This window comes from Manacus candei, unplaced genomic scaffold (assembly GCF_025592945.1).
Source record: "Manacus candei isolate 608988 ecotype Guabito, Panama unplaced genomic scaffold, ASM2559294v1 h1tg000028l, whole genome shotgun sequence".
Taxonomy (NCBI): Eukaryota; Metazoa; Chordata; class Aves; order Passeriformes; family Pipridae; genus Manacus; species Manacus candei.
In genome coordinates, this window is record NW_026138076.1 from 19,497,847 (window position 1) to 19,620,426 (window position 122,580).

Consider the following 122,580-nt stretch of genomic DNA (forward strand, 5'->3'; position numbering starts at 1 on the left):
AAAGCATATTAAGTAATCCTTCCATTTGCATGTGCACTTTGGTTTCTTGGTATGAACACTTTGGAGTACCTGCTTTGTGTAAACTGTATGTTAATAAAGTGAGATATTCTATAAAATTGACCTATCTTACCTTTTGCTGAGTGCAAATATACAAAGTTTTGCAAGTATCCCCATTTCAGAGACAAAAAAAAAAAGTTATCTACTGTTATGATCCACATGAGGATCACCTTCTAGTAACCTTAAGGTATTTTTGACTTGCAGGCCAGTCCTGGTGAACGTCTCAAGCTTCTAAATACAAGTGATTTACCTTCAAATATACCTAAATTTTGGTTGGATTGGAGAAATAGTACCCATACAGCCTGCTGGTTAGAAGGAGAATTAGAGACTGACATTAGAATATTTTGGTGAAAACTTTATTTCAACATACTAATGTTTTCTATTTATAAAGAATCGACTTTGATTAATCTCCAGTACTACCGAAAGTAAATTATACAGTTCAGCTTTGTGTGCATAGGGTGTCCACATACCAGCTATCATGTTTTGAAAGATTAACAATATTTTATGTTGTTGTTATCCATGTATATGAGGCATATATAAGGGAACATCATTAATATTTGAGAGAGATTTATGTCATGAAGAAGCTCTGTGGATTTTTTTTTAAAACATATGGTCAAATAAGTCTCACCTTTCACTTTACTGTAACTGACAGAAGGATCAAGAGATACCATAAAGATCTTCTAAAGACTGGACAAAGCCATTTGTTAGGCTTTGTATATTAAACAGGTAGGTCTACCAGTAGTGCTATGGTAAAACTAAAAAGATGGTAATTAAAAGAATAGTGAATCAAAACACTTAGGACACTATTAGGGAGTATTTTATCAAGGTTTTTGATTAAAAATGAAGTTTGCTTCTATGTTTCTAACCTCATTGGAGTCAACAGTGTATGCTTGAGTGCTCTGTTGAACTGGAACCTTTTATAAATCAAAGTGGGTTGTTTGAATTCACTCAGAAGAGAGCATTTTAATATTCAACACTACCCAAAGAAAATTTTCAAAAGCTTGAAAACAACAGTCTTATTTAGCAGAACAAAATGATATAATGGCAAAGTTGCTACTTAAAGCACAAGCATATATTTTTCCCAAAAGGATTTTGAGAAGCTTGAACACTGCATATATAAAGTATAGCCTGCATTTATAATTAATAGAACTGTTCCTATTAGAAACCTGGACAGTTTGTGATGGTAGTTTTAACCAATAGCACCATAAGAAAAATGCACTTGCCTCAGTGCAAATACATGAAACGTTAGATCAATTAATTGTTGGAGTACATAATGCACAAGAATAAACAGTGCTTGAAAATGCAGCCTCACTACAAACTTATTTTGAGGGGAAAGATGGGAATCAACTGTTCTGAATATACGAAGGAAGTACTCTACACTGATTCTGTAGAGCACCTGCATTGACAGACTGCCCTTGAGTAAACAGAGGATTTTTTAGTTTGTTTGTTATTATGTTTTCTGTTAAGCGTTTAGACAAGTTCCTTTCACGATCATTGTTGCCACCCAGGACTACAGGGAGAACAAGAAAAAAAGTAACCTTTTTGCAAAGTGGGCCTAGAAACTTGAAGCATCCCTGCTTTATTGTAGTTACTTCTAATTTAAAAAGTTCGGGTACAGAGGAAATAAGTTAGTGATATTCTAGTTCGTTCTTCAGCTGTACACTTGATATGTATTAACAAAGAAATCCCAACTGGTTCTAAATTGTTTGGCAGGTATTATTATTCAGCAATACCTGCTGGAACAATAAGAGCTAAAAAAAAGAATAAGGATATTGTGGAAATGGAAAATGTAAGTTAAGAACTGAGGTGAAGCTACATGTGGGATATTTTTGAAATAAAATCTAAAGAAATAGAAAAGAAGAGGCAATATACCTGAAGGTGGAATATCTGATTGCTCTCAAAATTTCTAATTAAATACCCTATTTCTAATTCACACCCTATCCTTGGATATAAGGAATGCATAAAATCCCCATTTCTAGTTTCCTTCCTACATCTTCTCTACTAAATGACCTTTTAATTTCCTTTTCTGTTTTTTTCTATTCTGTGTTAAAAGTTGATCTATATTGCACTCTCTGTCTTTCCATCTTCCTTTTTCTCTGATGAGGTTATTATCCTTCCCTCAAATTTTAGTTTCTTTTACTTTGCTTCATGTACCTTATCTTGCTGAACCTTCGCCTTTTTCCACATCTGCTTCCTTCTTCGGTACTTTAGTTTTATATGGCTTTTTAATAGTTTTAATGAGACTCCAGCATGAGAAAATCATGTGGGCTGCACAACTAATGGAGCTGCACAAGTAGTGGGGCTGCTATCTAACACAAATTAGTGGTTACTGGAAAAAACAAGCCAGCAGATTACACTGAGGCAGTTGAGGAGAGGGGAATATGCTCAGCCAGATTTCTCCTTCCATTGGCTCTTCTTGACATGATATGGGTGCTTGAAGGCCACTTTTTACAGATTCACACAAAGCATCCTTACTTTACAATCTCATACATATTTTCCTCTTCTATCCCTCTCCAGGTGTAGCCCTTCCTCACAATTTTTTCATTTTCTTTCATGCACAAACCATATGGATTCCCACAAGAATTTCTCAAACAATATTTCTCAAATCAAATCCTTTTCTAAGGAAAGCAGCTTCTGATTTGCATGGAATATTATTTGGTTAGAGCTGATAACACCAAGGTTACGGTTTGATCCCCATATGGACCATTCACTTAAGAGTTGGACTTGATGCTCCCTGTGGGTCCCTTCCAACTCAGAATATTCCATGATTCTGGACTCACTTTCCTACTGGCACCCATACTTGTAACGTTATTCTCCGTTCTTCCCTCTTCTCATAAGTAACTTTCTGGTTTCCCTCTTACTAGGTTCCTTCCCTTGTTCCTTCCCACAATCCCATCCACTCTCCTCCCCAACTAAGCTTTCAAACTCTTTGGATTTCCCTCCTAGTCCACCTTATGGCACTAGATCATCTTTCTTCTCTGAAAAACTCAAATAGAACAGGATATACTTTTCCTGTGTCAATCAGCACTGTACTTTCAAAGTACTGAAATACAGAGATGGGTTTCCCTCACTCATCCATTTCCGAAGAAAAAGCACACCATCAGCCCTACAGGCAAAGCAGAAGCACCCCTCTTTCACCAATCTTTTCCGACACCTGAGGTCCAGTGAGTTCATCCTGGCCCTTTGATAGTCTCTGCCCTGTGTAGGCATCGACCCGGCCGCCCTTCTTCCCGCGGGAGGGAAGGCGCTCAGGCAGGGACCCTTCTGAGCACAGAGCAGCTGAGCTTTCCCCTGCGCCTCCGCCCGGGGCACCCCTCCAGGGCGCCCCCTCGCCGCAGCGCCGTGCCCGGTCCCTCCCCGCTGCCTCCGCGGCGGCCGCGCTCTCGGGGGGGCGGCCGCAGCATCCCCCGCCCTGCCTCCCGCCCGCCCCGCCGCCGCCGGGCCGCGGCGCGCCCCGTGCCCGGGATGCGTCCGGCGGCGGAGTGCCGGCTGCTGGCAGGAGCCGGGGGCAGGTGGGTGGGCACGGGGGCTCCCGCCGCCGCCGCGGCTCGGCGCCGCCGCCGCGGCTGGGATTAGGCTCCCGCTCGGCTGCGATGCGGAGCGGCGGGGCGGGAGCGGCGGGGCCCAGCGGGAGGGCGCGGGGGGCCGCCGGGCACTAGGCGGGCGGTGGGCGCGGAGCCGCCGGAGCTCTCCAGGGTGCTGGGGATCTGCCCGCCCGCCTTCCCGCGGGAGCCGCGCGGCCGCCCTCGCCCATCGAGCAGCGCCGCCGAGCCCCCGCGATGCCTCGGACAGCACCGCTCCCGGGGTCCGCCGCGCCTGCGAGCAGCATGGCCCGGATTAGGTACCTCCGCGCGGCTGTCTCGGGCTTTTATCTGTGGGAAGCTGCGCTACTTCTCAGGTGAGTTGTTTTATTTGGGGAAGTAAAGGTGTCCACCCTTCCCGATTTTCGGGCAGCTGAAATGCCTGGGACTGGCGCGGAAAGACGCCGCGGTCACCGCCTTTCCTCACCACGAACGCCCGGCTCCCTTCGGCAGCCAGGCTGTGGGCACGGAAACTCGAAGCATGGGGTCCATGCTTCGCAAATGCCTTTGCAAGATTGAGCTGCCTCGACTTTTGGATTTTGCAAGCAGGAGGCTATGTATTTCCTTCACCTGCTCGCAGTTAGAGTTTGCCGATATGATCTGTGAATTTTATCAGTTTTTAACAGTAATTGTAACATCAATGGTACTGAAAATTCTCCATGTGCAAAGTGTCTATATGTAAAAGTTACAGAAGATAATCTGAGTTGAGAATATATAGAACTTCCTTATTACTCTCAGTTTTTTTCAGTAAAAGGAAAATCACAGATTGATCGGTGATCAAGTCAGGTTGGGGAAGTCTTATATAGAAACAGAAAAACACTAGCTGAGTGAAGAGAGGGTATGGTCTACAAAACTTCCGTTGAGAGGGAAAGCTTTTGCTGTGCTCCTAGCAGTCTAAGATTTGTATTATGAAAGATGGCAACATATCCATAAATTATGACCTCAGGAGAAGACTGAGGTTCATACGGTTTTTTCTACTTTCCACCCAGCACACTCTTTCTAGGTAATGTTATTATATTAATTCAAGCATTCTTTAAATGCATGGATCTGGGAGTCTAGTGATAGCAGGCTAAAATAAATTTGAGTCTCAGTGAGGGAAAACTTGTAAAGAAAAATCACACATGTAAAGAAACAGACTTTAATGTCATCATGTATTCACTGCTAATGCAGTTACCCATTCTTGTTATCAACAAATATTCTAGCTCTGTATCACAATAAACAAACTGTGGCATATAACATGCCAGACTATTTTAAGAATCCCGCTGTTACTTAATAAAGATTAAATAAACTTAAATTCTAAGAGAGAGTTTGGGGATACATATAAGGGATTTATAACCACAAAGTTAACAGTGTAGTGCCCCACAATGATGGCACACTTCACAAGTGATCAGAGGCTTATAACAAATCTTTCCTTTTTGAGGTTAAGTTAATGACCTGCTTTGTATCAACATATGCAACATAGACAGTTTATAACGTGGTTTTATTGTAATTGTGCCAAAAGGAAGAGATTTTAAGAAACTAGGTCACAATGAACATGCTTGCTGTACACAAGGACTATGTAGACTGAGAAAGAGTTAAGAAAGCTGCTCTGAATCTATGTATATGTTTCATATCAATCTCTATACAGAGACTGCTGGTGCCTTTAGGTCCAGCAATAATACAGGAGAAACCTGAGTCAGTTCAAGATACAGACTAGTCTTCCCTATGCTTTAATATGGAAAAAAAGTGGGGGGAAAAAGTTTAAATATTAAAAGCTGTAAAATTCTCAAGTTTCCTGGAGCCATTAATTCTAGTTCTTTTCCTGCTGGTAGAATGCTGTTTCCCCTCTCTGTGAGTCACCCAGAGTCCAGCCTTAGCACCTGTATAATACTTGATGAGAAGATGGGTGTGCTGTGAATTTCTAGAAACAGTCAAAACTTAAGTTTTTACTTGCTCAGACATTTTGGAAAAAATAATGTTATCTTCTCTGAAATCATACAACATCGAAACTTTTCTGCTCTTCATTAAGAATCAGAAGGTTGTGTGAGAAGACTGGATGAACCTAAGGGAAAAAGCTTTCAATACTTGTCCAACAGCCCTGAGGCTATTTAAAATTACCGTTTAGATTATATGCCTATGAAGATAGATGTTTAGTTTTATTTTTAGTGCAGTTAAAATAAAACTAAAAAAGGATTTTTTTTGGTATAAAGTTACAGGCTTGCTACTTTAATGAGCAAAGTCTTAAGATCAGCATGCTTCACAAGAGGAAACTGCACGTAATTTATTTTTTTAAAAAATAAATAATTTCTCATCCCACATCAAAAGACTCTTCAAATTACAATGAATGAAACAAGATGTATATTGCTCATTGTAGGGTCTAATTATTAATTTGATTTCTGAAAGACATTGTAGAAAGAATAAAACATTAGAAGAACAACAAAGCTGGTGAAAGGTCTAGAGAGTAAGTCATATGAGGAGGGCTGATGGAGCTGGGGTTGTGTAGCCTGAAGAAAAGGAAGCTCAGGGAAGACTTTATTGCCCTCCACAGCTACCTGAAAGGAGGCTGTAGCAAGGTGGGGGTCAGCCTCTTCTCCCAGGCAACCAGTGACAGGACAAGAGGAAATGGCCTCAAGCTGTACCAGGGAAGGGTCAGGTTGGACATCAGGAAGGATTTCTTAACCGAAAGTGTTGGAAGCATTGGAATAGGCTGCTCGGAGCGGTGGTAGAGTCACCATACCTGTAAGTGTTCAAGAAACAATTAAAAATGGCATTTAGTGCTATGGTCTAGTTGACATGGTAGTGTTCAGTCAAAGGTTAGATTCAGTGACCTTGAGGTCTTTTCCAACTTTAATGATTCAGTGATTATTAATAGTCTTTTATAATATTGTACATTTGTACTACTATGTCATAGGTGAATAACACAGTTATTGATAATAGATTAATAGATTTTAAAAGTGAAAAACAGTGGTGAAAGCACACAGCAGTCTGGTTTATGCAATGTATTTTAAGACAGGATGAAAAGCTATGGTCAGACCCAAAATAAAAAAAAATGTTGCTTATTAAGGACTGCCAGTCCAAACCCCAGTGTGATACTAAGAGAGTGGAGATGTAAAAAAGAGGGTAAAACCTAGGGAAAATAATTTAATGTATCCTAAAAATAGCTTTAATTCACTACCAAAGAAGGAAAACCACTTCTGAGATATAGTTTGAAATTATAATAATATCTAAGACTGAGTATTCTTCTGAGTTTTCACTAAAGTAATAGTATTAACAAAAAATCCTCTGGATTTACCTGGATTCCAAGAGGTCATAATGAAAGCAAGATCATATTTGTAGAGTCAACACAAATATCATATTTGTGAGTCAAACAGTTTTATAACAGGACACGAACTTGCATGGGCACCAGCACTGGGTCTCTTAGATCTACCCTGTCAGGGACTTGCCAGGGACTTGTTTTCTCTTTAAAGGACGTAGTACATCTATTTTATATGTAGACCTGTGTATAGGGAAAGCACAGGGTGAAAAGGTAGGTGGCACTGTGGAAATGCAAAATAGATTCTCCCTATGTCATCTTTCTTTAGTTATTCGTATTAATATAGATCAAGAATCACACTACAATTAGGTTATTTCCTTTTGCTTTGCTCTTTTTAATATTCCACTGGCCTTACATTGGAGAAACAGTATCACAGACATAACTAATTGCTCTTTGAAACCAGATTCTTGTGGAAAAAACCTCCATGCAACCTAACTCTGGGGCATATCTGAATTTACAGTTAACTGATTTTGAAATTGTTCCTGCATTTCATTGTAAATTGATTTCAGGTGAATAGCTTTAAGAAGCAGAAGTTCTCATCCTTTAAGTCAGCATTAGTGCCTTCAAATAACAAAAGAGAAAAAAAAATCAGCTAAAAGCTATTAAATCTGACATAGCATCACAAACATCTTTGAAAATAAAGATTTTCAGGTGTTCTAATGAGTCTTCAGTTGATTATTAATATGCTAAATATTATACCTATAATACTACTCAAGAAATAAAAGTGTCTGTTAAAATCAGGACAGGAATAAAAGTGTGTGAAAGAAAATCTATTAATTCAAGATGAGAGCACTGAGGTACAGTACTTTTCATTGTCAGTTCAGACTCAATTTTAAATATGGTTTCTGTGAAATAAATCAGTTGACAGACTCCAGGTCCTGATGAAATAGATTTAACATGTCTCAGAGAGTAGCAAGGGAAGGGTAGGTGAGCTAGGAGTGGAGACTCACAGCAAGTCAGGAAGGAGCAGGATCCTACCAAAAAAGTTTGCAGTTGCACAGCACCTGTGCAGGAGAAGAACAGTTCAAACAGCAGTTCAGATTGATTGGCAAAGTTGGTAGTTAAGAGGTAGGTCCAAGGTCAAAGCCAAAGAGTTAGGTCAGCAGACCAGGCTCAGGATCAAAATTATGAAGGTACAAGTCTGAGTGAAAGTACACTCGGACACTAGCTCATGCAGAGACCAAGAGCATCTCCCCAGCTCTCTGGACGGTGAAAAAAAAAAAAAAAGTGAAAACCAAACATGGAAAAAAGGAACAGATCCTGAGAGAAGAGAGGTGAACCTTGCTGAGGATTCTACAATTCAGACAATACACACAGCTCTGTTTCAAAGCTGCACTGCTGCACTCCTAGAGTTCACACTGAGCCCAGGTAGTCAAACCCCTGTGATGGAGGATACTTATAAAACGTTAGGAGGAGACCATCAGGGTTCCCTTGCATATACTCATATACAGGCATTGTACTTTCCAAGACTGAGACAAAAATGAAGTGGGGGTCCTGTGACCAAGAATATGTAATTCTAATTCTCTTGTATTTCAACTGTTCCAGTGAAAACACTGAAATCCCTTTGTATCAATTAGGAGTTTCGTCATGAGTACAAATTTGATCAGAACTTTCACTATCCGTTCCTTATTTCTATAAAAATTAAGTTAGTTTTCTAAGTGACTACCATGTTTATAATTTTGAGAAAGAATAATATGTATATTTTTTGGTTTTTAATACTATAAACTGGAAGAAAATCAAATAATAAAGAAATTTCAGTTAAAACCATGAGTCTTTCAATTCTTACAGTGCTAATGATGTTTTCTTACTTTTCAACCTCTCCTAATTCATTCCTAGCCAATTGATGCTAACAACAACTGAAAGCAAGTAATATTATGAGATAAGTGCTGTGCTTCTGTATGATGATAAATGTAATAGCTCCTCTATCAGATTAGTCTTGTCCAGGCATCCTAGGAGTCATGACAATCAAAGAGAATGAAAATTTTTACAAGATTAGAGCTTCTCATTTTAACAGATTCAGAATACAAGCTTCAAATGACCTTACTGAGTATTATGTAATAATACCTATAGGGAATTATTCCCTGCAAATCAGCTTTTCTCAAGTACTGAATGATGAAGAGCCCTTGTGTGTGTTGCTTCTTGTCCTCTTTGCTGTTTTTCCTACTGATCTTCATGATGTTTATTGAAAGAATCAGTAAAGGGAGATAGGAAACAGAAGGTATCACTTTCACTACTATGTAGGCATCATGAATAGATGAAGGCACCTTTTTAGGGATATCAACCACCAGCAGAAAGGAATTATCTCAGAGAGCAGGAAAAGACACAGCTAAAAACTATGTTTAACAGGAATGTAGGACCAAAACAGAAGAATAAGAAGAGCATCAGAGAGCAGAACAGCCTGCACAGTAAAGTCAAGAGAAAAGAAAGTGAGAATCTGTAAGACTACTTTTTTCCTAGCACAATCCACTATTTTTTATGGCTTCCAAAGCAATATGATCCCTTCTGACTGATTTCTTCAAACCTGTGTCATGGAAATGCTAGAGCAGGGAGGATAAAAAGAAAGAAAGAGGAAAAAGGAAAAAAAAATAGACAGTATGTGCTTATAAAAGTATAAAAGGACGCATTTCATTATTACTTTTCCAGTCAGATGTCTAATTAATTGCTCCAACACATGTTGTTGAATACAACAGCAAACAGGGTAATGATATTGATCTACACTGAATTGAACTTTCTACATAATGAACAGAATCACAGATTCAATTAGATTGGAAAAGATCTCTGAGGTCGTCAAATCCAACCTGTGACTGAACTCCACTGTGTCAACTAGACCATGGCACTAAGTTTCACATCCAGTCTTAAATACATCCGGGAACAGTGACTTCACATTCCACAATTTTTTATTTAATTTTTCTTTACCACATACCACTCTGTTATGTCTCTGAACTTACCACTGATATACAAAATGCATGGGGACAGCAAGGAGGGTCGAGGGTATTTCCAGGTAGGAACTTCCCTAAGGAAAATCAGTCCTCTTCAATAATGTTATTACTGAAGTTTCTTTTCGATGACATGAAACATTAGCAAAATGCAGTTTCTGAGAGAAACAGTTTGAGACCACAGAAAAGGTAGAAAATTTCAAGAAGGTTCTGGCCTGACGAAGTCATGTGGTCACTTATGGGGCTGTTGAAATAGTGGAGCTGCACAAGTGGTGGGGCTACAGATTAATACAAATCAATGGTTATGGGAAACGGCAAGCCAGCTAATTACCCTGAGACTCTTTTAGAGAAACAATAGAGTAGAACACAGGAGTACTAAATTGCCTCAAACTTTGAGGTTTATTGCTATTAAACTCCATGTGATTTTTACAGTTAAAACTAACTTAGGAAGGGTATCATAAACAAAATCAGTAACAGCTATGGCATTTAAAAAGGTAAACCTATTTTTTTCCTCTTCCTAATTAAAATTCAAGCTGTGGTTACAACTACATCACTTACTGTTTTAATATTTTACTCCTTATTGCATTCCTTCTTTGATATAAAATAGATATATAAATACGATTAATCTAAAAAAAGGTACTGGATTGTGCTGCCCATCACACCATTGCCCAAGCCTTCATATACTCTCTACAGTTTGCATAAAACTCCACTATGTCTAGAGTCTGTCTCCAATTCCTTTTAAAATGCATTATTAACACATTCTCCCTTTCTGAATTTTGAAAGGTAAAATATAAATCTAATGTAATCCTAAATAGCATCTCTGAGGATCCACAAGTGCCAGAATATGTAATTTCACAGATGAATTCCTAGAAAATTGGCTGTTTACAATTTTCTATGATTTTTACCAACAATTAACTTTAACTAATTTTAATTTCACTCAGCAGAAATGCCTAGTTAATACAGATATGCCAGCATGGTTTATCAAAAGGTTGATTGTTATTTGGGTTTTTTTTAAACTGTTATGACTTTACATCTTGGTGGGTGACTGCAGAGCTTAGAGACTATTTTGTGAAAAGTTGGTTTATACTGTTCTGGGATACAGTGGGACTCAATTATTAAAAAGATCCTGAGTTTTTGTCCTGATAAGATTTTTAATTTCAAAAAGTTTTCAAAACTTCACTGTCCTCTATTATATTCAGTAATGTACAGTACAGTCCATGCTCTGGGCATGTGTAGGCTAAGATATATCCATCAGCAAGGACCAACTTCCATTTCTGTGAGCAACATATCTGCCGACTAGGAGTGTTCTACTAGATAAATAAAATAAAAAGCACAAAGTTGTAAGTTGCTGGCAAAAATAAAAGCTTTGAAATCTATCGTGACTAAAGCACTGACTTCACACAGCTAAATTAGGGGTAACTCCAGTATTCTATGATAAGTGTTAATTCTGTGCCTAAGCATCTATATAGCATTTCTATGAAGGGATGTCCGTCCGTGCAATGTTTTCCCTGATGCTGTCAGGTCAGATTCATTACCTCTGATTCAACAGTATTAGAACCAAATTGAAAGTGGGCAGATTTCAGTGTCATATCTGGACTACATCCCATAAAAGCATAGTGAGATTTTTAATTACTTTATACTGTTAGAAAAAATCCTTTATGGAAAGTTTTAGGTTTTGTTTTTGTTTTGTTTCTTTAAAAAAAATTATCAGCATTTGCTTAAACTCTTAATTTGCAAGAGTTAAAGTAAAAATAAAATATCTTCTAGATTTCATCAGTTTTTGCACACCAAAGATTGATAGTCAATCATTTTGAATGTATTGCAAATTTTTACTACAGAAAATGAATATGAAGTGCCCCCACTTAAGACAGTAGTCTATGATTACAGAAAGTACAGTACAGTGAAGAACTGGAATTAAAAATGCACTTTGCAAGTTTCTCCATATACATGTTAAAATTTTACCAATTTTATCTCCAAAACTTATCCCAAAATCTCACTGTGCAAATGAACTCTCAGAATATCTCTATCTCTTTACCTGTTTTTTTTACTGCCTCTACACATATTTTTGGATCTTGGATCGCTCAACTTTTCATCTGTAATCAAAATGTGAACATAAAGGCATTTGTTCAGATTCTCTAAATAATAGTTAACAGAATGCCCTTTTTCATCCTTTTTGTCAGGGATAATTTCTTCAGGAGATGTATTGAACATAATAAAGGTTGCAGCACTGTTTGGGGGGTGGTGGGGGTTGCAATTGCCTTCATGATCATCCAGGAAAGGGGAGGGGATGCTCTACCTGGACTCCATGAAGTCCCTTGCTCAGCTGGTGTAGGATTTACAGGGGCAATAGGGGATCAGTGCAGGTCATGATCTTTCCTTCACTCAGCTTATTTTCAGTTCTCTACACAAAGCTTAGAAGACTGAGATGATAATTAAGAGGGTACTGGCATAATGAAGACTAGAACAGCAACGACTAAATATGTATCTGAGGGGATGTATCTGAGGGGATGTTTAAATATCACTTTCTGTACATGAAAGAGAATGCATGTAGTGGACCAGGATAATTTTGGTAGAAGCAGGAAAGGCTAGCAGCACTGTTTTTTTAACCTTCACACTATTTTCTCTGACTTATTCCGTAAGGAATATGCTTCAGTGCATGCATTAGGAACACTGGGTTCTGTCATCATGTGGCATGAATTCTGTCACTCTCATCATCACCCTGAAGCTCAACTCTGTTGTTTGTGAAAGAAAGTCTTATACTTATTTATTATAGTGTTGATCCTGGATAGAATTAATAAAAAGGAAAAATTATTTAATCCACGTATCTTACATAAATTAACACAGCTGATTGAACATTACCATTCCTGTCTCACAAAAAATTCCAAAGCTCTGTAAAGATTTTCTTGCTTTTTCAATGCATAAAAAGAAGTTTAAGTTGCAGAAAGCAGGAAAAATCTCTGCTAATTCTGTAGGGATGTTCAGAGTTTTAAAAAATTAGAATCCAAAACCCCAACTTCAGTTCCCATTGACATTTGAGAACAGATTGTGGCAGACAAAATAAGAAGGACACCGAACAATATTCCACCCAAGCCTTCCAACATTTCACAAAACGACATTGAAACAGATACATTTCTGTAGAACTGTGTTTCAAGAAAACAGTATTTTTTCAAATGGAAAAAATGTATCTGAAGTGAAACTTCTAAATTAATAGTAATAACATGGACATAAACTATAATTAGCTGGCTAATCAAAATAAACAATTTCATGAGAAGTGTTTTGGAAAAAAACCTTATAGAGTGACTTTTCAGGCTATATTCAACTTTCCTCTAACTGAACTTATATCTTGTCAAACTTATTTTGGAGAAAAAGTCTAATCTTCTAAAGAGTCATCTGACATGCTCACTCAAGATACAGGACTGATACAAGCAGAGTTTCCCTAAGACAAACAGAATAGTGTTTAATTGAATTGTTCTTGTCTCACAAACCTGAGGTTTTAATTCAAAATCAATTTTGTATCTACCTTTAGTAAACCTCAAACATTTCATTCTATTGTAAGATTTTCTGTGAAGATTTTTATGAATAGTAAAAATTGAGAAGCATTGGAAGGAAACAATTTTCAGTTTTGGTTATGGTTTACAACTCATAAAAGTGGATTTTTAAAGCAAAACTAGACAAAAGAGGAATGGGACACTTATTCTAATTGGTCATAAATTATGATAACAAGAAATATCCCTTTTCTACAGACGTACACTTTAGTGGACACACTGTTCCTGTTTATGTTGAGTGAGAATACAGCAACCTAGTAGATGCAAAGCTGATGGGGCAATGCCACAATATTAAAAAAATCCATTAGAACTAGAAAACACAGTAATATGCAGCTTTACAATTTAAAGAATATTTTGAGATGTATTCAAAATACAGAAGCAGCTGTAACCTGTAGAAATCTGTTCACAGAATTCACAGTTTGCTCCTAGACTTAGGAAAAATTTGCCTAGAGAAACAATAGTTTGCAGGTTTTAGCCAGTCAAAAATCTCATTTGTATCAGTTCACCTTTCATTCTGGTGTTGCCTCATTGTCATCAGTTGAATTACAATTTACTATGGTGGTGAAAGATACCAGTCAGTACCTTCACAAGTTCATTTGGCTAGAGGAATCATTCATTAATCATGAAAATAAATGTAATTGTTCAATTCTGACAGCTTTTATAGAAGGATATCTGCTGTAATAAAATATAATAGTCAGAAATTGTTTTACTTGGTCATTTTGCAATCTATCCATTACTCCAATAACTTTTCTCTATTATTCAGTTAATACACAAATTATTCTTTATAGTGAGATAGTAATGCTCAGACTTCTATAAATAAGTGGCTCACAGTTTCTATTTTCAAAAATATTGCCTTATTTTAGCCAAGTATTATCTAACTGAAAAAAAAAAAAAAGGAAAAAAAAAGTTAATTGAATGTGGGGAAAATCTCACTATCTTTAATTGAAAGTTAAGGTTGTCAAAACCTAAACCGATTTAGTAGTTCTTTGGGAAAGCAAGTGACTTATCAGAATCTGAATATTTGAGATATTCTCTGCTCCTGTTTGAGTCAGCTTCCCCCCCAAAAAAGTAGGTTGAATAAATTATGAAATAACAAGAAGCTAAGACCTGAGTTTAGAGCATTTATAAAAATAGTCTATACAACAGGTAAAAAAAGACTATTAAGTAGGGGCTTCTGGGAAAACAATGAATGAATATTCAGAATAGAGTCATAATTCGTAAAATATATTAATTCACATGCTGCATGGCTGAAATTGGCAAAAATAAACTTGTCTTAAACAAGAAAGCAAAACTACAGACAACCTCTAGTTTCTTGAAACCATATCTTAATTATCATAGAAAGCTTTACCCATAGGATTATGAAGGATGCTGACAAATTAATTTTCTTCCTTTACCCTAAGAGATTTTTTTTTCCTAAAAAAGGAAGTAGTAAAGTTTTGTGCTTATATATATGTGCCAAGTCACAAGCAAAACCAAATGTATATGAACTTAACCTTATCTGCCCTCTGACATGTAGAATGGTGATCATTACAAAATGACTTAATCAGAAGACTTAAAACCCAATTATTTTCTATTTTTCTCTCTGTTAAGAAAAGCCAAAACATTACAAAGCGATGCAAAGCTTTTTGAAACTATAGCACACAGTTTATGTACTTTATGTAAACACGTCTTTGCATAAAGTAAACACATTTACTTCAACAAACTAATTTACTTTCATGATCAACATAACTGGAGGCAGACTGTAGAGCTGGAGGAATTCTCAGCTGTATTAATAAAAGAAAAAAATTTGACACTATAAAGATATTAGAAACATCCTAAAATAATGTTCGTAACCATCACCTAGGCTACAAAGATCACTAAAATTTAATGTTAATTTTGTGGCTGAAATAGAAAAATTAATTTTATTCAAACCTGAAAGAAAATATTTTTTAGTCATTGCATTGAAATGCAATCCCTTATATATTTCATGTATCTTTCATTTATAACCACTAAAATAATAAAGAATGGATAATTAGTGAACTTAAAATAGAAATTTGTTGTTTGTTGCATATAAAAAAATATTACTTTGGTTGAAAAATGTGTCCTGATATAACTCGACTTATCTCTGTAGCATTATACCAAAAAATTAATCTGACCATTTGCACTTAGTCAAAATAAGAGGATAAAAGGACAACTAGAAAAATCTAAAACTGTGAAAAATCAGCAGAAAATCTAAATCATTACACAAAATATTTAAAATTCTCTTGAGGATTTTGCTTAGAAAATACTCCTTTAAAATCTTGGTCATACAATGCTTCTGCTCCTCTTAGTTGAAATGACAGTCTTTTCTCTAGCAAGCATGAGTTAAGAGTTCTGTGGTTTTTATGATCTGATTATTATTATTATAATTGTTATTATTATCTAAAACATTGCAGGATATGAAAATCTGCATTTTCATTGCATTAGGAACTTTCAACTTCATGACCTCCAACAAATAAAAGAGATTTCATCTTTAATTAGCAAGAAACATATTATTGTCAGTTTTATCAGAAATAAAGGAAAAGCATTTTAAGTATCAGTCTTTTTAACACATCACATACTTAATTCTTTCTCCTTCATTTACTATCTTTGGTTTTATTACATGCCACCCTCTTCCACTATTCTTTCCCCATAGGAAACATTTTTTTTTTTTGTCCCTCAGTAATTTATTCACCAATAAAGCATAATTCAAGCAGACTTATTTTCATGCTGGAATACAATAGAGTTGGAAGGAAATAATCTCCATATATGAACCTTAAAGAAAGTAATGGTCACAACACAGATAATGTAAAGAGCTTGAGTCTTCCAGTGGATAATTCAGAGAAGAAGAGGATTTTTTGGTTTTGTTTTGTTTCTTAAAAGAAACTCTCTCTCGGTGAGCTAGAATGGGACAGCAGTGACAGCTGATTCTATGTCACTTTCAGTACTTGATCCATGCAGATTGGATCCTCTGACACAGATCCTGGCTTTCCAGAATGGCCCTGAATTCTTATGAATAAATGTTGCTAGTGGATGGCCTCCAAAAAGACAAGTCTATTCATCTTTTTTTTCCTACGAAGAATTTTTACTTTCAATAAAGAGATTGGTTTAAAATATAATGAAATTTTTAAAAATATTTGCTATAAAAATATTTATCCGTCCTTCTGAACTCCCATTCCACAATATTTACCTCGTCTTCAAGGCTTTCAAAATTTAAAATTGTTTATTGCAATAAAAGAGAGAATTGTATTTCTTTTCTCACAAAACTATCTCAGGTAGCCAGTTTAAACACATTACACCTCAAAAGAACCACTGAATCTGTTAGGTTGGAAAAGACCCCTGCGATCATTGAGTGCAACCTATGACCCAACACCACCTTGTCAACTAGATCATGGCACTAATTGCCACATTGAGTCTTTCCTTAAACACCTCCAGGGGCGGTGAACCACCACCTCCACCACGTCCCTGGGTATCCCATTCCAATGCTCAATCACTCTTTCTGTGAAGAACTTAATGTCTAACCTAAACCTCCCCTGGTGCATCTTAAGACTGTGTCCTCTTGTTCTATTGCTAATTTCCTGGGAGAAGAGACGGCCCCCCACTTGGCTACAACCTCCTCTCAGGTAGTTGTAGAGAACAATAAAGTCTCCCCTGAGCCTCCTCCTCTCCAGGCTAAACAACCGCAGCTCCCTCAGCCGCTCCTCACAGAACTTGCATTCCAGACCCTTCCCCAGTCTTGTTGCCCTACTTTGGACACACTCCAGCACTTCAACATCCTAAATTGAGGGACTCAGAACCGAACACAGTACTCAAGGTGTGGTCTCACCATTGCCGTAGAGGAAGAATCACTTCCCTGGACCTGTTGGCCACACTATTGTGGATATAGGCCAGGATGCCATTGGCCTTCTTGGCCACCTGGGCACACTGCTGGCTCATGTTCAGCTTCCTGTCAATCAGTACCTCCAGGTCCCTTTCTGCCTGGCTGCTCTCCAGCCACTCTGTCCCCAGCCTGTAGCACTGCAGGGGGTTGTTGTGGCCAAAGTGCAGGACCCAGCATTTGGTCTTGTCGAACCTCTGGGGATAAAGCTAAGGTTGTTCCAAATTTTTACAGTTTCTCATTAAAGTGCATGTGTTCAGTTAAACAGCATGACACAGATGTTTTATTATCCACAGAAATAGAACAAATTAGTATTGCTTTACACTGATGTATTATATTTTTTTGGTGTAAAATTGAAGGCAGTTTTTGTCTTTCTAAAAAAAGCAGGATTTATTTTTGTAAAAACAAGGTAAACATGTTACTTTGGATGGGCTTGAGGACTTCAGTAAATATTCTTGTTAGTGTTTTTTGGTTTTGATTTTCAGCTGTCACACGCTGGAACATTCTTCTGTCAAAAAAGTATTTTTGTCAGGTTTATGTACAGCTCATGAATAATGTGTGCAAATTCTACTTACTATAAATTCTGATTTTGTTGGCCCTTTACTTATTTTAATTAGTAGATCAGATAATAAGAGACATTCCCTTTACAAAATAAACTTCCTATGCTTTTGACCTCATCAAACTTACTGTTTGCTTTTCCCATTAATTTTACCAAATATATTTCATGAAGATCTATATTGCTCAGAAGAGGATTTAAAGACTTTCATCATTCCACAAAATCTTATTGCTACAATTTTCAAAATGCAAGGCACTGTCAGATAATCCATCACTACCAATTTGAGGATCATTTCCTTTTAGCAGACCTTGTTAATGACATGGTTACACTGAATAATTTTTGGTTTTCAAATTGATGAATTCTATCACCATTACTTACAGTTGCAGAATCAAGGGGAGTAGTCATGAGATTAATTCACCTAACTGTTATTGGTGAATTAATGAATAAGTACCAGTAGACTAATTTACTGAAATGCTTTTGTGTAGTGCTGTTTGAGAGATGCAACTAAGTGCATATTGGCTGCAGTTTTTCCTTTCCTTATGAGGGTCTAATTAGTTTCTTTGAGCTTCTTTTTGAACCATTTTAATATAAAGCGCATTACAAACATTCAAACATCAGCTGGAGAGAATGAACCAAAACACAACATCCAATTGCTCCAGGGGTTTGGCCACACTTGCTGTCTGAGAGAATAAGTTAAGTAATGGAATGAAAGAGCTACTGGACCATCACAATGCATATAGCAGCACTGTAGTATGCATTTTAAGATGAAATGCAAACCTTCAACCTCTCTGGATTGTTTTTAAGACAAAAGAAGTAATTTATGATCAGACGAGAAAAATCAGCAAGCAAAATATGACAGTAACTTGGTGTTAATGTAAGATCATTTAAGATAAAATATGCAGTTTATCTATGGAAGGAAAAAAATTAACTTACCATATAATTCAAAGATAATTTGTGTCAATTATATTCAAAAGTAAGTCAGTGAGACTCTGGAAACTACTCTCAGAATAATTGGGATAAATTAGCACATTGTCCTAACTTGGACTTGTAAACTTCTTTCTGGGAACTTTACAGTAGAAGGTAAAATTACAGCACACCATATCCTTGCTTTATCTCTGTCACCTACATGTAGCTGCAACAAGAAGACTCAGCAAATGGTGTAAGATGTAATTTCTTCCTTCACTTTCTATGCTATTCTTATTTAACCCTTCTGAAGTGACACAAACCTTCTTATACAAATGCTGACAATAGTCCATTATTTCTTTTTTTCCGTATTTGCAAACAAATAGATATATTTTTTAAGGCTGAAACCACATACTGAAAGCAATTTTTAAGAACCCACCTTGAAGGTGTTGAAAAGAGAGAAATCAGTGAAAACCAGAACTTTCTGCAGTACATAAATGATGCAAAAGTCTCAAAACAGTAGGATTGAAATTGCCTTTGAAAATATATGTTTTTAAATCTTATATAAAGCACTTTCATAAATAAAGTTCCTTTCCTTTATTTGTGCTTTGGTAAAAATGTGCAGAAGTTTAGTATAGATAGAAAAGAGACAACCTCTGAGTAGAACAGAGTGATTCTCAAAAAAAAAAGAAAAAAAACACGGGAAAGCAATCTGATTTTTACAGCTTTAGATGTTTTAGAGAAAGAAACATTTGTGAAGACTGTAAAATTCCCTGCAAAGAGTTTTTCTTAATTATTTCATTTTGGAGGAAGGGAGGAAAGAAGTTTTCTCTTACAAAGGTGCCTACTTTAAAAAGACATTTCAGGAGCTCAGATTCATGACCCATGACCCATCTTGGTAGCTAAATTGCCAGTTGCTAGATGAGATCTCCCATTGAAATTCTGTAGATGTTGATGCTATGGCTGCTGTGTTAACTACATTTTTTTTCAGACTTCTGTAGTAGCAATTATTTTAAAAACACAAGAATCAATTATGATGTAAACATATTCTCAGCCGAGGATTAAAGAACTGAGTTCCATTACCTGCAATCACAGTCATCCATGTCACAGAATCCTAAGACCTAACTCCTTGAAACACCCAGGGCTTTTCTATCTCAGCTCAAAATTCTGAACTATTCCTGAACTGTTTCAGTGGTTGAAAGCCTTTCAATTTTGATCTAAATATATCCCTGAACACTTCAAATCCATCATCTTTCATGCCGACATTATAATTTAGCTTAAAATTCTTTATTCTTTGCAGGTCCATGTCATAGATAGAACATTAGCTCACTTTTTCCTAGTTGTCAGCCTCTGAGTTTTTAAGTTGCGTGTAGTTTATGGGCAGTTCAAGTGCAGTTTCCATACTGTGCTGATGCTCATACAACTGCTTTGTAAGTCAAATACCCAGTTGTGAAAGGAATTGAGTAAAACGAGCCAACATTATGACACGTAACTTGCAACCCTTATTACAGGTTACAGTACAGGCTACTGCAAGCCTGCAACCCAGTCCCCGCATAGAAGGACCCTGAGAAGACACCATTTTATACTTGGAACTATGCCCATTGCTCCCCTACCCTAAGCTCCTCAAATCCATCAAGTGTCTTTTGACAGTCTGAAGATTTCTACATGAGATTTGTATGTTTACTCTGAATTTAGCCTGCTTTTCTATATATTATAGTTCATTCCTTTTCACCAAGCTAGCCTTATATACAACACAATACCTTATATTTTGCTAAGCTGTTTCTTCCAGAAAACTGTATTGTCTTGGCTGGTACAGGTTGATCTTTATTGTTAAAGTGTGTATACAAATTCCCATTTGAATTTGTCTGTCTCTCATTGATTTTTCTTCTGCCTTTCTTCTTTAGATAAGTGTCCAGCATTTTCTGCTCTTTGAGGTATTTATACACTTCAATCATGCTATTTTTTTCAATCTTCTTTTTTGATAAACTTTTGATAAAAGCAGATTAAGCTCTGAAAGTCTCTTACTTGAAGTAAATTTCCCTAACTTTCAGGTCATGGCTTAGTGGCTTTGTTCAGTACCTTTCTTAATGCTTTAATGTCCTTTTTAAACTTGGATATGGAATTTGATGCAACGTCCCAGAACTGGTCTCATTAATATCATATAAAATAATAAGTGACCTTCATGCTTCTACTCACTCTTTCAATCTTTCCACACCACTGGATTACACAGTAGTGCAGTGAGAACTTTACCATCACAGTGCTGAGCTGCTCGACATGAATTCTGAATCCTTTTTCAGACACAACTCTTTCCTCCAACTCTGCCCAGACTCCCAGTTCATATATCTCTTAATATACTTTCTCAGATTGTTTTAAATTGTTCTACTTAAATGACCTGAACTTAAGAAATAGGTTATTTTCTTGACATCATCCGTATTTATACCTCTGTCAATTCTTTTTGTATTTCTTAGTTTTAAACCATCAATGATTTTGAATTTCCTTTCCAGATCATAGAGGGCAGCACTGAACAACATTCTTACCTTTTTGTTTGGAATTTAGGATGTGGGTGCTGATCTCTAGAAGCTGCATCTTGTCTGGGCTGGGCTGCTTCTTACTCTTTAACATGTATATCCCACTGTTAAAGGCTTCAGCTTGACGTAGCATAATATTTGAGTTTCTGACTCAAATATGACTTTTGATAGGTTATGCAGTGTCACAGACTGGTGATTTGGCATGTCTTCCTATCTCAGCCATGAAATTCCAACTTGACAGTCTTTCAGGTATTGATGCAAAGCTTATCTACCCTCAGATTTTAGGTGAACAATGAATAGACCAAAGACAGGAGTAATTATAGTCCTTGTTATTCTATTTATCTATTCATGATAGAATAGGTTTTGTGTAATACCTTATTTGAAACAGAAATTTTTACCCTAATTTTGATGGTGTAAATTCATCTGGTCACAAATAATTTTTGAATTCATCTTTTGACATTTTCAATTTTTTTCCAGATTCCTATCTACTACTGCAGCTAACAAATTTCTTTTTAATAGATTGGGAAGGCTTAATTTACATTGTAAAGATGTTCAGGATACATTCAGAAAAGAGAAATCAAGCACTGTTCAAAGTCTGAAATCGAACAATTTAAATTGTTTAAATCCTTATAACTGTAACATTTACCAGTAGCTTACAGACACAACACAGAATCACTACCAGGGAGAGCATTCTTGTTGGTAACTTTCCTCATAAATTATGAACAGACCAGAAGAGTGTGAGGTTATAATCTCTCTCTAATAAAAGACTTCAGCAATGGGAAGCCTCTACATGTGAAAAAAAATGTACAGCTTTCTTTTTCCATAGTGTAAAGTAGCATAATGTCTTTATGCTAATCACAAGTCCATCGTACCTTACTTTTGAATACACTTACTGATATTAAAATTCTTGTTGATACTAAATTCTTATTATTATGCCTGTTAGAAAATACATGTACAAACTGTGACAGGTCAGAAATAAATTCCCTCTGGAGGCACACAAAGCTATCCTAGACTTATGCAATAATTGTATGTAGAGGACGAAGCTCTGTGCATTAACACTAAAAAGAGCTAAATTCCTAGTTCATGAAAGGAGTGTAATCTTCTCTAACCCTTTAGCCAGAGGCCTAGTATTCAGAGGCAGTGTGCAATAAAACTGAAGAACCCTTACCATGCAGATTAAATTTTTATGTTAAGCTCTAAACAGAAAACCCCTTCCTAAAATCCACTACCTTACTCAGGTTTTACTGTATTACCAAGTCTTGCTCCTCCTTAACTAGACAATTATTACACAAGTCATCTCAAGCAGATGAAAGTTTTATTTATCCAATAGTATTGCAATACGTGTTTTTTATTAAAGTTACATTGAAAGGGCAGAATTCTACAGCATTTACTCATAACACATCAAGATGAGTAAAAGGGAAAACATTCCTTGAAGAAATATTTTGTTATAAATTACAGATGATTTCTGAGATAAAACTTACTTATACAAAATGCATTAATTGTACTGAATGTATCGTTTTCAGAAGCATGCAATAAAATTATTCAAGATATTTTGAGACTTATACCTGACTAATCAAGGCAAATCTTAATGATGATGCTATCATACAAAAAGGTAAACATCGCCTTGAGAAAATCCGTAATCACAGCAATTATTATTTTTCCTATTCAAAATTAGTTATCTTAATTTCAAAGTACTCTATTTCATGTCAAAGCAACAACTACAGGTACAGCAAGGAAAGATTTAGAAAAAGTTCAGTGAAGCATGAAAAGGACAAACAAAAAATTCTTTATTCAGAGAAAGTGGTTGATATTGAAGCTAACAATGTGTTCATATTTGGTGTGTGTTCAAATTTGTAACAGTTAAGACCTAATATGAAATAATTTTTATTTAAGATATTAAATCCAAATTCCACACTTGATTAAAATTTTAGCAGACCTTTTAAATGGAATTTCCATAAAAGTGTAACTTTTTACTTTGTGAGTAACAGAGTCTTGAGAAGAAAAAAAATTACATTCACAGTCTGCCCTGCACATGGTATCTACATACATACATACCTGTATTGAATTTTTCCATTTTGAAACTCCACCCATTGTTAACAATCGAAGTTTAGTGTAGGTTTTTTATGAGTTAGAAAATTCCTAAGTGTTTTAAGTTATTCCCTGTGTTTACTTCTAAGCAAAGGCATATCTAAGCACTTCTAAAAGAGTGAATTGGCATAGAGACAATGTAGTGAAAGTAAAAGAGATTCAAATCCTTCTGAAACAGATTTTTTTACTAGAATTCAGCACAAACAGTCAAATTTCCTCATCTTTTTTGAGATTCCAAAAGCCACAAATGGTTTTAGTTGCATTGTGAATCTCGGTGTTACTCAAAATTTTATTTATGTATATATTTACTGACTGTATTGTTTTTCCAATGTGTTGGACAGCAGTCAAGTGAGAGTTTCATGGTAATAAAGACTTTTTCTTTGGGTCCACATGGCTGATCACAATGCCAATACTCTTCTGCAGAGCACACTTTACAGTGTCAGTGGGAGTTTTGCATGCATATGAAGACATGGCTATAGGAGATGACATTTGTCATGTGGCCCTAAAATAGTTCCTTCAGTAAGATGTTGGGGTTTTTTTCCCACTGTAGCAGTCACTTTTGTTTTAACAGAAAACAAAACTCTAAGACAATGTAAAGAATACCATCTGCCAAGAGACTGTTTGATATATTTTATTATGTTTAAATATCAAAATAAAACAAAAACTGATGATACTAGTACTATTCTGTTCGAAATACTTACTTTTTTTTTCCTGATCTAGGCTTCTATTACACCACACCTGCTTAAACAGACCAGTCCTAGAATAGACTCCGAAAGATGACATTACTTAACTCTGTGATAATGGATTGATAGCTGTTGACTGAAAGTGTTACTCATCTACAGAAGTTCTTAGGAAGAATTAACAGCAAGCTATAACTATTCAGCTTAGCAAAATAAAATTTTGCTGTTTTGCTGTTCATATAAAATGAACTATGATTGACTACACAAAATTAAAGTTTCCCTAACAAAATTTCTAACAAATGTTTTGTTTGTTTGTTTGTTTTTTCTTACTGTTAGTTTGGTAGCCACAAAGGAAACGGACAGTGCAAGATCTCGTAGCATGCCAATGTCACCATCGGATTTCCTGGATAAGCTAATGGGTAGGATGTCAGGCTACGATGCAAGGATCAGACCAAATTTCAAAGGTAATTTCAAAACTAAGCTTTCAGGGTTTTTTTTATTACTCACACAAATGCAATTTCTGGAACAAATATGAAAACAAAAAAGTACATTCACTGAAAAAAATTAAAAGGTGCCTTCTTTTGCCTTTCTTTTGTATATATGACAGTTCATTTTAGTAATAATACACTCTATCCCTGTCACTTTCATAGCTGCCCAATTACAGGCCCTTTGTAAATTTAGCTTATCATTAGATTTGAATTGTCTAATATGGTTTGTTGATTTCTTTTCTTTCCTGAAATGCTTGCTAATGGATTCAGATTGCCGCCTTGGACTACCATAGCCTGAAACAGTCCAGAAAGAAAGTTCTGTGAAATATAAGCCAAATCTTCATATCTACCTGGTTCTAACTAAAAGGAAAAGTGTATTAAGGACTTGACCATCAGAGTCAAACTCAAGAGAGCTTATCTTAGTTATCAATTCTATCACCAAATTAGATTCTTTACTCCTCAGCCCCACTTGTGCTTTGAAATGCCAAAGACACCATCTTCCCTCTTGTTCTTTTCCCAGTTCTCAGTTCTCCACTGAAACTGCAAGTTCTCAATACGTGCAGTTGTCTCTTGGCATTCGAACAAGACAAAGGAGATTCAAAGAAGACTGAAAGTCCAAAGTTTGCAAATGAAATCATTACATCTTCCAAGGGTCTTAGCATAAATCATATTATCCAGACTCAGGCAGGCTAAAGTAGAATATTTAATGAGGGAGTACGCAAACTATATTTTTATATGAATATACAAAGTTTTTTATGGACAAACACTACCCATTCTAGCTTTCACAGTCTGGAAAGTTGTTTTTTGAAAACAAGGAGTTCCAATAATATAGTGGAACCATATTTAACTCTGAATCTTTAAACAAACTATCAGTCTTTAAATTATCCAGAATATAAATAGTGTTTTGAAAGAATAAAGTTATTGTAATTAAAAACTATGTTATTCTTACTTTGCCTTAGCTGCTTCCTCCTATGCCTATCTTCCTGAGTCCAAGAGATTCTCTTAGTTCTAACATTTCACTACAAAGCAGGTCATGTTTACTACAAAAATTTTCCTTCACGCTGACAGTCCTTTCTCCTGTAATTCATCTGTCACTGCCTTTCCATCTTCATTCTTATTCAGCAACAAATGTTATAATTTTTGACATCTCTAAGTCCCAGAAACTTAAGTTATTTTGACTCTAAAGCCACTGCTATATGGTGGTTTTGCCACAATTCGCCCAGTCTGATTCACAAGGACCATGCAAGCGATCTGCCAAATTACTTCCTCGTCAATAAACCATAAACATTTGGTCCTGTATATATAAACTTATTACCCAGGATTTCCTGCAGCTGGAAATGCCTTGGGTTTTTTAAGTTAATGATCTGATATTTCTCAGAAAATTATAAACATGCACTGAAATTTCAAACACATCTCTAGTTGATTTGGGAATTGGATTGTGTAGTTTGACCTGGACAGCATGCAGTGACAATCTTCTGATGAGGCTGCAGTGAAGAACATAGGCAGATGGTTTAGAGATTAGCAAATTCAATGAAGTAGTTCTTGAAAGTATAATTCAAAGGACTTAGAGCCTTGTTTTGTAACTATTGCAATTTAAAGAGACAAAACCTAATTTGACATTGTACTTTTTCAAAAAGTGCACATTCTAAATCTTCTAGACAGCTATGTGGTTTGAATAAATCTGCCCAGAATGATTCAGATCTACCACTAAGAATAAGTATCTCCTTAAGTGACTTTGCTGCTTTCTGGTTAGTTGTACTACTGCTAGAACAAGTGCAGGGTTTGAGTTTATAATCTAGAAACAGTTTTAAAGAAAGAGGATGAGTACTAATAAGAGAATTCAAACAATCATTTTAAATAATCTTTACTTCCACTAAAATTCCTATGTACACAAGGTTTTTAGCTACCAATTTTAGTAATAATGAATCTTAGTCAAGAACACATAATTATATATTTTGTCTGAATGCTCTGCTTTTGCATAAGAAATTCTGCATATAAGTGCTTGTTCCACAAAAATAATAGAGATGACTTAGTATTTATTCAGCTATGGAATAAAACAGAATATTAAGAACTCTTGTAAAATCTTTGTTCCAGTTCTAACCTTTTTTTTCCCCTTACACCAAACCTATAGAAAGGTGCTTCTCTTAGTTTCTACACTGCAGACTATAACCATTCCTGCAAATATGGGAAATACTTCATTGTCTTTCAAAATTTGAACACAAATATGTAACCTGTGTGTAGAAAATGTCATGGCGTCAAGATGTTTGGAGTTAAATTGACACAGGAGTATAGAATATTTTTAAATCTATACAGGCCAAATTGTACTATTGAAATATTGGGGCTTTACAGAGGAAAATGTAAAGTGCCCTCGTATTGACAAACATTATTCAGCAGTAATTAACCAGGAGTTAATTGAAAAAAAAAGTAATTTAGTTACATATGTTCTTCTGATCACTTCTGTAAGCTGTTTGTACTTTTGGCCTTTTTGTTATTTTCTGTCAATAAAATCTTTGTGTTTTGGAATATTGGAAAGTATCATTTTTTGCTTACTTTTAATTGGGTGGCTATTTTACTGATTTTATTGCCATGTGACATACTGAGAAATGGAGAAGTATTAATTCCTTTTCATCTTTACAGATTTTTATACTTACATATTACTCCCTACCATATACCTTTTCCAGTGTGAAGGGTCCTGTTCTTCTTAAGCTGGCTTTGTGTGGTAGCTTGTCATAGAATTTTTGATCCTTTTGACTTTTTGATGTCTTTCTTCCTAATATATCCTTATGAGGCAGACAAAGAAGAAAATTTGAAGTAATCAAGATGGAAGTTCATGATCTATTTGTATGGTAGACCATTTTTAATGTAATTCTTTGCATTATCCTATCTTTATTGAATATAAAGCATACTAAGAGAGAACCATCCATAACTAATGTAGCCTCTCTTTACTGTATGGAAGCCATTAACTTGGAGCCCATCAGCAGGAATGAATAGTAAGGATCAACTGGTATTTGACTGACAATGAATTTCATCAAACATTTTATAACTTAATAGTTCAGTATTTTGTGATTTTTCTGCACATCCTTGCAGTCAGCTTTATATACAACCATGCTAAACAATCTTATATCACAAGCAATATCGTATTGCTATATCTTCTTACTCATCAATATTGAACTACAGAGGTTCAGTGCAGATGCTCATCGGCAATCACCTTGAACTTTGAAAAATGGCTCTTTATTCCTAATATTAAAAAAATTTAAAGAAAAAAGCCTATGAGAGAACTGCCTTTCATTTCATCAAAACTAATATTCTTAAAAACTTCTGACAAAATATTACGTTGAAAAGTTTCAAAGCTTCAAATAAACTCTTTAAAGTATTTATTATAATTAAAATTAATATTTGTTTAAATTAATGAGATTGATTTTGTCCACATCCTCAACAGCTCCTTCAGAGGGCTTTGGCAGATCTGAGATATGCTATTTCAGCAAAAAATAATCATAGAATAATCACAGAATCACAGAACATGCTGAGTTGGAAGGGACTCATCAGGGTCATGGACTCTAACTCCTGGCCCTGCACAGGATGTCCCAAGAATCACACCATCTGCCTGAGAGCATCATCCAAGCACTTCTTGGAATCAGACAGGCTTGGTGGTGTGATAACAATAATATACAACAAAGATATATAATAATATTAATTTATATCTCTTGTTTATAGATAGTATTAATCTATATATCTTAATCATAAAAGTTCTTATTTCTATCTGTTTGGCAGGTACAGAGGTAAGGTTTACAGGTATAAAGTTCGTTGTCAATGTAATCCACCATCATACCTGAAGTTTTGTTTCTTTTAATTCAAGATATACTTGCTGGACATGGTACACATTTCCACTGATTACAAAATTGACACAGGTGATAGCTGACTCACAGTGGTTCGTATTTCCACAATTTTGCAAAGATTTTTATCATGTCTGGATTTATGTCACCTCACCCTGACAGTTTGTTCCTGTTCACTTAGTCTGGAATATCTTCTACAGTTCTCATACAAATTTTCCATCAGAATGCCTCTAGTATTTGACACAGCTGGCAATCGGAGACAAATGCTGCTACAAAGACTTCATTTACTTTGCTGCTCTGACCTTCTGCACTTTCATGGATACTTTTATACCTTAATCATCATCTCTCACCTTCCAGATCTTGGCAGGATTCTATTTTTAATGCCTTGTAGATAGCTATCATTGTTCGCTTTTCCGTCTCTAGTGAGTTTCACTCTATTTCTTTTCTCCCTCTCTTTAATCTATTTCAACTTGTCTGAGTTCCTGTGTTTGAATATGACTTTCAGCTTTTACAGCTTCCATTTGGGCTTCTTTTTGACCATATTTTGAGAAGTTCATTTTCACTCACAGCATACTATCTTTAAATTATTTCTAAACCATTTGCAAGCTACTTTTAGTTTCTATTTTTGTGCTCCTTTTAACTAGATATTAACTATTTTATTGCAATGCTGCTTTTGAAATTAAGCTTCAGTGCTGTAATTATTTAGGACTTTTTGTTAATAAAAGCAACTATGTTGATACAGCCAATTTATATTTAAAGCATAGTACTATTTTAAACAAAATAGTATCACATCAAATTTGAAATGATGGCAAGTAGTACAACATGGAAGTGTTTGAAAGGAAAGCTGCCTTGCAAACAAATTAACTAACATTAGCAGGAAGTACAATTTTCTCCCTGACAGTTTTTCATGACACTGTTCATTTTCCCTGCTTTTTCTTTTTTCCTTGATCCTTTCCAGGGGTTGTGCATGTAAAGCTTCTACTGAGTTCTAAGAGGTACTGTATATATTGAACAACTCTAAATAATTAACCAACTTTGGAAGTGACTGCAAGTGCTACCTCCTTACCTGAGAATTCTGTTCCATAGGTGTAGTCTTGTATTTTACAAAGACTGAAGTACATGTAGAAATGTTTTGTTGCAATTGCTATACAGCACTTCAAAACATTTATTACCTTGAGGAAAGAAAGGTGGATGTTTCAAGGTGTGTCATGTTGGCAGAATTTTCAATGGACATTCTGATATTTCAAGTATTTAATATCAAGTTCATTGGTCATGTTAGATTTTGCTAGTTGCAAACCACCAGTAGAGGCAGAATAGTTTCTTACTTCAGTGACCCTAAAAAAGAAATATTACATCAAAGTTTGTAAGACCAGTCCTCAAATTCCAGATACAGATCTTTCATTGTTAGTGACTGCTTACAACTACAAAAAGAATCCAGGTTTTCCAATGCTGAACTGGATTATTGATTTAAGAATATTGAGTTGCAGGAAGGTAACAAAGACATCCTGTGATGAAAAAACCTTGTTTCTGTTCTATGCAGACTGAAATTTATAAGAAATAATGAAGAAATCAGCATGCTCTCCCACAGTGATATTTTTTAAAGAGACTTTAAAAAAATAATTTAAACTCTTTTCCACGAAGAGGCGATTCATTGTTCAGTTATCATAATGACTGCTCTGCCACTACCGATACTTCAAAATGCAAGATAAGACAGAACAACAGTTGACTGAAGACCCATGGTAGCAGAGAATTGAGTTTAAATGAACTTTTAACCATTGTGTGATTTTAAGAGAAAGGGGAATAGAATATAAATAATTTTCCTGTAAGCAGTAGAGATAAGAGCAGCATTAATGCATTTCTTTTCCCAATGATGACAAGTAACATTAAAGATACCAGCTGCCTTGACTGAAGAAAGTCACTTTTCCCCCTGAATTGTTGTGAGAAGTGATAAGTGATGTGCATTCTCACTGAAACACACATAAAAATATTTTTACTATATATTTCAAATTGGATGTTGCCTTTTTTTTTTTTTTTTTTTTGCATAGAACCATCTGTGCAAGTTTATACTGAATTTTCTCTCCGTCTTTTTCTTTAATTTCTAAAACTGGCCAGTCAAGTAGTGTACCTTTGAGAAAAATTGAAAGGAAAATTATTAGAAACCATTCAATTCAATTGTGTATTAAGTAAGTTGGGAATGTTGCATTATTTCCTCCTAAGTCAGCAAACATTGTTTCATAATGGTTTATATTTTACAGTCACTCAATAAGCAAAAATTCTGGAACAAGGACTGATGTTTTTTCTCTTTTGCAGGTCCTCCAGTTAATGTCACATGCAACATATTTATAAACAGTTTTGGGTCCATTGCAGAGACAACCATGGTAAGATATTTTAACTTAATCAATGTTTAAAATTTGACTTAAAGATGTTCCAGAAGCTCTAAAGCTAGCTAGGGCCTCTCTTCACACGGAATGAAACAAAGAAGGAAATCCACTTCTGAGAACAGAAAGTGAGAAAATCTAATTTGGCAATTGATTTTTTTCTAACAAAAAATTCATCTTTATACCATCACACAGAAGTAAAAGTAAAGCCAAGAGTTGGTGTTTTTCTTTAAACTTCTCTATGAGTTTTATTTTACAGTTGTAATGAAATAATTATTAGATTTCTATAATTTCTATAGTGTATCACTTTTCTAATCTCAAAAATGCCAATGCATTGTTGCTTTGTACATAATATTTTATAATTTCATTTAATACAGTGAATATGGAGATGTACATTTTATTTAAAAATCTTTCTTCCGTAGAGCTATTGCACAGAGATAATAGAATAAGTAAAACTTTGAATTGGTATATAAAATTTGGGTAAATATAAATGGATTGCATACCTTTGTACATACATTTATAATTTGTCTAGTAAAGAAAGGCATATGATAGAGTAAAAAAAGATTGGACAGTTTAAGAAAATAAGGAGAAAAAAATGTCAAAGTGTAAAGGTAGTAAAACTAGATATTGAACTGTGAACTGAAAAAAACCCTAGGATAATCTCATTTCACATGAGAAACATATGCTAATAACTTGGAGCACAGAATTAATCATTAAAATTTGGTTAGAGAGGACATATATACATTCTTTTTCTATACAATGGCTTCTTCACATTTTTTTTGATGAAAGGCAAAAATACCCCTTTGAAAACAGTTACATAGTAATTTGGGGACAGAGAGGGTTAAAATACAGGGAAATGACAGAACTGTGTAGGTTGTAAGATCTAAATATAGTAAATACTCTGAAATCCCTGTAGTTTCAGAGTTGTACTTGGAATGACCGAACAGAGACTAAAAGTAATTGATATAGTAAAAAAAACCTCCAAAAAACCCCCAAAAAACCCCTCCAAACAAACAAACAAAAAAACCTCACCCTAATGTAACCAAGGACCTCTAGTTAAGAAAACAATAGGACAAATCCATAAAGTGAAATATTTATGTCCCCTATCTCCAAGGTGATATTAACTACTGCCTGATCTTTACCCACCTTGGAACATAGTAGTAGAGGTTAGTGAGAGAGGTAGATGATTTTTTTCCAGTTAGAAAAATTACTTTAATTTGTATTTGGGGGCCTTTCCAGATTGCAAATCCTAAACAGATTGACGTGGCATCTAAAGAGATTTATTCAGGTTCAATCAGAGGATTAAGCAATACCCACATTATTAGAATAGTGTTCAACAGCTACTTTATGGTGCCTGGATGAGTGAATTTCATCCAAAACAGGAGACAGACCATGGGGTCAATAAAGTGCCGAGATCCAGCCACTACATCATTATTTAAAGGATATCTAGAAAATTGGAGTTGTTACCACTTAGAAAAATTGTCCTGAATTTGGGAAGAGAATGGTTGAGTTCACATCTGAAGTGTATTTTCTCTCCAAAACCAGAGAATTATAAACATTTCCTTTCAGTGCAACTTAGTAAGTTAGTTCAATAGATCTATTTTACAATGAAACTACCTTCTGTATTGTGTTGCCTTGAAAGTAAATTAAAACAGTCAAGATAGATAATGACCTGACCTGTAACAAATAGTTCCAGTTAGTACTTTATAGGAAATACCAAACCTGGTCAGAACCACAAGGCTTTTCATTCTCTTGATTATATGTATCGAAAAACTGGGCACTTAAGCACAACCTTGACCTTCATGACTCTTGTATTCTGTTTATAATGTATTCACTGATGCACTTCAAAACAGACTTCTGCTTATTGTCAGCAGCTTTTGACCTCCCAGAGACTCAGATCTTGCTTTGCAGAAGAACAAATGCTTTTGTCTAGATAGGACTTTTAATTGTATGTTTTATTAGCTTTACTTCTCCCCAACACTGAAGGTGAACTTTTAAAAAACATTAAAACCTATCTTAAAATATATCTTAAAATGACAATGAAAATCATTTTGCATTATTTTACAAACTGAATTTCTGCGTGGTTTAACAGAAGTTCAGTGTTCCACCAACTGGCACTATTTTATCAGTTTTATTTACTGTAGCCCTTAAAATTCAGGTACCTATGTCTCAATATCTGTTATAAATCTTTATGCATACGACTCATTAGAGCAATTTTTTAGACTCAAAAAGGGCTTTTATATTCTTGATAAATATTTCTTTTCCAAACTGTAAGCAGAACAGGTTAAGTAAGCAGCAGGTGCAAAATAAAACCTGGCCACTAAGTGATACCTTGCATTTAAAACAGCTAATAATGGGATATGCGTATAATCTCCTAGCTTTAAAGAAATATGAATACATCGAGGCATGACCTTCGCTGTCACTGTAATTGCCCTTGGCACTGTCAAGCTCTCTCCTTGCCTCTCCGGTGCCCTTGCTGATGACCAAAATCTTTGAGCTCCCTCTGCTGCCCCGGATGTGTATAACAGAGTAAACAGTCACAGAAAAACAAGGGGTTAAAAAAACCCGCAGCAGTTGCAAAGTAGCTCGGTGCCAACTTCACATTACCAGACTTAATAGCTCTCACTGAGGTCAAGGAGTCTGTCACTGCGCAGTAGGAACTGCACTGTGTGTCTCTCAGGCAAGCAGATTCTCTTAAAGTCATCCACACTTGGTCTAACAGCTCAGGAGAGACAGAGAATCCTAAAAAGTATCTTAGTTTGGCTTACAGCTTGTTAACTCGGTAAACTGGTTCTTTCTTTTCTTGTTTTTTTGGGGTTTAGGCTTTTTTTTTTTTACATTTCTTTTACTTTCTTTAGATATGGGTTACAGTTATTTCATGTTCTCTTTCTTTGTCTCAAAAGAGAGATCAGATGGTTCATAGCAGGGAAAAGACATACCACCTCTTGCTAGGAAGCTGTGATTCTACTTGTACCTACATAACTTAAAGTGATCATATCAGGAATTTAGTTTGTGTCATGTATGCTCTCAGGAGGCAGAAAAAAAGGTGAACCAAATAATTGAAAATCCTCTTAAACAAACTTCTGTCATTGGCACCATTTATGATCTAACCTCGCCAATCTTTCTGTGTTATTGAACTGAATGGTAGTATCAGTTCTGTGCATGTCTCAATGGTACTCAGCTTGTATTTGCATTGTACCTTCTAAAGCTAAAAGACTTCCTGATCACTAAGAGCAGTCTGGTATATATTGTTGGCAATTATCAACAACAACAAAACCAAGAACAGATTATTCAGTCTTACAGGGTAAGAGTAATATCAGTGCCAACATTTTCAGCTACAAATGCTCAGAGTCGAAATACTGAATACAAGAAACAAAGGCTACAGGACAGTTTGGCTATTGGGTGATAGTAGGCCATACCAAAAAGTCTGCTTTTATTTTAGTAGATATGACTGACAGATTTGCTCAAGGTTTTCTGAGTTTTAAAGGTCAGGTACAATACTGATCTTAATGTAGGTTTACAGCAATTTTTACTAAGTGTGTGTTAATATGCTTAGCATAATGCATATGCTAAAAGTGCATTGAAAGGGAAGCTCACTGAGAAACCTAATGGCAAATGACAAGGGTTCAGACAATTAACACATTAAAAACCATATGTCTCTTATTTGGTCTTGCCATGTTTTTGCTCATAGGTATTTCTTGGTTCAGTCTGAAAAGAACTGAATGTTGATAGGAAGCATGTGATAGATCTTTCTCTATTCCCACTGCTAATGATATTGTCTTGCATTTACAAATAAAATGTGCTTTTAAACCACATTAACCCATTTTTATGCAGTCGTAATTACTCTCAGGAGTCACAGGTCTCTAATTTCTTTAGCTTCATCTTTCTTTCAACTGAGAATTTCTGTTTATGTTCTATTGTACCTACTCTAGGTTCTGTCTCAATAGAGTGCTTGGAAGAAGTGTTCACTTGCATACATTACTAACCTTAATGCTGAAGAGTTTCACCAAATATTTTTCTTCAGAGTAATCACTTAGTTGATTGTCTCAAATACATTAAAATATATGCCTTTCTTTGGTGAAAATACGCTGAAAAAACCTGTATAGCAATGTGTCAATACTGACGTGGCAGGAAGAAATATATATGGTTTTTATCTCAGACGAGTGAAAGTGAGGCCTTGCTATAAAGGCCACTTTACAGTTTCAAAATTGAAAAAAAAAATCTTTTTTTCCCTCTATTTGTCAATTAACTCCCTTCTATCACAACACAGAAAACTTGATTTTTCTTGTACAAGTTTGGAAGACAGCTTTATTTTTCATAAACTTGCCTCTGCCACCCTGATCCTGGGTCAGAGTCAGGACTAGACAGAGGTTTTACAAATTCTAGTGGGTCTGCAGCTGTTCAGTCTGTTACATGTCCAGACTAATCCATGCAAATCCCTCTGCTGAATCTGCATTCTAAGCAGAGATATCATATCACCCTCCTGAGATACAGCATTTATTCCATATTATAAGGAAATTCTCTAGGATGCAATCAAAGTATGCTTGGAAAAGCACATTATGATATATACAACATATGAATTATCAAATAGTATAATTTTTCTTTTAATTTAAAAAATAATAATTCCTATACTGATTGGTTTTACAAGCAGCAATGGAAAACATTTTTTTGTACACTTCTACTCTGACACTTTTAGTCTAGGATAACTTTTTAGAAGGGAATCTTGGAATTCAGATAGTGTGTGGTGGAAGATACCAGGTAAAATGCTGACTGGTTGTACAACAGCACAACAGCATAATGAAGCAGAGAGAAACAAGAAAATGCTAGGCAAAGGTAGCACAACCATCTCCCATCCATCTCACCAAGTTATAGGGTGTGACATGGTACCAACTGCTTGGAATAGCTGATCAAGGGTGCACATTGCATATTACTAACACAAGTTGAGTCAGGTGCCTATTTAAAATGAGATCAATTTGAAGTTTTACATAAAAACATGACAGTCAGGTATCTGATTTGCTGATAAGCTGTGATAGTGCAGCTAATGGGTAGGTTGAGTGATGCTACAGATAGAAGAGGCTAGTACAGATGATACAACATATGATAATTATCAAGTACCAATAGCTGAATTTCCAAATCTAGGGAAATCTGTTTTCCTACTAACACTGAAAATTGTCCTTATGTAAGTCAGAAGTGAGGACAAAGAATATCACTGTGTTTATCCACTAGTCTCTGTGAATCTTATGAAAATGATTGTACTATTCTATACTTTTCCTAACCTCTTTCTATGTCATAAAATGACGATATTCCTGTATTCTTTCCTGGCATCTCTGAGTTTTTTCTCAGGAAATAACTCCAGCCTTTTAGGCTCTTTTGATTACTCTGAAAAAGTAAGAGAAATATCATTTTTTCTTTTGGATTCTTTTGATGGTTTATAAATGATTCAGAAAAAAAATAGACAATGTTTGGACTGAATAATTCCAGAATTAAATTACTGGTATTTGGGCAGCAAATGAGCTCTGCACTGAAGCAAAGAGTTTGGACTCTTATGTTTGATTTAGGCATGGACTAGCAAAAATGGCTGATTAAGCAGATTTTTAAAAATCATCAGATACTTTGCCTTCGCTGAAGTTGGTGGCTGTTGCAGAAACTGGCAGCAGAATTCTCTTTCTGGCCTCTCAAGACAGTGGTTTTTAAACTGTTTTCAGAAGTAACTCTCCAGTGAGTTATTAGGGACCATTAGTGTTCATTTCTTGGTTAATAGTGTGTTCATGTTGCTTCAAAAAAAGGTTCAGTTACAGGGATGGTTTGCACATATTTCCTTTGCTTGAAAACCAGTTTATTAAACATGGATATACCAAAAAAACCAGAAACATAAACTATGAATAGACACATCAGTAAAAAATGAACAAATAAACTTGCCTTGTTAAACATTAGGTTAATCTTTCCTGTTTATAGCAGTAAAACTCCAATAAACCAATTTAAGACTAAGGTTTATTTTTATAGCATCCTGAGGCCAAATTCTGCTGAAAGCTCTAGAGATATAGTCAAACTTACCTAATAACAGAGCGCATTTGCCTGAGGAAAAAAAAAAAGAAAAACAGCAGGGTTTTGTTTTCCAGACATTTCTAGATAACATTTCAACAATTTATGAAAAATTGAAACTTCTTTTATGAAAAGAAATTATATCATGCAGTCAAATCTCTAGACTAACTGTGAAGTTCCAATCAAGAATAAATGATACTGTAATGATGAAAAACTGCTAGAAAAATTTTTGTACATTTTCAATACCTTTAGATGAATGTCACAGAGGATCTCACTCAGTTTTTAGTGTGCATTTGCAGTATTAATGAAAATTTAAAAGTGAACCAAGAACTGAAAAGGACTATATTCTGTGCATGAACAATTCATAGATCTGAAAATATAATAACAAGTATCTACAGTAAAGCAGAATTTCAAAATGACAGTTTTCACTGAGTGCGATTGTATAACAAACAGTATAAAGGTGTGGTGCTTTTGTGAAAGCAGATGCCTTTAATGCAAAATGAAGTACTAAAATTCCTATTCCAATTGTTTTGATTTGTAATCTGGGTTCATGTGTGTGGTTGTGACCTATCATTTATTTCAAAGTTTTTTTGAAAGAAGATAAATCAGAATTTTTTTTAACCTCATTTGAAGAAAAAACTGAATCCAGGCCTACAGTCGCCTTAGTTCTCTAAGCCTGCAAGTAATAGTTCTGTTTCATCTAAAACAGGTAAATATTTACCAGAACAGGTAAATATGAGCTCCTCCAGACACACTAGGACTAACAATTTTGTTGTTCTCTCTGGTCCATTTTAACAAGCATTCTTAAAGATTTTACAATGCACTTTGCACAATACAGAAAGCTGAACAGCTCAATTTATAGACAAAGATTTTCATTTCCCCACAGACACTTACTGCAACTATTAGCAACAGAAGACCTGAAGTGACCTCCTACATCATCAGTGCAAGTTCTTGCTGCTGCAAGAGCAGCATCACCTGTTCTAGTGCTGCCTAAAACCTGAATGATTTCTTTACAACCTTACAAAAGATTCTTCCAGAATCTTTATCTTCTCATTCCAAGGGAGACTTAGCCTTTAGTCAAATTTACACAGAATCACAGAATCACAGAATCTGCTGAGTTGGAAGGCACCCACAAGGATCATTGAGTCCAACTCGTAGTCCTGCACAGGACAATCCCCATGTGCCCGAGAGCATCGTCCAAACATATCTGGAACTCTGTCAGGCTTGGTGCTGTGACCACTTCCCTGGGGAGCCTGTTTCACTGCCCAACCACCCTCTGAGTGAAGAATTTTTTTCTAACATCCAACCTAAACCTCCCCTGACACAACTTCAGGCCATTCCCTCAGGTCCTGTGACTGGTCACCACAGAGAACAGATCATTGTTTGTCCCTCTTCTTCAGCCAACTGATCTTCTAGCAAAGCTGGAGAACAGTTCACACCTCTTATTTCCACTTCCCTATGCTTGCTTATATTGATTCTTCTTTCTCTGACTGCTCTTTTTCACTTAAAGGGAAAAAACCATGACTTTTATAGCACCGCCCTATGAAAGCCCATGGCACTATTTCTATCCCTTCCAGTATTTTTTTACTTACTTTCACATTTTTATATTAGTCTTTTCAACCTGTTTGAAGAGCAGATATCAGGTAGGCTGTTCCTAAAAATCTATATCCTGATATAGCAATTACAGCATTATCCAGAAAAAGCTGTGGAGATAACTAATTTGCAAGCTGTATGCTACTCAGTCACTATTGTAGAAAATCTGAGGATATGTGAAAATAAGATTGTGGCATCACTGCATAGCTCTGTTCACATCATATCAGGTATACTGTTTATAAAGTTTCATATTTTGTTGTAATCATACAAGAATATTAACTCTCTTGAGGTTATAATTATGTAACTCATGTTGTTTCCTAAAATTATAAGAACACAGATACCAGTGTAAAGACATTATTAAAAAAAAAAATAAAATAAAAGGACTAGGCCAAAAGTAATATTTTTAAAAATATCTTTAGTGTAGCTGCCTCATGATGTGTATTTAAGAGATGGAAGTTAATGGCATCATGATATAGGTGGATTTTGTCCTTAACTCCCATTAACGCTAATAGGAGTTAAGTCCACAAATCCCCATCTATCACTATAAGACTATAGCCTGTCCTCAGTTTTGCATGAACCTTAAACTTACTAACACTCTTTACAGAAACAGAAGCTGTAGTCGACTTTAGAAAAACCATTTAAGGAACTTGAATTAAGAAAACAAAGGATTTTCAGATTGTCACCTTTGTTCCTAATTTCTGTTCTTTAGTCTAGTAAATATGTGCTGGAAAAGCTCCCCAGAAAAAGATTTTACATGAAGCATTAACCTTGAAATTCTTTCCTTGAATAAGTTTGAGTTATCATTAAAAATTTTGTTCTGCTCTCACGTCTTCATTTTATTTTGAATACTCAGTACTTCATGCACTCTGCATATGCATACTCCGGATGTGCATTTTTAATTACAGTAGCCAAAGCAATTGCTCAGCACGAAAGGGCTGTACACTTAGAATTTTCATACTTTTCATTGGGTCTGGCTGAGGTGGAGTTTATTTTCCCATAGCCCTCACAGTGCTGTGCTTTGCATTGATAGCCACAGAAGTGTTGATAACACAACATTTTTCTGGTTACTGCTGAGCAGCGCTGGCACAGCATCAGTACTGTCTCTCAACAGTCCTCTCCCCCACTCTCCCTTCCCATTGAGGGGCAGAACAGGGAGGGCAGGCAAGATCCTGGGAAGGGACACAAGTTGGCCAGCTGACCCATACATCAGCTTATAAAAAAAGGAGGAGGAAGTGGAGAGCATTTGTTATATACGTTTGCCTTCTGGAGCAGCCCCTACATGTACTGAAGCCCTACTTCACAGGAAACAGCCAAACACTACTTGCTAATGGGAAGTAGAGAATACACCTTGTTAATTTCCTCTTTGCTTATCTGTGTGCAAACTTCTATTTTTGCTTTAGTAAACTGCCTTATCTCAAAAGACTGTAGTGGGTTAACTCTTGTTGGATGCCAGGTACCTATCAAAGCTGTTTTATCTCTCCCCTCTACAACTGGACAGAGGAGAGAAGATACAATGAAGGGTTCATGAGTTGAGATAAGGACAGGCAGAGATCACTTACTGATCACCATCATGGGCAAAACAGATTTGAAGTGGGGATATTAATGAAATTAATTAACAGAATCAGAGCAGGATAATGAGAAGTAAAATAAATTTTAAAAACACCTTCCCCCCACCCCTCCCTCCTTCCCAAGTTCTACCTCCTCCCCCTCATCAGCACAGGGAGATGGGAAATAGGGATTATGGTCAGTTCATCACAGGTTGTTTCTGCCGCTGCTCAGAGAGAGAAGTCCTTCCCCTGCTCCCTGTGGGGTCCCTCCCACAGGAGACAGCTGGACACAAATTACTGAACGTGGATCATTTTTCCAAGAGATGCAGTCTTTCAGGCACAGGCTGCTCCAGTGTGGGTTCCCCACAGGGCCACAAGTCCTACCAGGAAAATCTGCTCCAGCATGAGCTCCTCTCTCCATGGGTCAGCAGGTCCCTGTCAGGACACTGCTCCAACAATGGCCTCCCAGAAGGTCACAGCCTCATTTGGGCATCCACCTGCTCCAGTGTGGGTCTCCTCCATGGGCTGCAGGTGGGTCTCTGCTCCCTCATGGTCCTCCATGGGCTGCAGGGGCACAGCTGCCTCACCATGGTCTGCACCACGGGAACCTCAACTCCAGCATCTGGAGCACCTCCTGCCCCTTCTTCTGCACTGACCTTCTGCAGAGTTGTTCACATGTTCCACTCTTCTCTGGCTGCAATTTCATCTGACCCCTAAGTTTTTCTTTTTCCTTCTTAAAAATGTTATCACAGAGGTGTTACTCTCATTCCTGATTGGCTCAGCCTTGGCCAGTGGAGGGTCTGTCCTGGAGCCAGCCAACATTGGCTCTGTAGGACATGGAGGAAGCTTCTAGCAGCTTCTCAGAGAAACCACCCGGTATCCCACTACCTAAATGTGCCACGCAAACCAATACATATTCCCAAAGTACAGAGATATATCCTAAATCATATATTAGAAAAAAAAGTTGAAAATGTTTTATAATACTTTAAAATTAAACAGTAAAATCATATATTTTATCAAAGGAGCTTCTAAGTATCCATTTTTTACAGTCTTTTTCCTTTTCCATAGAGAATACACAGCATGTTATCAATTATGGTCAACAGCAGCTGGTAGAACAAGAAGTATTATGAGACTTATGAATCAGGCTTTAATTTTGTTTAAAAGCTAATATGATCACAGAAAGTGTGGTCTGATATGCATTTTTAATGCCCCATCCGATGTCATTACTGCCAATATAACAATGGTGCCAGATTTCTTTCTTTTTTCTTTTTTCTTTTCCTAAATCCTTCTAGATTCTAATACCAATTTACACAAAAACAAACCTCAGCATCTCTCAGACGGTTTTGTTTCTTCAACTGCACTAAATAATCCTTATGACTTCAGAATCTCACTTATTACAAAACCCAAAAACAAAAATAAAGCAAAAAAAAACCCCAAGCAAAACAAAACAAAACAAAATAGCAACACAAAAAAAAACCCAATAATTTTCAAAAACACTTCCAGAAAATCTGAATTTATTCCCTTGTTTTAAAAAATATGAAGTCTTTATAAAAGCCTTTACATTGCCTGCTCATTCAGTCACTAGATTTCCTTTTCAGTTAACGGATTTCCATAATGTAAATGTATAGGAACATATGAAAGTTAATTTACTGGTATAATGGGATTAGTTAAAGAAGATTTCTAGTCTGCTTTCCATCTACAAACATTGTGAGCTACAATATGCGGGATCTCTCACAATCTTCTTTTAGTTCCTCTATCTTCTTTTAGAAGATTTAAATTGAATAAGGGTTTAACTACTTGACTTCTGGTAGGATTGAAAGGATGATTCCTTTCAAATTTGATGATTCTAATCTGTCATTATTAGTCATTATTAGTTCCCTTGATTGCAATATATTTTTCCATATTTTTGTGAATATTATGAAACTGGTTACTCTACAATTCCAGAAAACTGAATATATAAAATGCATGATTTTCATGTCTTGATAAAATGATATAATATATACTACAAACATGTGTAACAACAGTTTTCAAAGTATATATTTGTACTTTGGTTAATTATCTCATTAATTTTGGATAGTTTTACTTTTATTTTTAAATATTTATACTAGACCTTACAGGGTAACACGACTGTTTCCTAGCTTGGGAAAACATGGAGAAAATATTTCAGATTTGTGTCTGTGACTACTGTTCTGGTATTACTGTAATATTATGAACCACAGGACTTGAGATCTATCAAAATAAGGTTAGATTTGCTTTTCAACGAGTAACCTCTACTTCTACCCTCTTCATCATGGACCTAGTGGAAGTCCATCAGCTTGACATTTCTTCTTTATCCCTTGTTACTCATCTGGACTCATATGCACTGTTCGCAAAGTTATTTTCCTTATGAAAAGAACAGGTTAGCAAATGGATACTGAATGGAATTTGTATTTGTTAAAGTTTTATTTAGTTGTCCAAGTGCATTTAGTGTGGCCATAATAATCCCTTAGAGTCCCTGGGTTATCTAAGATGGTAGACATATCACAGAATTGCAGGAGACGTGCATCTTTTTGAACCAGCAGCCAAAAGGCAAAATATCTCAGGGCTTTTCAAGTCCCACTAGATGATGTCTTTGTCTAGAAAAACAAATTGTTCCCTTTCTCCTCGGTACTGCTACAGTTCAAATCCACATTAAATTTTATGTGTTGCCATGGTATCATTGTAAAACCTCTAAAACAACATTATTTTCCTAATAGACCTCTTGGTGCATTTTGTGCATATCAATAAATTTAAAGTCAACTCGTATCTGATCAAGTTTGTTTAAAGTACAGATGTATTCCTTCTCATAGCCCATTTTAGCAGTTTAAACTGAGGGAGTTAGCAGGCCCTGTTTCTGGACTTGAGCTAGTTTAGGTTTACCTTTTATTTTACCTTATTTACACTATTCTAGGCAATGTCATATTTGCCTACCAACACAAGGAAAGCAGGAGGCAAAATTAATATGGAATTTCCAAGTTTGTATTGGATCTAATTTGGTTGTATTTCCCTGAGCACACGAAACAGAGAATGATTTCAAATACATGTTTCAGTAAAGTTTTCTACTATTAGCCAATTCAGTCACTAACTGAAACCATTCATATTCTAAGTGCTAACATGTAAAAGGCATTAATAACAACATGGAATACATGGCAGAAAAAAATTATGGGAACAAATTAATGATCTCAGAAGAACTTAAATTTTCACTTACGAAGAAGTACCTTCTGCTGTTAGAGCAAAAACTTCTTCAGGAACATATCATTTTTTTCGAGAAAATAAACCAGACTCTTTTGTCAACTGAGAACATTGGCAAGGACCAATGAAGACAGAGGCTTAGTGCACGTTGTTTGTTCATGTAATTGTCATGTCCATTTTCATCTAATCCTTTATATTACTGCTTGAAAGTGCAAACATTTTTAAAGCTCCTGAGCTAAAGCTTAAAAAGCAATTATTCTGAACAAGTTGCAAAATGTGATTTTAGTGTAATGCATTAGGAGTTGGGAACACATAGCTGCCATTAAATATGGAAGTAGTATATTGAGTCTTTAATTAATAAATATTCTAAGACATGCAGTAGGAACTATGACAAACATTATTATACAGTATATCAGTACTATGTTTAATTAATATTTTTCAGAATAAATATCCTAGATATTAACTACTTTTGACTTTTGATGATTATTTGTGAGCAGAGAAACTAAAATCTGGTATTGCTACTGAAAAATAAACTCAGTAAAATAATTCAACACTAAAATTAACTAAATATGTTCATTTGCAATGTTTTCATCCAAAGACCTACAGAAAATAACTAGATATTATATTATATTGTCAAATTCAACTGATTTGGGATGTTTTGTAATAAAGACAAGTGAGTAAAAGAAGTAAAAATCAAGGAGTTCTCTCAGAAACTGCTAACTATATTCTTCTTTTAGCTATGGGTTGAATAACAACTTTTAGTAAGGCAAAGACTGAACCAGAGTAGTTGCAGAACAGTTGTCATCCTCCAAACCATTCAAAGTGATAGCAAATAAGCTATTACTCATCCCAGAAGAAAAGAAAATGAGCAACATTCATCTATCCCAGGCAGAATGCTAGCAGAAGCCATTTCACTTCAGAATCCAAGGTTATGAAAAGCAGGTGACACACCTGGGAAGAGTACTTGGTACAGTAGTGTATAAATTTATTTGCTGAACTTTGAATTTTGATTTCGTAAGGGAGTCTGAAAGATCTGATATTACAGGTAGCAATTCAGAAGTACTAGTTTTAGCCAGTTCTTTCTAAGTAAGTTCTAGTTCTGTTGACTTCAATATGTCTATTGCTGGACAGTTATCGGACTCAAACTCTGAATTAGGCAATATTGAAATAAAACTTTAACCAAACCATTCACAGGACACCCACTAGGATATCTAGTAGTTCAGAAATGTATGAAAAACCAAACCAAACCAAACTAAAACTCCCCAAAAATTGGGAAAAAAAATATTAAAAATATTAATGCACACCTTAAAATTTGCTCCTCAGAGTACCTGTTAATCCAAATCCATCAACAGTCTTTTCTGAATAGCTCAAATAATTTTCTAGGGCTTCCTGAGATCAGATGCAAGTTAGTCCTCACCCAAATCTCCAAACCATCTGGCCTGTCCTACTTAACGGAGGGAGTAGGAGCACCTATAATTTTCAAACTAGTCTAGGATTAAGAGCTTTTATCCAGGAACTGAACAGACCTTACTGCTCATCCTCAGCCTTCAAGGGATGAAATCTGGACGATCCTAATCACCAACAAAGTGCTTAGCCAACTAATTTGAGGCAGGGCTAGACAGGAAAGTTTTCCGTGTCTTCGCGTATGGAACTTAATACTTTCCCTAATACAGCAAAATTGCAGGAGTCGCAGGATTAGAAACAAAAATTGCAAGAGGAAGGTTTTCTCCCAAGGCCCATCGATGAAGACATTGCTTTCTGAGGGAGGAATCGTGGTTCTGGAAAATTCACAAAGTTGCTCTTACTGAGGGAGTGGTGCGGTACTGCAATTGCTCTCAGCCTCTCTATGAGTTCCTAATTCCAGAGTCAGAGCAATAAGGTCATACTTAGTTCTGGAAAGAGAGATTCTACCTATGGAAATATCCAACGACAAATCACCAGGAAGGATTCTCTGTGTCAGACAAATTCTTTATCATAATCAACAGTCTATCTACATTGCTTCTTGTAGTGAATGCCCTGCAGCTCTTCATACAGAAAAGCATGTTGTCAGGCACGTTTGGCATTAGTCAAACCTTTGTACTCTGACACAGATTTGATGTGCCAATTAAAGTTAAGTACTCAGCAATTGATTTAAATCACAGTTAATTTCTCTTTAGCTACTATGGTAAATCTTTGACAGATTAATGAGTTACAGTTAATGATGGAGCATGGAACTTGTTGTAATTGGTTTTCACTCACTAATTGAACTGCCATACAGCACATATGCGCTATTCTAGATGCAGTTCAGGCCCGTAATCATGGAATCATAGAACATTAAGGGGTTGGAATGGACCTTGAAGATCCCAAACCCCATGCCATGGGCAGGAACTCCTCCCATTAGACCAGGCCGTATCCAAACTGGCTTTGAACACTGCCAGGGTTTGGAGTATCCACAACCTCTCTGGGCCACCTGTTCCAGTGTCTCACCACCCTCACAGTAAAAAATTTCTTCCTAGTATCTAACCTAAATTTTCCCTCTCTCAATTTGTACCCATTACTCCTTGCCCTGTCACTACAGTTCCTGTTCAAGAGTCCCTCTCTGGCTTCCCTGTAGGCCTCCCTCAGACACTGGAAGGTTGCTGTAAGGTCTCCATACAACCTTCCCTTCTCCAGGTGGAACAGCCCCAATTTTCTCAGCCTGTCTCTGTAGCAGAGGTGCTCCAGTTCTCTTACCAACTTCATGGTCCTCTTCTGCACTTGCTCCAGCAATTCCATGTCCTTCTTATGCTGTACACAGTAACCCAGTGATAGTGCAAAATGTAATAAAAAATAAAGAGTCCCCTTATTTGCTATAATAAATCATACTAATGAAAATATCACCAGCTTATTAGCATGATAACCAAAAAGAGGAACCACCTCAGTTCAGCCTAAATTTATTGATAGTTAAGGAAGGATATTCTTGTCTCTAGATTTAAAATGTTTTCTCCCTCTAGTATTTACCTTTTGATATATTTACAAGTGGCAATGAAGTAATCAATTAAGTCATAATTCAAGTTCTTTACATTATCAGTTTAAAGAAATCCAACTTTTCCTGTCTACTCTGACAGAACTGACTATCCTGTCCACTCCTCTATCATCCTTTTCTGCACCTTCTTCTGCATATTCTTTGGAACAGGTACGACTAGAGATGGGGCTTCACCATAAATAATATCAGTAACAATTGAATTCCAACTATTAAACATGAGGAAATAAAAGTGAATCCTTCAGATTACATATATAGTTTTATTTTTCAAATGTTAGTGTGAATTTCAAGATTTTCCTACTTTGATTTTGCAATGGCATTGGCAACCTGCATGGAAAATTATTTGTTCATTTGAGTGGCTTACTTAAATTTAAATATTTGAGATTCTATACTAGAGACCTTTCATCAAAGGCATATTGAAATAATTAGCTGAATAATTTTTGGTCCAGTCTGAAATTTTCAGCTGTGTAAAGGAAAGTTGAGAAAACTGCACTAATTTTCCCAAAGTAATTAGTTACCTAAAGTGCAGCCACAGTGCTTACGACCAGTGTATAAATTTAAAATGGAAAGATGTTATTACCACAAAGTACTACCATGCCACAGGGCATCCTGTCTAATTATACCAATCAAGACAGCAGTAAAAAGCATGTCAAGTTACATGTTTTTCAGAGCCTGAGACAGTAACTTTAGAAAATCTCACCAGTAAAAATTAAAACAATTACTGTTCCGTAACACAGTAACTTTTCTTGTACAGCAGTGAGAATGAGCTTTCGTTACAAGAAAGAGCTATAGTTAACAGATTAAAAAAAAGTTCCCTACAAGAACAATATTGCTTATAGTGACTTACCTTTACTCTTAACAGTGTTCTTCAAAAGTCTGTAAGATTTCCTTGTTAAAATTTTACAGTGAGTTATAACAAATGAAGGAAGAATCATTTGACTATATTACGCAAAAGACAAGTGTAAACTTCACTTAGAAGGATATATTAGTCAAAATTAGTCAAAATAGTATTTGGAATGGCAACAGATAGGGTTCTCTGATTTATGCATGAAATTTTGATGACTGTTCAAATAACAGCATACAAAAATTATGAGAGCAGGTGATATTCAATGTTCAAATGAGAGGCATATTTTGGAATATTTGTCTCATATCTAGAAGGACACATTGTATATTAAAATGTGTTAAAGAAACAGAGTTAGGTAATTCATATCTTAGGGATTTGTGCAAATGTTTTCGTAAAGTTATATTCTGTATGTTGCCTAAAAAAAATCGGGAGAAAAGGACTCTCCAGGCAATATTAGATATGATAGAGAGCAACTCTTTTAATGAAGAGTACATGGAGTACAAAGGCACATGCCTACATACAGAATTCTTACACTTTTATGTCTTTTAGTAATTGTCATATCTAATGGAGACATTCAATCCTAAGATCTTTTTGCCCAGGTACCACCCTTAGAACTGCCCCACTGGAGCACCTCCAAGGGCCTTCAACCTTCTATCTTGTTTTGTCTACCTTATCTCTTGCTATTCCGGTCCAGGTGCACATCCCAATGGAATGTCCTTGCTAAAATCTATTGCCTTGAAAAGAAAGTCAAAAAATGGTTAAGCCAAAGATTCAGGAATGTGGCGCACAAACTGTGAGAAAGTAAGGGTCTAAAGTGAAGGAAAACCCCAGGAACATTAAAATCTACAAAAAGCTAAAAATCCTAAAAACTCTAAGGTATCAGTATGTTATGGTAATATGGCTGTATCTGTACAAGTATCATGAAGTAGAAATCAAAATATTCTCTAAGTGTGTCAGATTTCACTGTGTGCCGGAAATTGCTAGTCAAAATGTTAGTACTAGAGTCCCTAAGGGCCTCAGCCTCAGCATTGGCAGCAAAGAGCAGTTACCTCATCTCCAATTTTTATTTTATTGAGCCTTATGAAGCAGATGATCAGTATCCTGAGCCTCTATGAAAGTTCACCCTGTGGCTAAAGGGTTTTGAGGTATGGTGAAGCAAGTGCAGACCCATAAGCAGCCTTGTTCTGTAGAATCAGGGTACAGCAGCTGTTCAGACAATGGCAGCCTTAAGGTTACAAGCAAGGCTTTGGAAGTCACCACAACTTAAATGATTTCTCTCTCCCCTCAGGGAACATCCCTGTCACAGTTATTTGAATTACGAATCACCCTTTCAGGCAAATAGCACATCAGAATAGCAAGCCTCTTGTAGGATAAAAAGTCAATTCAGGCAGTTTGGTTCTGGTGTCTGTGTTTGCGTCAAACAACCCTACTTGTTTAAAGCAATTAAGCCTTGTGTTCATAATGTGCAATTATAAACTGAGATGATGAATGCTTGTCCTTCATAAAATAGCAGTCAAATATATCTCTTTCCTTTTGATAGATTAGAATTTTTTTTAGTGAATAATGAGAGCCAATTTAAGTCAGACTTTTAAAGGAACGATGAAAAATAGCTTCAATTGCTTCAATGAGAAATTTAACAAGGACTTTTTTCCTCTTAAGAGCTGGAAACAATTTAAACCAATAAACTTTATTCAAACTGACATATAGAACAACTTAATATAACCTTGAAAAGATTCCATCATTTTCTTCGTCCACTTTCCTTTTTCATTTCAACTTTCTGCTATGCATTTTTCACCTGTTTTCTTTTACACATATGATTACAACTAATCCCATTCATAAACTGTTCATATTCTACTGAGAAAAATAAAGTAAATAGACACACCTTAGGTTATACAAATTAAAATGTAGAGCTTGGGTTGGGCTGAAGTGCAGATAAAGTCCTGAGAGCTGCAGTGCTCCCACCTAGTACTCCAGGTTTAGAGCAAGTGTTTCCTTAGTACAAGGATTTCCCATGCTGAGAAAGGCAGGAGAGCCATCACTGCTCCCACATCCTGCTTCTTTCTGTCCTTTTGATTTTATACATGAATCTGGAAAGGCAACTTGTACTACGTGGTATTTGGGATATCATGCAAAGAAATAAGGGTATTTCAGTGGTTATCATGCCCTCTTTAGAAAAGACCAAAAATTCAGTTGTATGAACCCTGAAGCACAAGTTTGTCTAAGCATTTTGGTTTACTTTAGAAACAAACAAAAAACAGAAGCTTGTTTCTACGTCTCTAAAGTACAAATGCCTGGCCCTGTTTTCATCATGCCATGCTGCTAATTATGGAAAATACTAACAGCTTCTCATAAGAACTTAGTGTGTCTCTTGAGGCTGTCATTACCCATGATGAAAAAGAAAGGAAATGTCTTTCAATTCTTTCCTGAAGGAGGTTGGGGTGTATGTATTTAACAAATTAGTTAACTATTTTTATATTTTTAAAACAGCTGATTAGCAAATCCTACATTTCTTCCACATGGCATTTCATGTTGCATGCTTCCATTTGGTTAGAGAGCCTTTTTCCTGTCTGCTGAAAGCAGTAATTTGAATCAATTTCATTCTCCAGGTGTAGTTTTCCACCCAATTTCTTTGTCTTGTAAATTTATAAGATTATGTGAATATAAAATCCTCTACTGGGATTTTCTCTATAAAATGTGCAGTATTTTTTCATCATAAGCAACAAACACTTCATAAGCATGTTTTTGCATATTCAACTACCCTTATTCAAGATGAATAATTAAACTGACAAAACTAGCAGGATGCTGCATATATGGAAAACTGTTTCTCATGAGTAAATGTTGCATATTGAGGTTCCTGTTGTTGGCTTGCTTCTCACAACTGTATGGCTGCATGTTCCAAGTTTCCTAAGATCAATATTGATACAACACTGGCTTTCTACACCAGTGAGGTTTAAACTAGCTATTCTAACCTGTAATAACTAGTACCCTTAGTTATTGGCCAAACTGTATTGCTCAGCCCTGCACACTTCATTTCCCCTTCTGACTCAAAAAGTATTCTTATTAAAATTAATTTTCATTTCCATTTTTAACCATAAAGCAGTGATGTTTTTACTTCTGTTACATTCAGAAATGTCATGTAAGGTCTGACAATCAGTACCCTTTCCCTTCTGCCGCTAATATGTCTTTGTTTCTTTTTTATTTTTTCTTTTTTCTTTAATGCAGTTCAAATAATGAGGAAAATTATATTATGACCAATAAAAATATAGTTCCTATGTCCTTATGCTCAGTCTTAGTTTTAACTACAACATAATGAGATGCTAATATTCACTTTTATTTAAAAACAAATATTTTCATTTTTCAGAGTGGTAAAGTTTTAAGTGTGCAGCCATAAATACAACATCTCTGACAGAAAGTATATACAGCTCCAAAAGGAATTCCAGAAGTTTGAAGCACTCCACTTGTCTTCTCTATAAAAGCACCCTTGATTAAGACAGGATTGTCTGTGCCTCCACATGTAACTAGGCTAATTTTTCATAAGGACTTATATGATCTCCACCGTATTTGAACAGAGGAGGAACATGTGTCCTCCTCACACTGTTGTATGGCAAGTTACTGCTCATATAGTTTTCAATAGCAAACTGAGGTAGAGAAAGCCTAGTGGCTTCTAAAATATGTAAGGATTAGACAGAGAAAAAAGAAATTAATTTAACTTCTCTTACAGTGGGACAGGTTCTCACTGACAAAGAGAAGGAAGTGGGAATGCCCTTGCCAGGAGTTGGGCAGAAAAACATAACTCCATAAAACTCTTATGCTTATTTTGATTTCAAGACAAAGTTGTGGTAGGGGTAGAGTTATATGGAATTTTATGAACTGTACATGGAGGTTGGATTTCCTTATCTTGGGATTTTTCAATTGTCCTGAAATACATCGTTATTCTTATCCATTGTGTCCCCACTAATATAAATAGGTATCATTCTGGCACTCAGCTAAGTAATTCTGTTGTCATCCACAGATGGACAGGGGATTACATGGCTAAGAAATGAAATAAAAGCTGAATCTCTACGCTTGATAAAGCTCTGCTTGTTTTCTCTTTCATTCAGGATTACCGAGTGAACATCTTTCTCCGTCAGAATTGGAATGATCCACGCCTTGCATACAGTGAATATCCAGATGACTCTTTAGATTTAGATCCATCCATGCTGGATTCAATTTGGAAACCTGATTTGTTCTTTGCTAATGAAAAAGGTGCCAACTTTCATGAAGTTACAACAGATAATAAATTGTTGCGGATTTTTAAAAATGGAAATGTACTTTATTCCATCAGGTAAGTCTCTAATCAAATTACTTTCAGATAGAAGCTCAAAAGTATACTTAAGAATTACTAAAAGATATATTCAGTTGCTAGTCATGTGGAAGTATCATCCGTGAGTTTTGAACATAGAATTGTCAACATTACTGTTAATACTAAATCAAAAAATGATCCTTCATTAGGCATGCACATAGTAAAAGTAATAAGAAAAGTATCTTTCCCATTTTAAAGTACAAGTACTGAGCCTAGAGGAACTAGGATACTGCACAGAGCAAGCAGTCCTCTAGTATTATAATCTGTGTTGGCCTATGTATGAGTTTCACAGTCTGTAGCCTTCAATGTCACGACAATCAAACGTTATTTCTCTTTCGCCTTTTTGCATATTGCAGTTGACCTTCAACATGGAAACATGACCTGTTTGAGGAAGTATGACATTTAAAGATTAGTTACTTACTGCTGGAGTTGGAGAGAAAAGTGGAAAGCAAACTTTTGAAAAGGTTTAAGAAGCTATAAGCAGCAATCATAAGTATTAACAAAATCTAGTTATCATAGTTCATTTGTCTTCTATTCTTACCACTTTTATTGATACAGATACAGACATCAGTAGGCATTTTACCACTGTCTTCAAAAACTCAATCTAATGAGAAATATATTGGATATAAGTATACTAATGGCCCACTAGACATGGTATAGATTTGGTATTGAAGCAGTGCAAAATGTTACACTTTTCAAAATAAATATACTATTGTCCACTTAGTGTTTTACTTTGCACGTTTTTATGACACTTAATTAATGGGTAATCAGACTCTTTGAAGATATATCAGGAATAGTTTGTATACCAGAAAAAAAAGCAAACATTTGTGATTTGTATGGATGTATCAGTGGCAAGACAGCCTCTTTCCTCCCTCCCTCCAAGTGGGCAGCATCTTTTCAAGTTTACACAAGGAAAAAGGATTGGGTGAAAATTCTTATGGGCATTTCATATTCAAAAGGAGGTTCATCTGCCACTCTGGGAACATAGTGAGTCTTCAGTGTCACAACCTGTATTCTGTCACTAGAAACAGATGGAAAGAAAGTTAAAAGGGTTCTGTCTCTGGATTCAAGTAGAAAGTAGATCTAAATCAATTATCTCCAGACTGTTTAAGTCACTCCAAGAGGCACTGGCAGCTGTTCCACTCTAATCAAGTAGCTCCTCCCCCTTGCCCTACTCCTTTCAGATACATACAACACAGGGTATAGACCCCACCCCTCAACTGAGGCAAGTTTGGATTGCAACTTCAATAGAATTCAGACCAAGTTTGTGCCCAGGTGAAATGGGGGAAAAAAACTCCAAACATGAGAAATATTATAATATTAAATTACACAAGAAAACATTGAATGTGATGAAAGCAGATACCAGATGGTTCCTGTGTTTCTTATGAAGCCAGAAAGTTTATGTTGCCATGATTTAACTAAGGACTATTGCAATTTCTGAAACAAATTTAAAATCATACTATTGGTATGTAGTTTAATTGTTATGTGCATTTCAGTCAGTTAAGCTTTTGATAAGAGGAGGCATGCTAATAGCTAATGTGTTGATATTAAAAGAAAAAAAAAAGAAGTTTTCTAAATTTGCTTTTTTCTTTCTTTCCTTAATGTCTCCTCCCCTAATTGCATTTGAACAATTCAGACAAGAAAATAATGGAAGGTTACAGTGCCTATTTCAATGAATACTTAATACAAAATACTAAAATATTTACTGAAGCATAAAATACAGGTGCATCTTCTCTGAGATGACTTGCTGTGTTACCAGCCTACTAGTCTGATTTTGCATTAGGAGCTGTTTTTAATAGCATGGGAATAGAGCCTGGATCTGACTTCCCTCCTCAGTCTCTTACCCTACAGCTCTGTCACTTGCAGGCTAAACAGAAATTATAGAAAGAATGAATCGAGAAGATTTGGTCAGCAAAAAAAAATAAATACATAAAATAATATACAGCCATACTTGCCACCTACTGCCCACTTCCCTTTAGCCCCAATGACAAAAACAAGGGAATGGGTTTAAGAGAGGAGGATTAGAGCATTCCCATGCTAGAAAAGCCTTATATGTCAGGTCTTCAATTCAAGTTCCTCAGGTTTTTGTAGGACATTCTATCAACTGAACTGATTAATGACAGTACAGTAATGTCCACAAATGATGAATGGATACCTAAAAATGGCCAGTGAGGGAAAACACGCGCCTTTATCTCTTATGTTCTTCTTTCTCATTCCATTGAGAAGTATTACTCTGAAGATAAATTATTGTATTTATATAAAATGTAAAAATACCTCTTTTGCCCACAAGTTGTGAAGTATTTCACGGGAAGTATCAGGACTAACATAAAAGACAGCTGCAGTTCAAAATTACAGGCATATTTCAGTTTACCATCCAAATCATAAAATGCTATCTTAAACCTTTGTGTTGACATTTTAAGTACCTTATTTTAGGACAACACTACATTAATTACTTTGCCACCATAATTTGCAGCTGACATATGTCATGAAATTCTTGCAGATTTGGGTAAATTTTATGTCAAGGATTTGAAATACTGAAACAGTACAATAACTCTGCTGTAGTACAAAAAGGCACGCTGTTGCTGCATTCTTTTAGACTTCTCATAAAGTTAGGCAACGCTACTGAAAAACTTGTTTTTCTGAAAGTCTGCTATAATTTTTTTCCATATTATCATACTAAGCTAAGTGAGTTAAATGGGTTCAGCTAGTATGCATCCTTTTTGAGAGCTTTCTAATGAAAACGTGTTCTATTTCTATTTACTTCTAATTTATTCACGCATTCTTCCTGCGCAGTTTTATGGTATTTTGGTGGTATATTTTTAATGGGGTTTTGTGTTCTTTCAGGTTGACTTTAATACTGTCCTGTCCGATGGATCTCAAAAATTTTCCAATGGATGTGCAAACATGTATAATGCAGTTGGAAAGCTGTAAGTTTGTGTAATATATTATCCAATAAATACTTTTGCAGGGATTACAACTATGCAGGAGGTAGAAAAATCCCTTGTAGTGGTACAAAAATAAATTTCCAAAATGAATCTTCTATTTTACCAAAAGAATCTCTGAAATATACATGATTTTCAGAGGAAGAGATATTTTCATCCTTATTTGCACTGATAATCAATAGTTTTCTGTAAATCTGAAGTTATCACTAAACTTAAATACCCAACGACAGTTTACTTTCAAACAAAATTTCTGCATATAGAGTTTCACCATAAGTCTTCCCTGTGTTCACACGTGCAGGAGGAGAATAATATGGGAGAGCATAAAAGAAACATGAGAATGGAAACTGTAAAGCAGCTATGCCATTTCAAGGCACATACACACACTCACAAAAGGACAAATCAGCTCTTCTCTCTGATGTTATGATCTGAGCTAACAGAGGATCTATGAGGAGAAAGGCATAGATATGCATTAAATTTTCATCTTCCTTGTGATATGAGTATTTGGAAATTGCCATTTCCCTTAAAATGAGAGGACTTTGAAAGAGAGTTCTAGTGGAAAAATCCTCCCAGTGATGCAAAGAACAAAAATAAAGTAAAGCATTCCTTGAAGGATTCCAGTAATCTGAAATTTGTGAAAATTAGTGACGGGGCAAAACATACTAGGAAGTATCCATCTAAATTATCTAGATTTACAGTTTTAGTAACTGTAAATATTTCAAAATATTTTTAAAAAAATCTGCATATAGAATGAATATACTGGAATATTTGAAGCATATTATAGATGAGAAACACAACACACATAATATGATTAAAGTATTTCTTGGATTTTTTCTTCTTTTACGGGAGCAAAGTAGCATCTTAGGGGAGGGACAGGTAATTATCTATCAGCCAGTATGTCAGAACTGTTCAATGTATGAATAGTGATATGCTTTTATAAAAAATTGTAGGTTGAGTATAAAAGCCAGATCTGTCTTTTACTGTAATGGACAGATGGTAACATTATGAAGCAGGCTTTCAATATGAGGGCAATGGCTGAATCTGATAGCAGAAATTTTCTTGACAAAAATTGAGAGATTTGCAGCAAATGTCAAGGAATTTAGGAAAATATTATATATATCCAAAATTTAAGCAAAACTCTGTGGTCAACCCAGGCAGATGATCCTAGCAATAACCTATGTCGCTTGCATAATTAAAGTGACTAAATAAAAGGTTAATACGAGGGAGTTGTATCAGAATACATGCAGGTGGCAGGGATATTCATTATATATAATTATGCTTCAAAGAGGAAGTATCATAATGTTTGAACGAGCAGAAGGTATACTTTAAAAAATGTTTTAAAAAGTTATGAAATTTTTGCTGTAACAACTTCATAAAACTGAACTGCTTTTTACCTCTCTTTCAACCATTGTGAGGATAGGTCAGGCAACAACTGAGCATTCTTGATAAAACAGGCATCTGGTTTGCTTTATAAAAACCTTGCAGGAGCCCACAATTCCCTCAGACTGCACCATAGGGAACCAACACTTATTAGCTGAATAGCTCTGTAGATGTTCTACTGTCTTTTTCAGCAGAACATTTTTCACTGTAGTCTTGTTTTTAATCGTTCGATTCAGTGGGAGTAAATTCCCAGCTGCACATTGACATAGTTGAGAGAGGTAATGCTCACAAAAGAAGAGCTGAACAAAATACAAATGAGTGCTTCAAAGTCTTCTACTTACAGAGAAAGATCAAATTTGATTTCATAAGGAAGTTACAAGTAATAAAGCTTTCCCCATATTACCTTGTCTGATTCTGTTCTACCTGTAACTTCAGACAGCAAAAAACAAACTATGAAAAAAGAAAGTGACCTGAGGCAGAAAATTTTGCAGCATGTGGGAGCTCTGGCTATGTTTACATGTCTAATAGGGAATAACCAGATGGGTTTGCAAGAGCAAGGCAGGAGTTCCCCAAAATTATTTTGGGACAAATCCAAAGCAGATAGGTACAGTGACCTAAGTTCCAAGATCCTAGACCTTCAAGAGCAGGAATTCACCTGTCCATAGCCAGTTTCTCTGTACAGGAAGGACAGGAAAGGAAATAGACAAATTGGAAGTTTACAAAAAATATCTACGTGCTATGCAGGAGAGTAACTAGGTTAAAAAGAAAAAAAAAAGCTTATATAAGTGTGAACTCTACCCAATTTGCAATACTTTGAAAAGGCTGAGCAGAAACATTCCAATTCCAGACATATTTTCTGGTATTTCAAATTCCAGAGTCTCTGGCTAAGAAAAGGCATTCAGTTCTATTTAAAATTACAGAAGAAAAAAGGAGTTGGGTGCATTCGGCATTTTCCCATAAAATTCCTGAGGTATGAACTGACATAATCCTGAGAGCCTGAATCCATCCAAGCACCTCTAATTTCTAGGCCACAGCGTCATACTCTCTTGTGGCTGTCTAACTTGCATTTTATGGTGCACAATGAGACAATGTAAACAGAGGAATCAAAGCCATAACCCTAGTGGTTATTGCCCTGTCTGGGGAAGTGGAAGACATTTGTTTCAAAACTGAGAGCACAGTCCTCTCATATCCTGAGTAAATGATCTGACCATCAGTCTGTTGTTTAAAAATCAAAGTGTTTGCAGGAGCAAAACAGCAGTAGCCATGCTTCCAGATGTTTCTTTTTAAAGTTGTGATCATTGCTGTTTTTTCCACTAACTGCCAAGTTTGGTCGAACATTGTACAATTATGAATTTACAAGGCCCACTTATCTCACAGTTTCTTTAAAATGTATCTGATCTTGAAAACCTTGCTCCTGTATGTGTCATTAAGAAAATTAGACTAAATCACTCATCTTTTTCTTACTCATCTTACTTCCAGGTTACGAGGACTGACAGTTACCTAGAGAGATGATGCGTTTTGCCTCTGCTTTAAATAATTATTTCTTTTAGTACTAAATACTTTCCTTCAATATTGATACTGTTGCTCCAGCATAGGAGGGTCTAAGAGGAAAATTCATTTATAGCTTTTCTTCACAAATGATATTTTTAGTTTTACCTGGCTCTGTTTTTTCCAAGGTCAGCCTAAGTAGCTGTATTTGCCCCTAGTAAAAGTAATTCACTTATATCATGAAGAGACTGAAAAATATTTAAGTGGAAATGTCTTCTATTTTTAAAGGATTTATTTTAACAAATGGTTCCTCAGCAACTAGAATAAGCTGCTTTTGTATCTTAGGAAGAAAGTAAATGAAAATGCATATATGAAATAATCCCTTCTACATTTCTTTGCCTTACACTAGGGCAGCCTATAGGCATGCGAGATAATTTTAATTTCATTCTGCTTGAATAAGATACAAAGAAATGCCAGCTAGATACATATTTATTTCTGTGGCCTGTCTCCCAGGAAAGAAATGTTTTTCTTTCATGTGCTAGAGCTTGTTGCCTCTCTTTTTTAAGTTTCACTTTTATCTCACAGCATTTATTTATTCATATATTACAATTATAACTTTATGTGACATTTAATATTCCTGAATTCTCAAAAAATAATGAAAATAATAACTCAGCTACAAGAAAAGAAACATACTATGAAAAGCACCTGCTTACTGCATAATTTTAATTTGATGCTTATTATTAAATTAAACAATGGTCTTTTTATTTTCCCTTTTGATTTATGAAGGCTTTTTAGTCTTTCTAAGCAATAATATTCTTGTCTTTTGGATTGTTAAAAAAAATTAATTCCATACTACATGATGCTGAGTTGCACTATTTCTTTCCCACCAACCTCTTAATTGTTGATTGTACAAGTGGAAAGATGTGTAGGCAAGCTGCAGTGGTGCAAACTAATGTGTTACAGAAAATGATGTGCACATTGTTCATTTCCCACAACAGCACAAAGACACCATAAGATAAAAGAACTGGAGCATATTTCTTATCAGCCAGGAAACCTCAGGTCTCTACCTGAATGACAGAGATTATGGACAGACCAGGTCAGTGTCTGCCTCTGCCAGCAAATATAGAAACCATACCACTTCTCTCCTTTTCATTTCAGTAGCATAAAAATTGTCAACAACTCATCCTGTGTTTTCCACTCTGCAGATGGGTAACTCAACCTATTGTGCCTATCTGAAACAAGACCTGACATGCAACTACAAAGATCAAGATACTCGTAGTCTTCAGCTCCTGACCAACACAGGTTGAAAGGGCAGCAGTAATTGTACAACTGCTGTTGAATATACAGAAACTAATATAAAACTGACAGCTGAAAATCTGTACACTCCAGCAAGGAATATTAGCTTTGAGAGATGTGCTAGTGTGCTGAGCCTGAAATGTTATTCTTCTCTGAAATTCAGGCCAAGAGGGATAAACCTATAATTCCCAAGGAACGCCATCAGAATGACTTAGAGGGTAGTGCAAGATGCAGACCCTTTGCAAAGCAGTTCAGAAGTACATTGCATAGAATCCTGCTTTCCTGGAGCTCCAGCATAAATTTAGCCTTGAAATGAATCACAGCTGATTTTTGAAGCTAATATTTTTAGTGCATATGGTAGAATTTTTTCTAACCCCAAGCCAAAACCAGATTTGTTAGCTCTGTCATATCTTCCCCCCGCTATGTTGCCTGGAATTTAAGGCAAAATTCAAATATCTGTCATGTTCTTAGGAACAGTAATGTCTAAGCATCCTGTTCTGGAGGCAAACTGCTGTGATGCCTAACAGAAGAGGAGTGAAATAACCTTAGTCAACATGACTGTAGTCATTCATTGCATCAGCTGGATACCTAAAGAATGGCTTGGTTTGCTGACTAAATCCAGTCTTACTTTTGGGCCTGTACCTTACTTTTAAAAATTAAATAAATGAGAATGGAATTTAAATAAATCACTGGGATTAAAAATTAAAAAATAAATTCTGTAGCTGAACCAAACTCTCTTTTACAAAAACACTAGATATTTTGCTCAGTTGTTTAATGCCATTTATGTATTTGTTTCTTGAACATGAGGAAAAGAGTTGGGTCTTAATATACCTGTAGGGATTGTAAAATGACACAAGGGAAGCACAGCCTTCCTGTAATAAAACAGAAAATTTACAAGATATATCGGTATTCAGCTTTAGCCCAAGTTTGCTCAAAAATTTTATTCCCTGTGACTTGGAATGTCATGCTAAAGGTGATTAAAATGAATGAACTTAGCAAATAAGACTGTGTCAGCACATGTAAAAAAGGAATTATCTTGGAATTGGGAAGACAATGACACTTCAAAAGTGTGGAGTCTCTGAAGGTGCAGGTGAATTGTTTGCCTTGAATAGCAAACTTTGTTTTTCTGTAACGATGTAGTCCTTGGACAAGCAGGAGAAGAGATGTTAGACACTTCAATAATCATCGAGACAAACTTCTTGTATGGTCTCTGTCTTACCTATGAGATAATGGGCTTTTAATGCCTACCGCTGATATTGAATTAGCTAAGATAAAATCTTCCTACTCTTAGCATGCATGTATGCAACTGATCTAGCTTAGTTCCAATACATTCTGCAGAGTCATGTGGATAGATGTGGTTCAAATGGAACCCTATTTGTTCATTTTATTTGTTGTCCAGATATTAAAAATCCTGCAACAACCATCCCGGGCACAAGTCCTGAAAACCACGTTTTGTCGAGGCCTTAATTTTTCTACCTTTTCTCTCCATTAGTGTGACCACTCAGACTTTTACTTTTATTTTACCATGATTACCACCAACTCTGGCAGACCATTTTCTAAAGTAAAATTTTTGTAGGCCAAATCCAAGATGCCCAGTTGTTTCAGGCCCTCTTCCCTTCCAGATAATTCTAATTTCTACTTAATTTGCCAGTTCTTCATAGTCATCTCAGGCAGAGCTCTCAGTCTGCCAGTATATGCTTATCCAGCTAATTACCTGGAATTACTTCAGCCACTTAAAAATTACTTGTCCATTTAAGAGAGCTGTTTGCACAGAGGCTACAGTACCATGCACTCACACAGTTCTTGAGTGTTCCTGAGAAATACTCCCTCTGGCAACCTTCTCCTCCCTGGATGACATTTTAGTCACGTAATTACCAACTATTTACCACCTGTTTTTTGCACTTCAGATGTGCTAGACCTCAGACCTTCGGTCTGAAGAGTATTAATGTAATTTAACCAGTCCTGTACCTTCTGAACACCACTGTTCAACATAACAATGTTGTTTTTTCTGTCCTTTCTTTCTAGTCCTATGATTACACCACTTAGATTTTGTGTGATTAGTGATAACTTTTTAGAATTAAGTAAGAGCAAGTACCTGCACAGTAGCCAAACGAAAACAAAATACATTGAAAACTGCGCTCTTCAGCCACAGTAGCTGGTTTGTGTCCCACAAAACACAGTTTGGCAGTTCTATTTCCTTTCTCAACCTTCATGCATCTATACCCTGCAACCCAAACCCTAGCACACCGCATTTCAGTGACAGAAGTCTTTACTAACCCACCTGATTTAGTTTAGGTTGGCCTGGTCCTACAGACCATGCTAGATGAATATTGTTTTCAGCTATTTATGTAGAATAAAAGGTTCATTTTTTGCATCAGCAACTAAAAGTGATCAGCACCCTCATATACTACCTAGGCTAGTGACTGACTGTCCTTTTTTCAACGATAAGATGTAACCACTAGGACTTTCATAAACAACATTGTATTTCCCAGCCACTGATAATAACAGAGGAAAGAATGATGTAGTGGTTGGAAAAAAATAGAGATCATCAATTCATTTGGAACTATACCAAATAATGAAATATTTTCAGTTGTAAAATCAAGAATACCTCTCCTTGTTAACACTGATCACTAAAGAAGTTTTAGAGACAAATTTGTGTCATCAAATAGTACAGTAAGTTTGCATAATTTATATTTTCTAACTTCCCCAGGGGACTATTACAAGACTTCAGATTTCCATAATTCAGTGAACACATTTGATAGGGCCATGTATTTCCCATTTAAATTTAATTGATATCTAATTCAAGTTAATTTAACATACCTAGTGGAAACATTATACTATTTTAAATTTATTTGGTATAATGTAAACTCACATCTCTCGCATCTCCATTAAGTCCTTTATGTTATAAGACACATTTACGTTATAACTACGACCTTGACTCACAAAACTGAAGTTACAGTATTGAATGATAAAGCTATATTTTGGTATTTAAAATGTAAACATGACAAAAATTAATTACTACATCAGCATTTTGAATACACCGATATTTTTTAATTTTCATTATTTTTACTTGATGAATTAGTGGGCAGGCTGGGTAATCAAAATTAAAAGCATACATTAGAGATGAATGAATCTGATTTAGTGAAATACATTTTGATGCAGCAGTTGTTTCTTGCCAGTTCAATGAGTTTTATTCAGGGGGATATCACCTCTGGCCATAATCTACATGCTTCAAATGATAATCTGCTTTACACATGACTGCTTTTTGTTTGAATTCATGCAAAGTTTGATAAGATATATACTTCTGACTTTTCATCGTTTACGGCATTTAATAGTGAATTTTTAGACTGTGTTTCTGGAATATCATGCAATCAATAAGATAGAAAAATGTCTCCTTGCACAGTTGATGTATGATTTTATTACTTGAGTAATGTTTGATCTTAATTAAATACTTATTTAAAAGGATATGGTCTCACTTTAGCATATTCATCTATCCCCAACAAAATATCAAAGTAAACCAAAAGTCAGCCTGAGTCTCTGTGAATACCTTGTGTAAAGGTTCTTCTCAAAAGGAAAATCAAGAATCTAGAAGGCAGAAGTGCTGAAAGCATTTCAAAATTTGTAAACACTAATTCTTACCTTCTAGGTTCATTCAACATAGACAGATCAGAAAAGATGAAGTGTATTGAAGATTTCAGGTCAGCAGATCAGGTCACTGGGTATGACTGAATGGCATTTATAGGTGTATTCAAAGAGTAATGAAGTAATTGAATATAACAGGGGTAAGATTTATGCTCACATAACAATGTTATGTTCTTCACTGGAACTCAAAATGTCAGTATTTGTGGGCAAACAGTTACTCTTAGTAAGTTCTGAACAATACACTTTAAACAGTATTTGTCATTGAAAGGTTAAAAGATTTTTGGTTATAAGTAGGTTGTCTTCAGCAGCTCTTTAACGTCACACTGAAGCAGAAAGGAAATATTACAAAGAAGATGAAAGCTATATAAATTAGATGAAAAAATTGCTCCCTTTTCCTTTTGGTTCCTTCTGGTATTTGTGTACCCTTGTCATTCAACCTGTTACAACAACAGAAGCCGTATAGTTTTAGATTTCAGTCTTAAAATATCACGTTGTTCATATCTATTAGATTCTAAGAAAGTCTTAATGAAACCTGAATGAGAAAAGGAAACCTTTTTTTCTTCCAGTTGTAATAACCAGATAAAATTTTTTCAGAAAAAGAATTAGAATAAAATATCAGGGTTATCCTGGAGAGTTAATATATTCAGAGGAAGTAGGGATATTTTACCCAATGATATCCCATGCAAATATTCATCTGAGAGATGAAAATAGAAGGAAAAATACTTGTCCTTTGCAAAGTCTGGCCCTCGATTACTATGGTTTTTGCTGTTATATTTAATCTTATACACACATGCAGGAGGTATGGATAAGTGCAGGAATATTAAAACTGAATGCTTTTTAATATCATTATATGTCACAGACAGTTAGTATGAGAAGATTACAATGAATTGCTTTCCCATGTGTTGTTCCAGTTTCAGAGAAAAGCAATTTTTCAGTTTGACTACTACTGCTGCAAAAATTTGCATTTTTTGAAGAATTTTCACCTAACAATTCAAATTGACATAAATCCATAAAAACAGCTTTGACTATCCACCATTTCACCTGTAGTAAAAGGAGGAAGGGATCTGAGTGTGAAGGGCCTGTTTTATCCTTCACAGTTTGGGGAGGATAAGATGTTCCCAAACACCCAAGAGACCTGGAGGTTTAGCTAATTTAGATGCTTTGGTTTAATCCATTAATAGACCACCCAATTATTAAGATTTAAAAAGAGATTCATAAGAAAGCCTTTTTCTTTTTTTCTCTTGTTCAATATTGTATAGAATGGCAGATAATAATTCAGGATTAACAGGTACAAGCTGTATTACCTCCTTTTTATGAAATTTACTTAAAACATTATAGTTTGGTACATTCTTGCTTTTCAAAGTTTGCCACTGACTTACAGTTTATTTTTTTTTTATCCTTTTTTTTAGTTGGATACACAATGAATGATCTCATTTTTGAGTGGCAAGAAAAGGGAGCAGTTCAAGTAGCAGAAGGTCTCACTCTACCACAGTTTCTGTTGAAAGAAGAAAAGGATTTATGTTACTGCACCAAGCATTATAATACAGGTAGGAAAGCATATTAGTGATTACAATAGGAAAAACATTTAATATTTTTTGTTATAATAAATGTCACAGCTGGGATATTTTCTAAATGTTCTCACTGAACTTCAAAGAACATTAAAATGTACAGGTGCATTGTGCAGAATAACTTAAATAACTGGCAAACAAAACAAAACTACTTAAAACTGACAAAACTTGTATTTTAGTTACCTTAAGAAAATACATAGTTGAAATAATTCAGAAGCAGTTCAGTCAGGAGTTTTGTTTTTTCAGCAAGTGCCATGACCACATTTGCACTCTGGATCTGAAGCACTACTGAAATACAAAGGTCCATATGCTGCACACTAATCATAGCCTGGTTCAGTCAGGAAAAAGGGACACAGGGTTACCAAGCTAGATATTCCTGCCCTTGTTCATAAAGGGCCAACGTGAACAAGCTGAAATCATGCTTAGTGTGCAGTGCCCAAGTGTAAAAACTAGGCATAAGTATGCAGTGGCAGATTAGCGGGAATGGTTTCAAACTGAGAGTAGGTTTCAATCAGATATTAGGAATAAATCCTTTAACTGTTCCAGTGATGCGTCACTGGAACAGGTTGCCCACGGAAGTTGTAGATGCCCCAACCCTGGAAGTGTTCAAGGCCAGGGTGGCTGGAGATCTGAGTAACCTGTTCTGGTGGAAGGTGCCCTGCCCATGGCAAGGGTGTTGGATCTAGGTGATTTTTAAAGTCTCTTCCAACCCAAGCCATCCTGTGATTACGATTCTATGATTTATGATACTGAATTGAAGCCTTTGTAGAACTGAGATATTTAGTTCATTATCTCTGGGATTATTTGAAAAAGAAGGGAATTAACATTAATTATATAGTTATCTCATTTTTAATTGTAAAAAACTATTTCAATAACTGCACAATCTCAAGCATAATAATCCTCAAAAAACATGTAGCAATGGCTAATGATGCATAGCTTATATCTTGTCTCAAGAAAAAAAATCTAGAAATCTTTTATTCTAATCCATGTATCTTTTAAATTCTGCTCTCCAACATGAGTCTAGATTAAACGTATTTTAAAATTTAAGATTAGAATGATTCATTTGAATTCTGCTGGAATGTCAGGGGGAAAAAATTAACTAGGTGGTATCCATAAGGAATGTCTGGTTGTGATCAAAATTAAGGATGAGTGCTTTTCAACCCTGAGTTTTATCACAACTGTTGTGGTGACCTAAGAGAAAAAATGGTTCTCTAATGATTTCCATTTAGAGAAGAAAGATATTGATAAAGACATTTTGAAGTGTTCTCTAAAATAAATTTGAAATATTTAACATACATTTTTACTGTACAAATACTAATATCTGTATAATCCTTAAAAACATTCTAAAAATGGAGATATATATTCTATAGCAGGGTAATTTTTTCACTCAAACATCTCTTTGTTAATGATAATATAGAATTTCCTATTATTCCTTTTTTTGTTTCTACCATAATCCTTATGACAAATAAGAAAATTTTATTTTCATTATTTTCCACTGTCTCCTTTTGAGATATACAGGCAAGTTATCCCCCTCCTGCTTTTGTGCCATTTTAACATCTGCCTGTAATTGCACTTCTATACCCTGTCTAGTGATATTAACAAGTACGAATTCATGATATAGAATATTTTCCAAAGTTCATTTGCATACCATGATGCATAAAAAATCTCTAACTGAGGAATTAAGACATTTACATGGTGTGTAATTTGGTGCTGAATGGAAATCTGTATTAAAATTTCATAATTTCCAGTGATTTCCAAACACCTCATCAAAAACTGAGTTGTACCCTTACTCGTTTGTCTGAGAACTCACATTATAATCATCATGGTTTAAACCTTATCTTTTTGATTAAAACTTCATTGTTTCAATATTTTTGAGGCATTACATTTTTCTTCACAACCTATGTTTCAAGCCTTTTTAATTTGGTATGAATTTTCTTCTAAGGAAAAATAGGAGAACATGCTTCACCTAGGCATACTACACTAGGTTGTATGGGGTCAACTTAATTCTACTGCTTTTTCCCTGTGCCCCTAAACTGAGTTGAGAAGCAGGAGCAACAGATGTTATTAACATGAGGCATGTGAAGCCTCACGCTTCTCAAAATGTGGCTACAAGACAAGTGTGCTTATCTCTGTGCAATTCTGTCACACTGAGATGGGAGAAGGGGTTTACCGTGATAAGTCGAGAGGACTGTGTGGCCAATCAGCAGTCTGTTGTACTCTGTATTGCTTTGGCCAAACTGCATTTCTGTGGCCAAGCATGCTGTAAAGCATCAGTGCAACCCACAATCCTGAAAAGATGGATGAAGTTCGTGCCTCTCCTGAAAGAATAATTGGACAATTTGTCCACAAAAAGTCAAAGTATTTGCTAACATAGAAAACTTGGAACCCTGGATGCAACTAGACGATGGAGACTTTAAAAAATGTCAGCAAAAGAGAAGACAATTGCACAACTGTGGAACCTGCCTGTGATGGGCAAGGGAGAAAAATGTGATGCTGAGCAGCACCATCTGCAGACAAAAGGGTATGTCCTCACCAGAGTAAGCAGCAGAGTGGCCTGTTCTGAGTTACAGCAACAAAATTAGAGATACAGATCTAGAAGAACTTTGGCAGGACAAATCAGATAAAAAAAGATGGTCTTGCTCATGCAGGACTACATTAATTGTGATACTCTCCTCTTCAAGACAACAGTATTTTATCCAGAGTATTTTTTTTTAATTCAAGTCTTCAGTATAAAGTGGGTTTAATAAGATTCAAGAGGTTTGGTTTCTAGGAGTGTAAGAATGCATTTTATTTCTTTGTTACAACCAGTATTATTAACTACCATTTGTAGGCAAAAACCCATAAACATTATATTAAAAGACAACAACAGCTAAGAGTTTATTTTCACTATGTCACTTGGATATGTGACCAGTAATGTGCTTTTTTAAGACTCCTGCAATGAGCTTTTGCAGGCAGATACGCCTTTAGAACACCACACAAGAAACAAAAATTAAAAAAAATCAATTTTCAAAACTTGAAGTAAAGTCTATTTCTCTGGCCTATGACAGATTAGATAAACTGAATTCTTGAAATATTGATAAAGAGCTGCAGCTGGTATGCAGTAAGTGACCAAGAAGAGTTTTCAAATTAAATTTAGTTACAACACAGAATGGAAAATTCTTCTGAGACATCCTGTAAAACAGAAAAAAAATTCCCAAATTCTCCCTGTGAAAAAATTTAATATGAAGCTTCAGGACAACTTGTGGAAACTCATCAGTGCGTGTCTTGTCAGTGTTTCATGCCCAATTGAAAATGAATAACTGTAACCACAGATCAAAAAACAAACTATGTCTAAATATAGAGACATAACAGTTTCAGCAAAAGTACAGCAAAATGGCTCATCAAGTCTTGTGTTCTGAAGTGACGCAACAACATTTCCGATAATTTTCATGTTTTGCATCCACAGGCATATCCGCAGTGACACATTTGGGAAGTGAAGTAGAATCATAACAACCAGCAAAATCACATATGAACCATTTATGTTACAAGGATGGTCTTGCTTTACTGCATTCCTATGTGACATTCATTGCTCCCCTGGGCAATGAATTTTTATTTCACCTAATTTTTACTTCAATCACAGATAATTTTAATCATGGCTGCAGAAAGTCCAATATACAATAGCTTGAATTTGTGCATAATAGCGTTGGTTAACAGGCACAAACAGAAATACTCTGAGTCTTGGTTTTAATCCTGCTCCATGGATAATGCACAACACTTGCACTTGAATGATGTTGCTCAGAACTGTCTTAGGTCTATTAATGCTTTTTGGCTCAAAGGTTTGGATACAGTGGTCCTGGAAACAGTGGAACTATGGTTCCTACACTCACCACCAGAACTGATGGATTCCATGTGACCATTTCTGATAATTGCAGTCTTGATGAATGGCACATTTCCTTAATTTATCAAGCTGAAAAAAAAATTAGTTTCTCTTTTCCATATTTATTTTCAACTTTCTTTTATTGTAGTCATTATCAGTCTTACACCAATGTTAAATTTACCACCTGCCCAAGTATTTGGTTCCTGAAAAGCTGCATAAAGACACTTCCTTCCTGTCCAGGAATTTATGTAGTCAATGACAGGTCACAACATCAGTACTGATTTCTCCTAATATGCTACTAATATCCACAAACTTGATAGAGAAACTGAATGATAGTACATTCCTAGAGTTGTTTTGTGAATTTTGGCTTTAGATATATATATTTAGATATATAGACAACTTGTCTAGTTCTATATGCCAAACACTGGAAAATCATAATTTCTATTCAGGCTGTATGATGATACATACAACCTGTTTTATCTGTTTTATGACAAGGAAAAGGTGAGTACTTTTGTAAGCAGTTTTTATCAGCAAAATACATTCAAATTGCAATTTATATTAAATGCAAACTGCAAAGTTTTTGGAGACTGAACTAATCAAGTGTTTTTAATTACCCTGACTTCTTCCTAGAAAGGTATGAAAATAATTTTAGCTAAATTAACTTATATGTAGTCAATTTTAGAGGTACAATCTCTTGAAATAATGAGCTCTACATGCGCATAATTTATGAATTGTATTTTTTGTTTAAGAAGTTTTATCATTAAAAGACAAAAGGAGTGAAAGCATTTAACTGTATTTCAGTAATAAGTAAAGCAGAGCTCCTGTCAAATGATGGTGTCACATTCTGGGAGGAATAAAAAGGAAGTGTCAGATAAGGTAAAATCAAGTAGATTGCTTGCTGTGTGGTGATTCTGCTGTGTGGAGAGAAAGGGACGGTATTGTCTCATGGAAAAGACAGTTTACATATTTCATTCTCCTTCAAGCTCTCTGTGAAAATCATCTACCATTATGATTGCAGGGTGATACATAACATGCTGTTGCCAAGAAAGGTTAATTGCAAACTTATTTTAGCAGATGCAGAGAAAAAAGAAAGCACACAACAAAAGGCAAAAGGAAAGTGTTGGTGGTCTATGTTGTCCCTCTTAGGGCAATACAGTTTTGTTTCCTTCTGAGACTGTCTGTATTTTTGGCTAAAGTAACTTCAGTTAGAACAAAAAACTGTCCTTGGAAAATTTCTTTTCAACATTAGTAACTTTAAAAATAAAAAGTTTTTTCTTTGATGTTTGGGGGCTTTTTTTCCCCCAGTTCTTCTGAAGACACTTGGAGCCAACACCCACACTCTCACTAAAGACAGTAACAGCATTTGCCAGGGTGATTCCATCCTGTGTACTAGATAAAATATTAGGGTCTATGTATGCAGGAGACTTAATTGCATGATGAATGATTTTGTTTCAGGACCATTCTGATCAAAACTTCGTCTGTCTGGGGCTCTGACACACACATAAAAGACTAGCTTTCTACTACCTATCACACTGAAGTCTGTCAACCCAGGATGAGATGAATGTCAGAACCAGCATTAGGAAGGACTGGAAAAATATAGCAAAGGGGAAGTCTATGATGGCCTGCAGATAGATCATATTTGCTGTATATATTATATCTCATAAATTATTCTTAGTGTAGGTTGTCTTGCAATAGACATTTTTTTGAGTAAATATTTGTCCTTTTTTCCTTCATACAGAGGTGCAGAGAGTAGACAAGAATACTCAAAGCATTGCAATAGCAACTATTCAATAAGAACCTGTGAATCCAAGGTATTAAGCACTAGAAAACAGTCAAAGTCAAAAAGTGCAGTAGCCATGTTACATCATTCCATACAAAATCTGTTTCTTGAGTCCACCTCTTGTTTTATTTTAGAAGAAGACTCTTTTATTTTTGCTTTTAGAGGAAAGAACTGTCTTTACTTTTATTTCTATAGAGAAAAGTGTGTTAGCTGGCTTTTGCAATATGTTATCTTACCTACATGAAATGAGGAACTGTGGTTTTTACAAGTCTAAAACTTATAAACACTGCTGAGGTTTAGAATAGCATCTAGAAGTACTCTGTTTAATACAATTTTCAAGCTCATTTTGAACCTAAATGTTTAGTAGAGTAGAGGAATTGAGCTGCTTAATAAAAGGATTTCCAGAAGACAGACAAATGGGAGGAGCTATTGTATTAAGAGGTCTAAATCTAAGACAGCCATTTAGTTTGAGCATATCCTAGCTACTGAAGTAGTCTCAGTCTCCCTTTCTCCTTTCCTGCTGTCTCTCGGTACCTAATTTCATGTTAAACCTGTGTCTCTAACTGTTTATCAAGGGGGAAAATGAAGTGTTATAGGAGAGGACAATCTTCACAGTCAAATTGCTCCAGGACTCTCTTAGGAAATCTTCATAGCTAGCAATATTTTGGCTGCTAGGCTGGCTATTTGTTGGCCATCTGTCACTGTTAAAAGTAGAATTGTATAGTCTAAACCCATATTAACAGATGTGTTGGAATCAGACTATGATATATCTGCTTCCAAGATCCAAGGCACATACTCTGCAGCACTCCATGAAGATTTATTCAGATATGCTTAACTTAGTTCAATTTTTAGGTTTTGAATCATCTCTGTTCAGCCAGTATAAGATTCTAATTTTAAGTAAATAGATTCATGTAATTTCATCAAGCTATATAGTCTTTAAGCCATAGTCCTCTCTAAATCCATAAAATATTTCACAGTATATCAGTTAGCACTATCAATGACTTGCAAGGAGGGTCAGACTACCATTTACTAGTATCTAAAGCAGTATCAAGAACCTTCAGCAGATATCTCTCCATTCTGCATGAATTACCAGTTGAATGCATGCTTAGTTCTTTTCTTGTTTGTTTATATTTATTCACTTTGTATTTTACTACATTATTTATTTTAATTTCATAGTTATTTAATAAATATTATTAGTCCTTTTTTAATTATTTCTGAGGCACACTATTTCCTTGACTCAGTTTTCTAAAGTGATTCTCCCTTATGAAAACTTTCTATGTAGCTTCCAAAACAGCTACTCAACCTTCCTGGGAACTGTGAACATGATTATGACATTGTAGGGCTACAGTAAGAAAAGTTTTCCCCAAAAGGCATCCTAAGGGTTGCTGAAAAAGAACAAAGAATTTTTAAGCCCTTCCAACTATTGTCTTTGGAACAGTTTGAGACAGGTGAAACTGCAAAGGAGGACTCTTTAGGGCCTGAATTTACTACTTCTGCTTGATTTCTCTTTCACATCCCACACTACTGAAAGTACCTTTTAGTCACATGAGCATATTGCTGCCTGCATAGCCCATTGTTTAAACACCACCTGCCACGGTCAGAGGAGACTGTGCAGTGGAAAGATGTGCTAAAGTAGAAAATTTCTCTTCTTAGGTTACTCACAGTTGGCCACAGCAGCGACAACTAAAAAAACAGTATGTGATATAGGCAGTAACTGAGTGGAACTAAAATCATATAAACTGACTGCAGTATATATTTTTCCACTACCTATTAGTTTCAGCATGGACATTGCAGGAGAATCATGCCACCCCAGCAGCTCTAACATTGTTACCAAAGAATATGGGTAAGAGAGAAATATACACCATCACATGCATATACACCACTACATTCACTTCACATGCATAGATACAACATTCGTAAAGCCAGCACTTTTGGTGCCTTTAGCACACTTAAATCCCTGGTTAGGCTAGACTCACAAACACAAAGAATGTTACCTTGTTTCAGGAAAGAATGCTTATCCTTTAGGAAGCCCTCAATAGCTTTTCTTTCTTTTGCATGACAAAAATCTGTCCATTTTATGGATTGTGAGCACATCTAGATTTTACTCTAATCTGAAACTACCATCAGGTCATAATTTGTTGCTCAGCCTCAGCAAACCCACAATACCAGAAAGTATCCTATCCTTCTCCTAGGCAGTCTCTGTGACACCTACAGTGCATATCAAAATCAACTAGATCTTATCTTTTATGTACTGCAAATTAATTCTAGAGCAATGCTCTTAGATGCTTGTCTATCTCCTTTGCCGGCTGAGATGACTTCATGGGTATGTCTGTTCTGATCAAGCAACCAGTCAAATAGATTAAACCTCAGCTAAGCTGGCTTTGAATTTGAAATGGAATACAGGAAGAGAAAAGAGGTCCACAGCTGGATGCTGGCTTTAGTTGGGAAACAACAGCTCAGCCTCTGCTGCCTGCCTCCTATCTGAAGCTCACATAGTTAGAGCAAGAGTTTTCTTTTTCCACCCTGTTTTATTAGCTAAGTTTATGCGGGTGGTTCTGGTGTCAGTCAGGAAGGGAAAAAACTATCACCTCTTCCACACTTAGACCAGCAACTGCTGCAACTGCAGTGCTGAGACTGACTTCCAACTGCTGCCTTTCTCTAATATTCAGTAGTTGAGTAACAGAGAAAAGCATCTAACCTGGGTAACCACCAGTCTCCCTGGGGAGTTGCCTTATATTAATTGTTCAGTGCTGTAATGGAACAAAGGAACACAGTGGTCTTGACTAGGAAGCACTGATATATGTGCCTGGCATGTCCATAAACTCAATGGGTCTAAGATAAAGGCAGGACTCTTGTCACACATGGTGTGGAGTTAATTTTCCACTTTGAGACTCACTTCACTTTCTTTTATCCTTTTTTTTTTGTTTGTTTTTGGTGCTGTAGATTTTGAGGGGTTTTTTACCTTGGCCAATGATGTTTCCAAAAATACAAAACCAAGCAAAAAATTGTTGACACATCATTCAGTCCTAGTTCTGGCCACTTCATAAGCCCCACTTTTTCCTCCATGGTTACAATATATTCATTCCATTTGCACTTCTTTCATTTAGAATATCTTTCATTTTGTTAGAATCCTGTTGTGCCCAGCTATTCCTCTCTTTCTCCTTAGTTCAGATTTACCTGTCAAATTTTCAGCCACATAAAATAATCCATACTGGAGCTACTATATTATTTACTGGTCCCCGTTTAGCACAATTCAAGTCCACTACAGTACTCAGGGAAGAGTCTCATATCTCTTATCCCACATTTATCTGGACCATACAAGTAATAGCAAATGTTTATTGACGCTTATATTACGCACTCTGATGCCCCTTAGTTTTCTTTCCTAATTTGTTTTGAAAGGAAAATATAGGACCCTGTAAGAAGAAAATGTTGTGTGCTGAATGATTCTTGCTGATGTGATGCCGAACAAAATGACTTTGCAAGAGGCCTAGATTTGGTTGATGCATTTTGCTACTCCTTACCACCATGATTTACTGTGGTGTATGAGGAAACTGTTGCTGTCCAAAGCTACTGAATTAACAGAATGAATGTCACAAAAAAAGAAAACTTCAGGGTAAGAACCAGTTTGAAGTAAGAATATGATTTCAACAAAGGCCAGCCTGTGCAGAACTTCTAGTTACATGGGGTGTACTGACCAGCTAGGAGAAAGAATATATTGTTTAGGTATTCTTTTGAAGACCTTGGAAGAGAAGGGGGAAATCCTGGCCTTTTCCGCAGTAAACACCAAAATTCCCATTCACTTTGTTAAACTAAGATTTCGTCTCATGATTGAAGCAGAAATCAGTCTCAAAGCTAGGGCAGCAGATGGCTGAGCCAGGATTTGGGACACAGATTTCAGGAGTGTAGACAGGATTCAGAAAATGCTGACAATTAGGAATGGAACTAATAATTGAGCTTGCAGATATAAAACTCCTGAGATACAGAAGGTAATTTTAAAATTGAACATCATAAAAATGTCTTTTTAAATTTTTTTTAGTGCCTCAGCAGAATAAAAATGTCATAAAATTACCTTGATTATGTCATCACAGAGAGAACTAATTGCCTCTTAAGAGAATTGTTATGAAAATAATCAAGTTCAGAAAGCATTTACAATCACTTAATATGCCTTGAATAAAAATATTTCAGTTTGACTTTATCTGAAGTTCATTTCTGTATACCTAATACTATTGCCACAGCATAATACACAATATAATAGTATAGGATAAGCTCATAAATAAGTCCATTACAAATATAATTTTAATATGATAAATATCAAATAACTATTAATGAGAAACAATTTGGTATAAAATGGCATTTTGCAAATAAAAATTGATTGGTAAAATAGCTATCAAAGTACTGGAAAACATAACCAAAAAACTTCATATCGCTTAATAAATAAATAACCGTACAGATTTCCATGTTAAACTTAGAATTAGAAATAGCTTTCATTCAAAATAAGGAAGAAAACTGAGTTATGTAATTTCTTACTCTAAGAAATGGTTTAATGTATACACCACTTACAGTTAGAGCATTGCCTCAGCACCATTCATATGTGACTAATATGAACATTGAGCAGAATTAGAAAATCTAATGCGACCAGGTCAAGATCTGTGATATAATCTACAGTTTACAGGATGAAAAAAAAAAAGTAAAACAAGCCAAAAACAAACAAACAAAAAAAAAGCAATCTGGATAATATTAAAAAATGGGTTTATGGCATTTTTGTGAGCCAGCAATAGTTTTCTTTTTGTTGTGCTTTGGTTAAATCAGTAAAAGTTCCTTGATGTTCAGTATCTGGGTAAAACTAGGTAATTTAAGTACCTTCCTAAAGTTGCCTAATACTAAGTCTTCAATTTCTGTTTGAATCTTGGTCATTGTACTTATGAGCTGGAACAGTTTGAATGGGAATAAAGGGAGAGACTTAGCAGACTCTCCTATTGATAACCTAATGCCCATACTGATCTCCCTATATTTTTAGCAATTTTTTTAGACTAAAAAAAATAAAATTAAGTTTAAAATTGAATGAAAATATAAGAGAGATGTTATGCAATGGAGGAGTAAGCACTTTCTTTGCACACAGATGTATCTACAAATCATAAATGGCAAAAAACTGTGATCACCCACAGGAAACTTCTTGTTGTCCTAATGCATTGTGATTCAGTTTTTATATGGAAACAAGTTTCAGAGGTTCTCGAATTGTTAATTTTTCAGGTTTCCTGTCCCTTTTCTTTCCAGTAGATACCCTATTATAATGGAGACTGTGCATATTAAAAAGAGAAATCCAAACATTAATCTTTCATTTGTGAACAAATATATTTGACAGAGCATACATTCTTTTGAATGTGGACTAGATGTTGACAGTAAAAAACATTCTATTTCTATTGAATGTTTCTTCTTTGTTATAAAAAGGAAAGTTTACATGTATTGAAGTCCGATTTCACCTTGAGAGACAGATGGGTTACTATCTCATCCAGATGTACATACCAAGTCTATTGATTGTGATTCTCTCCTGGGTGTCATTTTGGATCAATATGGATGCAGCTCCAGCCAGAGTGGCTTTAGGCATAACAACTGTGCTGACCATGACAACACAAAGCTCAGGTTCACGAGCATCTCTTCCAAAGGTAGGTGAAATTTCGTTTGTTTGTACTACATTAGTTATAATGTTATGTGACAAACACTTTCAATCAACCTTATGTGTTTTGATTATTAGCATTCAACCATTTTCTAAAGGAGATAAATAATTTTGAACTATTTAGGGGGGCTTTTGATTCTCCAGACAAATACATTCTATTTCTCCCATCTCAACCATTTACCCAATCTACTAAATTCCATGAACCTTAACAAGAAATGAAAACAATGTTATTCAATACTACATAAATACTGCTTAGTAATTGACTGGCTCATTCTTTTTCACATCCCAGTATCTGATGACATACTAGCAGTTACAACTGAAATTCTAAAGGCCACAGATCCTAACCTGTTCTCAATTATATTCCTTTCTCAAAAACTGCCAACATTATGAATTACAAACACAGTTACATTAAAATGTAGAAAAATGTGAACCTAAACAGCTCCAAACAATTGTGTAAAAAACATTTACAACACAATGTAAAGCACTTAAAATTTATTTCTATTATTAATTATTCTATTATTAATTATTCAGTTTTCTGAATTATAATTACTTTGAATATTTTCTGTTTCATTTTAAGGCTTATTCCTTGACCTTCTTCATGTGTCATTGCAATCAATAAAAATAAAATGTATACAATAAAAATACACAAAGTCCCATTCTGTGTTAGTTTTACCATAATATTTTTAGGTTGCCTAATTGCATTTTTTCTAAGTAAAATCCATAGCCCTAAGACAACTGAGCATGCTCTGTGTCTTAGATATATGGATCTGAATGCATCCAAATGTAGCATCAACAATGTAAGAGATTAACAGAGAGCTATATATGGTTTTTGTCAGATTTTGAGGCCTGAAGCTAGCTATATTTGCTTATATTAAAAAGCTCTTGTAAATCTGAGCACAAAGAGAGAGCAGGCCTTACTTTCTTGGTTCAGATTATGTCCTGCATCTGAGCTTGGCCATATGGGATTGCAATGAGCTCTATTCTGTATCTGATTCTCAGGACTTTCACTGTGTCAAAATTACCGGACTCATTTAAAACTATATATTTGATTTACTGCAACTATATTAGCAATGAATGAACATATCAGAGTTCTCCACCTATGTCCTTCTTCTACCTAATTTTATTGCAGGAATTTTCAGTTGCATCCATTTTAATACAGGAATTCCGACTGGTCCTACCATAAGCTATTCTTTGATTCTTTAGTGTCATTCACAGATCTCAGTGAGAGAAATGGAGGAAGAGTGTGCGTTTCTTGTGGATTATTTGGTTTGAGATGTTTGTGATACAGTATACTATAAGGAACTGTTAATGATTTAAACACACTTTGTAAAAGAGTAAATTTTAAAAAAATAACAATTTATAGATTGAATTTTTATTCCTCTTATTATGTAATTTCATGTTAAGTTTTGTTTCATAACAGTAGTGTGGGGATGTGGAGGTATTAATGCACTTCCTGCTGACATGAAATACTTAATTTCACATCTGTGGCTTTGACATATTCGGTCTTCTACTATCTCCATAGGTGTCATATGTCAAAGCCATTGACATCTGGATGGCAGTGTGTCTGCTCTTCGTATTTTCTGCACTTTTGGAGTATGCAGCTGTAAACTTTGTGTCAAGGCAGCATAAAGAACTTCTGCGCTTCCGCCGCAAAAGGAAGAAGAGCAAGGTAAAAGTAATGGTATTCACAGCTTTGAAAGAGAACCTGACTGAATTATGCCAGGATATAGGGTTAATTTGGTAAACATGCTACAGTTTAAATTGGCAATATAAATAAAATGACATCACAGCATAAAATTCACTATAGGCAGAGGGTAGCTACAAGGACTGTAAACTGTATAAATCCAACTTGAATTCCCGAAGGAGGGATTAAGAGGGATTTAAATGAGGCGTGGAGCATGTAGGAGCCATCTGCACAAACATGAATTTCACTCTGTTAGAGGAGTTAGATTATTCTCCAGTGAATGAATATTGCTGGTATTTGCAGCAGTTTGTACTACATTGAGATTCAACAAATAATGTTTCCTAATTTAATTCTAGTACTCAATTCAAAGCCTTAACAGCTGCATTTCATGCAAATATTTTTTAATACAAGAAATACTTTTTCAATTAACATTATTGGTGAAGAATAAACATTTTAATTTAAAAGGCTGATAAATGTGTGTTTTTTTCTTCTGTCCTGCTAATTCAGTGTAAATTGTTCATACAAATAGTAAAAAACTTTAATATAGTAATGGCTATTAATATTTATTTTATAGCTGGAGATATATAGACTACAATAAAATAACTCACTACCAGTGTGTAAAGTCAAACAGCTAAGGCAAGTTTGAACTCTGAAGCCTGTAGTTAAATCAAGTAATAATGAAAATTTCTTACGGCAGTATATAATTCCTACTTCTGATTTCATGAAGAGTAAATAGTTCTCCAGCCTATCCATTAAATGAGTACCCACCTTTCCACAGGCTTTTAGTTACTATCTAGAATATTACTAGTGAATAGAAGTCTGATCAAAGCAACATGATTCTGTTCTGTTGTCTTTCATTCCTGAAGACTTACCTCATGTTTACTGCTTACATGCAAAGAGAAGACATTTTATATGTTGTTTTGCTCTTACTTAAAAGATATTGCAAATCTACACTGCTGTAAAACCTACCTAAGCAGTCTCTGCTAGTAAGACTCTGTGTTAAGAGGCAGGCTGGACAGTTAAATGAAAATGACATTTTCACACGTTTGCCTGCCCTTGTGTATTGAGTCCCAGATTTCTTAAGCTGCACAGAGAAACTCATCTACTGTAGCCTAGATGATGATTCAGACTGCATGTACCTGCTTTCAACATTCATCCCGGTGAAGAATGGGCTTTGTTCTTCTCCCTGACAGTAGCAGAAAAAATAGAATTTTTGTGACAGAGTGTTTCTGAAACATGGCAGCTCTCTGAAAGCTGCTTAAATGTTTGGAATGGGAAGAATGGGATGAGGCAGACACAGATTACTGGACAGATGTAGGTGAGCCCCAACAAATGCATGGTGTATCAAATACAAACAGCTGTGGTGAGTGATATATTATGTCACTGTACCTTTAGTCCATTCATCTTTCTTACCATGTTGAGAAAGTTTCTTCTGGATCTCAAGCAAATTCACCACATTCAACTTTAATGACATCTTTCTTAAATACAGGTCAGTTATTATGAGCATAGGGTTAGAAACTGGTAGGTGATATCTTCCTTCCTTGGAATCAAACCAAATCTCTTTCCAGCTCTCTCTTAGCAAGACTTCAAACTCACCAAAGACACTTATTCAGCAATCACAATCAATGAAATTTCAGCTTAGAGGTATGTAAGGGAGGATCCACGATATACAAAATAATGCTAAAAGAAGACCTCTTAAAAAAAATATGCACATGAATAACCTCACTGATTTAAGTGTTTTGCTGGATTAGTGCTTGACATCACGGTATTTTTGAATTCAAGCTTAGAAGTCCTTATTCTAATTTTACACTTCAGTTGACAGTCTTTATCTTCAGGTAGGTTGCCTCCTAGGTTGTCATAAAATCACAGGATTAAGCCTAGAGACTTCAGGGTATGTACTAAAGTACTCCCCTTAGATTCTGAAGGATGGAGACATGCACTTCAATGCTTTTCTTCATAACAAACCCAGGTGAGGGTATTAAATATTTTTGGGGGTATATGGCTTTCCCTTCCTCCTGTATCTGTAAGCTTCATCATGAGACAGGCTTCTCAGTATAAATTCACCAAAAAATACTTTCTTCCTATGCAAGGTTATGATTTTAGAGAAACAGTAATTTTTCAGAAAATATTAATTTAACTAAATGTTTCCTGACTCACTTCCAACCCAGGTAGAGCTAGAGCTCCTGGTCAGAGTTAACCTCTGAGAATACACCTTCTCAAGCTTTAGAGACAGCTCAGCTAACTGATTCTCTCTTTCTCAATGTTTTATTAAACCATTCCTTGCCAACAAGTATACAGGATTGGAAACATTACAGCATGGAGATTTTATTTCCTCCAAAAATTTGGATCACATCCTAAACCCTCTGGTATACAAATAATAAAGTTTTACAGATTAAAAAATTCAGTAAAAAACTAGCTTTCCTTACCACAAATATTATTATTTATTCACCACAATTTCTAACATGAAATGTAGTCCCCAGGATCATAAGTCAAAGTAACCTGTTTTTTCTTTCTCTTTTGTCTTTTTCAAAGTTGGCTACTACAGCTCATGATTATAAAGTTTTGTATGTTTGTTATGCTATTGGACTAGGTCAAACAGACGCTAGCTGTCAAGAATTAGATTGCATTAGCTTTTAAAATTGTATAAAGAAATGTTTATTTTGCCACAAAGTCAAAAAAGGTGAAAAGAAGTTATTTTAAAAGGCTGCATTTAAAATAAACTCCAGAGGCTCCCTTGAACATTACATCCTCTTCCTTTGCAAAGTGAAAAACACTATTCTATTCAGTATTTACGTCCAAAACTATTAGAGAAATATATCCATTAGGATAACTTATTAGACTTTTACATTCTTCATGCTTCCATTCTTGGGACACTTTACTAATGTTGGGTTTTTCTACCAGGTGAATTCTAACTGTTAAGTACAGATTTTTTTTTTTGCATTGGTATTTTATCTGCAACGGCACAGCAAAACTTATAGCGATTCGACTGTGTTGCAAAAGTAAAAAAATAGATGAGTTTGGAAATATTTTGTTCTAGATATGTGTTGACAGAAGAGAATATTTATGAATAATATCTAATTGCAGTAAGGCAGTTGAAGAATTTTCAAAGCCTATTTTCTTTGTAATTAGAAAAATATGCTTGTTGCAAGAAATATTTACTTTTACCAAGTAACTGAAACAATAGTGCAATGTTTGAATTTCAGTGCCTTTGGGAGGTCAGTGGATCCATTTTCCTGACTTAAGTCAAGATCATTTATACCTAATTCACCTCAGTCATAAAAATTCCACAAGCTCCCCTTAAATCTATTCCAATTGTTTAAAAAGTTTTTTACTACTGCTTTTTTTGACCTCTCATGGTTTGTTTAGGAGGGGCACAGAAAACAGATTACTTCTTTCCTTTATGTCACCATTTGCACATTTCCATTCAATCTTTTCTTTAAGTATGCCCAGTTGGTACAGTTTTGGGGTCTGGGTTGGGGGTTTGGTTGTTTTGGGTTTTTTTAAGTTTGTTTTTTCTCATTTGCCTTCCCTGGAAATTCTCCTAATAAGTCCATATACTTCCTCAAAACTGTGTTTGCGACATGAACAGCATGAAATCTACCCAGTAACAGTTAAAAACAGCCAAAGGATCAAATGATTCAAATTATACACTTGTTTATCCAAATTGTTTTACCATTTGTCTTCTAAAAAACATCGTGTTATTGACCCATATCAGGACTGTGACCTTCCATATCTTCTGGGTCTTTTTCCAGAACTACTGCAGAGCCATTGGGTTTCCATCTTATGCTTGCAAAGTTGATCATTTCTGGCTAAATGTAGTACCTTGTATTTGCATCTACTGACTCTGCTTCTGTATTTTTCAGATGCTTTGTTCAAATCATTGAATTCAATTCTAACTCTAAACATATCCTCAAACAAATTTGAAGGTTTTCATAGGTTGGAATATTTTGTAAATTTAATTAAAAGTATGGGTTATTCCTTCTCATTGCTGGTTGAAAACACAAAGGAACTGGAATCTCTCTCTTAAAAAGCATATGATGAAACTTGGACAAGACCCTTGCAGTGAAATATACGGTTATACAAATTGCAATTGTGTACAGAGCTGTAATAAGATATTTTGGGATACAAAGCTCATCTATCCTTGCCATTTTTCTAATGCTTTTTCCAACTATAGTCACTTCCTCTTTTTTACACCATCTAGTTCATTTGCCACCTCCCTTCCCAGACAACAGTTACAGCACCATCAAAGGCAGTTCTTAGGTATAACAGCACCCTCTGGCCACACTTTTTATGATTGTAAGTATGGACCTCATTCAATGATTCCAGATAACTAAATGGCAAATTTCTTTCCAGAGGTCCAATCCAGTTTGCACAGAATTAACAAAAATTTTGAAGTGTCTGGGATTGTGTTATAAATACATTTATAAATAAAAACTATTATTGCAACATAATATACAACCTACTCATTGCATTTGCCAATGAGCATCACAATAGGCATAGGAGATTTTTTTAAAGGGTCTAATACCTTTATGATTGCAAAAATGGCATAATGAATCCTGAGAACAGGGGAATTTTGGTTCTCAATTTGAGACCTCATTTGTTATTCAGTATATGAGCCATAGTGCTTTGTCTCTGACAGAGAAAAAACCTGTCTAGTGAACAGAATTATTTCAGAAACACTATATTACCATTCCTTCAGAATGAATGAATATTAATTATTCATTTACAGTTACACTCCTTTCCGTCTTGAAAGAAAAAGGAAAAAAATGTCAGAATTAGAAGTCATACAGGGATACTGGAACACACCTATGATCAGTGCTTTTTCTTAGTTGCATTTACATTCTATGGGGAAAAATATTAACTCTGTATATATACTGAATAATAACACTTTTATTTTAGATCAGCTGTTAATATGTATTTAGTTTTCAGGACTATTCAATCTTTTAACCCTATTTTCAAAAATCTAAAGATCACCACATCTTTAGAGAGGAAAATAGACATGCAAACTAGATTGTCTGTAATGGTAATCACACCTCTTTTCTTTTGTTTTCTTTTTGGTCAACCCATCCGTTTTGATGAAAGTATTTTGAGGGAATTCTTGATGGAAATGAAATCAGTGAATCATTACAGCATAGCAATGGCTTGAGATGTACAGGACCTATAGACGGGACTTTGCCTCAAATCTACAGTACAAATTTAAGGGTAAACTATGAAGAAGATTTCCCATTTGTCATAATGTGATATCCAATCATTAATAGAGGCCCTGTCCTTTTGTCTGAAATAATGTCTTCCCATGTGAACTTCATATACCTTCATTGCTACCTGTATGTGATGACGTGAAATGTTAATAAAGGTACTGTCTTGGTAATTTCATAATCCATTTTGATCTGTTTAAATCTGGATTAAAACATAGTATTAAAATTTTGCAGCTTGTAGTGCAAGACAATTCATTAACACTTTCCTTCTCAAAAACAGTAAAAAAGGTAGTGTTCAAATTACCAGAGCCAAGGCTTCAAATAAGCTTTCAAGTTGCTACCACAACCTATAATCAATAGGCTGTGGAGTTATTTTCAGCCCTTATATATATTATTTCTCAAGATAAATGTATTATTAAATATATGGATGGAAAACAGCGTGGTGACAAGACCACAGACAGTGACAGTTTTCTATTAATTTATACTTAAGTATTTTGTAGAACAGCACTGATACAGAAGTAACCTAATTGAAATTACTTCCTTCAGATCTTCAAAGAATTCTAACTTTCTAAATGAAAATTGTTATCTAAATTTACTTGCACTCTTAAATTACAGTAATTTTAATAGAGATGATAAAATATTTATATCTAGCTGTATGCGGAATAACTTTCCAGTTGTGAATTTTAGAGCTGAACATGTGACAAGTGCATTCAAATCAAACTCTTACTAAAATTCATTCATGATAGGATTTTTTAAGTTTTATCAAAAATCTATGAGAAATCACTTTCTTTGGTGATGATCCACTAAAATACACAAAGGGAAATAAAAGCTTCCTTATTATTTACAAAATTCAAATAATCTAACCAATATGGAGGACTTTTTCAGGGGAATTCACTGTCCAGATTATCAGCTGGAGTATACAGGGTATACCATGTATACCATGACAGTCTTTTAGATGATTTCTACAGTGACAGACTCAGAGGCATGCATTCTGAGAAATATTTCTAGTCAAAAAGACAGACTTTAACCAAACCAATCAACAATAAAAAAAAATGGCATGTCACTGACATAAATGCCTTTGAAAAAGTACTCAAAAGTTAACATAAATAATAACAGTAAATGCATCTTTCCTGCTGTGCACAAGCACCCTCATACGAATCTGAGGCCAAGTTAGTGATTTTGCTGCATTACGAACCTGCTGGAAACTTGCAGAACCACATTTTGAATAATCCAGTTGCTACCCTAGAAAAGAACTATGGTGGCAATTCCTGCTTATCCATTAGCCCTAGCGCTTTGATCTGACTTGGCAGGCTCCAAACATCCTGCCTGACCTCATGGAGACACCATCCAACAGACAATGGGCAAAAATGCTGGACTCCTAGAAGGACCTTCACATCACTTCCTCAACAACAGAGGGCATTTCCAAGCAGCCTGCTGGCAGACTGAATACAGGATGTCTGCAAGCATAAAAAAAAAAATGAGAGATCTGTCCTTGAAAACATTCTAGGGGATCATTCCATTCAAGTAAGCCTAAAACAGAGACAGTAAAGTTTTAGTGCCTCATCCTGAAAACATGTATAACTGAAAGCTGCTACTCAGGAATTATTTTACTGTCTTTCTCAGTCTGTGCAATTATAAGCATTATTTTCTGGAGAAGCATGAAAAGACAAAACTCTGAAATGCACATATGACAGTGTTTAAATGGCAAGTTTATGGTAAATTCTCAAAGTCCACGCATTTGTAACTTAATACTTCTGTTAGCTGAAATACAACACTACAACTCCTCTGGAATGCAACTGCTCTAAAGATGTTATTTCCCATTCTTTTCTGACAGGAGAGGAACACTATTGTAGTAATTAAATCTCTGTTTTATCACGTCATCAAATAATGATCCTATCATTTTGTATTTCTGTTATTCATTTCCATAGTAAAATAAGTCAGTGATTTTTCCTCCTCCTTTTCTTTCATGTTAATTTTTCTTTATTTTTGTGTTTTTAAAGGCAAAATCTAATACAAATTTGAAGTACAGTAGTTTCAGTGAACTATATTACTCTCTTCGTTTATTTAGTTTACATATATGAAAAAGTATTGCAGTTGGGGGATAACTACATCTCTGCTGGATGGTCATGCTGATGGCCAAATAATTCACTTCAAACTTAGTGATTTATCTGCATTCTTTTGTAGCTAACTTATTCAACTGTTAAGAATCCTCACTGGATTTTTTTTAAAAATAGTAATTAAAAATGGTTCTCCAAGTAAGTACTATTGATGGAAGTTTTAAATATTTTTAGAATTAATTCTCCATTGAAAAATATTTTCAGATTTACCAAATGTCACAGGCAGTTTCAGAATGAAAAGTTTGGAAGCTTGGATTTAACTGAACTCTTTGAGAAATTCTATTTGTATAAACTAAGAGGTTAAAGTTAAAAAAAATTGCTTCAGAACTATTGAATTGAAACTCTAATTATTTGACTTTGGCACATAAATAAATAAATACTTTTTTATGTAGGAAGTGCTTAAAAATATCAAAAATTCGCTTACAAAAGGAAAATTGCTGCTCACCTCCTTTTATAATACTTATGTGAATTATTTTTCAAAATAATTATGTAAGAACTAACGTATACATAATAATTTATATACTTCACGAAAGTCTAAAATCCTAAAGCAACTAGGATAAATTAGGCACGAAAAATAGACATTCTTTAATTTAAAATTATTGAAAAAATGGTGAATGCCATCAAAATCATGTGACTATCCTTGAGGCACCTACATAGTGAAAGAGTATACTGGAATATGTTTCAGAACCAAATTTGGCTCTGGCTTCACAGACTATATATCATTTATTTGCCTGCATATGTGCCTCTTTTACTGCTTGAGGATACTTATAACTAGATAAAGAGAAGTAAAAAATATGTCTCCAGACACAAGCAACATTTTTTAATGTATGAATATTGTAAATGTAAATTAATATTGTAGGTATGAATAGTGTAAATATGAAATATGAAAATATGTCTGTCTTCAGACCATGTACTTTTGTTTCTGTGCCATGTAATTAAAAATCACTTTCTCTTAAAGTTTCCTGAATTCTGAATATCTTTGCCAATTTTCCCCTGAATTGACAGAAGAATGAGTTGGAAGAAAAATCTGGCCTTTAGTTTTCATTCATTTGTATTTTAAACTAAGACACTTTACATGCCATTCTCTTTATCTGATGCATTCACACAGATCAGCAGAAATAAGGCATACAGATACAATTAACTAAATATACAATGGCCAAATATGCAGAATTCTCACTAATGTAAATAATGTGCAAAATATTATTGATTTTATGATAAGTATCTCTAGATATCTAGAGGCCAGGATCCTGGTTTGTTAAGCAGTGTACAGGTTTAATGGGTGTTGTCTAAAAGATCATTGTGAAGTTTTTCCATTTGAAGACTGTGGATATTTACTGTAAATGGGGAAACTTAAACCAAATCAGAAATTGTGTGCTAAATTACTGTTAGTTTACTAAGCTTTCTCATTTCTCTGAGTAGATTACAGAATCTATAAACAAATAGAAAAATTCTGTGCTTGTTCAAACTCCTACAATATTTTTGACAGACATTGATAGGGATGAAATTTCAACCAGTTAAAATAAACTGTGGATTCAAGAAGTCATTGAGGTAATGGTGCAACTGTTATTTAGCAGCAGGTAAGATTTGTGTAAATAATAGTAATTAAAAAAAAAACCTTCTTGCTCGTTTTCTTTATATTCTTTTTTTTTTCTTTTTTTTTTTGTCCAACAGGATGATGATGCACGTGAAAGTCAGTTTAGCTTTACAGCATATGGAGTGGGCCCATGCGTGCAAGCAAAAGATGGAATGACACAAAAGGGGCCAAATAATCCTGTTCAAGCTGTACCAAAAAGCCCTGATGAGATGAGAAAGGTATTCATTGACCGGGCCAAGAAAATAGACACAATATCCAGAGCTTGTTTCCCGTTAGCCTTTCTGATTTTCAACATTTTTTATTGGGTAATTTACAAAATCATCAGGCATGAGGACATTCACCAATAACAAGACTAAGGCTTGCAGTACATAAAGATCTGGCTGTCACACTCGACCAGAAGCTTTTTTTTAGAAATGCACATCAGAGGAGTGACTGGAAGAGTTAAAAACACTGAGGTGGTGAAAAAAGATCCTGCGTGGACTGCAATGACCAGGATGGAAGAATGACACCCAGAAAAGATACACCTGCTATTGCAAACTTTCCTTGTAAAGCTAAATATTAACAAATTTTTCATTGTAAATCACTCTCTACTGAACCTTTACTGCCAAGTATTGATACATACTGTTACACAGTGGTATAACTGTACAGTACTCTCTGATGATCCTTAATTTTTTTTTTAATTCTGATGTATTTTAATTTTAAAAATGGTTCCTGAGTACCCTAGGTAAATCTCACAGTATTGCAGAATAGATTAGTGTTTGTAACATTGATTTCAATTTTACAATATAATGACAAATTACTGATTGGAGAAAACAATTTAAAGGACTTGATCTAGTCTTAAGGACAGTACTGGTCGTTTTGCAATTAATATATTTGACATATTTAAGTCATATAATTTACTAAATGTATTTATATTACTGTTCCCCTGTTTGTTGAAATAGTCTCTGACAGCACAAAGTATACAGCCTAATAGTCTGCCTATCACATGAGAAATATATTAAAATTTGTAAGGTATTGACTCCTGCAAAGGATTTTTTTTCCTTTTAATTACTTACACTTTGATAATTGAAACATATTTTTTAATATTTTTCATATTTTAAGGTTTTTTTTCCTCAATTCATAAAACTCATACAGCTAGTGAAATAGACAAACTACATCAAAATTTTGCAATACGTCACTTTGATTCAATGCAAAGAGATTTTGGAGCAAAACTGAAAGCAAATAGTGAACTCCACTGAAGCATTTGGAGGATGAACACAGTTATGTTTACGCACATTCATCTCCTACATGTTACATAAATATAGGAAGCTTAATTTATGAATATATCAAGTTTTCTGACTCATGTTTTGAAGTTTATTGATATAACTTAGATATTGCTTAAGAAGCACTTCACAACTTTGGAGAAACATGAAGCTCATCTAAAACATAAAAAAGGATCTGGATGGTCTTTTACATTTACTGTATTTCACATTAATAAATAGGAGACCAACCATTAAAACTCTTAGAAAAATCTTCCCTGTTTAGGTTTAAATAAGTCATTTTAGTTACTTCTTTGAATTGTAACACCATAGATCAATCTTGTCTATTGGAGAACAAAACTATACTAAGATATGAAAATGCATCATTTAGAATTATTAGATACTCTAAGTCCAGTAGCTGAGGCTGATTCTCATTGCAAAATATTTTTATTTTGAACAGGTTTAAAATTTTTGGTTTGTTGTTGATCAGAATGTGTATACAAAAGCAAAATCAGCTGGAAACAAACATCTGGTGCACTGCCAAAGGCATGGTGCATACGAAGAAGCAGTAGCAATGTAACTCTGCACTGAGTAATATAGCAACCTTGGCTTTGGTTTGTTATTGTTCTTCTCCAAGGATTACTTAGAGAGATTCTAAAATAGTAGCTCTGAGATTTTGTTAAACTGTGTCAGAAAGAAGGTGTATAATCTGCCTTTATTTTAAAACTATTATTCTTTTATAGTTTTACTTCATTTATGATCTAAAATTAATTCAATTTACTTAAAATATTTTTTTTTCTTGTTAAGATGGTGTCTGCTTTTTGTTGATCTATTTATGTGCATGTTCCAAAATATCATGTTCACTTATGAAGGTGCTCCTCTGTGTGAGGAGGTATCATGAAATAATGGTTGATATTTCAGTTGAGTTATATTCACCTCTCTCAAAGATGTCATTAACTGTATTGTATGAAAAGGGATGTTAATTTGCTTCTGTTAGCAGCAAAGTCAACAGTATTTTGTTTAAGGGCTGTTTTCAAATGCACATAACTTTTGGCATATCATTCTGCTGCCCTCAGGTGAGTAAAGATGTTCTATTTTGATATAATGAAACCAAGATCTCTCCTGAACTGGTTTTATGAGTTGGTTTTTTTCTGTTACTTTTGCCAAGGTAACAGAGGCCTCTGCAGTCCACTAATAATGTGTTTTTCAAAAGAAATAATAACTTAAAATTCAATTTTCATTTAGATTATTCCTAAATGACTTAAAGGCACATGGTAAAGAAAGAGAGAAATGTCATTTGAGATGATAAGAAACTTCAAGGCACAAATGCCTGCTCTTCACCACTGACTAGGGGAAAAGTCCAAAACTGCCAGCTGGCATACCAGCCCTCTTTACAAAGCTAGAATCAATAGCTACAGACATCAGCTAAGATTAGTGTGGGAGTTGATTCTTTTGTAACTTTATAGTGAAGCAGCAGAGAATACTATTAAGAAGATGCAAGAATTGAAAGGTACTCTGCGGTATTTGTCAGACTGCAGTGTTTGTGCTACAGTCCCGTGAAAGAGACATTGGAGAAGCAGAAAAATAATTATCAAGGAAATAATGCTTGAGGCAGATGGTATCTAGCAGGCGTCCATCCACATATAAATAAGAATCCATTAATTAGGCTGAAGTAGATAGCCACCTCATTTCACTATCACTGGACCAGGCCTGAGTACAAGTCCTTAGCAAACAACAAGGTTCCTTTTAAGCACAACCCCTGTATGACAGGCTAACACAGCTTTGTCCAAAGTCATTATTCGCTATAGGTGCAGACTCTGTAGTTCTCAGGTCATGTTTTTGTGGTCTCTGTAGGCCAGCCCTGTACTTTCAAAATAAAATACTGGTACTAGAATGACATTGGAACACAACGAAAAGAGAGGGAGGCACCATAGGATCTGGAGGAATACCCCAATAACACAGCTACTAAAGAACTGGCACAGTCACTACAAAGGGAAAAAAGAAAGGATGAGACATCATTATTTTTCCCAATCTCACAGTATCCTTGCCATAGGCACAACTGTTCAGGCAGGAGCAGTAGCTGCAGGGAGAAACAGTTTATATCAACTGCTACGAAGTATATATTGTTTTCTGAGAGCAGTTTCTACCTGTGCAGATTGACTTCCTCACCATCCGCTTTCTTAATGTAAAGAGAAGCAAACCAGGAAGGTACAGGATGAAAAGTGTGGGCTGTGCATAGCATAACAGGGGCCACAGGAAGAGAGAAGCCCAAAGCAGAGCCTGGAACCTCTCATATGACTGTCTTTTCTTCCTCTACTAAAAAGAGATGCGGCCCAATCCGTGTCACCCCTCATAATGCCAAAAACTCCAGGACTTTGAGAGAGGATAAGAAAGGTCCCTTTGAGGTGCAGTAGAATTACTGAACTACCACAGTACCAAACTCTTGCTTAAATTCGAAACAGCAAAAGGCATTTTATTTTTAAAATTATATTCAAATACCAACACAATGCTCTCTCATGGTTAGAGGAATGGCTTTTTTTCTCTATAATGTTGACAAACTATAGGAGGCTTTAAGGTGTTTTACTGTTTAGAATTCAGCTATTTTCTAAAGAATCATTTAGAATTCAGCTATTTTCTAAAGAAGCATTTGTAGTGTGTGAGGGGTGATTCTGTTTGCTCACTAGACAGACATATTTAGGTGATTTAGATGTGCACTTTACATTTAAGGAGTAAGGTATTGCTTCCACTTTTTGTATTAAGCCCTTACAGATCTGTAGGCTGATAATGTAGATAAAAATAGAATATAATAAACTGTACAAAACCTTATATTTTTAACAGTAGTAAAAAATAGAAAGTCTTCCTTAACATTAGGGGGAGAAAAAAGTATTATTTGTAGCAATAATTTTATATTAGATGGAAATAAATTTATTTATACCATTTCCAGCCCAAGCTAACATGGTTGGCTGGAAAAGATGTACTTTTGTGTAACTTCTGCTCTCATTTGAGCTATTATAGGAATTAATCTAATCCAACAGAGAAGAATTTGGCCTTAAACTGTGAAACTGCTAAATGAGCTCGTAGTGCTTACAGTACGCCTGTGAGATAATAAAATAACTTTATCCACATCTTACTGCACAATCATATGGCTATTTAGATGACAATTATATCAGACCTTCACAGCTCTTTTCCTTTTTGAGACAACTAAGAAGAAAAATATAATTCACAAACCAGACTACTTGTTAATAATAAAATGAGTATTCTGTTTTGGAGTGGTTATGGAAAAGGTGTCTTCAGGCAACATACATCACCTACAGTAATTACTGAAGTACTATCAATTTGGAAGGCTTGTGGAAGCAGGTTAGATTGCTAGAAACAGTGGGTTAATGCCAGAGAAAATGTTGGCTCATCCTGTATTCTTGACATTCTCAAATATTACTGCACTTCTTCACTTTCATCTTTGTGAAATATGCAAGAAACGTTTCTTATGTTTGTATTTTAATGGATGACAGAGTGATACTAACAGATGAAATGGACTAAAGTAGCTACTGATGTTACATGAATGTGGAATTGTGAGTTGTATAAAAAGAAATTGCACCATAAGCTTTTGACATAAAGGTTTAACATAATATACAGTATTTTGTGTGTTAGTGATCCTGGCTTTTTAAAGGTTACAGCAAGAAAAAAGAAAAATTTATATGATAGTGTATTAATAACTTGTCTGTGAGTTTTCAAAATATTCTCCGTGAGTTCTGTCTGATGGCAATTTCATCTCAAAGTACTTCCTTTTTGGTAAAAATCTATAAATGTGTCGTGCATGGATTTAATTAGATTCCTTTTTGCTGTATTGCAGTATCATATTGCACTTAAGCTGACATTCTCTGCAGACAGAAGTGTTAAAAATGTGAAATTTATGGTAACATCCGTATCATTGTAGATATTTTGTTCAAAAAAAATAAACAACTTTTTTCAGAAAACATGCAATTTTTTATGATATTTTAGGCAACGAATTTAGAGTCAAAGGAAGGAGTATCAACACCATTGGAAAAAAAAGGATTAAATCCTCAGCAGTAGTTAAGGTGCATTACCATTAAGAATTTCAGGAGTGAAAACTTGAGAGAAGGATTGAGTGCCTTCAATTGTTACATGGGCTCCAGTTCTCAAAAAAGCTCATTCTGAAAACTCAAGGAAAGTTATCTTGACAAATATCTATTGAAATAAGTACAGCCATGCTCAAATAGTCCTGCTGATCTTATTATCAAAAAGGCAAAGAACGTCAATTGCAGTAAAACAGACTTTTGAAAATTTTATAGAACTGTGAGCCCTCCTAAGTATTCCTTGATAAAAAATGCCTGAAGTTAGTAAATAAATCCTTTGCAAACAGTCTGAGTTCTGATAATCTGATTGCAGCATTGTTAATGCACTTATAAAGAGCACAGAGAACGCTCATCTAAGTAATAGCCACATGTCAATGTGATGCCATTTAGACTAGAAATTTTTAACAGACATCATAAATGTTTTGCAGTCCCTGCCCACATATGACAAAAGGCAACATCAGTTCATACATTTCAACTTGCTTTTCACATTGATGGAATACAAAACAAAAAGTTTGACATAATTGCTAATGAAGTATTTCCATTACCTGTCTCTAATAATTCAGTTCAGCAAACTTATGACTTGGAGCTTCATAAAATAGAAATTTCTCAAGAGAACAGTCAAATGTAACAAGACCACCAGGGAAACCTTAACAGAAATCTTGAGCAAGCCTTCATAGAGCCCACAGAACTGTGTGATCAGATCTTTACTATTTGTGACAGTTGTTGCTCCAGTAGATCTGTAACACCTTGTCTTCCCAAAAGCAAAGCATAACTGGTACCTCTGACCTTGTTCCAGTATGTTCCCAAGCAACAACGCCATGAAACTACTGCAGTAGCAAATGTTTTCACATAGTTCCCAGAGCATGAAAACCGCAAATGTACTGTACCAGGCGAGCAACAAACAATTAAACAAGAAATTAACAGCCAAATAATGTCACCCGAGAGTCATAGAAAAGAGAAGTAACAGATCTTAAAGAGATCAATATATGATTGTATGGCATAAACTATGTGGCCTTTTCAACACAGAATTCTGGAAAATCAGATATCAAATATTCTTTTTCATGATTGTATATATAGCTACCTAATTATTTTTAAAATATCTCATTATTTTTTAAATTTTAAAAAATATTTAATTTCACATGGTCCATACATTAGATTTTATTTTGTACTATCCTACTCACTATACACTATCAGGATCTGAGAACAATTTTTTTTTCTGAATATGTGAATTTAAAACCCAGAAGTCACAAACTAGAATTACAGCAAAATTATCATTTTGGAAATAAATCAAACTTTTTCAAAATTTAAATAATATACTTCTAAACATTTAATAAGCAAATACATATTTTATATTTAATGTTTCCTCATTAAAAAAAAAAAAGAGATATTTCAACAATTACTTCACAGACTTACAAAGTCAGAGAATGGCTGATGTTGGAAGGGACCTTTGGATGTCATCTTCTGCAAATCCCCTGCTCAAGGAGGACCACTTACAGCCAGTTGCCCAGCATCATGTTCAGATGGCTTTTGAATATCTCCAAGGATGAAGAGTCCACAGCCTCTGTGGAGTGCTCGGTCACCCTCAGAGCAAAAAGTGTTTTGTAATATTCAGAGAGAACATCCTGTGTTTTGGTTTGTGCTCATTGCCTCTGATCTCTTACCACTGAAAAGAGCCTAACTCCGTCTTCTTTACAAACTCCACACAAATTTTACACAAACTGATGAAATTCCCCTAAACTGGACACAATAGTCCAGATGTGGTCCTACCAGTCCTGAATGGATGGGAACAATCACCTCCCTCAGCCTGCTGGCAACACTGTTAATGCAGCCAAGCACACCATTAGTCATCTTTGTTGCAAGGGCACATTTCTGGCTCATGTTCAGCTTGGGGCCCACAGGACCCCCAGGTCCTGTTCTGAACACCTACTTTCCAGCTGTTCATCCCCCAGCATACACTGGTGCGTAGGTTGTTACTCCCCAGATGCAGGGCTTTACACTTTCACAAGACTGAAAAAACTTTTCTTGTAATGTTAGCCCTTAAGTGATCTGTATTTAAAATCTCTACTGAGGTAACGAGTTCAGTCTCAAATCCACTTATGTCATGTTTTAATTCCTCTCTTAACAAGCCAAATAACACTCTGACTTACTTGAAAACATCAGGGTGTTACTTTGGATATGTTTACTTATTCTCAGTAGGTATGTTCAGTAGGTACAGAAGACATTAAACAGTTGTTTCTAAAAGCACATTATACTGCAACTTGTTTTTCCACCTGAATATGAGGAAGCACTTTACTGTGCAGGTGACCGAGCACTGGAACAGATTGCCCAGAGATGTTGTGGAGTCTCCCTCACTGGACATACTCAAGAACCACCTGGATGCAATCCTGTGCAATGTGCTCTAGAATAACACTGCTTGAGCAGGGAGGTTGGACCAGCTGACCCACTCTGCTCTCTTCCAACCTGACCCATTCTGTGATTCTGTATGAAGTTGGAGTAAACCTCATGTAGGTGTGCTAGATCACTCGTTATGAGTATTAAGATGAACTTATTTAGGAGGATATCGGACATTTTTACAAGTTTCAATTATACTTAATGCATTATATGCCAATGAGGTTTCCCTCCCCATCCATTTCTTGTTTTACAGTAGCAAAAGCATCGTCATTTCTCCGGACAGTATAAATTAGACCACAAGATGGCTCCCTCGCACATGGATTGAGGGATGTCATGGGTATTTCGGTTTTGTTCCAGGAGATAAACTTCAGCAAAATGCATTCTTCCGGAAGACGATCCAGACACTGACTGCCACTATTAAGAGGGAAATTTATAAAGCATAACTACTATTCATGCTACAAATCATACTTCATTTTGAAAGTTATTAACAATAGGTGTGCTGTCATGCTATAATAAAGGCAAAGAAAAAAGTATTAGAAGGTTTCAGGGTGACCTAATTGTGGCCTTTCAGTACTTGAAGGGAACCTTCAAGAAAGATGGAGACTTTATAACAGGGAATGTAGAAATAGGACAAGGGATAGTGGCTTCAAACTGAAAGAGAGTAGGTTTAAATCAGATATTACAAAGAAATTCTTTCCTGTGAGGGTGATGAGGCACTGGAACAGGTCTCCAAGAGAAGCTGGAAGTGTTCAAGGCTGGGTTGAATGGAGTTCTGAGCAACCTGGTCCAGTGTAACCCCTGCCCATGGCAAGGGAGTGGGAAATAGATGATATTTAAGATTCTAACTCAAGCCATTCTACAATTCTATGATATATAGGTTTTGCTGAGGAATGAGTAGCTTCATATTATATCTAAGAGGACATGAACCCATACACTTCAGCAATGTTAACAATGTAAATCTGTAAGTCAGTTTGTCTGTTGTATCACCACCATGTTGCTTTCCTAGCAGACTTCACCTTTTTCACATTCACTGAATAAATATGGAAACAGCATTGAGAACACCTGAACTTCGATCTGAAATGATACCAAGGATGATATTATAGATAGATACTACAGATAGATATTATAGATAGATACTACAGAATAGTTGCAGACTAGAACAGACACTAGCATCCATTTACTGTTTATCCTTAATTTCTCAAGAACATGATTTAGATGCTAGTTAAATGGGATGATGATGAACACTATTAATTTTGAATTTGTACTAGTTAATAAATTGTCTCCTAAAAGTTAAAGAATTATATGTTTAAGGTTCACGGAAGCATTTACAACCTAAAAATCAATTAGTATCATGGTCGTTATATTCTTTTCCCCACTGGCTTTGCAGGGTCTCCTCAGTGATAACATGACGGAATTACTTTGGCATAACAACCAAATGTTCAATATTTAACTGCATTACCACTAAAAGAAGGTCAGTAAAAATAAGACAAGAAGAGCATATCTCACTCCAACAGAAAAACTTTCAATTGTATACAGTTGTGGTCAGAGGTAACACAGAAACAATTTTATTCCCACACACAATTTTGAGAAAATAAATTTTAAAACACTTTCAAAAGTGTCCTACCCCTTTTTCAGCAGCCTCAGATTTAATTAAGGTTTCTAAGTACCAAAAAACACCTTGAATTTTTTATTGCAAATAAATGAGGCCAAGTAACTTTCTGAAGAATTTTGAAGCAGTATCAAAGCAGCTTCTGGGTGAGGGAACAGGGAAAAAGTACTACTGGTTGTGTCAGTAGTTCAGGTAAAGTTCTGACAGTGCAAGAAGGTCCCTTTCTGAGAGCTCCTTACATGCTGACCTGAGGTGATTTCACCCATTCATTAGTTATTTTGTTTCTTAATGACACCTCCAGGATGCTGCTTTAATTTGAAAAGCAGTACATTCCAACACCACTGTACGACACAGAGGAAGTGTATTGAACTGTTTTGTTATTCCTGTTCACCTTCTAATATTTCTCCCATTTGACACAGTTGTTCCACTTGTAGAACAGTTACACTGTCCTTCAGATTATTAAATCTCTAATACTTCATTCTTACCTATAGTACCCATGCTTGTGTTCCAGCTCCTCCTGTAAGGGAAGGTGTGGACCCACAATAACATGAAAATCCCCAAGTAGTCTCTTAGGATAAGAGTTACAAGAAAATTCAGGTACTTAGATCCCTTCCTCACCTCTTTCCTTTCTTTACTACCTAATCCTGGAAAAAGTTCAAACTCAGTTTTCAGTATTACAGAATCAAAAAATCACAGAATATGCAGAGTTGGAGGGGACCGAAAAGGATCAAGTCCAACTCCTGGCCCTGCAAGAGTCACACCATGGGCCTGAGAGTATCATCCAAATGATCCTTGAATTTTGTCAGGCTTGGTGCTGTGACCACTTTCCTGGGAAGCCTGTTCCAGCACTCAGGGTGAAGAACCTCTTTCTAATATTCAGCCTAAATCTCCTCTGACACAACTTCAGGCCATTCCCTTGGGTCCTGTCACTGGTCACCACGCAGAAGAGATCAGTGCCTGCCCCTCCTCTTCCCCTCATGAGGAAGTTGTAACTGCAATGAGGTCTCCCCTCAATCTCCTCTTCTCCAGGCTGAACAGAACAAGTGCCCTCAGCCGCTCTTCACACAACTTCCCCTCAAGGCCCTTCACCATCTTTGTTGCCCTCCTTTGGACACTTTCTAATGGTTTAATGTCTTTCCTGTGTTGTGGTGCCCAAAACTGCACACAGTGTTCAAGGTGAGGCCACACCAGTACAGAGCAGAGTGGGACACACCCCTCCCTTGACCAGTCTGTGACACTTTGCCTGATGCCCCCCAGGACATGGTTGGTCCTCCTGGCTGCCAGGGCACAATGACTCGTATTCAACTTTCCATCAGCCAGGATCCCCAGGTCCCTTTCTGTGGCACTGCTTTGCAGCCTCTCATATTACTACAGACATCAAGAGTGGTTAGTTTCAATTATACTATAATGTTTTAAATAGTAAAATAAACATGTAAAATATTATCAGAAATGGCAAGATAGTAATCATGAAACATCCAGAAACGCTGCCAAAAAAAAAATCCTTTTCATTATATAACTCTTTGACACTTCTTTTATCCTCCAGTCTCTTTTTGTTGGTTGTTCTGTTTGTTTGGTTTTGGTTTTTTGGTTTGTTGTTTTGGGGTTTTTTTAATTTTAGAAATAAAAGACTGTGAAAACAGACTAAATATTTTTGTTTGTGCTGTTTATATCCAGACAATTATAGTTACATAGAAGTCAGACAAGGAAAGTAACACTGAAATCACTTAGACTTAGACAATACATTTGAGTTGAGGTCTAGAAAATGATCACATTTGTCTTTTTATTTATCATGTTTTAGAGAAGCTTCATAACTATTCTCAATGGTTACTTTACAATGCATTTGTTCCTTTTCTGCTTAAAAGCCCAGACTGAAATTTCTTCAATCAACATTTTAAATCCAGCAGAGGACAACAGCTCTTGCCTTTCCCTGGACAGTTATCCTTATTAAAATCTTTATCAAATCCTTCGCAGAAGGAAGTAGACTCCTTCAGAGGTTGGCTATCCCTTCCAAATAGATATACCAATTAACAGAGATATCTTTGCCACTACTCAAAGTCCAAACATAAACTGCCTCCCTGTAGATTCTGTGCTGACAGGAACTTATCTTTGATCATCAGAGAGAAGGGGAAAAGCTTGCATAGGTGATTAAATAGATTTTACCCATGTTTTACCTGCTGAAGAATCACCCTTGGATATTGTTGCACTTTTTTGGGAAAAAAAAAATGCAAAGCCTTGGAGACCTCCTTTTCAATCAGCTCTTTTATATCCTATTCCTTCTTCAAAGGTATGAGAATTCTATTCATTTGACTTCATTAGTGCACTATCCCTAAGATTATCTAGGCTGAAAAAAAAAAGGAGGAATTTGGCAGATTTATCACTCTGTAGATGGATGTGGAAATAGGTAGACGCTTAGTGTGCTTCTCTTGGGAGATCAGTTGATTCAGAAGGGGAAAAGTGTAGAACAGTGTATTGATGGATTTTCAGTTCTTTTGTCCATACAAATAAATCCATAGAAGGTAATTATTCTTGACCAGTTAACTTGAAACCTGATCCAAATAGCCAGATGCCACAGAGGCATCTACATAGTTCTGAAAGCAGCAGATTCAAAACAAACGCTTGTGTTTATTCCAGTCTGAAATCATGTAATGAAAGTCACTTCTCAGTTGTGAAAAATGACAATATGAGATGCAAAGATTACTATTATTTCTTAATGATCAAAAATCTATGAACTGTTACTGCCAAACCAATTATGTAATGTCCCAGGAATGACAGCTCAAGGTCAAGGTAAAACCAAGCTAATAGATTCCATGGAAACAATACTGTTGCAACTGACATTACAGAAACTGAGAGTAACACTCTGTTGTTACTCAAAGTATATTCACCCTTCCCTGAACGTGTCCTTTGACTTTTCTCTGGCTCAACAGCCAAACATACATCTTTTAATGCCTGATTATTAGTGTTACAACTAAGGAACTGAAAACAGTTCCTAAAGAATGCCCTCCAAACATCAAGTAATAGACAAGTTGTTTATATATTAGATTTACCTCTATTTGCATAAATATTTTGAAACCTTTTAGTATCAAATTGATTTACACTGCCATGTCTCAATTTAAGATTTTTCACCTATTCAAAACTCAGGATAAATTCTGTTGGAGGCAGTTCCCGGGTAAAAGCTAAGCTGTCATTAAATAAGGCATTTCTCCTAAGAATATGGAGCTTCTTAAGTTTATTTTATGCATTTCTGAGGCCACAGTTAACAAACTCAGTGAAACTTGCTCTTTTACAGAGGCTAGGTGGTTAGCATTCATTCAGCAGGTTAAGAGCTACCTTACGAGCACCTAACAAGAAGAGAGAATTTACTGCCACCATAAAAAGTTTAAGTGACAATCTATACAAATAATTACATAAAGGTATTACATAAAAAGTAATGATGACAGAGGTTCATATAAATAAATGAAATTTTAGGTTTTCAGAACACTAGGAAACTTGCCATCATTGGATAAATGTAACTTTGGTACCATCACATCTCATAAGGGAAAAAACAGGAAAGTCCCATTTCCAAAAAGCAATTGAGATGTTCTAGCTCACCTTCATGTAAGTGTTTAGACACAGCCTCCAGGATAACTCACAGTAAATTAACCTAATTAACTTAAATGGCATGACTTACTGCAAACTGACAATAATGCTTTTGTGGATTTTTGGGATACCTTGTGTTCTGCTGAGGGTATTGATGGTCAGAATGTAAACCAGTCTTGCAGTCTATGTTGCCTAGCATCTCTCTATCCACCCTTTTGCTGATCAGAGTGGTTTCTCTTCTGCTGAAGCTTTATCCAGGGAGGGTGGGGAGTAAGCCAAGCATTGTTTTAAAAATGTCGTATTCTCATATGCGTAGCATTAGTTTATTCCAAAGACATTTTGGGTTTCCCCATTGTGGAACCTTTACATTTTCTCTAAGTGAGTTTCAGCCATTAGCTAGTAAGGGGAAAAAAAAAAATATCTCTCATTCTTCAACCACAGTCCCAAAAGCTATACTGATGCTATCTACAAAAGATGGTATCATTTACAGAGGCAGCTGGATCTGGTGAGAAGCCTTTGCAGAAAGTGAATTCAGAAATCGGTAGTACTGCTATGGAAAACTGTGGTTAAAGTTGTCTTTCACTGTTCTTAGAGAATATGTAGGTGAATTTTTTGAGTTTTTATATAGTTGCCAAAATCTAAATTGTAATAAAATGTGGCAAAACGATTTAATATACTTACAGTTGGGTTTCCAATATTTCCAAGAGGACAGTCATACCTCTTTTCCCCCTGTTGCTAAGGACAATGTGTTCAGATTCAATACTTATTTTTAAAGGAAAATTTTCTCTGAACCTGCCAAACTTTTCAGCATGTCAAGAATTATTAACTGGGACTGCCAGTTATTTCAGAAAGCACAGGGGGGAAAAAAAACTAGATACCCTTCCAAAATCCAGAAATGTCAGGAAATCCAAAACCTTCCTTTGATGTACTTTCAAACATCTGGAAAAACATTAATAGCCCAATGCTAAGGATTTCTCTTAAATCATTAAAGAAACAAAGAAGATAATAGACCTGATTCTTACTGGGTTTTGTCTTATATAGTAAAATGTACACAAGAAGATACTAATTTTAAAATTGAGTGGGAGGGCAGTGAAGTATTTCATCTATTAAAAGTAAACTCTTTGGTGTAAACTGGAGGGTGATTAGATATCAGCTGGCTCAGATTCAGTGGGGAAAATTTCTCCTTTTCAGCACTTTCTAAAGAAAAGAGATTTACTATTGATTGGTGAAGGTGAATTGTCCTTTTGCTTCCCTCTTTCATATCAGTTGCATCTCCGATTTCTAAGTGAGAGGAAACACAAGGTTGTGTACCCCATGGGAAGCAGAGAAAGTAGCAATGTGTAATATATTGAGAATTTCATTTCAAGGAAAGCAATTTCTTTTCTTCACCCTAATATATTTTTCTGATAAGTTGCTTATCTTGATTGTGGTTCATACTTAATGGCTGTCATGATTTACTAAATATATTAAAATAAGTGACAGAATGCTATTTCAGTAATGCTATCTGTGATGCAGAAAGGGATGGGTTCTGTTGAAACAGGAATACAGTCACAATTAATTTTGTAGCATGGTAATAAGAATTCTCATGTCTTTTTATTGGTCTGTTTGTTTGTTTTATTTGTTTTCCCTAGAATCCTGGCATTATTGTTTTTACCCACAGTTCATTCAAGAGGTCCTGTAATCCTGACAATGCTTGCAATGGTGTAAATTACTACAAAAATATAAGGTAATAGAAAAGAAGGGCTGGTTGTGCCTACAGTTATATCTGACAAAAATTCTTTAGCTAAACAACTGTGAGAGTGTTGTTCTGAGAAAACTTCTCTGAGGACAGAAACAAAATAACTACCTGGAAATTAATTGTAACTTTACAGTGATTCTCTTTGATTTATTTTTTTTAAACCATAAATAGAAGGAGAGAGTGAAAAGAGAAAATGGTTAAATTTTCCACATAAGGATGAAGCCTCAATAAAAGACATTACATTGAACATGGAAATCCCCTGAGTGGTTCTGGACTCCTGTCACACCAGAGCCATTATCAAATCATAGGCATAAACATTCCTGGTCACAAAAACCCTTTCCAAGAAGTAGATGCAGTTGATTAAGTTACATTTAACAGCTACTGCTCCGTCAATCCTTTGATGATTTAGAAGCACAAGGCACAATCCCAGATCAGCATTACCAGTACACAAGATCTATCACAGTAGATTCTGTAACTCTCCAATACTGTGTGACTTAAAATTCATTTTTACAGCTTCCAAACACGGCTGTTTGGAAATATGTAAAGCAGTTTCCATAAACTTCTCAATGATGTTGTGTTCTAGAAGAGAAGGAGGAACAAATTCTCATTCGATAGTATAACACAGCAAGTCTTTGAATTATGCTGTAAACTGGAAGCTGGTCAGCTTGAAATGCCCAGAAAAAGGACTTAAAGATGACTACAGAATGTCAGGAAACTGTCATGTGTTGCAGGCGAGAAAAAGGCAAAAGGAATTCTAGGAAACAGACTTCTAGTGAAAACAGTAGGGGTAAAGGCTTTCAAATAGAGAACTTTGAAGGAACATAATTTGATTACCTACTGCAGAATGGGATTTCTTTCAATGACTAATTTCCTTCTAGTCCATTGTTTTCATTACTGTGCAAACATGTGTGTACATACATGCACACATATATATATGAAGATAATATTTCCAGTACATAGAAACTACATGTTATTGTACAATGCATTTTACCCATGACAGTGTGGAGTATTCAATCTGACTTTATATATGTGAACAGTAAACAGAGATACATGAAAGGTCAGCTAGGAATTAAATGTCATAACCTCTTGCCACTGCAAAGCAAAATATGTACTTTGGGTGTATAGCCCTGAGTCACTGTTTTTATTGACATTCAATTGTTATACAATATTTTTATTTTAGATAAATATGACAAAGCAAGAACAAATACATTTTTCCAGGAACTCGTTAGGATCTAGCGTACCTTAGTATACTCTGAAAAACAGTGTATAATTTAGGAGTGACTCATTAGGGCACCAGTTTTAAAGGATATGTTTAATTTCTGCTCTATCATGGACTTACAATTAGTGAGAAGAAAGCCAAGTGGGGCCTATTTTTACTATTGTTAGTTCAATCACAGTGTTGATGGAATTACTGAAATCAGTGTTCACCTACTATACTGAGCACAACATAGTCTTCAAGACAGTTCAATAAAAACTCCGGCCAGCAACCCACTGACAGCGAAAGAGGTGAACTCAGCCTCCTCCCTGATGCCCAGATGCACAGCTCCGTCTCTCATACCAGCTCTGAGGCTGCCCTTAAGAAATTTAATTCAGCTCACTAAACTCTCTATTTTACCAATAAAAATAGGGAAGGAACAGTCAATTCTAGCTGCCCAAAGTCAGGGCCATGGGAGACAAGGCTATGTTTTCAGTATAAAATGTTCTTCAATTGGTTCATTCATCTGAAATTACATTCACAATCTTCAAAAGGGGTGAAAGACACTACTTCTTAAGTGTTAATAACAGCATTTTCACTTATATCTTTTAGGCAATCATTCTGCCAAAACATGGAAGAAGAGTAAGGAAACATAATTTGTCCAGGATTATACCAAAAATGTACACATTTTTATTTAGTATTAATCTTTAGATCTAAATTTCTTCTGGATAGATAAAAATGTGTACGCATTTGTGAGTGTATTGTATATATGTAAATAAAGAAGAACCAAGTTACCCATTTCATGTTTCAAAACTCGTTATTAACATTTATAGCCAAAAATACCTGTTGCCTTGATGATTAGATTATTCAGAATAGTGACCCAAATCACTAGAAGAAGCAACAATATTTGTTCCATAGTACTGAGGAGTTTCTTGGATATTTCTAAAGGGGCAAAAGAAATTATAGTATTTCTTGAATCAGTTGACAAAGACCCCACTCAAGGCCTTCCTCAGGCTAGCAATCTGTAACTCAGTTTCTGAAGTCCCTAAGCAGCTTTCTTCAAACTGAGCTGGGTTACTTGGAACAACTGGACGTTGTCTTGTTCATTTTGACTGAAATGATCTTACACTAAGCTAGTAGCAGTTGCATACTTAAGTGATGCAATGATAACAAAAGGAACATGGGATACATTTAATATTTTACTTTACTGCCTTCATCCATCTTTTTTATGCTCAGTGGTATTAGCAAGAGCAGCGCAGCATGTTCTCAGCCACTCCCAAAAGAAAAACCCAGGAACACATAGGCAGTTGGAACAACCTTCCCTTCTCTTCCTAATAACTCAACAGCTGCTTACCATGCATTTGAATTACACTGTTTTTCAATGCAACATGGTAAGGTTGTGCTGATTTATTTGCATTTTTTCCTATCTAACCGATAGAACAAATCCTACAATATATGATACATATATGGCTCTGCATAACTTTATGCAAAAGAAATTTCACTAATTTCCTTCTACAGTTTTCCTTTTTAGTAACATTATGTTACTCGTCCTTATGAGAGTTCCTTTCCAAAGAATGAAATGCTCTCTTTTTCTGGAATGATAATATGGTTAGTTATCATCAGACCCACGAATTACAGATTAAGCCATGATTTTGTGCCTCAGTAAACAGATTGCAATCAAATTTTTATAAGTACCATACCTTTCCATTTCCCCTTAACTCTCTAGCTTTCAATTCCATATTTATTTTTGTTGAAAGGTTTCCCATTGTGAAGGGAATTACATGAAAAGCACAAGTGCCAGAGTTGTACTGAGGAAATATTGTTATGCTCTGTTATGAGTCAGAGGGGATGGAGTCAAAACACTTGGTTTCTCAAGACTTGGTCTTGAGAAACACTGGCTGAAAAATAATCAAAATCACAGATATACATCTGCTTTTATAGTTTATAACATCTGGACTGAAATTCTTCCATCATCCAACTGTAATGATAAATATTCTCTTTCCCTTCCTTCATTGGATCTACTCTAAATGACAAATCTATGGGTTTTAAAAGCTTAAAAATTTTATAGAAAAATCTGGAAACAAATTTCTGTGTAAAAATGATTATGCTAGAGTCAGAATAACTTCTTTTGGTTCCTCTTTCACACAGCATCAGAGGTAACCTTTCATGTTTTCGTGTGTCTTCAGAAAGCTTCATTTCACACTACGCAAAGTCCAAAAACACAAAGTCCACCAAGTTATAGACATCAGCTTCCCTCTCACTGTAATAAAAGTCTTTAACTTATCAAGGCTTAATTAATAATTAAACTTCAGTTTAATTACAGTGATAGGCTTTAACCTATTAAAGCCTATCACTGTAATTAAAGCTCTTCTTTCTCTTCTGGAATCTTTAGCTTCACCCTTCACTTTCTGCAGCTTCCTCAAACTGCAACACTGAAGTGTGAATTTGTCTCATAAATACCATCCCTTTTCATATCTGCATGACAGGTGAAGTTTTAGTGTGTTTAATGATAGAAACAGAATCATAAAATTCACTTTATGCAAAAGGACTGAATGAAAGTAGTTGTGCAATTTTAGGAAGACTTTTTTTATGTCAGAGAGCTTTAAACCTTGCTTTCTCACAGTCACGGCAATTGCTCTTCAGAATATACAGTGTTGGAAAAGGGATTGCTGTGAGACAGGAGAAAAATTGGTCACCAAACTTATGGCTAAATGCCCTGTGGAAGTGGAAGATTTTGAAATTTGAAATGAATTATTTGGGTAATTCAGAATTTTCCCTTGAAAATGCAGAAAGATTTCACTTCTTTACGGTTTTTTGTTTTGTTTGCTTTTAACTTTTACCTGAAAAAGACTGAACAAGTTGTCTTGAAGAGCATTTTTTAAGAGAAAATATAATCTATGAAGTTATTCTATAAGAATTTGACTTCATGTCTTCAGAGAGGAGTGGGGAATGGTGGTGGCGTGTTTGAGAGAAATAAAATACAACTCTCATACAAAGCAGAGAGAGATCCTGAACTTCTTTCTTCTGTTTTATCATTACTTCATGAGCTTCGTCCTCTTATTTGAATGTCAGCTTTTTATGAGAAGGTTGATGAACTACTGTCTCTCACTTGATCCTGTTACCTCAAAAACACATAAGAGGCAGGTTAAGCTGTCCCTGAAGAGTCTTCCTGTGATGAAAAGCTCATTTCACACAGTCTAGGAAAAAGAATTCATGTGGTGGAGTGGAGGAGGAAAATGGTGTAGAAAAGATTCTGCAAAATAGACTTGTTTCTTGTGGTCTTCTGCTCAGTTAATATAAACATCTTTTAAGCCTAAAGCTATCTCCTAAATTTAGAACTCTCTTTGTCCCCAGTTGTGTACATATTCTTGTGGACAGTAAGAAAACAAGAAGTTCATTGTTACATGTTAAATTTATACTTGGTAAACCTGCCAAGAGTGTTTCCAGTTGACTTAGAAGCATGTCAAGCTATTGCCTCGGAAAACAGGATATTAAAAAGCCTGTTGATAATTTTGTTTTTCTTGAAAAAATTGAGGAGAGAAGCCTTCCTGAATTCTCACATAATGATAGTGACAATGTGTTTCAAATCACAGTTTGTTCTAATTAAAATGTACATGAAACATGAAATTAATTACTTATATGCATAAGAAATTGTGTCTTGCTTAAAGGAAGGTGTGTAGCACAATAAAAATCTTGGAGCAGGATATAGCATCAGATCGATTTAAATAACTCTAATCCTCATTACTTTCCTGCAAAAGACCAGTGTCACCAGATATACAGTTATCACAGCAAAACTGTATCTCTGACAATTACTGTCAGAGTTTTCATTTACAAGTTTCTCATTTGTTTTTCACTAGGCCCAGTAGGTAGATGACTTAGATAAGAAAACAAGTAAGAACGTGATTTATGGCTAAATATCACCTAATTATTTTGAATTGTATTGTTTACATACATCTGTGCACATATGTTTATATATGTGTGCTTGTATAACATATGTAAACAGTACCTTGTATATCACCTGCTTGAAATCTTTGTTATTCCTACAAGCCTGCAGAAGACAGCAGGTATTTAACAAGAAGTCAAGAATTTCATTCTGTATTATTAGGAGACTGGAAACATATGTGGGGCTATGGGCAAATTACCACTATATGACTGACCTACAAAAGGTTCAATTGAACCAAGAATTTCTGTCAAGACTATCTGCCCTAACTGCAAAAGAAGTACCTTTAAATGTTGTTAATCCATTTCTATATCCTCTGCCTTTTTGTAGTTATGACTGGCATAGCGAGACAATGTTTTGCTACAGTTTTCAGTCCTCCATAACACAAAAGAAAGAGAGAAGTCACGCATTATGTTAAACAGTTATTGCAAAATGAATCATTATCTGACATACATCAGAAAAAAATTATGAGATTAATTATGGCATGTTCTAGCTACAGCATTTGGAGTCTTGCCATTTACTAGATTTGATAACTTCCTTGAAAACAAGTAAAAGTCCACTAGTACTGTTTAGATACTTATTAGTTTTCTTAACAATCATAGTTGTGTTATTTATCTACCTAGTAGCATCATTAGTATTTGTTCTTTAGGTTCCACAAACTTTCTACCACAACATGAACATAGTCTTTAGCAAACAAACACAAAAAAAGCAAAATAAGAAAATATTAAAACAAACAAAAATAAACAACTCCTTGCTATTAAGAGAAACATTTAATGAAACCCCACTCTATAGAGCTCTCTAAGCAAAAATTTTAAAGGTCTGCATAACACCACCTTCAAAGGTCTTGACAGTAGGCTCTCTCTAATTGATGGGGGAAGGGGAAAGGGCCTAAAATTCCAACATTTAGGGTGTGAGCCACAAAACAATTAACTGCTTCATCTGAAGCAGGCAAGTAGTCCAAATGACTGTTAAGTCTGTGTGTCTTAATCTGCCTGACTGCAGTTAGCAAAATCTTTTCCAAGTATGGAAGCCATTTCCATGGAGGATGTGTCTTCACTAGAAAACAAGGTGTGTAGTCACCTAGGGTAAAAATGGTTAATAAATTCCCAAAGTCAGACAATGTGCGGCTTTCACACATCAGCAATTTACCGCAGCAGATGGTGCTGCAGCAAAGGTCCAGCTTGATCTCTAAATTCGTGTTGAAATTCTGAACTTATTTATCATCATGAGCACTTGACCTCATATTTGTAATCTTAGTTATCATGTGGTAGCTAAACTGAATAATGAACACCTTGATTTTTTGAAGAAAACAAGATGTATGAGATAATTCATCTGTTTACCTGAGATCTAAATTGACTCATCTGTAAACAAAGTCTACTAATGATTACATTGAGAATAGTCTAGTGATCTTTATCATCTTAGTGTTACAAAAGAAGGAAGTCTCTTGAACTGTTAGGATGCAAATATCTCAAAAGGACCACAGGGCAGGTGGGAATTGACTATGTGTTGGGCTAGATATTGGTCCTTTTTCAAAGGCCTTCTTGGCACAATCTGCTAATTAGATTGAGTCATATAGGAGGTTTTCAATTTTTTTTTTCTTGGCAAGCAATCTCCAGGTTTACATTCTTTAAAAATCTAAGCCGGGGTTCTGGTGATTTGACTGCTTTTCCAAATGAAACATACAAATATAATATTCCTAAAATCCTGAGGTTTATGCTTTGGTTTAGATTAGTGGAGAAAATTTCCTGCTTTATTACTTTAGAAAATGGTAATTTGAGAGGAGTTGTTTTTTACTGTTGTTCTGCTTTGTTTAATTTTTACATCCAGAGTTACAGACATATGCTGAATATTAAAAGCTTAATAGAGGCAAGATCCTTCAGTTTTGCTTTTAAGTAAAACAGATTAGGTTAGTAGGTCTCTCTTTTTTTTAGTTTATATTTATTTACCTGGTAGAAACACTGAAGTTCCTTGTCACTGCATGCATTTTGCTTGTAGTAATTACCCTGAGGTAAAAGCTTACTTAATAATGAAAACAAGACTAATGTTTTTAAAATTGTGGGGTTTGGAGTGGTGGTTGCATGGAGTTGGTAAGAGTATGAAGCCTGTTGTCTGCTTGGTATAGTCTAAAATTATTACTGTTTAGTAAATACTACAAGGTTCTCTATTCTCCTGCAACAGAATCTGAATGGAACCAAGCTAACTCCTGTCTTGCTTTCAGATAAAATTTTTCTCAGATCATGTTTCTAGGTACATTCTGAGTAAAAGTTAAAGCAACTCTGTATTTTATCCTATAATACCACACCTTTGCCGTGGCTCCTGAATAGAGCAAGCAAAGTCACTATAAACCTAGAAGAAACAGCTACACATAAAAAACTTACATGCAACAATAATTGAGTTTTTGCATATAACTTTAATTAACTTAGTTTAATGGCAAAGTTCATCCAGCAATTTCCAGCAAATAAATACATGCTTTTATTCATTATCCCCATTAATTGCATGAATAGCTCTCTTTGACAATTTTTTTCTTTGAAATGTGCTTATTAGAGAGGCTGAGAGCATGCTTGTATGCATGCTTTAGTATAAACCAAATTTGGACAACTTTGTTAAGAATACCAGTGTAAATGAATCAGTTTCAATAAAGTGACTACTGAAATGAACTAAAGCAGAGGCTGATTTAATTTAGAGGAATAAATATAAATAATTGATAAGTAGACAATATAAATAAATAATGAAACCAGAACTGAAACACAGAAAACTATGAGATGATGGGTTATGAGTAATATTTATTTCCCAGGATCCTGATTCTAAAAGACAAAGGCAGTAACTAGAGAAAAGATAGTACACAGCAAACACAGATTGTATTTTCTCTAATAATTCCTTGGCCTCTGTTATCTTCAGTTTATGGAATTTTTTTAAATTTAGTTTACCTATTTTGTAACCTCTCCCAAGTACTTGTATCACATTTCTAAGTGCCTTTCCAGTTGTCTGCTTGAGCAAGTTTATTTTTTAAATATTAAACATTGTTTAGCAAAAAGTTCAAAAGATATAAAACCATGATCAGACACCTCCTTCTGTTTTAAATTAAATTCATACCAGTTTTATTCATTAGCCCCCAGTTCCTGTCCTGTAAGAGACAGCGAAAAGTTCTCTCTTGCTTCTCCACAACTATCTCCATATAGTTATGATTCTGAAGAGTTTTACCATATGCCTATCCAGTCATCTCTCTTTTAGTTGAATATCATTCAGTTTAATCATTATTCATTCTGAAGCTGTTCTATATCTTTGATCATCCTTGTTGGTCTTTGAACCTTCATGATTTCTGCTGTAGGCCTATTTTCTGCTGTAGTGAGATGAGAAAAAATCACAGTATTCTAGGAGAAGATGAAGCATATGTTTACAAAGTGGCATAAACATTTATTTAGCATTAGCTCTTTCTTCCTTTTGTAGTAATTCTTAACATTCCTTTTTTGTCTACTGCTGAATGTTAAGTCAGTGTTTTGACTGATCTATTTATCACAGCACCAGTTCACTTATGAGGAGCAAAGTTGAAGCCTACCAGGTCAAATGTAAAGTTAGGATTGTTTTTCCTCATGTGTATATTTAAAATGAATGTCAACTGACTTTTCATTACATAGTTACATAGACTTCTAAGGTCCTTTAGCTGTCTTCAAGTGCTCTGGTAAATGATATCATCTGAAAATGGTCTCACCCAATAATAATATAATTTTCTAAATAATTTAAGAATACGGTGATGGGCAGAGCTGCAGTGGAACTACAGTATTAACCTTTCTCTCCTCTAATGAAAACATATATATTTTATTTTGGTTATCTTTTAACCAGCATTTTGTCAGTGGGACCTTCCTTCTTATTCCAAGACTATTTAGTCCCCTTGAAAGCCTTTGGACAAATACAGGTAATCTACAGTCTTTAGGTACATGTCTGCTGAGCCCTTTGAAGGTCTTCAACAGTTTTGTAGTGCAGGACTTTCCCTTAGTAAAGCTTCCCAAAAGATTGTATTGATCCAGGTTTCTACCCTCAATTAATTTAATACACACTGAGGTTCACACAGCTAAAAAAGTTGCAATTTATCTTAATCCCAGACATTTTAACAGGTCTTTGCTAAGGATTATTCCATTTGTTCACAAACAGATGTTCAGCATTGACTACTCGATGAAAACATATTTACTCTATTCAACGAAAAAAAAGACCAATATTGGCAAGTCTGTTAAAATGAGGAATCATCTAGACTAAGGAACTCCTGAGGCAGCTAGAAGATAGATAACATCTAGCTTTGGGAATAAGGGCAATGAGGAAACTGTTTCAACAAAGCAACAGTGAAACATATGGAGTTATTATAGACATCCACATAATAATTGGGGACATGGTAATTACAATGTCAATCAAGGCAGAATGCGACCAGAAACAGATGAAAGGGAAGGCAAAGACCCAAATAGAAAATATTAATTTAATTCAAGTGAAGATGGAAAGATGGTAAATGCAAAAGGAATCTAGACAGATGACAGCAAAGATGTTTCAGCAGAAGCGAAAATGAAAATTTTATAGTACAGGAAGACGTATAAAAGATTCTGCAGATAATTAGAGTAACCACAGAGGGTACCCAAGGGAAGACATCTTTGCTGAGACAACAGGATAACTTGTCAGTGGTCAGAGAAATATGATGGAACTTTGCAGCAACTGGATACAGTGTTGTGTTATGTAAGACTGCAGTGCTTGCTGTCCAACAAAGACAGAAATTCATAGTTTGAAATCTCTTATTGTCTGACTTTCCAAACATCACATTGCTTTTTAGGCACTGAATACTTTTCTAAATTAATCTTTTGTCATTTGAACATGCAAAGATAGTTTAGGAATTTCTACACTACAAGTAAAGTGAACTCTGACTGAAGCAGAACAAAGTTTAATAGAAACTAATAAGGAAAACCTGGCTACCATGTTTGCCGGTAGGAACTACAACACACAAAGCTTCAAGAACAGAAAATGGAACAGAAGTAATAGAGAGGTGTTTTGTTGTTACACTATCATGAATGGTATCTAATGGAATACTGTATATGATACTAAAAACATTGATCTGTAACAAACTTCAACTCTCACACTGAGTACAAATTAGGTGATTGTGTACAGGACACACACATAAGAATCCTGCAGTGCAAATTTACAGAACACTGAGGCCAGATTATGGAGCCAACTACCACAGTAACACAAATTGTCTGGGCCTGTGTAAAATGGTATTTTATTGCAACACAGATTATAGGTCACAGATGACTATATGCTTCACCATTACTACATTTCCAAAACACAAGATCTTGCACCAGGCAGATGATATATTAATTAGGTAGGTATAACTCAACAAGCAAATTAATTTATTGCTATATCAGAAGTAGAGAACAATTAATCAAAATTGTGTTCTGTTATGATGAAATGTCTAATTAAAAATTACATAAAGCAGTATGCTTTTCCGACATAAAAGCAATTCCTGTGCCTAGCTTTTGCAGAGAAGCTTGGAAAGCTGTTCCACATTTTCTTAAATTCATTTTCTATTGAACAAGTGAATATATTCCATCATTGTTGAACTGCATTTTTAAAAGACAAGAGATTCCTATGAATTAGAAAATACCTGTAACTCAGTTTTTAATGGTTATATTTTAGAAGTCAGAGAGAATGAAATATATTCAGTCTAGATTTGAATAAAAATAATTCCACAAAAACCGATCAGATGAGAAAAAACACTGCTTCTTGAGATGGATACACAACATAAACATTTTTGAAGGAGAGGACTGCATGACTGGCAAGTATTTATTATTCTTCTGAAATTTTTTTCACAAGTAGGACATGAAGAATGACTTTTTCTATGTGACACACACTGATGTAATTCACAAGATCTCAGTAAATTTACATGAAAGTAGAATATTCAAAGGCACAAAGAGGGTACTATGCCAAACATGCAGCTAAATGGTTTATTCCACAAAATACAAAGACCTGCGTGACAGTCTTAGGTAGGTATTCACAACCAGACTGAGCTGGTGATAGAGACTGAGCTCAGATGAACTGCTAGCAATCTCTAACCCATACAGGTATAACTAGCAGATTGTCAGAAGTATGCTTCAGGCCTAATGATGATGGCATTATTTGTCTGAGATATTTTTAATGGGAAATGGCAGAGGTAGTGTATTTTGATACTATCCTTTAAAATTAGTAATATATAATTATCAGGAAACTTCCATTTGCAAGAGGTCTCTCATGTGAGGCTCAGAGTCTGTGAGACTGACATATCTGCACAAGATATTTTCAAACAAAATCTCATTAGCAGAGCTGTGTCTAGAATGCTGCATTCTTGGTCTCACTGCATGTCTGGTGGCAAAACAGTCAGGAAGAGAAATCAGAAAGTATGGAAATCAATGGATCACATCCTAATGGCCATGAAGATTAATTACTAAGTCCAGAGGACAGAGTAAGGAACAAGTCATGACAGCTGGAATTGGAGCAGGTGTAAATCAAAAGCAATTCCCAGCAATACTTAACCAAAGCTAAGATATAAAGTGGCATTACAATGAAGAGCTGTTCCTATGTATGACTGCCACTCAGCATCAGAAAAACGACAAATTTGTTATGACTTACCTTCACAATTACTTCTGACAATGAAATCACAGTGGTATAAATAAGATAAGCATTATGGTCGTATATGGTCTCTTTGCTGTGTTTGGTACTGGTTTCATATACCTATATTCTAGTTTGCAATGATTGGGGTTTACTTTGTGAAAACAAATTTTTATTTGATATAACAAAAATTTCAAGTGTTTTGTAATTGATCTTGTAATAGAGAGAAAGAAGATTTCTTTTATTCCCTTTATGGTGTTTTGTTTGTTTGTTTGTTTGGGTTTGGGTTTTTTTGTTTGGTTTAGGTTTTTGGGGGAGTTTTGGGTTTTTTTAAGAAAAGGGAAGAAGAGAAAAACTATAAGCACTGTTTCACATCTCAGGGAATAAGTTGCTTCCTTGGTCTTACTGAGATCTGGAAATTTTCCATTCCAAAAGAACACTTTTTTTTCTAGCACTGAAAGAATGCTTGTGATTTATGTGTCTAATGTAGTAGTTTATTTTACCCGAGTCCACCTCTCTGAAATAGAGATGGACTATTAATTTTTCCATCTCAAATAAAATTGTAACATTAGCTGGAATTTGCATTAAAACATACTCTATACAGAAATAACACTTATCTTAAAGGAGCTGTGATAGTCTTCTTTTCCTAACATACAAAACTCATATAATTTTCTCTCAGTAAGCTGAGAAACAAAGTGGAGTTCTAATATTTATGTTGTGTTATCATTTTTTCATGCTGTCACAGCTGTCTTAGACTAAACAAAACTGTTCTATTTTAAAGTAAGGGAGTGTATAGTTATTTTAAAGAATTAACAGAGATTTTAGAATATTTGCTTTGAAGACTCTAATGGGAGACACAACTATTAAATAAACATACTGAAAGACAAATATACCCATTATCTAAATAAAAAAAAGTTAGAAGAATAGTTTGGTTGTATATTTATTTAAACATGTTTCCATTGCTAAGATGTTAACTATTTAAAGTAATAAATGTCTCCATTATTTTATTGTCCTAGATGTTGTTTTATTTAATTTCCATTTCCATGTATTAGTCACAAGAAATAAGGGCATATTATTCACATTATTTATACATCTATATTTCTCCTTCAGTGACAAATTTAATAAATCACAACATGAGAGATAAATACATTTTTAACCACTGCAGTGAAATGAACATTTAGACTTCAAAGTAAACATGTTGAACTCCATATCAGCTTTAGTGAGATCCAAAAAATATATTCAGGAAAAATAGTGAAGTGTGCTGGTTGGTTTTGTATTTATTTGGTGTCAATTTTATAATCTGTGTTAACAATAAATTGTAGACAGGGATCAACATGTCTCTTCCTCAGTGGTGTTTGCATCACCTTTCTTGGGAAGACCATGACCATTCCTATATTGAGTAAATTACTTCTGATGTATGAAGAGTACAGGAAAATCAATCTTATCTAACAATAAATAACCGCACAGTCTAAGAAAAATTACTTTCTATAGATTAACTTAGGCAATTTTATTACTGTTCATATATTTTTAATCTCCCTTTCACATCTTTTCTGTCCTTGTATCATATATTGAAACATTTCCCTGCAAGTTCATCTCCATGTTTTAACTTCATACTGGTTTATGTCTCATTGCATATTCTCTAGATGTTTAGATCATGCTCCTGTATTTTTTTTTCATTGTCACAACTACTATGTATAAGGCTAAATTAGTTACAGATCAGCATACACTTATGAAAATAGTGTTCGGATACTGTGACTGCAAACAATGGCATTATATGGATATGTTCTCAAAGGTCTTGAATTTACAAGTAAACTTTACATAACAGTAGGTTCCATTGAATTGAATAAACTGCTTACCTACTTAAGCTTAAGAAGACATCAAAAAATATGCAAGATCTGATCTTTAGAAGATTTCTTTAGAAAAGGAACAGCTTTGTGTACCAACTGTATTTAAGAGGAGCTATATATTAAGAAGAGCCCTAGGTTTTGCCCCTGAAGCAAAAAAGACTGTGACCTGTCACAGTTTTCCAATTTACAAATTAGTCTGATTTCAAATTTATTTGAGATTTGGAGATAAAAGAAGCATGAAACCCTATATTCCCCTGATATTGTCATAGTACTTTTGGCACATGTAATGGGTATTTTAGAAGAGTTTACCATAAGGACAAAGTTTTGATTCAAATTTATTGCATCACATGAGTTTTAAATATTACAACCCTGTGAAAAATTTTTAACCACAAGGATTTAAACCAAATTCTGCCTAAAGAAATGTAAATCTGGAATCTCTTTATTGAAGTCAATGGATATGTTCCAGATTACTCTGCAAATAAGAGTAGAGTTTAGTTTCACATTTCAGTCACAATCAGACATTTTAAGAAGAGTAGGATATTCTGAAAATTATTTTTATGTAGTTTTCCTTTGGAAGGAAATATTTATGGCTGTTACATTGTAATGTGGAAAAAGAAGTATGGTTATTTATTCTACCCCTTGAAAAATTAAGCTGATAGTATTACCACATAGGATGAACACAAGACTGAGTCAGGGTTACAGTAAGCTGGGTGTGGCTACAAAAGAAAGAAATATTCCTTACCTTGACAGTATTTGTTGTTGGGGGGGAGATGGGGATGGGGCAAATATGGGTGATTTTATCAGTAAATGATTGTGTTCCCAGCAAATTAGCTGGATATGCCAGCTGAGTAGGGTTCTCTATGAACATTTGGTAACAGAACATAGTAGCAAAGACAACAAATAGTCCAATAAGGAATCATAGGAAATCTTAAAGTTATAGGAAACCCCTTATACTAAGTTTGAAAGTCCTTAAAGCATCTGAAGGAGGGATGTGATTTTCACAACAACAAACCTTTTCCCAGGTTCCTGACAAAAAGGCTATTGGTAGATCACAGGTAGATCACACACACTTACCATACTTGGCCATCTTCCAGGTTATCTACTAAAATCCAGTGCAGTTCAGCAGCTATGTGGATTGAACATAAGTCTCTATATCATATACAAAAGATTACAGCAGAGTATTTTTGCTCTACCCTCTGATCTGTGACAGCCTGCTGCTTTTCCTTCCTGGTATCCACTGGCCCCCATTTTCATCTAGTCTTCCCCTTCCACTTCAACCTCCTTACTTCCTGATTTCCAAAGCTCACTCTCCCTGTGACCACAGACACACTGCTGTCAGTGCCTAGCCTCTCTTTTGTCCTTACAGATGTTACCTGAACATGTGGGTTATCTGAGCACTTGTTTTCCAAGATCAGAACTTTAAAAAGACATGGATTACTAAACACAGATATTTACTCCTGAAAATAACATCTATGCTTGTGCACACAAAGAACAGTTATCCCTACCCCTGCAGAATCAATTTCTGCATGTCAACCAACAGCCACAGGAACTCCCCCAGCATCCATCAGAACAGAGACTGTCTCACCATCCCAGCCAAGCATTGGGAAGGGCTTGGTGACTGGGAGGCAGCCCAGGCCCAGACCCACAGATGTACACAATGGCTGTGGCAATTTCTCAGACCAGTCCTGTAACTAGCCCAAAGTGGCTCCTGAGGCCCTGCCATGGGCCACCTGAAGCCACCTCTCCCCACATCACCTGATGGAACAGGGCCATGTGTGGTGGCCTGTGGGATCCACAGACATTGAAACTTACTGGACACGCAGGTGAAGTACTCCCAAAGAGAGGAATCATGCTGAGCTGAAGAGCCATTCTCGTTTAGCCCCAGTGCCACAGGGTATGATAAGGGTTGAAGTTCTCCCCTGGCCAGACAACATACAAACACAGTCCCTCTCTGGAAAAGCAGCACTGGATGGGGATGGATAGTCTCCGTAAGCATATGGAAGCAACAGGACAATCACAAAGCGTCTCCTATCATGGGGCCTGATGGGATTCATCCCAGAATCCTCAAGTGCTGGCTGATATCATTGTCAAAGCTCTCTTGATGATTTTTGAACAGTCTTGGGAAGCCAGAGAAGTTCCAGTTGACTGGAAGCTGGTGAACATTGTCCCAGTTTTCAAGAAGGGCAAAAAGAAGAACCCCAGAAACTACAGGTCTGTCAGTCTCACTTCAGTGGTAAATTACGGAGAAGATTATTCTGGGAGGTATTGAAAAACACCTGGAAGACAACGCTGTCATCAGTCACAGCCAGCACTGCTTCGTGAAAGTCCTTCTTATCAAACCTGATTTCCTTTTATGACAAGGTAACCTACCTAGCTGATCAAGGGAAGCCAGTTGATGCAATCTTTTTGAATTTCAGTAAAGCTTTTGATACTGTCTCTCATAGGATCCTTCTGGACAAAATGTCCAGCCCACAGCTGAGAGGAGATGTTGACTCCCTCAAAGGCAAGAAGGCCCTGCAGAGACACCTCGGCAAATTATAAGACAGGGCAATCACCAACCATATGAAGTTCAAGAAGGGAAAGTGCTGGATTCTGCATATGGGATGGGGCAACCCTGGATGTTTGTACAGACTGGGGAATGAGAGTCTGCAGAACAGTGTCAAGGAAAGAGACCTGGGGATCCTGGTCGATGGCAAGTTGAATATGAGTCAGCAGTGCCCTGGCAGCCAGGAGGGCCAACTGTGTTCTAGGGGGCATCAGGCAAAGCATCGCTGGCTGGTCAAGGGAGGGGATTGTCCCTCTCTGCTCTGCATGGGTACAACCTCACCTTGAATATTGTGTGCAATTTTGGGCACCACAACATAAGAAAGATATTAAGCTATTAGAGAGTGTCCAAAGGAGGGCAATGAAGATGGTGAAGGGCCTTGAGGGGAAGCCGTATGAAAGGCAGATGAGGTCACTTGTTCTGCTCAGCCTGGAGAAGAGACTGAGGGAAGACCTCATCACAGTTACAACTTCCTCCTGAGGGGAAGAGGAGGGGTGGGCACTGATCTCTTCTCTGTGGTGACCAGTGACAGGATTCAAGGGAATGGCCTGAAGTTGTGTCAGAGGAGGTTTAGGTTGGGTATTAGAAAGAGGTTCTTCCCCCAGAGGGGTGGTTGGGCACTGGAACAGGCTTCCCAGGGAAGTGGTCACAGCACCAAGCCTGACAGAGTTCAAGAAGCATTTGCGTGATACTCTCAGGTACATGGTGTGACTCTTGGGGATGGTCCTCTGCAGGGCTAAGAGTTGGACTTGATGATCCTTGTGGTTCCCTTTCATTTCAGCATATTCTGTGATTCTGTGAATATTACTGTTAGTCCCATTTCTTCCTGTGACATCCACATACAGTTTCAGAGAAGTCCTAGAAGGAGGTAATCTACTTGATAATGACTGATCAGGTTTCTGGGTTTTTTTGGTCTAAATATTACCACTGATCTATCCAATCTACCCTAAACTGAAAAATACTGATACTGAGAAGCTAAGAAATGTTTGACATATATTGTGCTCATCTGGACCGTACATTCTTCATCAATCTGCCTTTTAAATATCTGTTTGAAACAGGGAACTGCTAAGCAGCCCTTTAAATGTTGTTGCAGGCCTGAAGAAAGCTTTTTCTCTGTGTCATGGCTTAATAGATGACATATTTGCAGAGATGATACACAGAGCATAGGGCAGGTGCTGGAGTTACAGCTTGTTCTTCCAGATCTCAAGGAAGAACAGGAAGTTCTTAAAAGTTTGTCTTTCTAACATTTCCCTTATTAGCACACTTGTTCTATATTTGTTTTATATTCAGCTCTGCAAGTAAACACCTTTCAGCATGGCTCCTAGTAATAAAGTACTTGTGAAGCAGGATATTTTGGAGGGATTTTAAAGCGGAATATGCCTTTTACTGAGTTCAACAAAGATAATTTTCAGCCTACATAATGAACATATCCCAGAGAAATATCTGCATGTCAGAATGCAGTCCTGATGCTTTTCAGCTGAAATTCTATAATTCAGCTCCCCTAAGAAGCTTCTCGCTTACCATGTGAGGAAGCATAATGGCACATGTGAGGGAAACTCAGGCTAATAGGACTTCAAGTCTCTCTTATTTCTTTTAAGATCTTGCATCCAACAAACAGTGCCAGGTCACATGAAATCCCTCAGAGCTCTTTCCAGAGGACTGGCCACATATTGCAACAGAACTGCAAGTATTCAATACTCTTCTTACTCTTTCTTATTGTTTTACTAATTCTTTTTAAAGACCAACGGACACAAAAAAAAGATGAAACATTGTGTGTAAGTCAACCTGGATACAATGAAAATTTTCTTCTGGAGACCAAAAACTGATTGCCAGGAATCCAAAAACTGATTGCCAGGAACCCAGTTCACACACTGATTCCATGGCACTTTCAAAAATAAAAGAAAAGCAAGCACCAAAATGTGTGCTATGTATTTCACCTACTGTCAATGAAGGGAACAGGAATTATTCTAGATAAGTTGATCCTTCTGCTTAAGATTGTGTTTACATCAGGTTCTACTTGATTTCCTTTCTACCCTGAATATCCCTTCTTGTCCTATTTTAAGAGCACAGTTGTCATTTCATCATTAAAGTAGTACATTTTCTAAAAGAGCATCTCCATGAAGGCCTGTGAGAAAACTTCCTGTACTTTCTTGATGTATGGTAAATCCTGAATGTACTGTAACCAACTGGAAGTACCTCTGGGAAAACATCTGCATTTTAAAAAATAAAAGCATTTTTAAAAACGCAGTAATAAAATGAACTTTTTAAAGGCATCTATGACTTCAAGGATGTCTACAATCTTGAAGTAAAGAGTGGAGAGGATTACATGACTAGACTGTTCCCTAGTTTATGTTGGATGATGCTATCTGGTTTGCAGTGAGAAAAGAGAAACATTACTTATACACTGTCAACATCCCATCTTTGCTCCGTTTATCTTTGTGGAGGGTCAACTATTGGACAGGAGTCACAGCATAGCACAGAAATTACATGAGGTGTTATCCTGCCGGCAGGAAAATTGGTGACTCTATTGTCTTAGGAAAATGGTTTTCCTTCCCCTCAGTAAATTCACATCTGTGCCATTGTGTGCTAGAAACTCCAAATCCCTGCAGGAGATATACACTGTTTTTCAATTTAATTCTCAGCAAATGCTCATCCACTGAAGACTGATTGTCACTTACCATCTTTCCTTACTTCATTTCTTCTGCTCTCCCACACTGGCTCCCAGTTTCTGTGAGAACAAGATTTATTCAGTTGATAAAACATGATCAAAAATGTTAAAAGTTCTAAGGTTTTCCATTTCAGAAGTTTACAGGTAAGTTCTCTTTTGCTGTTGAATTTACTTTTACTTCTTCCAAATACGTATGGAAGGCTATTGAAACAATGATCAACTGTTTCTGACTAATTAGTTGTCAGAAGACAGCAGGACAACAGGTAATACTTTTGATGCATTTCTTTTAATTTGTAAATTGTAATTGGTAAAATGTTGGACTCAGTGGTCTTAGGTCTACTAACCTACATGATTCTGTGTTTCTGTGATTCTGTAATAAGACAATGTGAATGTGTTGTCAGTGGTTTTTTTCTGACTGTTTGGTTTCTCCCAATAGATGTTCAGCAGATTTTGAACAATTCTCATAGAAGGCTGGAGGTAGTTTCCATGAAAATAGATTCCAGGGAGAAAATCCAAACCATGCAGTTCTTCAAACTGTGAGAAAAGATGCAGTCAGTTTGTACATTATTAAACACGAACAAATCCCAAATGCATGGGAGATACATCTTATAAATATGCCTGCCACAGAAAAATTGCTGACATTTTTAGAAATGAAAACCAGTCATATGTGAGGCACACAGTTCTAGCAAAACAGGTTAGTCCTGGTCATCACTGAGTTATCTGGACCAAGAAACTGCCACTTTTTTTGTGAAAACAGGCTTTTTTGAAAATAGGCTATTTCTTGCTGAACAAATCAAGCATTATTACTAGTTATCATTCTAAATATTATGTTGTTCCTTGTAAGAACATAAACTTATTTTGCTTTTTAACCATTGGTTTATGACCAGCCTAGTGTTTACTGGTTTGATTCACTGGATTGTAAATAATCTAGAGCAAGGACACCATTTAAATTTTTAGAAAGTGCTATTCAACTCTGTGTTAAAAAAAATATAAAAAATTACTAAAGTCTCAGTGATATGTTAATTTGGAAAAGCTGGTAACTAAAAGACTAACTTTTATTTTGTTTCAGAAAATTATTTGATTTTCTTTTATCTAACTCTGCTGTTCTCAACAGACCTCATCTTAGCTTTTTTTATGCCAGGTGTTTGCTCCTACATCTATGTTTCCTACAAAAATGAAGATACCTAGATAAAGTCTTCAATAGCTGAATTTATTTTTCCTCAGTAAAATGCTGTCTGTAGAACAGAGGCTTTACCTGCAAGGAAAACATTACAGTATATGACAGCAGATCATATTAGTCTACTACATAAAAAGTAGGTGCTTTTAAGTTCATAACCCCTAATGTTGTTCTGCAATACAACCTGGGCAGGGCTCTAAATCTTTCAAAAGTGACAGCCAAAAGTAAATAATCTATTGTAAATTATGTAATTTTCAAGGCCCCTTTACTTTCTCTTTGCAATGTCGTAACAAAGCTTGATGGCAGCTTTTATAGCTGACACCTCACAAAATCCCTATTAATAAAAATAATTTGCTGTTTAAAAAAATATGCTTATTATCTATAAATATCGATGTACTCATGGATTGCAGTGAACCTATGATCAGGTCACCCATATATTAATTGGCTTTAAGACTAGAAGGTACTGTTAGGATCATTTGTTATGGCCTGATATATATGTCAGATAGAGAGCAGATCAGCAAGTAAACACTGCATTAAGTCAATAACTTCCTCTTGAGTTGGAATATATCACAGTACAGAAGAATTGAACTCCTATCAGTTAAATTTTAAGAGATTAATGGGAACATGTGCTGGGAATATGTGCTGGAAAGAGAGTTTGGAATACAGCCTTTACACTTGGACCCTTGCATCAGACTCATTTGGTAAACCTGACTTAAAGTGAAAAACCTGCTGCTACTAGAGAAATACACCTACAGGTGTACATATATATGTGTAAGCTTTCTGCTTATGGATGATCCACTGTCACTCAGAGACATAAATCTCTTAGCTTCAACTGTAGGTGTACATTGGTCATACTTGCAGGATGGTTACTTGAAGAACACTTTATTAATACTTAGCAATATTCTTTTAACAGTCACTCCAAGATTTTTTCAGGGTCAGCCTATATCTATTTGTTCTTGTGCCGACATTGTTCTTTAACTTAAACAGATCTGTTCCCTTGAGGTGTTTATCCCTGAGGAGAACAATCTTATCCCTTCTCAGCCTTCCTTTTGCAAAGTTAAATAAATCACAGTCTTCCATCACCTCTCATTAATCAGGATCTCCTTTCCTCACCCTCGTAGTCTTGTCTTGAAAATAAACTGGTTTCAGTTCATTTTTTTGCATGTCTGTAACTGGAGTTTTGATACTCCAGATGACTGCGTAGCAAGGCCTAGCACCATCAACCTGCTCATTGGCTGCCTTGGAATTCTCCTCGCGGGGAGTATTTCAGTCTCTTTTGCCTTCTGGTATGGCTTCATCCAGTAAGCAATTTATACCCATGCCATGACCATCAAAAATGCCTTATGTTTCTCTCCCTTAACTACTTTCAACTACAAAGATATGAACTTACAACAAATATTTTTGCTAACAGCCTCCAAATCATATGTTCATAACTCTGATGAAACTCCACATAGATGACATTCTGAACGAAATTTCTTCTGAACAGATCAAACAGTAGCAAGAGACATGCATTCATGGATAAGAACAGTTAAAGATGAAGACATGGAATGAAATTGCTAAACCTTCTCATTTAACCACAACAGGATTAAGCTTAATGCTTACTCATACAATAATAAGCATTTAAAGAAAGAGAGAGAGAAAGAGAGAGAGAAAGAGAGAGAAAAGCCAACCTTGGCAGCATTCAAGTGCAGAGAAATATAAACAAATATTGTCAATCAATCCACGGTGGTTAGATTTTTTTTTTTTTTAAGTATAATCTTTTTAAGTTTGGTAGGGTCTTTGTTAAATAGCAAAATACTGAATACAGTGAACTTATCAAAAATTCTGTATGCTTTCATACATCAGAAATAAGGAAAGGATGAAAAGAAATACAATTTTTACTTCACAAAATTTGAACATATAAATAGCAAACACCAGCTTTAGTAAAAAAAGATTGTTTGAGATTAGAGTTGTAAAAAATTATTTCATAACTTGCTGACTATTTGCATCTCCCACCTCTTAAAGTAACATCAGCAGTGGAAGATTTGCTCAACATATCCTTGCAAGCAATAATAATTAAAACTCCACAGTGAAATGGGAGTCCAGGTGCCTCATTTCTATAGTAAATATCCCAAAGATTAGAGTCACTCTTCTCCTTCCTGTTTTTAGTGTCTCACTCTTTTCTTTCTGCAGTTTCCATGAGAAAGGACAGTTACAGGAGTAGTTAAGATAGCTATTCTAAACCTAGGAAGTCAGAATGCTCTTTCAGGAGGTAAAGGACGTGATTTCAAATCTCAAAAATCTCTCATACAGAATGCTAGATTCCATATGCCATGTTTGAATATGCTAGGTTCTGGAAAAATAAAAGCTGAGTTTTTACTAGATTTGTGAATACACTCCTTCCTTTTGCTTTTCTGACAAAACCTGGAAAGCATTC

The 122,580-nt window shown here is 35.5% G+C and overlaps 1 protein-coding gene across 3 annotated transcripts; it reads left to right on the plus strand.

The window, feature by feature from the left end:
• The first annotated feature begins 3,836 nt into the window (after positions 1–3,836).
• Positions 3,837–90,734, plus strand: GLRA3 (glycine receptor alpha 3). Of its 3 annotated transcripts, none has more exons than XM_051790184.1 (10): positions 3,837–3,955; positions 24,377–24,504; positions 30,672–30,739; positions 51,077–51,300; positions 54,163–54,245; positions 63,473–63,610; positions 74,716–74,930; positions 76,464–76,610; positions 81,708–81,827; positions 85,609–90,734. In XM_051790184.1, exons 1-10 carry the CDS (start codon positions 3,837–3,839, stop codon positions 85,876–85,878), a joined length of 1,512 nt encoding a protein of 503 aa, XP_051646144.1. In that variant the 3' UTR covers positions 85,879–90,734. The 3 variants fall into 3 exon arrangements, with proteins under 3 accessions (XP_051646144.1, XP_051646146.1, XP_051646145.1); XM_051790186.1 differs by having other exon boundaries at positions 3,841–3,955; positions 74,848–74,930; XM_051790185.1 differs by lacking the exon at positions 81,708–81,827 and having other exon boundaries at positions 3,841–3,955.
• The last annotated feature ends 31,846 nt before the right edge of the window (positions 90,735–122,580 follow it).

Coding starts and splice junctions, on each gene's coding strand:
- GLRA3 (XM_051790184.1), top strand. CDS start 3,837: ATGCCTCGGACAGCACCGCTCCCGGGGTCCGCCGCGCCTGCGAGCAGC. Junction 51,301..54,162: donor AATGTACTTTATTCCATCAG/GTAAGTCTCTAA, acceptor GTGTTCTTTCAG/GTTGACTTTAATACTGTCCT. Junction 74,931..76,463: donor CACGAGCATCTCTTCCAAAG/GTAGGTGAAATT, acceptor CTATCTCCATAG/GTGTCATATGTCAAAGCCAT.